This window comes from Rhincodon typus, chromosome 1 (assembly GCF_021869965.1).
Source record: "Rhincodon typus isolate 14 chromosome 1, sRhiTyp1.1, whole genome shotgun sequence".
Lineage (NCBI taxonomy): Eukaryota > Metazoa > Chordata > Chondrichthyes > Orectolobiformes > Rhincodontidae > Rhincodon > Rhincodon typus.
In genome coordinates this window covers 104,646,511-104,765,239 of record NC_063332.1, presented here as the reverse complement: position 1 = coordinate 104,765,239, position 118,729 = coordinate 104,646,511, and the positions used below count along the sequence as shown (strand labels likewise).

At 40.8% G+C, this 118,729-nt stretch overlaps 2 protein-coding genes and 1 long non-coding RNA gene across 9 annotated transcripts in view; 2 read left to right on the top strand and 1 right to left on the bottom strand.

Moving 5' to 3' along the window:
- cops4 (COP9 constitutive photomorphogenic homolog subunit 4 (Arabidopsis)) overlaps positions 1-4,619 on the bottom strand; it is a 114,737-nt gene extending 110,118 nt beyond the window's left edge. For both annotated transcript variants that reach the window (XR_007265655.1, XM_020510079.2), the window contains exon 1: positions 4,494-4,619. Coding sequence is in view for 1 of the 2 variants with exons in the window: in XM_020510079.2 (XP_020365668.2) it covers positions 4,494-4,567 (74 nt within the window). In the remaining variant the exon portion in view is untranslated. The remainder of the gene's footprint in view (positions 1-4,493) is intronic.
- An 11,552-nt stretch (positions 4,620-16,171) lies between these two features.
- Positions 16,172-97,707, top strand: lin54 (lin-54 DREAM MuvB core complex component). Of its 5 annotated transcripts, none has more exons than XM_048616884.1 (15): positions 16,172-16,402; positions 22,128-22,177; positions 34,925-35,025; positions 37,892-38,604; positions 53,165-53,258; positions 53,356-53,501; positions 58,116-58,332; positions 59,510-59,580; positions 60,742-60,939; positions 62,703-62,794; positions 64,021-64,092; positions 68,922-69,024; positions 77,885-78,022; positions 85,816-86,018; positions 92,167-97,707. In XM_048616884.1, exons 4-15 carry the CDS (start codon positions 37,927-37,929, stop codon positions 92,366-92,368), a joined length of 2,214 nt encoding a protein of 737 aa, XP_048472841.1. In that variant the 5' UTR covers positions 16,172-16,402; positions 22,128-22,177; positions 34,925-35,025; positions 37,892-37,926; the 3' UTR covers positions 92,369-97,707. The 5 variants fall into 5 exon arrangements, with proteins under 5 accessions (XP_048472841.1, XP_048472779.1, XP_020365664.1 ...); XM_048616822.1 differs by having other exon boundaries at positions 22,128-22,300; XM_020510075.2 differs by lacking the exon at positions 22,128-22,177.
- An 8,398-nt stretch (positions 97,708-106,105) lies between these two features.
- Positions 106,106-112,448, top strand: LOC109910823. 2 transcript variants are annotated; one of them, XR_007262794.1, is made up of 9 exons: positions 106,106-106,190; positions 108,129-108,181; positions 108,411-108,516; positions 109,247-109,317; positions 109,619-109,697; positions 110,258-110,343; positions 110,884-110,987; positions 111,778-111,871; positions 112,271-112,448. It is a non-coding gene; the product is annotated as an uncharacterized LOC109910823 (long non-coding RNA). The 2 variants fall into 2 exon arrangements; XR_007262793.1 differs by lacking the exon at positions 110,258-110,343.
- Positions 112,449-118,729: the final 6,281 nt, after the last annotated feature.

The following is a 118,729-nucleotide window of genomic DNA, read 5'->3' as shown; positions in this document are numbered from 1 at the left end:
GGGCCTAGACCCTTCATCAGAAAAGGGGGAGGGGAAGGGGGTTCCGAAATAAATAGGGAGAGAGTGGGAGGCGGATAGAAGAGGGATAGAGGAGAGGATAGGTGGAGAGGAAACAAACAGGTTTCTGATGAAGGGTCTAGGCCCGAAACGTCAGCCTCTCTGCTCCTATGATGCTGCTTGGCCTGCTGTGTTCATCCAGCCCTGCACCTTGCTGTCACCATCTACGAAGTGCAAGTCAGAAGAGCATTGGAATACTCCAAGTGACACCATGCAGGATATAGCAGCCTACCTGATTAGCACTGCATTCATAAACACATTGTTCACCACCAACGCACAGTACCCACTGTGTCAACAATCACAAGATCCAAAGCAGAAATTCACTAAGGCTCCTTAGACAGCACCTTCTAAATACGTAAGCATTATCATCTTGAAGGATAAGGGCAACAGGTGTGTGGGAACAACTGCACCAGCAAGTTCCTGTTCAAGCCTAAATAAAAACCAAAAGAACTGCAGATGCTGTAAATTAGGAACAAAAACAAAAAGTTGTTGGAAAAGCTCAGCAGGTCTGGCAGTATCTGTGAAGAAAAAAATCAGAGTTTACATTTCGAGTCCTGTGATCCTTCCTCAGAACTGATGGTAGTTGGGAAAACGTTGGTTTCTATGCAGAAAACAGAGAGGGGGATGGGGTAGGGAGTAAACGATAGGATAAAGGATAGAGCCTGAAGAGACCAAACAGCAGTTGGATAGACAAAGGAGTTGATAATGATCTGGCTAGGAGGGTGAAAGCTGTTAATGGGGACTGTTAGTAACTAACAATAGGTAGTTGTAATGGCAGGCTATGTGCTAACAAGGCCTGGTGTGTGGGGTAGGGAGCTAGGACATGAGAGAGTTTAGGCCCTCAAATTATTGAGCTCAATGTTGACTCTGGAGGGCTACAGGGTCCACAAGCAAAAAATAAGGTGTTGATCTATTTCTGACTCTAGCTTCCCTTCCTCAACATCTCTGTTTCCATTTCTGGAGCTAGACTGGCCACTAATATCCATAGAAACCCACTGACTCCCACAGTTACCTGGCGTATACATCCTCACACCCTGCTTCCTATAAAGCCTTCATCCCATTCTCTCAGTTCCTCTGTCTCCATCGCATATGTTCAGATGAGGCCAACTTCGAGAAGGGAGCCTCCAAAACGTCCACCTTCTTCCTAAACCGAGGATTCCCCAGCACCATTGTCAACAGGGCCCTGGACCATGTCAAACCTGCACTTCTGCCCTCACTCCCATTCTTCCCTCCCGCAACAGTGATAGAGTTCCCCTTGTCCTACTTACCTACCATCCCACCAGTGTCCACATCCAGAAGATCATCAGTTGCCATTTCCGCCACCTCCAGCGAGATACCACCAGCAGACACATATCCCTTGTCCACCTTCCGCAGGGACCGTACCGTCCGGGGCATTCTGGTCCACTCTTCCTTCACCCCCAACACCACCCCACAGCACCATGGCACCTTCCCCTGCAACCGGTGAAGGTGTAAAACCTGCCCATTTACCTCCTCCCTCCCCAATACCCAATGTCCCAAACATACCTTCCAGGTAAAGCAACACTTCACCTGCACTTCCCAGAATCTGGTCTACTGCATTCGCTGCTCACAATGCGGTCTCCTCTACACTGGGGAAACGAAGCATAGACTGGGTGACTGCTTCACAGAACACCTACATTCTGCACACAAAAAAGACCCTGAGCTTCCAGTTGCCTGCCACTTTAATTCACCATCCTGTTCCCTGGCCAACATCTTTGTCTCTGACTTGCTGCAGTATTCCAATGAAGCTCAGCGCAAGCTGGAAGAACACCACCTCATTTTCTTTTTGGGGACCCGACAGCCCTCCAGACTCAATATAGAGTTCAATAATTTCAGGGCCTAAACTCTCCCATGTCCTAGCTCCCTACCGCACACACCAGGCCTTATTATCACATAGCCTGCCATTACACATTACCTATTGTTAGTTACTAACAGTCCCCGTTAACAGCTATTCACCCTCCTCGCCAGATCATTATTAATCCTTTGCCTATCCAACTGCTCTTCTCTCTCTTCAGGCTCTATCCTTTATCCAAATGGTTACTCCCTACCCCGTCCCCCTCTCTATTTTCTGCATATAAATTGACGTTTTCCCAGCAACCATCAGGCCCAAGGAAGGGCCACAGGACCTGAAACATTAACTGATTTTTTTCCTTCACAGATACTGCCAGACCTGCTGAACTTTTCCAGCAACTTTCTGTTTTTGGTCCTATTCAAGGAATAGGACTTGGGAATATATTGCCATTCTTTCAGTACGATTTGATCAAATCAAGAACTCCACCCTTAACAATATAGTGGATATAAGTGTGCCAGAAGTACTGCAGCGGTTCAAGAAGGCAGCTCACCAGCACCTTCTCAAAAGCAACTAGTGATGGACAATAAATACTGTCCCAGCCAGCAAAGCCGAAATTCTACGAATGAATACAAACAAAAAAAAGCCCTCAAATTTTGTAATTCTAACGTGAACTTTTTTTTCCTTGAATGGTTAAATAAAGATTCACACTCTGCATTAAATTTTGTTTGCAAAGTAAGGCAAAAATTTGTACAGGTCCAACTTTCCAGAGTAGTAACAATATGAAATCCATAATTTGTGTGACTGCAAACGAACTCATTCCTTGCAAAGATCACTGAAAGCTGTGCCACCACAAATTATTATGTCAAATGTCTTAATAGTATTCATTATTACTAATAATAGTATATTTTCTCAAAACTTAAACTTTTTTTTAAAAATCAAGCCTAAATTTGGACAGTCAAAATATGTAATTGGATGTTTGATGTTATGTTTTAATGAAATTCTGGTAATGATACCAAAATTAAACAATTCCATTTTGGAACAACTTCCATATGGAAGTGTATCAATGCCATTTTAAGTTGAAATACAATTATCTGTATATAGTTTTTATTTGTTCTCAACAAAGAGAATTCCTGTGAGTTTCAGCAGTTAAAACATGCAATTAACTAAATTTCACTAAAATGGAAAGCAATAATAAATAATGCATATTGGATAAATATACTGTATAAAATTAAGATGACATCCTTAGAAACTGTTCTTAAGATTTTAAAGAGTTTCAATTTTTTCTACCAGTTTCTTCTCTTTCTCCACTAAAGCAGTATGTCACAGTGGTATCATTTTTTTGTTTGTTGAATATTCTCTCTCTGGAGCCCTGATGAAGAGTCATCTAGACTCAAAATGTTAGCTTGCTTTGTCTCCATGGATGCTGCCTGACCTGCTGAGATCTCCAGTATGTTTTTGTTTTCAGTACAGATTCCAGCATCTGCAGTAATTTGCTTCTCCCCTCTGGAGATTCCTAGCCCTTTTCCAGAAAATAACATACTATAATCATTAATAGGAACCAGTAACAGGAATCCCAAATACAAGTAGAAGGTGTTGTATTTCCCATTTTTTTGTCCAGCTATACTTGTACCTTTCCTTAGGACCAACAACCTTGAATGAAAACATAAAATTGCATTCTTCGTTCATAATTAAAGAGCACAGCAATCGCACTCACGTCAGTGCACAGAGCCCGTGACCACGCAACAAATAGTGGTCAATAACGGCACTTGTATTTTGTACCAGTAAATTCAACATTTCAAGGATAAGTCCCATGGCCACAAGTAGCCCTCGGGTACCTTGCGTGATTGGTCATTCTTGATGTAACACTGTATGTTTGCAGGAGATTTGACGGTACAGGATATGACACTTTATCACCATGATTCCTCACTGGGTACACAACTACTGCCCTCATAACAGTAGTTATCGCATCACAGACTGCAGAACGGATCTAGAATGATCATGATCGATACGGTTTGATGTCTCTGCAGCACAGGGTGGAGAGATCCTTAAATTTGGAATCCATGAATGGTGGAAGTGAAAATTTCTGTGGTCGATCATTTTAGCAATAAATGTCTAATAAATAAGTGATTCTTATATAACACAGTGTGGAGCTGGAGGAACACAGCAGATCAGAGGAGCAGGAAAGTTGACGTTTCGGGTCGGGACCTTTCCTCAGAAATGGCCGTGTTTATCTCTGACTCCAGCATGGGCAGTTCTTGCTATCTCGAAATTATTCTTATATGGACGTTTTACTAAAAGCTGATATGAATGTGACTCCCTCTATCAAACGTAAAACAGATTTTTAAACCCCATGTAGATGGTAGCAAGAGGAGAGACAATTTTACTCATCAAGGCTGACACAAACAACCCTATGGAGCCCCGGGACAGAGCTGGCAGTTGGACATCAGCCTGGAGGAAGCAGGCGGCGGGGAGTGTCTCTGCCATGGGAACCGCTCTTCAGGCTGGGCTGCGGGTGAGTGTCGGCCCACAGGCGGCGGCAAAGCTCCGACAGCTGCCGGGGGTGGGGGGGGAAGGGGAGTCCGCCCGCCGCCCCTACACATCCGCCTAGTCTCCCCGTTTCACTCACTTGCCGGCCAGATCCTTGTGGGAGCCGCTGGAGTTCATCAACACTGCCAACTCCTGCCTCATCGCCGCCGCCATGTTTCCCCTACCCCCCAACAAGGAGCTTCAACTGGCAGCAAGAGCGTCTCACACTGTCCATCATCGGGGCAGCAGCGCCACCTGTCCGTTGGAGGTCTACTATAGTCCTCCAGAAGTAGACGCAGACTCAAGTAGCAGAGAGCACTTATACAATAGGCTCTTGCCTTTAAAATACATGTTTGCAATTTTTGTCCCTTCCCAAATAACAAGGTGACCGTCTTCCCAGCACTATTTGCTCAATAAAACCAGGAAGTGATGAATATTCAGCAGGCTGGGCAACATCCATGGAGAAAGAAACAGTTACGTTTTGAGTAAGATATCAATTCTTTGCTATTGAAATGGGGGAGAAACAACAGAAGGGAAGGTTTGTGATAAGACAGGTAAGAGTGAAAAGATGACCTGAAAGAAAAGACAATTAGGACGGTAATATTGCTGGAAAAGACACATCTTGTCAAAAGTTTTTTGTTTTGCACTCAGCAGGACAATTCGTAAGAATGCCAATTTAAATGTTTTTAATCAACCTGTTTGGAGATGTTATTACACACCTCTGCAGCAGGTGGAACTGGAACCCTACCTTCTGGCTTAGAGGTAGGGACGCTATCACTATAAAACAAGAATACCAAATTAATAAAATAAACATATATATTATCTGAGAGGAGAGTGCTGATTAGTCGGCATGTAGACTCTGATTGCCTTTGTTTAAATTTTAAATCTGGCATTAATGCTTTCTCTGGACAAAACATTTTCCCTGACTACATCCACTCCCTTTGCCTTTTGCTCCAAGGCATTTTGTTAGTCAATTTCTCCCATCTTTGGCCCTATCCCAAGCATTTTTCTACATTAATCCCTCCCACGTTTCAATGCCATATAACAATCACATTCTACCCGCCATCAGTTATGAATAAGTATTTTTTGACTTGACAGTTAACTCTGTTTCTACAGATGCCGTCAGACCTTTTGAGTATTTGCAGCATTTTGTTTTTTATTTCAGTGTTCTAACTTTTGCTGTTGTTTCACAGTTTAATGTCTATCAGAACAGAGATAGGACCTCTACAGAGATCAAATGGACTGAAGGGCTATCATCAGTAGAAGTTATCTTCCAATTTTATCAAGAAAAGTTGAGTTTGAACATGATCTCTCCAATAATTTACAATGAATAATGGTTTTCAGTTGTGCCTGATCTTTCAATTTCTATCTCAGTTAAAGAGCTGTGCATAAAGCGTCGAAATTGTTTGGAAACAATGACCTTAGTATCTTTGAATCAGAAAGGAAAAATATAAGAACGGGTTGACATTCCTGATCATTTTCTTTCAATCCCTGCTGAAACTAGAGATGTGAATTAAGATAGAATACAGCCTAACTCTAATACTTCTCCACTCACTTTTGGATACCCTGACCACAGTAATTGTCTATGATCAAAGAAGATTCATCGTCTAAATACTAGATGATTGCTGGAGCTTGCATGATTTATCCTTCAGGATAGGAGGGAGTAGAGTAGAAAATGCATGAATGCAATGAATTCGCTGAATTTAGCAATAGTTTAAAATCCATTCAGTTTAAAATACTGAAATCATTTCACAATAATCTCCACTGGATAAGGAGGAGAGAATAGAATCAGTGCTCTTATCTCCACATATCCCCTTTTTTCCTTGACTCTATAGAATATAGTAAGTGCAGTTGCTCTAATTTATCCTAGAATTTCCACTCTTTCAGACAAGAACTTAGCAGTTATGAAATAGATTCTAAAAGATAGTCCTGCATAAGTAGGTTTACAATCTCTGCCTTTTTGCATGAAGAAAATTCTGATCAAAGAGACGAATTTAGGGCTGGGCAATAAATACCAATGTTACCAACATCACAAAGATATTAATGAAGCTATTGTTAGTATCATAATGGTTGTTTGCTGTGTTCCTATTTATGGAAGTAAGTAAATCTACCCCTGGTTGACATGTAGCTAGTTTCCTCTGCAGAATAAGCACTAATAAAATTTTCTGGATGATGTCTGGGGAACCTATTCAGTGTTTGAAGTCAACAATGATTAATGATTTTAGCTGTATCACTCCAATCCACTTATGTTCAGTTTCAGTGTTTTGAATTTTTATAAAGTTCAGTCCACTTTGTTTTTTATAAATTTATTTCTCTACAATTATTAGTTTATATGAGTCATAATGCAGGTGCTCCAATACTGTTGAAGTTGTTCATAGTCAGTTTCCCTACTGTCGTTAGTAATAGTCAGAGTTGCTTGATTTGTAGATAGAATCCCTATCCCGTTAGGTAGTGCTATGATAGCTATTAATAATGCTCTCAACGTAATGATTCTATAGCACACATAGTGTGTAACATAAAGCATCTATAACTCAATACAATAGAATTTGTCTGTGTTACTTACGTAGCCTGTATACATTAAATTTTGCACTGGTAATAAAGGCGCTATCTTTCAGAAAATTTTACCCATTTTTACCCATCTATGACATTCTACATATGTCTGAAACTCTCAACCATATTATATTAAATCTAATCTTGACTAATCCATTGCTTTCTTGTTCAGCCTGCCTTCCTTCACACACCATAACTTTCAACATGGCCAAAACCTTGCTGTTTCCTGTCATACATCCTGTGTGAGTGTGATTTTGCTGCATATCCCTTTGAAAGGGGAAAAATCAGTTAAAAAGAAGTTTAATAAATCTTAGGATAGTATTTGGAGTAGGTAATATAGTTTAGGAAAACTAGTTGAATTAATCTAGCATATTAAGGTTGCTTGGAGTCAGGCATGTTAACAGAACACTTAGGACTCAAGAAAGGAGAAAGTGTTATCTCAAACATCCTTTCGTATGAGAAGAAGGCCAGCTTTGCTACCCTAAAATATTAAGTCATTGAACTGGAGAAATAAACAGATGTATTTCTAATATTAAAGGTTAAGTGTCTCATCAAGACAAAATCACAGACACAGCAACCGAAAGAACTGTGGATGCTGTAAATCAGGAGCAAAAACAGAAGTTGCTGGAAAAGCTCAGCAGGTCTGGCAGCGACCCTTCCTCACCGGATCCAAAACATTAACTCTGATTTTTCTTCACAGATGCTTCCAGACCTGCTGAGCTTTTCCAGCAACTTCTGCTTTTGTCAGAGATCTCCCCTCCTTCCTGTGCATGTGCCCTAGTGTTATTTTTACTATTCAAACGTCATAGCTGGAATCTGACCATTGAACCAAACCTTCAGGCACCATCTACCCAACACGTGCCAGAGTCAGCAGTTCCCCCATTGGACATATCTGCCAGCTCAAAACCCATCGATCCATAGTGAAGGGCGATCATCCTCAATCTTGATGGACTGCCTGAGAAGAAAAGAAGAAAGTTTATGTTCCTCTGCAGCTTTGTGTTGGTTTAGTGACAAATGTGAAAACTTGCCAGGAGGAGCATCAGACATAACGCAAAATGAGATGTCAACCCGATGAATCTACAACACAGGACTGCTTCCACACCAAGCGGCATAAACAGCATACAATAGGTAGAGCTAAGTAATCCCACAACCAACCAATCAGATCTGAACTTGCAGCCTTGCAACATCCAGTTGAGAATGGTGGGGGTGGGGTGTGTGTGTGTGTGTGTGTGTGTGTAGAGGGGGGGTGGTGGAATGATTAAAGAATTAATAGGTGTGGGAGGAAAGTTTACAAATATCTCCATCCTCAATGGTGGGAGATCCCAGTGGCATAATTTCAAAAATCAAAGCTGAAATATTTGAAACCATCTTCAGACAGAAGTGGTGAATGGATGATTCATTTTGGCCTTCTCCTGACACCCCAGTATCACAAATGTCAATCTTCAGCCAATTCAGTTCACACCATCAGATATAAAGGAAGTACTAAAGGCACTACACACTGCAACATTACAGCAAAGTGCTGAAGACTAATGTTCCAAAACTAGTCATATGGCTAAGATATTCCAGGTAAAGGTACACAATCGCATCCACCCAGTAATCTGGAAAATTCCCAAAAATGGCAAGATCACAAGAAACAAGAGAAATCCAGTACAGAAAATTACTACACCATCATTTTATCTCAATCATTAAGAAAGTGACAAAAAAAAGTCATGACAGTGCTACCAAATGGCATTTCTCAGCAATAACCTGCTAACTGATTCTCAGTTTGGGTTCTGCAGGCCCAGCACCTTCCAAACCCATAACCACTTCCATCTAGGAAGACAAAGGCAGCAGATACATGGGAACACCATCATCTTCAAGTTTCTCTCCTAGCCATTCACAATCCTGACTTGGAAATACATCACCATTCCTTCACTGTCACTGGGTCAAAATCCTGAAATTCCCTCACTAATGGTATTGAGGGACAACTCACAGCAGGTGGACTGCAGTGGATCAAGAACGCAACTCACCATCACCACCTCAAAGGCAAGTAGGGATAGGCAATAAATGCTGGCCAGCCAGTAATGCCCATGTCCCACAAATGGAAAAAAAAGTAATGAGCTCCTGACCTTGTTACAGCCTTGGTTCAAACATTGACAAAATAGCTGAACTCAAGAGGAGAAGTTGACATCAATGCAGAATTTGGCTGAGGAGGGCATTAAGGAGCCCTTGAAAAAACTAGAGTCAATGGGAACCTGGGAGAAAACTGCCCAGTGGTTGGAGCCATACCTTTCACCAAGGAAGATGATTGTGGTTGTTGGAGATCAAACATCTCAGCCCCAGGATATTGCAACAATATTGCAGGAATTCATAATAGTTTCCTAGGCCCAAACATCTTCAGTTCCTTCATCAATGACCTTCCCTCAATAAGGTGAGAAGTGAGCTGTTTAATGATAATTGCACAATATTCAAGCACCAACTGTGACTCCTCAGATGCTGATGTAGTCAGTGTGTACGGGTATGAAACAAGACTTGTCAAGATCTTGGTATGGTCAGATAAGTGTCAAGTACCATTTGTGCTAAACAAGTATCATGTAATTACCATCTCCAACAAAAGAGAATCTTACCATCTCTCTGTGACAGTCAAGGGCATGACCATCACTGAATCCCCATTATTAACAGTCTGGAGGTTACCTTTGACCAGAAACCAAACTGGAATAGCCATATAAATACCATGGCTACAAAATCATGTCAGAATTCTGCAATGAGTAACTCACCTTGTGATTCCCCTAAGCCTGTACAAGGTGCAAGTCAGGAGTGTGATGAAATACTGTCCATTTGCCTAGAAAAGTGTAGCTCCAATAACATTCTTGGCACTATCCAAGACAAAGCAGCCCATTTGATCAGTATCTGATCCACAACCTTAAACATCCATTCACTCCACCATGATGTGCAGTGACAGCAGTGTGCACCAATTATAAAATATGCTGATACACTGCCACAATTCACCAAAGTTCCTTTGACAGTACCTTTCAAATCTGTTACCTGGACCACCTGGGAAAGGGAAGCAATTGCATGGGAATACAATCAATCCCCTCCAAACTGCTCACTACCCTGACTTAGGATAATATCACCATTCTTTCACTGTGGTTGGGTTAAAATCCTAAATCTCCCTTTCTAGACCCACTGTGGATGGAACTATACCAGGTGAGCTGTGATAGTTCAGGTTAGCAATCACTCATCGCCTTCTCACAGGAAATTAGGAATGGATAAAAAAACAGTCTTTGCTGACTTAACTAACATCCCCAGACAAAGTAAAAGAAAACATCAGGTGGGAAGGGCAAAGACAGCATTGCCTGCGAGCAATTTTTCTCTCAGTACCAGCATGTTAACAGGACCAACCTCAATAAGACATTGAATGTCACGAACTTTGTTTATGAGGTAGCAAATTTCTGGAGGCTAACATGGAAAGAATCAGCCAGAATTTAACTGCTGGATGACGTAGACTGGCAGGATGGTGGAGTGGGCAATGTGGTAGATCATGTTGGGTTGGAGTACTGTTGGAGAAGGCTACCATAGACAGATTATCTGTTGAATTATTTTACTGATGTTTCAACTTTGATGTGTGCAAAATAGTTTTTTTCCTATTTAACAATTCTAAATAATTCAATGGCTCTAAAGTACTTTGAAATGTTTTGAGCTTGTGATTGGTTCTACATTATTGTAAGTTATTCCTATCTTCCTAAAGCACTCACTATCATCCACCAAATCCCACAACAACAATTCATATTTATATGATACCCTAAATATAGAAAATGTTTCAAGGTCCATAATACAGCAAAATATTTTTGTCTTCAATCAGACTGTGAGCCATCCCTTAAAATTTGATTGTTTACAATTTTTACTAGCAATCAGAGCAGGTAAATGCTAAAAGAAACAATTAAATTTAATAATACTGTTGTCCTGCACACCTATTATTCTATGGAACTGGGTTTATTTTTTGACACTTTTTTTCATTAATATTACATTTTCCTTCCTTCTGTTGAAAATTCCTTTAATCCTCTGCTCCAAAGGATATATCTCTCTTTTAGGGTTCAGTTCTATTGGCTGCTGTGCACCTTTTGATAGTGCACAAGGAGGCCACTCTCTGTGTGACAGTGTTGAATCTTTGCAAAAAAATCCTCACTATCCAGGATAAGCCTGGTTTTCTTTTCTCTGCTGCAAACTGTCTTTTTACTTCCTTTGCCCTGTCTCCTCTATTCTCACTTCTACTTAGGTACAGGGAGTTTATCTAATCAGCTGTCTCTGCTTCATACCTCCCTTTCACTAGCTCACTGAGCTGAACTTCCTCTAAATTCCCTCTGCCCAACCCTGTACTCTCATGTTTCTCAAGTTTCTTTCCTGTCATCCTTCATGTACTATCTGAGTACAACTTGTTCATGAGACCCTTTCTCCTTCAAATTTCTCCAAATTTCCAAGGAACAGCTGAAAACTTCCCCTGCTTGCCCCCTATGTCAGCCAATATTATCAATGTTTTCCCTGTCTTCATGTGTTGTCCCTTCCTCTTTAAACCTGCCATTACCACTCCTCTCTGAAAAAAAGTCATCCTTTGATAGTACCATTCTTTGAAACTACAGCTTCATCTTGACCTTCCCTATCCTCTCCAAAGTCCTTGAATATTTTGTCACCTACCAAACCTGTGCCAATGGTTCCCAGAACTTCATGTTTTAATTTGTTCAGTTGGGTATCTGTCTCACCATAGCACCAAAATAGCTCTTATCAAAGTTATAAATGACATCCAGTGTGACTGTGACAAAAGTAAATATCACTCCTTATTCTCCTGCAGTCTTTGACAAGGTTGACTATGCCATGCTCCTCCAGAGCCTCTCTACTGTGAGCCAACTAAGTGGGATTGCTGCTTGGCCTGCTGTGTTCATCCAGCTCTACACCTTGTTATCTCAGATTCTCCAGCATCTGCAGTTCCGACTATCTCTGCTCTCAATCAGTTGCATTCTTATCTATCGTATTGTATCTATTGTATCACTTGCAATGGTTTCTCTTTCTTCTGTCATATTTTTATCTCTGGACTCCCCCCCGCAAAAGGAATTTATCCTGACCTTTTTTTGTATGCATGTTGAAAGCACAGAGTAGGTTTTCACAAGTGTGCCAACAACCTACAACTTTACCTCACCACTACCTTTTTCACCTTCTCCACAGTTGCTAAACTATCAGACTGCTTTAGCCGACATCCAGTACTGGACAAGCAGAATTTTTTTTCCTATTATGTATTGGTTAGGCCATTGAACTTGGTCCCTTCTCTAAAGTTTGCTCCCAAGCTACTGACTCTGTCCCTTTCCCAGTCAACAGTCTGAGACTAAACCAGATTGTGGTCAACATAGTTGACTTAATGGCTGGAGTGCAGTACAGAACAATGCCAATGGTGTTAATGCAATCCCTGTCTGGGCTCTGATAGTTCATGAGTCCTGCCTCCCACATTTGAGAAGTGGTGCCTCTCAAGCTACACATAACTAATTGTCTCACTCTAAGGGAGAGAGCCAGTTCGGATCATTTGTGGACTCTGGTTAATTAATTATCCCTCACCTCTGGGTGATTATCCAACTACATATTGGCCCATTATTAAGCCCACCTTTCCCAACTTCTGTAAAATCAGCTGAATGTGTCAGTCTCAGCTCATCTGCTGATGATATCCTCATTCAGATCTTTGCTACCTCGAGACTTGACTACTCCATTGCTACTGTGGCTTCCATTGTGGCTCCCTCTCACATGCTGCCCTTTATAAACTTAAAGGCATCCAAAACTCTGTTGTCTGTATCTTAACTCACACTAAGTCTCCTTCTTTTACCAGTCCTGTCATCACTGACTCACATCAATTCAGAGTAATGCAATGAATTGATTTAACAGTTTTATCTTTATTTCAAATCCCTTTATGACTTTGTAATTGGCCAGACATTTCCTTATCGTAGAACCCAAAAAGTGCAGAAAGAGGTCTTTTGGCCCATCAAGTCTACACTGACCCTCCGAAGAGCATCCCACCCAGATTCAGCCCCCTACCCTCTTCCCATAATTCTCATTTAGCACAGCCAATTCACCAAACTAACCTGCACGTCCCTGGACACTATAGGGCAATTCAGCATTAACCTAACCTAACCTGCACATCTTTGGACTGTGAGAGGAAACCCAGCAGAAACCCACAGGGAGAATGTGCAAACTCCATACAGACAGTCACCCAAGTCTCTGGTGTTGTGAAGGCAGCGAAACTAACCACTGAGCCACTGTGCTGCCCCAAATGTTATGTTGCTTATTATCATATTTTGTTTTTTAATGCCCATATGAAGTGTCTTGGCACATTATATAATGTTAAAGGCACTATATAAACATAAGCTGTGGGAATACAGGCACAGGAATAGACAATTCAGAACATCCAATATGCCCACGAATAGATTAGATCTTGGCCATTCTTCTACCTCATTGCCACTTTCCTACTCTATCTTCATATCTCTTAATGTCATTAGTTTCAGAAACTGATCAACTTCTGTTTTGATCATGCACACTTCCACAACACTCTTTCAAAGATTCACCATCCTCTGAATGAAGAAATTCCTGCTGATCCCAATCTTAAATGGCTTAACCTTTATCCGGAGTTTATGTCCCCAGGTTCTTGAGCCACCAGCCAGGGAAAACATCCATTTACATCCACTTTGTAGAAATTTCATAAATTTTAATAAAATCACCTCTCATTCTTCAAAACATTTGTTGTTGTTGTTTGATTTGTGGAGGCTACGGAGCTGAACTGAATCTTGCCCTTATATAATATTTGTATTTGCACTGTTTCAATAAGAAACAGAAGAGGAACAACGTCTGAATTTCTCCTCTTTGACTCAGGACTGCTATTGTGACGTCCATATTGACTCCTCCCACATGCTGCCCTCTATAAACCTGAAGATATAAGTTCAGCAATGGAAATTTGAAACAAATCTAAATCCAGCTAAAGTCTAGGAAATTTCCATTTTCAATCTAAAGCATGATTACATGGGTGTCATTTCCATTCATGTCAGCTATCCAATTTGGTAAGTAGATTTATATCCAAATGCCAATAACCCTCTAGTTAGTACACAAATCTAAGCAACATCAAGGGACAACTGGTTCCTAATAAGATGTAAATGTTGAGACAGATGTACAGATTAATGAGAAAGGACAAAACGAGGAACATGAGGGGATCAGTGAAGATCGTGAAGGCATTGATGAAAGTAGCTGAGAAAGGAGAGAAATGGTATTGATGAAAGAGAAAAAGAATGGTATTGATGAAAGAAAAGAAGAAATGTGGTGAGACAAGTGAAGATGATGGGCTGGCCAGGAACAAAGGGAAAAGGGAGTCCGACGCCTGATGAGAAGATGCAATGAGAAACATAAACACAGTGGAATTGTAACAGGAATGGTGACTGACAGAGAAAAAAACAGACATGAGTATTCAAGTAGCAAGGTGGTAACCCCAAGTACCTAGAAGAGGAAGAAGCATGGTTTTGTAGATTGGTTCTCGGCTGGTTTTAAGTAACACAGTTGATATTACCAGCTACAGTTTGCAATCAAGAAAATTTAAAACACAGAGACAGTTCCTGAAAGTGATATCAGCCAAGAAACTGAGTGGGAGGGGTGACCCAGTTGAAGGGTTTTCATATTTATGATAAAATAGAACTTTTTCTAAAATGTGGGTGTAATTTAGAGTAATTGATTTTACAAAGGGAAGGGAGAAGAAATCCAATGCTAATGTTGCTTTTCTGTTTGCCCATTGTGTTATCTCTTTTTTCCTCGGTAGTCTCTCAGGATTGAGGGTCACTTTCATGCTTGAATAGTTGGGAAGATGAGTTGCTTGCAGGTTTGTGCACTGCATCAAGTGCCTTGACCTTTTGTCTGTGCACATTCTTGATGAAGATTCTTGATGTATCTATTAAAACCTAATACTACTTCATCCCAAAATTACTTTGGTTTCAATGTTTAGATATTTCAATTCTACATTTCTTGACTTTTTTCTTATTCCTTAACTAGATATATTACAGTTTTTTTTTCAGATTTTACAATGCTTCCCTGATGAACTTTTTCCAGTTTGATTGGTCACATGCAGTTACACCATGAGTTGGTAATAATGTTTGACTCTGGGATGCTTTGAGGGCATATGCTGTCCATCTGGGATTATCCAACTCCAAGCAAGCTCAAAATAGAGTGGTTGCTTTGGGTGTCTGGTGTCAGGCATGTGCAGCATATGTCCCACCAAGTGGAGCAGTTTTCGAATTATTTTCACCTTAAGGCTGGACAAGAAACGTCAGCCTCTCTGCTCCTATGATGCTGCTTGGCCTGCTGTGTTCATCCAGCCCTGCAGCTTGTTGTCTCATGCTGCTGTTGGAACTTCTTTCTTACCACCAGTTTTGGAGGACCGTATAAAAGGTGTTACTTCTCCAGTCATTGGAGGTGCCTGCTGTAGGTTGTTCAAGTCTCCAAAGCATTTAGGAGGAGCACAGAGCTGCCCAGCAAACCATGACCTTTATCTCGAAGAGGGGTCACTGGAGCCGAAATGTTAACTCTGCTTACTCTCCACAGATACTGCCAGACCTGCTGAGTTTTCCAGCAATTTCTATTTCTGCACCTTTATATTGGATTTCAGATCCTGATGTTCAAAACACTTTTCTTCAGTCAGAGATAGTAGGAACTGCAGATGCTGGATGATCTGAGATAACAAGGTGTAGAGCTGGATGAACACAGCAGGCCAAGCAGCATCAGAGGAGTAGGAAGGCTGACGTTTCGGGCCTAGACCCTTCTTCAGTCAGCTGGTGTCTGAGCTGGTACTTTGGAACCAGTGATTAACTCAGCAATCTATGCCTGCTTTCATCGAGAAAGCTCCTAATAATCATTTTCCTAATAATCCGCATTTTCCAGGATCTCCCTGCAAATCTTACTTGATTAGTGGGATGGTACTGTGAGGACCAGTTGAAAGAGGATCTGTTTCAGTGAAAGGCCATTAATTCGTACTGAGAGGTGTAATTACTGTCCAAACTAAAGAAACCCTCTTCCCCGCAAAGCAATGAGCCTGAAACAGCACTGATGGGAAAGTGGTGGGGGGTGCCTGGGGTGGGCGGGGCGACGTGCGTGCTGGCGTACCATGAACGCCGTGACGCACATCTGACGTACAGACACGACGTGAGGTTGGAGAAGGGGTGGCCTGTGGTGTGTGACGTGCTTCGCGGAGCGGGGCCGTGGTCTCCTGGGGAGCGCGGTGATATTATGGGATGTTAGACCTGGAGGAATGGCGCTGGGCGCGTGATTTTGAACAAACACGATCGGTCTCCCGGTGACGAGCGCTGTGTGTCTGGTAACCGGGGCCGCCAGCGCCGCCTCAGGCCCCAGGCGGCCGTGGTCCTTCTCCATGCCGCCCGCTTCCAGCTCCGAGCGGCCCGGAACCCACAGCCGGTGAGTATCCGTCAGCGGCGCGGCTGTGTTTATGTCAGGGAACGCTGCACCACTGCCGCCTTGGCCCCGATGAAACTGGGGCTGGGCGGCTTCGGAGCACCGGCTGATGGCGGCCGGGCTGGAGTGAGAGTGCAGCCCCCGATCTGGACTGAGGCCGGGAGGGTGTGGAGCCCCCGATCTGACTGGAGCCGGGGGCTTCGGTCGGTTTGACGAGGACTTTCTGCCTTGTATGAGGTGCCTTCTGTTGAAGTTGTCCGCAGTGTTGTCAGTGGCCTCACTGACTGTTTCCTTCTTTCTAAAAGACTCTCCTCTAGTGACAGCTCTTTGATCGTCTTCTTGCCTTCACCCCAATCCGCACTTATACCCTCTTCTGTTTCTTTCCCATGATGTCGCCTTAATTTGTTTGAAACTACTTCCACCACCCCCACCCCCGCCACCGCCGTTGTCCAGCCGTGCGTTTCGTTTTCTTTTTGCTGTGTTAAACTGTGTTGTTTTTAACATTGTGTAACTTTAATGCATTTCTGAAACTGAAAGATTCACGTCGCTCTTATAACTTTGGGTTTGTAAAATACATTTGCAGTAGTGAGCCCTTCGAAGATGACCTACACTCAGATTTAAAAAAAACAAAATAGCTACTGGCTCCTGCCTGTATTTGGTCTGAAGCGGTATCTGTAATTTCTGTTTAGCAGCGGTAACAGTTCATTGTGGAGTTTAGTCTTGGCTCCTGACTGATCTCCCCAGTTATAGATTTCCCCCGCCCCTGGGATCATGATCCAAAGGGCTTTGTACTGTCAATGTTCTCAAGAACGGGCAGTATCACAAAGCCCAGGGTCGAATTTTTTTGTTGTTGTTGTGCTGACCTTATACAGGAACCATTTCTTTAAGCCCCGCCAGCGATTTGAACGGGAGCAAGAAGTGTATTTATATGTTGAAGAACATATGTGAGATTTTGTTTCCAGCAGGTAGATTGCTGATTTGTAAGTTGTTTGTTGTTTGAGGAGGAATGCGCCAGGGCGTCAGGCTGAACGTTTGTGGGGTTTGTTCGGCAACTGTGGTATTTCCTGTTAGTTTTTTTTCCGCGGTTTTTTCGTATGATTTTTGTATATCTCCCAGTCTCGCTCAGGCCCTGCCTTTCTCTGGAAATGTGATGACGAGGTGAAAATGGCGGACCTTTCGAAATGCAATCCCTGCCTAATAATACACCCGAGCCTAGTCTGAAAAGCCCGAACCGGCTTTGGGCTCTGCCCAGCCGCTCAGACACAAAATGACACATTCTCTCTTTTCACACCCAGATGTCACGCTTGTAACACTTGAGGTTTCTCTGCCAAGCATAGATACCTCGGGTGCAAAGGCCTGCAGTTCTCCTTTTCTTTTGAGATCGTTTGGAGAGACGTGGCTCTCTGAAAGATACACTAAGGTATGCCCAGATTCCGCCTAACAAAGATTACGTCTGGAAGTTGTCTAGCCATTTAGTTTACCTGATCCAAGTACAATGTAAAATCATTCACATTACGTATGTAGGATTTCTAAGGACAAGCATACTTTGCGATATTTCTTTTGAGGTTTTTCATCAATAAAGATAATTATCAAATAGAGGTCATGCATAAATGTATGTGGCAAAAATCCTCATTCTTTGATCTTTTTGCTCTACTCTGCTGCCAGTTACGTTATTTACAGCGCCCCCTCCCCAATATAAAAATTAACCAGTTCCGCCCCCTCGTCCTCCCAGAACACGGCTAAATTGTCGTGGTCAGATTCACAACTGTACAAACGTGAAAAAAATTCCAATCAACCTGTTTAGGAATGTTGTAATACACCTAGAGCAGGTGTGACTTGAACCTGGGCATTATGGATACTGCATCCTTGACTATCAGATCTGTTCCAGGTTTGGAGGCTATGATCCTGTTTCTCACTTGGTGTGTTCACTGCGGGAACGATTACTTAGCTCCAATTTTTCACCTTCGTAATGTAGCAAAACATCTGACTTGAAGGATGGAGTAGCAAGACTTGCAGGAGTTGGAATAAAGTGCTGCTAAGGAGATGTGTTTTAATGGTGAAAAGAAAATAGCAAAAAGCAAAGTAGATAGGATATTGCAAGATAATACAGACACGATGGGCCATATAGCCTATGTTGCATCATTCTTTTGATTGCCAATGGTAGAATATAATGCAGAAGGGATCATGATGTAGGTAAAAGTTGAAATATCAGCAGGTGCAGACAAGGAAAGAGGGCTGGAGAAGGATGGGAAACTGGAATTAAAAGTGAGAATGAAAAGAAGTTGTGCTTCTGTCTAGTCACCCATTGAGATGCAATTGTTTGTGTGGTAACTTGTTGGCATGTGACTGCCATTTTATACACAGCAAGCCCTCGCAAACATATGTATGATAAATGATGACTTAATCTGTTTGGCTCAAATGAGAGACCACTGTTGACCACGGTAGTGGGAGAAGTTGAATTGTTTGGACTGATCAGGATCTGGTGCGTCAGTTTTTCTAGTGTAGATTTTGTTTTGCTAGAGACTAGTTATGCAGTAAAACGTTTAAATTGAAGTAGAAACATTTAATAGAAAGAGTCCCGTGTGAGGCTTGTATACATTCCAATCTCCTGAAAGTAAACAATACATCTTTTTAAAGTTAATGTAAACTCCTGCTTGGTCAACTGAGCTGTGCAATGCCTTTGATGTTAGGTGAAAATACTGACAGACCATTGAATGCCAAGAATATTGCTCAATTTATACAGGGGAGAGGGGGAGGATAGACACTTTGCCATTGATTACAAAGTGTGTACTTGCCAATGCAGAAAATAGGTGAAATATTATTAAGATTTGGCTGCCTTTTGTGCCTGTTTGTCCATTGACATCCTTGCAATCGAAATGTCTGCACATTTGCTGATAGAAGCAGCGTTAATGAAAAAGGAGTTCATATTTGATGTGGGAAATAGAAAAATCAGAACAACTGAAGGGATTTCTTTTCAGCTGGGATTAACAAATGTTGAATAAGTAAACAGTATTCATTCTGTCAAGCCTTCTATCTCCAGATTATCCTTTCTTTGATTCTTTCCCATTATATAACCTCCTTGCTGTGTTGCTAATGGAGAAAATTCAAGTACAGAATAATTTTTGCCTGTCCTGGGAGATAGTTGAACAAAGCTCCAAAATATTTGTGTATTCTCACTGCCATGCAGACCTGTATGTTTGGTTTCTACAGTTTGTGCTTTATTTGGTGACAGCAAGCACTGCAGACTGTTTAACTCTGTTGTAACCTTCCATATTTTTCATACTCATGGAATGTGGATGTTGCATGCAAGCATTGCATATATTATCCATCACCAGTTGCCCTTGAAAAGATAATGGTGAAAAGCTGCAGTGCCTGTGCTGTAGGTATTCCCAAAATATAGCTAGAGGAGGAAGTTATAGGATTTTGACCTAATGTCAGTGGAGGCAGGGGAAGAGCACAATACATTTCAAATTAACGATGTGCATTGCTTGGAAGAGGAAACATGCCAGTGTTGGTTCCCATGCTGCCCTTGTCCTGAGTGATAGAGTGCATGGTTTTGGGAGGAGCTGTTGTGAATGTTGTGTGTTACAGCAGCACTTTTAAATCGAAAATACTGCAGCCATTATGTGCTGGTGATGGATGGAGTGAATGTTGAGGCAGTAGATTTGGTCTCCAGCAAATCGGTTGCTTTATCCTGGATGTTGTTGAGCTTTGTGTTGTTGGAGCTCCTTTCATCCAGACAAGTGGAGAGTGTTCTGTCACATTCATGAGTTAGAAGTTGCAGATCATGCAAAATATTTAGAGAAACAAAATGAGTTATTTGCTGCAGAATTCCTAGTTTCTGACCTGCTCTTGTAATAACACTAGTTGTGGCTGATCCAGTTAAGTTTGTGATCAATGGTAACCCCCCAGGATAATGATGTTTGGGTATATGGCAATGATAATGCCATTGAATATAAGGGGGAGCTGGTCATTTCTTGGCATTTGTAGCTCTCAACCAGATAATTATTTAGAGTTGGCTCAGATTGTGACCTTCTATCTGTCCTGACGAATAGTCACAGCTGGAAAGTTTTATTCTTGTTTCTTGCTGCTGCCAGATCTTTATTTCTAGTATTTTTTTTTTTGTTTCAGACTTCGATCATGTATAGTATTTTGCTTTCAGATATTTAGCTAGCCCTATTCTGTACACAAAGCACAGAATATTGTTGAACATTTATGGCTAATGCTGTACCTGATGCAAAAATGTGTAGAGTTGGCACTCCTAGAAATAACCGGTAAAATAAATGCTTCTGTTCTGCAATAATTACTATTGCAGGCAAAATAATCTGTAGGTTTTCAAAAAAAGAAAAAAAAGTTTTTTGAAGGAGCTTCCCAGTGGGGAGAAATTCTGGCCTGTCAAGAACTATGTTTGATTTTCTTGACAGTCTTGAGTAGGAAAACTCTCAATCAGGTTAGCTAGTAGGGTGTTATAATCGTTTCTCCAATATTAGGAAAAGCAAAAATTCAGGAACAATCCTGGAGACTCATTATTGTCTACTTTTCCACTCTGGAAAAATATACTGAGGTTTGGATGAGGATAAAAATGGATTTACCTGTGTTTGTCCTCACAGGTGAATTGTCTGCCAGCTTTCCTTCTATGGTCACACATGAAGAGAAGCTAATGGGGAAGGTGCTAGTGGTTTGCTAACTCCAAATAACCAAATATCCACCAAGTATTCAGCTCCAAGATGTAATTCACTCAAGCTAAACTAGGCTGTGCAAAGCCTGGCTTCCTGTCCAACCCACATCTGTTTCACACAATATATTGTAACCATCACCAAACTGCTATCTAAACCATCAGTCACCTTGCTCATGTCTCTTCCCCCATTGTTTCTACTACCTGTCACCCACCACCTCACTGACCTGTTGTGGATTCTTCTCCCCAACCCATTCAGTTTTAAATCTTCAATCTCCTACAAATTTTGTTGTAACATCCCCCTCTTGTTTTTATTGCAAAAAAGTACTTTATTCATAAATTACCTATAAGCCAGTTTACAGGTTCAAATCAATTACATACAAAGTTTGGAGAAAATACGGTGAATTTGACATTCGTCATACTGAAAGGAAACTATTTACACTCCCGTTAAGGTAATGAGGGGATCTTGAAATTTAACATGCCCTTGTTATATTTTGATAGGCTGTTGTCCTTCTCCACTTTGCCTTGCGGACAGCTGCCCCAAACTTTAGTTTGTCCGTAAGCACATAATCCTGTACCTTGGAATGTGCCAGTTTGCAACACTTGATTGAGGTAAACTCTTTACACTGGAAGCCCAACAAGTTTCATGCAGATCAAAGAGTGTCTTTGACAGAGGTGATGTCCTTCAGGCACAGTTACTTTTGTCTTGGTGTTTATCCTGGGAGAAAGTCTGTAGAGCACAAAGCCCCACATCACAGAGCTGCTTGGGATGAACCTTGACAAAATCACTGCATCTATCTCCAGACCTTCTTTGCAAAGATGCATTCCAGAAGTAGATGTGTGACAGCCTCTGCCCCTTTGGCTGCTGCCTCCAGGACAATGTACAGTGGCAGAGAGAGTCTGAAGGATCTGACAGGTAGTGCCCTTCTCACCACCAGCCAAGCTATGTCTTGGTACTTGTTGGAAAGTTCTGGTGATGAGGCATTCTCTTAAATGACTGACAGTCTGCTCAGGGAACCACCCGACAGAATCAACCTTCTCCTTTTCCCGCAGGATCTCGAGGATATTGCTGCTGACCGCTGCCTGATGACTTACAATCAAAGGTACTTTCCTTTGCAATATCTTCCACGAGGGCTAGGTGAAACAAAACGGTCCAATTCCTTGGAGCATTCCATAGTAACAAGGCCAGGCCAATTCTTCGCAACACCAGGGCAGGTAGAACCTCGGTAAGTAGTGACACTTGGTGTTTGCGTACCATTGATGCAGCCACCCACAAAGGTAGCCATTGGGATGAGGGTGGCTTCTGTCTCTGTGTCTCCGTCTCTGTCTGTCTCGCTGTGTCATCTTCTCTCCACCCCCCCGCCCCCCCATGACCACCACCATCTATCTTCTCATTGTTCAGGTTTTCTGCCTGACATTCTTTACAACTCCACTTGCCTTCCCCAAACCACTTTTCTGTTTCAATTTCCATATACTCCTGAAAACATTTCTCTTCATTCCGTAACTCTTTCTGTGAAGAATTTCAAGGACTCAACTTCTATTTATATTGCACCTTTTTAATATAAAAGAATGTCTTCACAATGATACATTAAGACAAAAATAGATATAAATGAAAGGAATGATTCAGAGGGGTTATCGTAAACTTTTCCAGAGCTCAGCTTTAAGGAAAATCTTAAGAGAAAGATGGACATTGGAAGGAAATTTGAGAAAAATAAAATCTGTTACTTCAGTGTACAGACGAGTATGGTTGAAACAACAAAGTATTTTACCTATGGGTTTACCTGGATGGACATTGTTTAGCTGATCTGCTTTGAGAAAAATAATCCCACCACAAACATGATGAACAAGATAGTTAGGCTTTTTAAAAAGTACTATTCCTCATTGCTGGAGTAATAGTGCTAGTATTTAGAGAACATGAAACCTAATGCAATTTGGTAAAGTTATAATTTTATAACAGACTTTGCTGTTTATTGTATCCAATATTCTTAGGGTTAGTTGAGCATAATTCCAATATGTTTAATGTTGAAACCAAAGGAGACTATGTAATTTGGTTGAAAAAGCTGTGGTTGATCAGCCATTATTAGTTACATTTTGTAGATATGACAAAAACTAAAGATTTTGAAAATTATTCAGCATGCTGATGTTCATTGTCGAGGCTTAAAATGAGCAGTTGTTTCAATTGCATCCTGAATGCAAGCCATTCCTTGTGCAGAACTTTGAGTTGAAGTGAGGGATGGAGAAACTAGAAAATTAAATTGCAAATAATCTAGCACAATGACTGTTTGAGAAGAACTGACCTTAGTAACTCATTGCAATAGCAGATCTATATTGTCGTGGTTGTTTGGCTTTTTAAACTGTGTAAGTCAAGATATTCATTCCAGAAAATCTTAACTGTGTGTAAGGTAGTTGAGATGACATGAGTTGCTCCCATATAACTAATAGAATTTACGTAACTGAAAATCTTATAATTTATGAATGTCCGTGGTAGCCAGAAGTTTAGGGACTTCCGAATTCACTGGCAACTTTTTTTTTGTAAGCTAGTTCGTAAAGGAATTTCACAGTCAAAATAAAATATTTCTATCAAATGGTGATGCCCAATTGGCATGTGCAACAGTGATGTGCTCCTGGGATTTCGCTGTGACATTGTTCTTAGTTCAGTTGTGTTGTTGTAGGAAATTGCTGTTCAGGAGCTAGGCAGTTTCCTGCAATGTGAAAGAGTAACGTCATTCCCCTTTATGCTCTCCACACTCCTTTTGGAGATTGCTTCAGAGAATTTTAGGAAGACGTAAAGGAAGCCAGTTCTTAGTTACAATTGCTACATGGCCTGTTAAGGTGAAGGAATGTATAGCAAACTAAGGACCAATGTTGTTTTTTTTCTGTGTGTATACAAAGAGAACAGCTGTTCTGCTGACAGTTAGCCTGCTCGGCTGGAAGCATCCTTTATAAAATGCTGGAGCTTGGTGCCATTTTGTGCGCTCAATTTATTTTCAGTGCATTGAGTTGACATTGTAAATCTTGTGTTGTGAGGTAACCATCACTATTTGGGAGGTTTTGTGCATTTGTTCCTAATGTTTTGTACCAATGCAAAGATTAGTACACATTTATACCAGAGTGTATTTTTTACCTATTGCAGATATTTTTAGGGTGCATGAAAAATTTACAGACTTTTCTATCTCCAAATGAAATTGAACGTCAGTTTGTGCAAGTCTTGTGGCTACTTTTTCATTCCACCACACAGTGTGGGAAAAAGATTGAGTTGCCAGTTCTTTTTTTTTTAATTAGAATGATGTGTGATGTTTCCTAAAAGGACAGCAGTTATTTTTTTAAAATATTGACAAACTAGATCTCAAGAAAATTTCTTGAGCATGCACATTAACTTAAGCTGTTTACAATGAAAAGCTTCCTTTTAGATGAATGTTAAATCCTTTCTTGCCTTCAAGTACCTACAAACAGTCTAATTGCACCAATCGAAGAAAAGCAGGGGAGTTCTTCCTACGTTTCAGCCAATATTTATTGCTCAACAAACATTATTATAATTGAGTAACTGGTCATTTATTTCTTTTTTTTGTTGGACATTGTATGCAAATTGGTGGCCAGATTTCATTACATCAGTCAAAACTCATAATTTATCAACAAAAGTAATTCATTCACTGGGCAGAGCTTGAACACTGGCCAAATACATCACCAAAAGTGATGGAAGGATAGCTGCTGAAAAATCAAGAAAAGAGAAGGAGGAAACGTTTCCAGAGGTATTCCTTCCGGAGCTTTGTATTTAAACATGCCATTTGGCCCACGTCATGAAATTCACCTTGTCCATTCTGACTTTTTCTATTTATATCACCAAATCTTTTATTATAATCCAACCCCCTGCGTAAACAATCTATTATGCTGACATCATTCTGGAGAACAAAAATAAGCTGTCTCTTTTTATCTGATGAGAAATATTTCCTTAAACCTATCTGCCAGTCACTTCACCCTCATTGTTAACTTTTTTTGTACTACCCCATTCCAGTGCTGCAATTTCCAGTCTTTTCGCGTAACCTCAAACGGTCACCCACTTCCCCTCTCAAAGTAGCCCTCAATCTCTAGCTTCTCAATCTCTGCCCTTTCCCTCTGCAAACTTATCCAAGAGGATAACTCTGTTTCTCAAATCCACTTGCATTTAACTCCTGACTATCCAAATTCAGCTGTCATAACCCCAGTGCTACCTTTTATCTTTACTTGCACTCCCTTTCAGAATTGTTAAAGGGAGAAAGTCATGTATCAAATTTTTTTGTTACTACTGCGTGTGGGCTTCAAGCCTGATTGTAGGAACCAAAATGAACCTAAAAGATGACAAGTTTCCACAACGCTGATGAGGTCCCCATGGCTACTAATTTTAAGTATTTGCTATTTTTTGGTTGGTGACAGGGAGAGTACCAATTGCTAAAATGAAATCCTGACTTCCCTACCCAATCGCCCTCTCCCTTGTTAATGCAGTAAATCAGCCTGTATGGAAAACATTGATAGGTTGTTCAGCAACATGGAGAGTCTCAGCCAAGTTGGAATGTGCCCTGATCTGCATTTTCTTCAGTCTGTCTTTTTTTTTTTGTTTCAGCTAGTCTCATTGAATGTGATGAATTCATGGAAATCCAGTATTTCTACTAGCCTTAACCAGAGTGCTGCCCATAATGGGATAAGTGAACTCCGTTCAGAGCACTGATCAAACCTGAGACCTCTTTAGGCAATAGATTAAAAAGATCAGGTGAAACTGTGTTTTCCCCTTCTTCCTTATCGCTAATAACCTCCATATCCTCATCCCCTTATCATACCACTGAATGTTACAAGTTAATGGCAACTTGTACAAGCTATTGAGGGCTGGACTTGGCACACTTAGAGTAAGCACTGAGTGGGGAGGGGAAAGAGATTCCTTTCTTTCTTTGTTCTGCAAGTACAATATATTTTTCTCATTGTTGCCTTACTTGCTTTGAAGTATATGCCCAATGTGATTTTTGTTTTATATTCATCCATGGGATGTAAGAAAATTGGCAGTGTCAGACTCCCACCACCCTCTGAGTGAGGAAATTCTTTCTCCACCATGCTCTTAAATGTCGTAAATTTACCTGAAGTCTGTGCCCCTGGTCATTGCACTTGTACACCTAATGGAAAACCTACCCTCCTGTCCACCTTCTTTATGCCTCTCATAATCTTATACATTTCTATCAGATCACTTCTCGACCTTTGCTGTTTCGAAGGAAAAAAACCCTAGAATATCCAATATTTCTGAGGAAGGGTAACCAGACCTGAAAGGTTATCTCTGATTTCACTTCAGCAGGTCTGGCAGAGCTTTTCCAGTAACTTTTGTTTTTATATCCAATCTTTCTCCTAGCTCAAAACCTGCAGTCCAAGCAGCATCTTGTTAAATCTCCTCTGCACCCTCTCTAGTATAGTCACATCCTTTCTATAAGGTGGTGACCAGAACTCCATGTGGTACCCTAGTTGTAGCCTCACCAGTGTGTTTATTAGCCTTGGCTATAAAGACTGCTTCCTTAACCACTTTATCCATCTGTTTTTCCATCTTCAGGGATCCCTGGATGTGCACACCAAGTATTCTAGCTGTGGCCTGACTATCTTTGTATAGTTTGAGCAAAACCTCCCTACTTTCATACTCCATACCCTTTGAAATAAAGACCAACATTCCATTTGTTTTCCCTATTACAGCCTTCCCCAGGGCAAAGCATTCATTGGGGACTATCCACCAAGATACCTTTGTTCAGTATTTCAGGGTTTTACCATTCACAATGTAATGCCTTGCAGCCTTCGCTCTCCCGAAGTGCTTACTTCATACTTTTTGTGTTCAATTCCATTCGCCATTGCTCTGCTGACCTGACCAGTGTGTTGATATCCATCTGCAGTTAATGCTATCCACCTCACTATTTACCACCCTACCAATTTTTGCATCAGCCGTAAACTTGTTGATTATACCCCTTTATTTAAACGTACGTTACTGATGTACATCACAAACAGCAAGAGCCCCAGCTCTTAAACCCTGCAGAATCCCACTGCAAACAGACATCTGGTCACAAAAACATCCTTCTGTCATTGACCTCGATCCTTGCCTCTCAACCAATTTTGGAACTAACGTGCCACCATGCCTTGGATCCCATTGGCTCTTACTTTCTTGTCTAGTCTGCCTTGAGGGACCTATTCAAAAGCGTTGCTTAAGTCCATGTAGACCGCGTTAAATGCATTACCTTCATGAACACTTCTGGTTACCTTGCCAAACGTCTTGATCAGATTTGACAAACCCATGTTAACTTCCCTGATTAATCGGGTCTGTCCAAGTGTAGATACATTCTGTTCCTCTGAACGCTTTCTAATCACCTCCCCAACACCAAGGTTAGACTGACTGACCTGAAATTGCCTAGTCCATCTCTTTCTCCTTTTTTTGATAATGGCATAACATTAGCAGTTACCTGGCAGCTCTTTTGTGGCCAGAGAGGATTTGAAAATTACTGCTGGGGAATGTAGTAATAGGGAAAGCAAATGGAATGACCTTTTATTTGAAAGGAAATGGAGTATAAAAGTAGGGAGGTTTTGCTAAAGCTATGCAACACACTGGTCAGAGCACAGCTGAAATACTTATTTGGGCCCCTTATCTAACGAAAGATACACTGGCATTGGAGCAGCCCAGAGAAGGTTCACCAGATTGATCCTGGCTATGGAGGGATTGTTTCTTGAGGAAAGTTTGAGTTGATTGAGCCTGTATTCATTGGAATTAGTGAAATGAGAGATGACTTTATTGAAATATACAAGATTTTTAGGGGACTTGAAAGGGTACATGTGAAAGGTTGTTTCCTCATTGGAAAATCTAGGAGCAGAGGTTATAATCGCACAATAAAGGGTCACTCATTTAAGGTTGCGATGACAATGAGTTTCTTCAGAGGGTAGGGAATCTGTGGAACTTCTTAACAAAAGAGGGCTGAGGTTGTTGATTTGCTCGCCAAGTTGGCTTGTTCTCGTTCAGACATTTCATCACCTTGCTCAGTGACATCTTCAGTGGAGCCTCCGATGAAGCGATGTTCTTCTGCTCCGCTTGGATTTTATACCGTCTGGTCTGTTATGGTGAGTAGTGTCATTTCCAGTTTTGATCTGTATGGGTTTGTATATGGAGTCCAATTCTATATGTTTGTTGATTGCATTACGGGTGGCGAACCATGCCTCTTGGAATTCCTGTGCGTGTCTATATTTGGCTTGGGCTACTATGGTTACCTTGTCCAAATTAAGCTGATGGCCTTCATTGTCTGAATGTACTGATACTAAGGAGAGTTCGTCGTGCCGTTTTGCTGCTAGTTGATGTTCATATATTCTGATGGCTAGTTTCCTTCCTGTCTGTCCGATGTAATGTTTGTGACAGTCATTGCATGGTATTTTGTAAGCCACGTTGGTTCTGCATGTTGTGGGAATGGGGTCTTTGGTCCTTGTAAGTGTTTGTCGTAGAGTGGCTGTGGGCTTGTGAGCTACCATGATTCCTAGTGGTTTTGGGAGTCTTGTTGTCAGTTCCAATATGTTCTTGCTGTATGGCAGTGTGGCCAGTGTGTTAGGGCATCCTGTATCCTCCTGTTGTCTGTTTAGTAGGCATCTGCAAATAAAGTTGTGGGGATATCTGTTTATAGCGAGGATTTTATGTTGGTGCTCTTCCTCTTTCCTGCATAGTTCCAGGGTGTTGCAGTGTGTCCTGGTCCATTTAAATAGTGTCCTAATGCAGCTTTGTTTGTGGGCATTGGGACGGTTGCTGTGGGAGTTGAGGATTTGATCAGCATGGGTTGCTTTTCTGTATACTAAGGTTTGGAACACCCCGTTGATCATATGCTCAACTTTAACATCCAGAAACGCAAGCTGATTGTTGCTTTTTTCTTACATAGTCCGTCTTGGTTATCTGCTCTGCATCCTTTTAGTCTCTTCACTGTCTGGGTGATCCTATTACCTCGCTGCTCGTTGGGTCTTTTGCCACCTGTTGGTAAGTGGTTGTATCTGAATGCACAGACACAGTACGCCCTAACACACTGGCCACACTGCCATACATCAAGAACGTCGGAACTGACAACAAGACTCCTAAGACCACTAGGAATCATGGTAGCCCTCAAGCCCACAGCCACTCTACAACAAACACTTACAAGGATTAATCAGCCCATTCCCACAACATGCAGAACCAACATCGTTTATAAAATGCATAGTATTGCCACAAACGTTACATCGGACAGACAGGAAGGAAACTAGCCATCAGAATATGCTAACGTCAACTAGCAGCAAAACGGTACAACGAACTCTCCTTAATATTGGCACACTCAGACATTGAAGGCCACCAGCTTAAGTGGCACAAGGTAACCATAGTAGCTCAAGCCAAGTATAGACACGCACGGAAATTCCTAGAGGCATGGTTCTCCACCCGTAATGCAATCAAAAAACATAGAGAATTGGACCCCATATACAAACCCATACAGATCAAAACCAGAAATGACACTACTCCCCATATCGGTCCAGACAGTATAAATTCCAAGCGGAGTAGAAGAACAGCGTTTCACCGGAGGCTGCACTGATGATGTTACCTAGCCTGGTGACGAAACTTTTGAACGAGAACAAACCAGCTCGGCGAGCAAGTCAACGATCTCACTCACAACCTGAGCTACAGATCTTTGCCAAAACTTTGAACAAAGAGGACTATTGAGACTGGTTTGTTAAGGATATTGAAGGCTGAGATAGACAAAATTTTGACTAATAAGGGAATTGAGGTTTATGGGGGAAAGGCAGCAAAGTGAAGTTGAAGGTTATTGAATCTGGCATAATCTCATAGAATGTTGGAGCAAACTCGATGGGCTGAATAGCCTCCTTCCGCTCCAGCGTCTTATCGTCTGATAACTCCTTCCTTGACTCCCTCAGCAGTCTGGGGTACATCTAATCCAGATGTGCAAATTTATCTAATCTTAAGGCTGCCAAGCCTGCTAACGTCTCTCTTCTCTTTTCTCTCCCTCTTAATTTGTTAAAATATTTCATGGTCCATCACCCTAATGTCTATGCCTGCTTCTCCCTTGTTCATTGTGAAAACCGAGGCAAAACATTCATTGAAGACTGCCCACATCTTCAGGTTACTCAATGGCCTCTAATGGGCCAACTCTTTCCCTGGTTATTACTTTGCTCTTTGTTTTTGTTTTGCACAAAATTTCTTTGGGTTTTCCTTTATTCTATCCACCAATGTTTTCTCATGCATTGCCTTTGTTTTCCTAATTTCCCTGTAAAGTTTGCCCCTGCCCTTTATATTCCTCTAGGGACTCGGATGAAATTGAACTCTTTGTCTGCCATAAGCTTTTTTTTCCCCTTATTCTTAATCATTATATCCCTTGACATCCAGTGTTCTCCAGTCTTGGTTTCACCCATTTGCCTTTACAGGAACACACTTGCCTTGTACTTTTGCTATGTTTTCCTTGAATGTTTCCCACTGCTCTGACACCATTTTATCTGCAAGTAGCCAAGCCCAGTCCGCTTGGGCAAAATCATATCTTGATGAAATTAGCCTTCTCTAGCTTTTATTTCCAATTCCATCCTTATTATTTTCCATAATTATTCAAAATTTAACTGAGTTATGATCACTACCAAAATGTTCCCCAACTGATGCACTTTCTATCTGCCTGGGCTCATTTCAGAATAATGTGTCTTGTTGGGCTTCCTACAGACTGGTTTAAAAAGTTCTCCTAGGTGCAATTTAAGAATTTTGTTCTCTCTCTACCTTGCATAGTAAAATTTTCCCAGTCAGTATTTGGGTAGTTAAAATCCCTTTCTGTTACTGTCACATTTTTCTTACACTTGTATGGTAATTTTAACAGTTCGTAGATAGGAAACTGCTCCAGGGCTGATATCACCAAGGCCTTGTATAGCTGCAGTTAGATATCCTTGCTCCTGCACTCAAATGCTCTCTTTCCCATTTGCCTTCCTGGCTGCTTACTGCACCTGCATATTTGTTTTTAGTGATTTTGGTTTACAGGCCATCCAAGCCTTTTTGTACATCAATATTTCCAATCTACCACCTTTTAAATATAATTCGTCCATTCTGCTATTTTTTGTATCAAAGTGGATAACTTCACATTTATCCTCATTCTATTGCGTCTGCCATGTATTTGCCAACTTGGTCAATTAGTTAACTCAAAGCCTTTTTACATTCTCCTCACCATTCACAATTACACCTAATCTTGTGTCAACAGCACACATTACATTTGATTCCACTATCCAAATGTTGATTATATATTGTGAATAGCTGGAGTCGAAGCACTGATCCCTACGGTACCCACTAGTTTCCATTCCATTCCCAAAAATATTTATTTAGTTCTACTCTATTTCCTGCCTGCTAATAAATTGTCGTTCCATGCCAATTTATTACTGCTAGTCCCATATTGTTTAATTTTACACACTAATCTCTTAAATGGGATGTTGTCAAAAGCTTTCTGAAAATCCAAATACGCCGCATCCACTGTTTTCTCTTATCTATTCCACTAGTTTATCCACAGACTCCAGTAGGTTTTTTAATGTGGTTCTCCTTCCATAAATCCATGTTTACTTTGTCTCATGTTTATATTTGCTAAGTACCCTATTACTACATCCTTCACAATAGACTGTAACATTTTCCTGACCACTGATGATAGGCTAACCAGTCTGTAATTCCCTGTTTTGTCCCTCCCCTCACTTTTTTAAAACTGTGGGGTTACATTTTTCTTAATCTAATTTGCCAGGACTGAACCAGAATCTGCAGGATTTTGGATGATAGCAACCAATGCATCCAGTATTTCTGTGATTATCTTCTTCATTAACCTGGCATGTAGATAATTGAGTCCCATTAATTTGTGCAGCAATTTTTTCTTACTAATACTGATTTCCTTCATTTCCTCCTCCTCAATAGATTTTTGTTTCCCTGGCACTTTTGGGAAATTTATTTGTTGTCTTATGTAAAGACAGAACTGAAGGCAGCAGTTGATTAGTTTTGCCCTTTCCTTCTCCTCTATTATCAGTTCTCCTGTTTCAGTCTGTATGGGCCTACGTGTGTCTTTACTAACCTTTTTTCTTTTTGCATGGGCAAAAAATTACAGTCTGCTTTTATATTGGTTGAAGTTTTCTCTCCTACTCTCTATTCCTCTTCCTCCTCCTCCTGTCCACGCCCCCTCCATTCTTATGCTTTCCTTTGCTGCATTCCAAACTGCTTCCACTCCTAAGGCTTGTTACTTTTTCTAGAAACTTTAACAATTCGTCTTTGAATTTAATATTACCTTTTGATTCTTTTTGTTAGCTATGGCTGTGTGCCACTTTTCCTGTTGTGCTTTTGAACCAGAAAGAAATGTATAACTTTCACAATGGGCTTCGTAATATCCTTTGTTTTAGATTTAGGGCCCAAGTTTTGGAGTAGACTGCTTCAGTAAAGAATTGTGTTATGGTCACTCTTCCCTAAAGGACTTGCACAACAAGATTATTAATTAACCCCTTCTTGACAATACCAAACCTAGAAAAGCCTGTTCCCCAATTGGTTCTTCAATATGCTGATGGGGGGGGGAAAAAAAATCTAGTCCACACTCCAGAAATTCATCTGCCACAGTGTTATTGCTTAATGTGGTTTTCTGAGTCAGTATACAGATAACGTATTCAATAAGTACCATCCTTGCTATGTGCTGAAATAGCAAGAGCTGCCGATTCCGGAGTCCGAGACAACACAGTGAGGAGCTGAAGGAACACAGCAGACCAGGCAGCATCAGAGGAGCAAGAAAGTTGACATTTCCAGTTGGGACCATTATTCAGAAATGGGGAAGGGGAAGGGAGATGGGCAATAAATAGACAGGAGGAGTGGGGCTGGGGGAAGGTAGCTGGGATGGTGATAAGTGAGTATAGGTAGGGAGTGGTGGCGATGGGTGGGGCAGATGGGGGGGAAGGAAGATGGACAGGTTGTGTCAGGTCAAGGAGGCGGGGATGAGGAGGAGGATTGGACATGGGATGAGGCCGAGGTGGGAGATTTTAAACTGGGTGAATTCCATGTTTAGGCCATCGGCCTGTAGGCTCCTGAAGCAGAATATGATGTGTTGCTCCTGCAGTTTGCAGGTGGCATTGTTGTGACACTGGAGGAGGCCCAGGATGGATGTGTCACCCAAGGAGTGGGAGAGGGAACTAAAATGGTTGGTGAATGGATGATGTTGTCATTTGTCGTGTACAGAGTGTAGATGCTCTACGAAACTGTCTCCGAGTCTACACTTGGTCTCACCGATGTAGATCAGGCCACATCGGGAGCAGCGGATACAGTAGACCATGTTGATGGATGTGCAGGTGAACCCCTGTCTAATATAGAAGGTTTGTTTTGTGCCTTGAATGGAGATGAGGGGGCAGGTGTAGCAATTCCTGCGGTTGCAGGGAAAGGTGCCGGGGGTGGTGGGGCTAGTGGGGAGTGTGGAGCGGACAAAGGTGTCATGGAGAGAGTGGTCCCTATGAAAGGCAGATGGGGTGGAAAGGGAAATACCTCTTTGGTTGTGGGTTCGGATTGTAAGTGGCAGAGGATGATACGCTGCATGCAGAGGTTGGTGGGGTGATATGTGAGGACAAGAGCGATTCTGTGTTTATTTTTATTGGGGGTCTAACCCTACCATACACGGCACCTTTCCCTGCAACCACAGGAATTGCTACACCTGCCCCTACACCTCCCGCCTCACCGCCATTCAAGGCACAAAACAAACTTTTCATATCCAACAGGGGCTCACCTATACATCCGCCAACTTGGTCGACTGTATCCGCTGCTCCCGATGTGGCCTCCTCTACATTGGTGAGACCAAGCGTAGACTCTGGGACAGTTTCATAGAGCACCTGTACACTACTAATGACAACCCCTTCCAGCCACGAACCATTTTAACTCTCTTCTTCTCTCTCCTCCCCCGCCGGATGACATGTCCATCCTGGGCTGCCTCCAGTGTCACAACACCACCCACAAACTGGAGGAGCAGCAGCCCATATTCCATCTCAGGAGCCTACAGCCTGATGGCCTAAACGTGGAATTCACCAGTTTCAAAATCTCCTCACCCCAGCCTCATCCCATGTCCAACCCTCCCTCTCATCCCCGCCTCCTTGATCTGACACAACCTATCCATCTTCTCTCCCACTTTTCCACCCCACCCATCTCACTGACGAATCCCCACTACTCCCTACTTGCATTCACCTATCATCATCCCACTTATCCTCCCCAGCCCCACCCCTCCTCTCTATTTATTTCTGAGCCCCCTTCCCCCTCCCCCATTTCTGAAGAAGGGTCCTGACCTGAAATGTCAACATTCCTGCTCCTCTGATGCTGTCTGGCCTGTTGTCTTCCTCCAGCTCCACACAGTTGTCTCTTGCAACATTTGGTGCATGGTACCAAACATTAGCATATTTCATTGGTGAAAACTATTGTTTGGTCTGAGGATTTTATAACCACTGCTGTCTTTTAAGCCGTGCAGTCGTGCCACAAACAAAAAGTCTCCGTACAGGCCATGCATAAGTTGGCTTCTTTTAAATTACTATACCTGATGTGCATGACTGTATAAATAAATTGTAGGGGCTGTGCGCTTAAATTCTAGGATGTCTAGAATTTAAAAACTAGGCTGCAGTGATGCTGGTACAGTCGCAGATATAAGCAAGGCTTCAAACTGAAAAACAAATCCCAATACTGCCAGGTTCTCCATTTGCAAGTTCATAAGTCTCACTCAACTACTGTTCAAATTAGGTATTTCATTGTTTTGTAAACCCAGACTATGACATGGCACAAGTTGTTACCAACTACAGATGCACCGTTATTTCTGTATATTGATTATTCACAGATCCTGTTAATTGTTAAATTCAGAAGAATGTCCACGCCAAGACAAGATAACTATCATCATGTAACAACAGAAGATGTTTTGAGTCAAAAATCTGAAGCAGAGTAAGTTTTAAAACAAAAATTAGCACATGAAAAGTTGCCTTTTACTTGTTTGTTTTAAATCAACAAGCAATCTTGCTTGTATGTTTAGAAGTACCGAGTTAAAATTCACTTATAGATTCTGCACCCATATATCTGTGACATTCTCACTTAGTCACCAGCTCAGTTCCTTGCTGATTCTTTTGCTTGCATTTTGTCTCCCATAATCCCTCCACTGCCTCTGCTTTTTGTCGACTGCTCCCAGGGGGCATCCTCCTTGCAGTTACCATGTCTGGTCCTGCAATAGGTTTTTATGATATCTCCCGTCAATCTCTTAAACACCAGTGAATATCGTTCCAAATGACCTAGTTTTTCTTTTATGCATCAGTCCTGACATCCCAGGAATCAGTTTGGTAGGAATTTTGCAGTCCCTCCATGGCCAGAACACCTTCCTCAGGTAAGGCAACAAAAACTGCATACAGTACTCCAAGTGTTGTTTTACCAAGACCCTGTAAAACTGCAGCAAGGCATCTCTTTCGCTCCTGTACTCAAATCCTGTCGCCATAAAGGCCAACTTATCATTTGCATTGTTCGCCATCTGCTGCACCTGCATGCTTACTTTCAGAGACTGATGTACAAGGACACCCAGGTCTCATTGCCATCCCCTTTCCCAATCTATCACCTGTCAGCAAATTGCCTGCCTTCCTAGTTTTGCTACCAAAGTGGATAACCTTACATTTATCCACATTCTAGTTCATCTACCATCCATTTGTCCTCTTACTCAACTTGTCCAAATCTCAATGAAGTGTCTGTGCATAATACTCGTAGTTCACTCTTCCAGCCAGTCTTGTGTCTTCTGAAAACCTGTAGATATTACGTTTAGTTCTCTCATCTAAGTCATTAATATACATTGTGAATAGCTGGGGTCCTTGCACTGACCCCTCTGGCACCTCACTAGTCACTGCCTACCATAGAGTCATGGCATTATACAGCACGGAAACAGACCCTTTGTTCCAACTTGTCCATGTTGACCTGATTTCCTGAACTGGTCTAGTCCCATTCGTCAGCGTTTGGCTCATATCCATCTAAACCCTTACTTTTCATCTACCCATCCAGGTGCCTCCAAAATGTTGTAATTGTACCCACCTCCTCCAGCAGCTTGTTCCATATAAGCACCACTTCTGTGTGGACAAAGTTGCCCCTCAGATTACTTTTCAATCATTCCCCTCTCACCTTAAACCTATGCTCTCTAGTTTCAGACTCCCCTACCACTTGGGGAAAAAACCCATTTATTCCTACTCTTAAATCTTCAAGTTGTAGCTAGAATAGAGAGAAACATTTCTCAGTTGTGGTGGGGGTGAGAACCAGGGGTGAGTAACTTTTAAGTTGATTTGGAAAAGAGCCAACAGTGATATGAGGAAAACCTTTTTTGAAAGCACTGAGCGAAACCTTCAACATAAATGTTGCGCATTCAAAAGGGCTAAAGCTGCGAAAAGGGCTAAATGTCTGGAGCTATGAAGAAAAGGCACAAAACTGCAACTGGCATGGCAGAGTTGCTCTGGCATAGATACACTGGGCTGAATAGCTAACACTTCTGTTGTAGCCATTCTACAATGCACCAAATGCCATTCATCAACCTTGTGCTTGCAGATCTACTTTGTTTCTATCTTAGCACAGTTGGCTGGACAACTGGTTTGCAATGCAGAATAATACCATCAGTGTGGATTCAAGTCCTGCATTGACTGAGGTTATCATGAAGTACTGTCCTTCTAACCTCTCCCCTCGCCTGAGGTGTGGTGACACTCCAGTTAAACTCACCAATTTTAGTCTGTCTAATGAGAAAGCAGCCCTATGGTCTAGTAAGGTGATGGTGACTTTGCTTTGCCTCTGATCTCTGAGCAGCTCCTTTTTAAAATGGGCCAGTTTTTATATACTCCTATCCTGGGACAGAGATGAAAGTAAAGTCCAGTACATGATGTTCCTGTTGCCTATCTTGTTAGCTTCTGCATAAAATTTTTTGGGGTTAGGAAATGCCTTAGGCAGCTTATTTGGCCTTGACCCTATTTAAGCCCTTCAGAAACCAATTAATGACTACTTAACCACCTCATCATGCCATTGTCCGTATATTGTCCCCAGTAGTGAGAGGCTCATGCCATGTGCAAAGCCTGACTGCTATAGGGAAGGGAGCTGGGTGAAATCTCCCCACAACCACTGCTGCTCTCACCGAAAGAGCCGAGAGCCCTGCAACCCCCAAACCACAAGGCCGAGGCCTCCATTCATATGCTTGCCTGGGATCTCTTTCACTTGATTGGCTGGCAGTTCTCTAAGATGGGACTTTCTCCTGTGAGATAGAAGCCTCACCTTAATGCAATTCATGCTGCTGATCCCAGTGTTAAATTGCTGCAATGCAGTCAGGATTATGGATGGGCCACCCCCATCTGAATATTTAGCTGGGGTGGAAATGGCACACTTGTAAACTTCAGCCCCTTGCACACAAGTTCTCTATGGTCTTCTCCCTCTTTAGGTCTGTAAACTGCTCTAGTCCCTTGCAACCCTTCACCAAATCTCACTGTTGTCCACTTCAGAGCTCCTTAATCTCCACCGTTAGTGGCCTTCAACTGTACAGGCCCTAAGTTCTGGATTTCCCTCTGTAAACCTCTCTAACGTCAATGCCATCTTTAAAACCTTATGCTTTGACTAAGCTTTGATTTTCCCTTTTTAATATCAATATCAATAATTAATAGAAGTAGAAGACTCATTGATTTGTCAGCAACTAGGGGTGGAAAAGAACTTTCTTTTTTGCCAAGTTTGTTTTTGAGCCCTGATCTATGGTTATTTTAAGTGCTGCAATAGCAGATTTTTAATTTTGCTTTTCTCATTTTTGTTTCAGTTACCCAGTCCTTGGAGAGTATCTGCAATATTAAGATGGAAGTGGAGTCAGCTGAGGTGAACACGCTGCTACCTGAGGAGATAATGGACACGGTCATCGTCGACGATGATAGTATTGAGGCTGTCACAATAACCTCAGAGCATGGTGATCCAGTTCCCATGGAAACTGAGCTCGAGGAAATTATAGATCCAAATCAAGGCAAGAACTCCGAGATTCTGTCGAGCATTACAGACCAGGTCACCGTGTTGACAAATAGTACTACACCGTTTGTTTTAAGTGACCCAAGTATAAAGATGGAAATTAATACTTCTGATAGTACATCAAAGGCTACTGGTAAAATCAGCCTCCCAAGCACAACTGCTGGAACACCTATATCTTTAGCAGGAAATCAGATTGTCCTTAACCCAGTATCCGAACACTCTGATTACACCATCTCCAACCAAGCTATGAAATCAGAACCAGTAGGGCAGCAACTGGTAGTGACTACCCTCGGAAAGTCTCGACAGTCCATCGTACTTTCACTGCCACCAAGTCAAGGAGCTCACCTTCAAGTCTCATCTCAATTACCAGCAATGGACCCACAGGGGCAGAAACAAATAAAGGTAGTTACTCTTGGTGGAAGAGTTGAGGGAAAGACACTAACTGGAGTATCAAATATGTTGGCTTCTGGAAATACTTCTCTAAATGCATCAACTCCGCCTACACAAAATCAGGTAAATGATAAAGTGCTTCTAATAAAATTCAGTGACTACTGAAACTTTAGAGACGGCATATTTAATGAATGGCAGAAACTTAATGGCAGGCCTGTAGGTGTCAGCAAAGGAAAAGCCCTACGTGACATTGTCATACCATGAACTATAAACTTCATGAGAGGATGGACTATCTCTGATACCTCCCTCTCCTTCCTGGACCTCTCTGTCTCTATCTCTGTTGAACGGTTTGAAACGGACATCTATTTCAAGCCTACCGACTCGCACAGCTACCAAGGCGACACCGGCTCTCCCCCACCTTTCTGCAAGAATGCAATCCTCCACTCCCAATTCCTCCACCTCTGCCGCATCAGCCCCCAAGATGGGGTGTTCCACTCCTGCACAACCCAGATGTCCTCCTATTTCAAGGACCGTAACTCTTCTCTTCCACTCCCCCGACCGTGACTGAAAATGCCCTCAACCACATCTCTTGCATTTCCCGCACTACTGCCCTCACATCATCTCCCCCCAACATCTGCGCTCTGTTCGCGACAGACAACACCTTCCAGTCGCGAGCCATTTTAACTCCCCCTCCCACTCCCTGGGTGGCATGTCCATCCTGGGCCGCCTCCAGTGTCACAAACTGGAGGAGCAACACCTCATATTCCACCTTGGGAGCCTACAACCCAATGGCCTAAACGTGGATTTTACCAGTTTCAAAATCTCCCCACCCCGGCCTCATCCCATGTCCAACCCTCCCTCACATGCCCACCTCCTTGACCTGACACAACCTGTCCATCTTCTCTCCCACCTATCTGCCCCTCCCACTTCACTGACCAATCCCTACCTGCACTCATCTGTCACCATCCCAACTACCTTCCCCAGCCCCGCCCCACCCCTCCCCTCTCTATTTCTACATTCCCTTTCTCCTCCCCATTTCTGAAGAAGGGTCCTGGTGCCTGGCCTACTGTATTATCTCTGACTCCAGAATCTGCAGTTCTTGCTATCTCTGAGATGGTTTGCAGTCTGATTAGCTAGGGACAGCTTGTCACTTCTGTGAAGTGGGTCTTGGGTCACAACTAAGTGACAACTGAACTTAGCCCTTTCTCCCAAGTTCTTCCCTGTTTTTTGTTTATTACACCCTTGCTTTCTTCCCTCTTTCTTGCCTGTCATTCTAGGCAACTGTGATTTGCTGTTTGTATTTCCTAAAAGGACTTTCACTACTGCTGGCAATGCTGGGTTCATCAGTTGTGTGGATTTTTCTTTTATTACCTGGTGAAAAATGCAGAATGAAAGAAATTTTAAAAAAATTACTGATGATGAAGGGCTTCTATTTCAACTTAGTTTATTCAAAGTAGTCCTCGTCTATTTTGTCAGCAGCGGCTTAGTTTGTAGCATCCCTATCGCGGTTATGAAGTCAAGTTCCTCTCCAGAAATATGAGCAGAAAAATCTAGACTAATACTCCACTGCAGCACTAGAGGGAATGCAATACTATTAGAGGTAGGATCTTCTGGATGAACTGTTAAACTGAAACCCTGTCTGTGCTCTCTGATCAATGTAAAAGAACCCACAATTCAAAGAAGAGCAGGACCTTGTAGAATCATGGCTCAATCAAGATCACAAATTCAGGTTATCTGGGTGTCATCATTTTGCTGTTCGTGGGAGCTAGCTGTGCACAAATTGCTTGCTGTGCTTCTTAAATTACAACAGTGACTGCACTTGGAAAAAGTACATAATTGTCTGCAAAGTACTATGGGCATCCTGAGTTTGTCAATCAAACCTTTAATGATGCAAATCTTTAGTTTAATTTCTGCTGTGTTTGTAATTCTCACATCTTTGTATCCCCTACTTTTATATTTAAAAGAATTCCATGTGATCATTTATCGTCTGAAGAAAACCTTCCCATTACCAGTCCTAAAGATAATTTGTATCCATTTGTTCAAGTGCCACTATTTAAAGTAGTATTTGATATTAACTGCCTCCATGTTAGTTTTATATGACTCTGCCAGATCACAACTGCAAGATGTCCATGTAGGCTTAAAAGTCTTAGAGTTCTCCTATTTCCTGAAATTGCTGATGAGATTTCAACCTCGTAGTTCTTTTCCATAATGCTTCGCATCTAAATGTCTCTTGTTGCCACCAGGACTGGGTATGGTCTGACTGAGCGCTGTACAATTTGAATTACATATGAACATGGAGCAGAGCAGGCTATTTGCCTGTGAAAGGGAAATCCTTTTTAATTAAGATGCCGAAGTGTGGAGCTGGAGGAACACAGCAGGCCAGGCAGCATCAGAGGGGCAGGAAAGTTGACGTTTCGGATCAGGACCCTTCTTCAGAAATGGGGAGTGGGAAGGGAGCTCTGAAATAAATAGAGAGAGGGGTGAGGCTGGAGAAGGTAGGTGGGATTGTGATAGGTGAGTGGATGTCTGGAGTGGTGAGGATCGGTTAGCCTACTCTGCTATTTAATAAGAGCATGGTAGCCCTCAATCCACAATCCCACTTATTTTTTAAGGTGGTTACCTTTCACCCTCTTGCTTACCAAGAATCTATCCACTTCTGCCTTTTAAAAATATTGAAAGACTTTGCTTCTTCTGCCTTTTAAGGAAGAAGACTCGACCCTCTGAGAGAAAAAGAATTCACCTGAACTGTTTTCAAGAGATGACCCTTTATTTTTAAATAGTGATCCCTATTTTTTAGATTCTCTCAAGAGGAAAAAACCATTCTCATCTAACCTGTCAAGTCCCTCACAATCTTGCATGTTTCAGTTTCTTAAGCTGTAGCGGATATGCAATTAACCTGTCCAGCCTTTACTCGTAAGACATCCCACCCCATTCTATTAATTAGTCTGGGAAACCTTCCTTCAACCACCTTCAATTAACTTATGTCCTTCATCAAATAAGATGACCAATACTATATGCAATAACTAAAGCATAAATTCCTACTTTTGTTTCCATTCTGCTTGCAAGAAACGATAACATTCTATTAATTTCCTAATTAGTTGCTGTACATAGATACTAGCTTTTTGTATTCATGCACTAGGACTCCCAGATCCTTCTATTTCTTACAGCTCTAAAACCTCTCACCATTTAGATAACTTCTTATTTTCTATTCTTCCTACAAAGTTGTCAGTTTTATATTCTACATTATACTCCAATTGCTAGATCATTGCCCACTCAACTAACCTTGTTGCATCCTCTTCAGAGCTTACCTTCTACCACCTTTCTGACATCAGCAAATTTGGCAGTTATATCTTCTGTCCCTTCATCCAAGTTATTTCTTTCTAAATTGTGAACAGTTAAGGTCCCGGCACTTATCCTATCACCTACCATTTGTTTCACCTTGCAAACCTGATAAATACCCATGTTTGCCCACTGTCTGGTTCTAGTTAGCCAGCCAATCTTCTACATAAGGCAATGTACAATCCTGTACACCAAGAACTTCTTTCATCAATAACCGTAACAGGGCACCGTACTCTAGAAATCTTAGCGCCATACATCCACTGATTCCATTTTATCCATAGCATATGTTACTATTTCAAAGAACGCCAATAAGTTAATTAAAAAGGATCTCCCTTTCAAAAATCCATGCTGACTTTGCCTAATTATTGTGAACTTATACAGATGCCTGTCTATAACTACTGTAGTAATAGCCTCTAACATTTTCCTCATGATAGATCCCGACCAGAAATGTCAACTTTCCTGCTCCTCTAATGCTGTCTGGTCTGCTGTGTTCCTCCAGCTCCACACTATCTTATCTCTGACTCCAGCATCGGCAGTTCTTACTATCTCTGCCAAGTAGTTTCCTGCTTTTTCTTCCCTTTTTAAATTAAGAAGTTAGATTTGCTATCTTCCAACCTAACAGGACCTTCCAGAATAGATGGAATTTTGGAAAATTAAAACCAATGCATTAATTATCTCACTGACCACTTTTTAAAGACCTTTGGATGAAGTCAATCAGGACCCAGGCACTTATTGACCTGCACCTCCGAACAGCTTACTCACCAGAGAATTGGAGTTAATTTTCCCGAGTTCCACCATCCGTTCCATTACCTGATTTGTAGCTACTTTTGCGATGTTGCTTGTATTCTGTGGTGAACATAGATGCAGGCTACAAATGTTGGAGATCATAATGGGTCAGACAGAATCCATGGAGAGAGAGCAAGCCAACATTTCAAGTCTAGATGACACTTCTTCAGAGCTGAAGTGAAGCGTGGAGTCGACCGCATTTATGCAATAGTTTGGGGGTGAGGGCGTGGGGACAGTGGGTGTAGGGTGTTGGTGGAGAAAAGATGTTGATAGTTCAGATTAAATGATCGGAATGTGAGAATGGCAGAACAGTGGTGTCTCCTGCCATTTGAAAGGACAGTAAGTGGAATGAGGGGAGGCGAGGCGATGATGATGAGCTAAAAGAAAGGGAAGAAAAGTTGACAATTTAAAGGTGTTGTGCTCAATACTAAGTCCAGAAGGCTGTAAAGTATCTGGTCTGCAGATGAGATGTTGTTCCTCCAGTTTGCACTGTGATTCTCTGGAACACTGCAGCATGCCGAGGATAGACATGGGCATGCAAGCAGAACACTTAAAAGTACCAGCTGTGGAAAGGTCAGGCTTTGCAAAGAGGTCACCCAGCCTGTGTTTGGTTTCTGCAATGTAGAGGAGGCCACGTTGGGTGCAGCAAATACAATACGCAAGATTGGAGGAGGTACAGATGAAAAATTGCTTCACATGTCTCTCTCTTTCCTCCTCCTCCTCCCCGCCCCCATCCTAGTTACTGTCCTTCCAAATCTGGCAGTAGACACAGCATTGTTCTGCCATTCTCGCATTCCAATGACTTAATCTGAACTATCAACACCTTTTCTGCACCAGCACCCTACACACTGTACCACCCCCACCCACCCACACTCTCAAAACAAACTATCGCACTTCTCTTCAGCTCTGAAGAGTCACCTAGACTCAACGTTAGCTTGTTCTCTCTCCATGGATGCTGTCTAACCCGCTGTGATCTCCAGCATTTGTTGTTTGCAGTACCAATTCCAGCATCTGCAGTAATTTCTTCCCACGTAGATGCAAGCTACCTGTTTGTTTCCTTTAACGTACTCTGGAGTTTTGACAGTGTAGTTCATTCACCTACTGGCTTTACTGATTAGCTAACGCAAAGTGTCATACATGTTGAATATAGATTGAGTCTTCTGAAACTCTTAGATTTTTCTTTTAAAAAGGCTTGCCCTTTCCTACATCAGCACCATTCAAAAAATTTGGAAGTCCATGTGCACAACTTCATGAGGTCTGCTTTAAGTGACTTGGGTTGTCACTCCTTTAAAACAAATCTTGCTTAGGCAAGATCTTCCATGTGTGAATATGTGTTAACTGCTGTTAATTTATTATTGGTGTATGGTTCCCCAAGTTTACTCGTGATCAGTTCTTTTAATTTGCATGAAATTGAAATAAATCTAAAGCTCTATAGTTAGCTGTGTTTTTTTTTCTGTCATCTGTTTTGAAAGTGGATGCCACGTTAGCCTGTTTCCAATCTCTTGGTGTTTCTCTCCATGTCAGTAATTGTCAGTATCTCTCAAATCTCCTCACGAGCCTCTCTCAACATTCTAGGATATTTTTAATCTTGGCTAAACTTGAAAATTTAATTGTTATCAAACCTTAATCGTATGTAAGAATTTGATCTTACTGACATTGCTATTTTTCATTTTTACCTTGGTAATTCTTTTTAGGTTGTGGATGTGGAAAAGCATTCTGCTTTTGAGTACATTATTTGGCTATAGCTATAATCACCCACCAGTGTCAAAATCATTTTGTTTTCAGTTAACTTCCTAAATCTGTTGTGCATTCAAACCTTACTTTAAAGCCATTGGTCTATATTGTTACAAATAAGCAAACTTTTATGGTTAAATTTGCTAAAGTGCCATCTAGTGTTGGCAGTATATTCTACATTAATGTTTGATAATAAAGAGAACTAGCTTTCAGAAGTTCTAATAGTCTGCACCTCAAAATTAAAACGAAAGGTCTTGAATGTCAGTAAGATCTTTCACTTACAGGAGAAATCCTACTCTGTTTTACTGTGCGCATGTGTGAGAAATACTCTGGGGTGCATGACTACAAGATCATCATAAATTGAAATAAAACTTTTGGCAAACATAGCACCTTCAACTTATAAAACATCTAAATGAGGCTTTTCAGGAGTGTTACTAAACATAGTTTGTCACAAAGTCACCTAATGATACTATGATAGCTGACCAAACATTTGGTCAAGAAGGTAGCTTTAATAGCAGCTTAAATAGGGGAAGTGAGGCAAAGAAGTTTGAGGTGGGGCAGGGGTGAATTCCAGAGCTTGAGGCCGAGGCAATTGAAGGGATGTCCTCCGAGTGTACTGAAAGAAATCCTGCCAAAGCACTTTATCAAATTGCACTGGCTGTTTTGGCTGACATTGGCTTCCATCCAAAGTTTAACTGCTGTTAAATTTGAAGGTGTTATAGACTTCAAAGCTATGTATTGATAATGTAAAACCAATTATTTAGTATGATATGCAAAATAGTAAACTAATTCTGAATAATGAAGACGGATGTAAATATAGTGTCAGGAAGACTTCAAGGATATTTCTAAAGAAGCTTTTCAACAGAGGAATCAAAAATTTAATCACAGGTGGCTTTTAAGGAAGAGAGGAATGAAAAGGCATATGGGCTTAGAAAGGGAACTTCAGAGTGTGGGGTCAAGACAGTTGAAGATATATTAGTAAAGGTGAAGAGGTAGCAATATTAATCAAGATGGCATTGGTGCAATAGTAAGGAATGACCTTGGTTCAAGCGATCAGGGTGTAGAATTGGTTTGGATGGAGATGAAGAATAGTGGGGGAAAGAAATCACTAGTACCAGTGGTCTACAAGACTCTTGAGGATATTTCTGAATCTTTGGCTGAGAATGACAGCTAAAGAGTGGATAAACTAACTGACTATGGAACTGTGATCTAGGAAGCCATTCAGGTGCAGGGAGCAAAAAGTAATGTACCGGCACTGCTGATAGCACTGCGAGTGTAGATAGACACTGTCCTGTGCAGCAAAGAGCAAAAGCCTAGAAGGGAAATGTTGCCTAAGCAGTGCCAGGGTTCATGATATCTCCCCTTCCAAGCAGGATCCAGCCTTTGCAGCCCATGTAGGTACCAATGATACAGGCAAGACAAGGAAGGGATTCTGCATAGACCGTTTGAGGAGCTAGGCACCAAATTGAAGAGAGCCTCAAGTGTAGTAATCTCTGCATGATTTCAGAGGCCATGTACCAAATGGCAGAGGGCAGATAAGGTTAGTGAAATGAATACGTGATTCAAGGTGTGGTGCAGGAGAAATAGGTTGCGGTTCGTGGATCACTGGCATCCATACTAGGGAAAACAGGGGCTATACCACTGGGGCAGCTTGCATCTGAACCGGATGTTGCTCTTACTATGCTAACTACTTTGCTCCAGACATATTGCAATTTCATCTTGTTTATGAATGTTCTTTCATCTCTTATTTGGTTTTCAAACATGTTTTCATTCATGGACAGTTTATGCTGTCAGCCTAAACTCACTTGGATTGAATTGAATGTCAAGTCAGATTTCTGCAGGATCCTGTCATCAGTGTGAGATTGATTTGAACCCAGGTTCTAGAGGTGTGAGACTCAGCATTATCTAGTCTGTTGCAATAACTACACACAAAAGTTAAATTATTGATCAAAGGATTATAATTATATAAAAGATTTTCAGATCATAGAATTCCTACAGTGTGGAAACAGGTACTTCGGCCCAACAAGTCCACACCGACCCTTGCAGCATCCCATCCAGACCCATCCTCCTATAACCCACCTAATCTACCCATCCCTGAACACCTATGGGCAATTTAGCATGGCTAATCCACCTAGTTTGCACATCTTTGGACTGTGGGAGGAAACTAGAGCACCCAGAGGAAACCCATGCAGACACGGAGAATGTGCAAACTCCACACAGCCAGTTGCCTAAGGGTGGAATTGAACCCGGGTTCCTGGTGCAGTGAGGCAGCAGTGCCAACTACTGAACCACTGTGCTGCCCCATGATTCTTCTGAAGTTGTGAACAAAGTCTTAAAAAACAGACTGGATTTAATTTTCTTGAGATGGAATTTAGGTTGGAAGGAAAACATAAAAGAAAGCAAGAAAAAATATTATGTTTTTATAAAGGTGATGGTACAAATGTTGCATTGAGAATGTCACATATTTCAAGACTTAAGTTAAAAGAAGTCATACCAGACTGAATGCTCACCGTTTCTCTCTCCATAGATGCTGCCAGACCTGCTGAGTTTCTCCAGCATTTTCTGTTTTTCTTTCCAATGACTTATTGTTGAATTTCTCCCATTAAATATTTGTGATTTATTAATATTGGTAATATTCGGAGCTGTATGTGTTGAAGTTAACAATTTTATTCACTGACCATGTCGTTTACCATCTGTGGTTAAGACTCATTTTTTTTTAAGCTATTCTATGAGCTCAGTATTGTAGACCGATAGCACATCAAAGGATTTGAACGATAAGCATTTTGAGCTGATTGTTATAACCAGTGATGCTGTTCAAGTCTGAGCTGTGATATTGCTTAGAAATACTGAAGTCAAATACTTCAAAACGAGAAAGCTCTTTATCTGAATCTAGGCTTTGTTTAACTAGGGCACTTGACAATATTTGTAGTCTGCATTCACACATCATGAAGTTACTTTCTGTCCTAAAAAGCCACATTATTCTTGAGATTGCAATTCACTTACTTAACAGCATGCTTTTTTTTTAATGTGGGGTACATTACTGAAGCAGTACCCTAGAAAGCTGATTGTATTGAAACCGGCTGCAAGTTTTTCTATTCATTTAATTACATCGCTGGCAACACCATTTATTGCACCAATGACGTTACCTCCGTCTAATGATGAAGGTAACAGCATTGATGAAAGTCCTGAAGAAGGTTGGACCTCGGACACAACCCTAGGAGCTCCTGTGATGGTGTCTCGGCTGAGATGATTGACCTCCAACAAGAGAAAATCTGGCATTTGCCTCTTAACATTCAGTGACATTACCATTGCATAATCACCCATTATCAACATCATGTGGTTACTACTGACCAAAAACTGAACTGAACTAGCCATATAAATACAGTGGCTACCAAATCAGGCCAGAACCTAGGAATCCCGCAGCAACTATCTCACCACTGACTTCCCAAAGCCTAAACAACATCTACAATGTACATAGAAGAAATGTGATGGAATATTTGCTCCTTGTCTGAATGAGTACAGCTCCAACAACACTGAAGAAGCTTGGTACTGTGCAGGACAAAGTAGCCTACTCGATTAGCACTACATCCATAAACATTCACTCCCTCCATCGCTGATGTCCTGTAAAAGTAATGTGTGACATCTACATGATGCATTGCAGAAATTCACCAAGACTACTTTAAGCAGCACCTTCCAAACTCTCAACCATAACCATCTAGAAGGACAAGGGCAGTAGATACACGGAACACCATCACACATGAGTTTCTTTCGGAACCACTCATGATTCTGACCCGGAATTATGTTGCCATTCCCTTCACTGTCACTGGATCAATATCCTCGAAGTCTCTCCCCAACAGTATTGGATTGCGCCTATGTCAAATTAACTGCAATGGTTCTAGAACACCCCTCACCGCCATCACAAGGGCAATGAGGTATGGACAATTAATGCTAACCCCGCATTCCCTAATGAATAAAAATGAAAACAATTACCACAGCCACCATCTTTTGTGCTTGGCATAACTCCATTCAGAGCTTTCCCCCTTGATTCCCATTGACACAGTTTTGCTGGTGTTCCTCCATGTTATACTCGGTCAAATGCTACCTTGATGTCAAGGGCAGTATCACTCCCTCAAGGACCAAGGCTGTAATAGGGGAAGGAGTTGAGTGGCCATGGTGAAAACTAAACTGAGGACAGTGAGCAGATTGTTCCCTTTTGAGTGCTCCTTGATATACTGTTGTCAACCTCTTCCATTATTTTTGCTGATGATGGAGAGTAGACTGATAGGGCAGTAATTGGTTGCATTGGATTTGCCCTGCGTTTTGTACACCGGATATGTCATTTTGTTGGGTTGATGTCAGTGCTGTAGCTGTACAGGAACAGTATTTAGTACTATTGCCAGAACCAACAGCCACTGTCCTACCCAGTGTCTTCAGCTGTTTCTTGATGTCATGTGGATTGAATCAAATTGGCTGAAGACTGGCATTCTAATGCCGTGGACCTCAGGAACAGGCTGAGATAGATCATCCACTTGCCATTTCTGACTCAAGACTGCAGGTACTCCAGACTTGTCTTTTGCACTGGTGTGCTGGGCTTCCCCCATCTTTGAGGATAATTGTGGAGTCTCCAATTCCCTTAATTGTTTGATTATTTATCGCCATTCACAACTTGATGTACCTGGGCTACAGAGTTAAGATTTGATTTATATTAGTTGTGGGATTGTTAGCCCCAACAGGCTGCTGCTACTATTTGGCACAAAAGGAGTCCTGTTTTATAGCTTCACTAGTTTTGTACTTCGTCTGTTCACAGTCCGTCCAGTTTTGTATGGTGGTAGTGCCACACAACAAGATGGAAGATACCTTAAAGGTGAAGAAAGGACTTTGTCTCTGTAAGGACTGTGCAGTGGTTACTCCTACCAATGATGTCATGGATGGACATACGTGACAGGTAGATTGAGGGTGAAGTCAAGTAGGTTCTTCAAGTGGATTCACACAAGTAAATGTGTTTTTCAAGAAATGTCTTGGGAGAATTGTGGTTTAGTAGTTATCAGATTCCATTTTAAAACTGCAGCCATGAAACGAAGTTCTGAAAAGAACAAACCATTTTATTCAATTAAAATATTCTTATGCTATGTAGCCACTTAATTTTACAATTGCCACATGAATATAAATGTGAGGTAAGAAAATTGGATCCCCAAGGAAACAGCTGTGCTTGCAAAGGGATATCGATAAATGTGTGCAAAGAACTGGCAGATGGAGTATCATGTGGAAAAATGTGAAAAATTATGCTGTGTGGTTTTGCCTTTGTAGTGTTAGCAAACGTTTTTACACTTTAGCTGCTATATTAATTAAAAACACTTTCATCATACTGGATTTCCAATTGAGTGAGATGTCTTTTGCGATGGTAAAAGCCTTCAAACTTAAATGATTATAGTAAAGGGCAGAGTGTCACGAGTTTGCTGTGTGTGTTCAGGCAAATTTTCTACAACATATTACATTTCCAGTTCTCTGAGAAAAGAAGCATTACTTGACCTTATTCTTGCGAATAAGTTGGGCCAAGTGGATCAAGTGTCTCTGGGTGATTATTTAGGGAACAGTGATTCTTGTCATTTTGTTTTTAGATTGACTATGGGAAAGGGTAGAGAACAGCCCAGAGTAAGAAGAATTAAGTGGGGGAAAGCCAACTAGAGTGTGGTAAGAATGGAGACAACAAGGTGCAGAGCTGGGTGAACACAGGGTCTAGGCCCGAAACGTCAGCCTTCCTGCTCCTATGATGCTGCTTGGCCTGCTGTGTTCATCCAGCTCTGCACCTTGTTGCCTGGGATTCTCCAGCATCTGCAGTTCCTACTATCTGTGGTAAGAATGGATCTGGGTAGATTAAATTGGAGATTAAGTTTGGCAGGCAAACATTGTTGAACAATGGACTATCCTCAAAGAGGTGGTGGTTTAGGCACAATCAAGGTATATTCCCTTTTGAGGGGAAAACTAGGGCTAAAATAGGAAAAGAGATAAAATGAAATTATACTTAAGTGTACAGAAATGTTGGGTATAAAATACATTTGAGATGGGCTGGATATAGAACGATTGGAGGGGTTGTGAAAAGCACATCTTAAAAAAAAAAGGACAAAGACAGGCTAGCAGCCAACATAAAAGGAAATGCCAAAGCCTTCTGTCAGTATATAAATAACGAAAGGTTGAAGCAGTGAACAAGTGTTTTACATCAGTCTTTAGCAAGGACAATGGTGCTACCCACCTCGTTATGACGGGAGGGAATTTGGTGGCGAGAAGTGTTTAAAATTGAAAAGGAGGAGGTTTTGATAGGCTGACCGTACTTAAAATTGCCCAGACAGCAGGGCCAGATGTGATGCACCCAAGATTACTGAAGGAAATGAGATTGCCTGTGCCTCTGTACTTTGCAAAGATTTTTCAGTCTTCCTTAGAATTGGATGGTGCAAGAACACTAGTGAAAGAGCAAGGAGGTTATGTTAACCTTGTATAATTCACCAGTTCGGCTACAGTCGGTATTGCATTCACTCGATGTGCCATATTTCAGAATGGATGTGAAGGCATTAGACACAATACAAAAGAGATTTACGAGAACGTTTGCCAGAATCAATGAATGAGGATTTTCAATTAGGAAGACAAATTTGAGAAGATGGTGCTGTTTTCTTGAAGAGACCTGGTTGAAATATTCAAAATCATGAGAGATCTAGATAGAGCATATAAAAGAAAATGTTATCGCTTATGAAAGGGTTGACAACAAGAGAACACAATTTACAGTAATTAGAAAAAGAAGCAAAAGTGGTATGAGACAAAACATTTTCTCTCACCCAGTGGATATTGTCTGGAGCCCTGCATTAGAGTGAATTGGAAATGGGTTCAGTTGAGGCATTCAGCAGCAGGTTTGATGATTATTTGAAAAGGAGCAGTATGCAAAGTTACAGGGAGAAGGTAGGAGAATGACACTAACTGAGATGCTAGTTTGGGGTTGGAGAATGGTGCAATGCTGACACAATTGGCCTAATTGCCTCTGTTTGCATTGTAACCTCTTCAGCCAGAGTGGTGAATCTATGGAATTCATTGCCACCCAAGGCCGTGGAGACCAAGTCAATGAGTATGTTTAAGACGGAGATCGTTTCTTGATTGTCAAGGGGATCAAGGGTTACAGGGAGAAAGGTTTCTCCACCTCAATCAGCCACAATTGAATGGTGGTGCAGACTTGATGGGCCAAATGGCCTAATTTCTGCTCCTATGTCTTATGATCTTAAATGACAGCAAGTGCATTTCAAAAAAAAAGTTGAACTCCAGTCGATTTTCCGTTACAAGATTGATTCCCGTTTCATGATTGATTTATTTAGAGTGCAGTAGTAATATCTTCCATAACACCTTGTCTCAAATTTTGTTAAAATATGAATAATGAAGGTTTCAGTATATGCAAAGCAGTTGTATTATAATTTCGTAATCACCCTTCATTATCTATTTTGTCAGAGAATGGCAAGTTCGTTTGGAATTCACGTTCTGCTAACAGGCCAAGATAATTTAGTTGGACTGGAAAGCTTCTGCAGTTATGACCATGGAGCTTCTAAGTTAGCCAAGTAATCAAATCTAAACCACTGTGCTTTCTTGTTCTTGGAGCTATGTGAATATGCAGTGAGAATCTTCTCGTATGAAGCATGCATCTAATTTCTCATCTTGCCACCCTTCTCTCTCTCCATTTTGCCAAAATACTGCAGAAATACATTCTCCCCTTTTGTGCTTCAACTGGTTTTACAAATCTATTGCTGAATTTATTTATCCTCTTATTAGCTCTTCTGGTAAGAGTTCTGCTTGCTTCTATTTGTAGGATCTCCAAAAGAACAAAAAGTAATGCATAGAATCATGCGTCAAACAGGAGAAAAATGGCATAAATGAAATTTTAAAAAAGGAAATATTCTAGAGAATCTTAATGTATTCTAATGTCCATCTATCTGCATTCTACAATGTAAGGTGGAGTCAATGGCATGAAATAGAAGGCATAATGGGACTAAATAATGCAATTGGTTTCTGAGTTTTGCTTAGAGTCTATACTCCTGACTTTTAAATGTCACCAAGCACATGCAAGTCAGCAGATATGATCTCTCTTTTTGTTGCCATTTTCTTCTCTCTTTAGTAATTTCTTTTTCTTTTGCTTTTTCTTTTTTCCCCTCCATATTTTTTATTAGTTTTATCTCCTCTGTTTTTCAGGGGCTGTTTTCAGGTTGCATTTGGAGTGGTCCACCAAGCTTGTTTCCATCCAAGCATTGTTCCTTCCACTATACTTTTATCGATTCTCCCCCCTATCGTACATTCACCTATTAAGGGTGCGAAGCGTGAAAGTAAAGCTTTAGACCAATTTAAAGATTTATTCATTTTCTATTCTCAGAAGTTTATGTATTTTGTCCATCCTTGGCCGCCTCCTCCACTGTCAGAGTGAGGCCAAACACAAACTGGAGGAACAATACCTCCATTTCACCTTGGGAGTTTACAGCCCAATGGCCTGAATATTGACTTCACCAGTTTTTAAAGATTTTCTCCTCCCCTCACCTGTCCATTTTCTGATTCACCTCTCTGCTCCACCCTTCCCACTGATCAACCACAATCACCCCCTAGCTGCGTCCACCTATCTCCATCTCCCCTACCCTCCCCCCCCGCCCACCCTCTCCCTCTATTTATTTCTGGGTTTCTGTCCCCCTCCCCAGCCCTGAAGAAGGGTTCCAACCCGAAACATTGACTTTCATGCTCTTCGGATGCTGTCTGACCTGCTGTGCTTTTCCAGCTGCACGTTTTTTGACTGTTATGTGTTTTGCAGATTGCCAAGAAATGCACATCCACTTCTGCTGCAGGACCAATGATCACAAAATTCATCATTGCCAAACCTGTTCACAACAAGAACATTATAACAGGTTATTCTCCCAGTGTTCTTTTGAGATTTTCAAATTTCTCTTTTTGTATGAACTCTATTCAAACATATTTACTTTTGGTTTTGTTGTTATTTTGCAGGTAGAGTTCTTCCTCAGAATGCGCTTGGAACTGCCCCAAACACTATCACTATTTCTGAAGGCAGTGCTATTGGGTCCAATTTCAACTCTGCAGCACAACAGACAGCCAACAAGATTGCTATCTCTCCTCTGAAGTCTCCAAATAAGGTTTTTTTTTCTCTCTCTCTCCATCTGTGTCTCATATCCTGCATGGACAACACAGGGTTAGGCGGTTGTTGGAGAAGAAATTTGAATTGTTTAAAATTTGTAGTCTGGAATTGATCAATTTTATTTCAATACACTTTTAAAATTCACTAAATTTGTAAGCCTGATTGTGTTGTTAGCTTATTCCCATTTCATTCCTCCTCTTAAAAATGGATATAAGTAAAAGAGCGATGGGTGCTGAGTAGCAGTCAATGGCAGTGTTTCTCATCTTTTGAGGTCTGATTTTAGGCTTAGTGTTATAGTTTGATAAGGAGGCTGCTAAATAAGAGAAGAATGCACAATGTTAGCGGCAAAGTGCTGGCATGGATAGAGGATTGGCTGACTGGCAGAAGGCAGAGAGTAGCGGTAAAGGGTCTTTTTCGAAATGGCATCTGGTGACTTGGAGTTCCAACACTGACCCCTGTGGGATCACAACTGCTCCATAATATATAGTTAATGATCTGGGTGAAGGAACTGAGGGCATTGTTGCTAAGTTTGCAGATGACAAAGATTGGTGGAGGGGCAGGTAATGTTGAGGAAGCAGGAGGATTATAGTGTCCTTGGACAAGCTAGGAGAGTATGCAAAGTGAGAGGTTATACACTTTGGTAGGAAGAACAGAGGCATAGACTATTTTCTAAATGGAAAAGGGCTTTGGAAATCTGAAGTACAAGGGTACTTAGGAGTCCTAGTTCAGGATTCTGTTAAGGTTAACATGCAGGTTCAGTTGGCAGTTAGAAAGGCAAATGCAATGTCAGCATTCATTTCGAGAGGACCAGTTCACGAGCAGAGATGTACAAGTGAGGTTGTTTAAGGCTCTGGTCAGACATCATTTGGAATATAAAAACCGAAAGAACTGCGGATGCTGTAAATCAGGAACAAAAACAAAGTTGCTGGAGAAGCTCAACAGATCTGGCAGCATCTGTGAAGGAAAAAACAAGAGTTAACATTTCAGATCCGGTGACCCTTCCTCAGAGGACTCTGTTTTCTCCTTCACAGATGGTGCCAGATCTGTTGAGCTTCTCCAGCTACTTTGTTTTTGTTCATCATTTGCAATATTGTCAGCAGTTTTCAATCCCATATCTAAGGAAGCATGTGCTGGCATTGGAGGGGTCCAGAGGAAGTTCTCCAGAATGATCCCAGGGATTAAGGTCTTGTCTTATGAGGAGTGGTTGAGGATTCTGGTGATCTCAGTGGAGTTTAGAAGGATAAGGGGGATCTGATTGAAGCTGAGAGAATACTTTGAGGCCTGGATAGAATGGACGTGGCAAAGATGTTTCCATTAGTCAGAGAAACTAGGGCCCGAGGGCATAGTCTCGGAGTAAAAGGTCGACGCTGTATAACTGAAATGTGGAGGAATTTCTTCAGCCAGAGGGTGATGAATCTGTAGAACTCATTGTGCCGAAGGCTGTGGAGGCCAAGCCATTGAGTGTATTTAAGATAGAGATAGGTTCTTGATTAGTCAGGGGATCAAGGGGTACAGGAAAAAGCCAAGAGAGTGGAGTTGAGAAACATATCAACTGTGATCAAATGGCAGAGTAGATGTGATGGGCAGAATGGCCTAATTCTGCTCCTCAACCTTATGACCTTCAGGAATCTTTTTAAGGGTCTTGTGTGCGTAATTTTAAGAGTTATTTGTCGTTGACTGATACTTAGTTTGAGAAGAGCATCAACTCTGGATCTCAAGTTTCTAGGATCATCTTGTGACTGGGGATGCTTGACCTGCCCAAAGACTTGCAGGAAGTCCTTCAAGTTGGGGAGATCCAGAGTGTGGGATTTGGTTTCTTTTCCTTTGTTCTCTCTGTTTCATCATGAAGAACTTGTGACTCAAATCCAGATGCATTTTCATGGACAGGTTGTTGCCATTTTGAACAGTTGATAATAAGCTCTTCCCGGTCAATGATTGTAATGCTATCAGCCTTCAAGGAGACTGTCCAAGTCTCTCTGAAGCATTTTCTTCTGTCTGTCTCCTGAACATTCATCATTTGAGAGATGAGGAAGTTGAACCTAGCAGGAGAGATGCTTTCAGACATTCAGGGACATTCATCAAAGTTGATTTTGCAGGTGTTTTGCCTTAATTCTTGTGGACTTTCTTCAACAGTTTTTCCATTAAATCTGGAAAAATGTGGCAGAGGGTTTACTGTTTAAATTTCTTTGGCACTCTTCTGTGTCACAAATTCACAGTCTGGGTCTCTCTATGGTACAAGAATCTGGTGAAGACTACTGCTTAGTACTTGGATTTCTGTCAGACAAAGAGATCCTAATTGTCAAACACTCACTAGTTTATAGAAAGTTGAGCTGGCACCACTGTTCCAGTGTTGGATTTCTTCGACATTTGTGGCTGTCTAGATATGTAAAGTGCTGAACGTATTCCAGAGTTTGACCTTCCACATATATGGGAAGTAGAATATTTGGCTGACCAGGGTTTGGTTTGAGAAAGGAGTTTTGTTTTGGCATGGAGGTTAAACAGTTTTCCATCAAGGCAATTTTTAATACAGAGTGGAGCACAGTCGTCTTTATGGTGAATAGCCATAATCAGGTAGATTTCAAAATGTTTGAGGGCTATGATATAGCTTTGCCTGATGTGGGTCAGAATTTTAAAGGTGTCAGTTTGAGGTTTCTCACTTGAGTAGTTGCTCTCATATCACTGTTAAGCAATTCCACTTTTTTGGATACCCAGGTTTCTTGAATGCATGAGGATTTTTATTCTCGACATATTTCTTGAATTTGTCTGGGAGCAAAGAACATGCTTGTGGTTCCTCTGAAAGTTCCAAATTTACATTGTCTCTGGAAAGAAGTACTGAAAGAAATGGATGATTCAGGAGAATGCTTGTCAAGATTTTCACAGCTATGAGCTGCACGGAAATACCTCCGGTTTATACACTGCAAATTTATCGCTTTGTTCTTTTGCTGTTTAAATCCATGGGATGTGAGCCGTAGTTTGAGTTTTGAAGACCTCAGCTGGAACATCACTGGGGCCAAGCTTTGTTTTCCACCTATTTGATTGCTTGTTGTAATTGAATACCCAACAGATTCTACTACAGGGCACTGTGGACAGCTTGGAGAATATCAACTGCAACTGTGAATTTACAGTTGAGTTGTTCAAAACGTCTTTGTAGACTTGAGCGAATTTTGTCCATTTGGTCTAGGTCTATAGATGGCCCTGGTGGCTTCAAAACTCTTCACATAATTTTTTTGCTTCTCTTGGGCTTTCTGTTCTCGCTATATATCCTTTTAAGTGCTGGAATTTTCTTTAAGCAGCAACCTTGAGCTGTTGGACTGTTACCTTCTTGACTTGTGCCTATATGTTGTTCTGCTAGGCGATGAGAGTAGATAGTTTTTGTTCCAGGCAGTGGCATTTTCATCAAACCAGCACTGGTGACAGCGACAATGCTCCAACTTAATGTTTATTTGAGAAACTAGAATCTATTATAACTAACTTCATTCCTCCCCTCTGTTCTGGAATTGAATTACTGCCCAAACTCACTGCTATTTACTGCCGGTATCCAATGACCTCCATGCATCTATCTCCTGTTGTCAGATTTCTGACTAAAATCTCCCAAATTCGTAGCCTTGTTTCCATTGCCAGTTCTCCATTACCGCAGTACTTGACAAATGGACCCTGGTAGAGCCCTGCATGTGACTTTATTTACATGGGGCTCTGTGGTGCCATCATTACCATCCAATTTTTACTGGTTAGTAGTCAGATTTCAATGAGTTGTCAAACTATCTATCTTGCCTCTGCAGCTGCCTTTGCATGTGGAGAGATGCATAGTTGTCCTTAGCCTCTTCTATTATTGAGAATTTGGATGTAGTTTGTCTGACTCCTCCCTGATCTTTGGTGCCATAGGTGGCCATGCTGGGGGTGAGGAACTCCTGATACCATCATTCAAAGCATCAGAGAGTACAAGCATTACCATCACATCAAGGTGGTGGTCCTCGAGATCCAGGTTTTAAAGGGATCCAGGCTACACATTTGCACACAATTTAATTACAACTTAGTAATGTATAAGAGAGGTGCCATGCCGATTCGCTGGATTGCACATGTTTGGCTCGGGCTGAAGCATATTGTTGTTGCAGTGAGGGACTTCTATACTGTACATGTAATCCAAGAAATACCTGACCTGAATGTGTGCTTTGTGCATTTTAGTTCCAACACAGTGCATTCTGCCAAGGGGAGTTGAAGGAGAACGTCCAGTGTTTATCAACAGTGATTTCACAGTAGAAAAGTGGGCAAAGCTATTTAAAATAAATCTTTTGATTCGTGTGCTACCTTGTATTTTTAGATTTGTAATTATGCAGTCAAGTTTGTTGGTAATAGTCTGAGACTGCACTTTCATTGAGAGAGAAAAGTATGTGTTGTTGTGCTTTGTGCCACAGAATTTCTCATCTTGATATTGTTGGCTTTTTTAAAAATTGGATTCCCCATGCTGTTATAACATCTTTTTTCAATGCTATGGTATGTAATCTGATTTCAAGATTTTCTCTTAATGCACTTGTTTTGTCAGTTTGAGAATTCTGATTTCTGAAGTATGTCACGTTATGTTTTTACTGAACACTGTGTATTGACTTCTGAGCAGACAGTGAAGCCAGCTGCCCAAGGACTAACAATGGGAACAGTGAATGCTACCCAGTTCAAAACCATCATTCCTCTGGCAACACCACCCAACGTTCAGCAGATACAAGTACCAGGGAGCAAGTTTCATTATGTACGGCTAGTTACTGCAACGACAGCCAGTGGCACCCCTCAGACGGTCAGCTCTAGCTCCAGCGCCAATACACAACCTTTAGCACAAGGTTTGCTTAAAGAAAATTTAATTTTTGGAATTCCTTCTGAATCATGAAGTTTATTGATTAGTGAAAATTGTGTCTGAAATGTCAATTTTCTGGACTTAGATCTGTGAACAATAAATACTCAGTTAAGGTAAAGCAAAAATGTTAGATTTACAAGGAGAAGTGATAGTTCTCAGTGAAGAGTAAATGTTTCATCTCGAGTGACTCGCACGTATCTAATTTGGAACCTATCTCCTTGCCTGCAGTTTTTTTAAAAAAAAAAGTGTTTTATTGTGGTTTATCATAAACGGCCTGCCCTTTCAGTAGAAAGCTTGAAGAAAATACATGTTTTTAATCACCCTGTTCAGAGATGTTAAGGTACAGATGAGGCTAGGGCTGCTGGCTCAAGTAGGGACACTGCCACTGCACCACATGCACCCAATTTGAAGAAAATATATTTAGTGCATTTGGTTCTCATGTTTTACTTTTAGAAAATATATTTCAGAAATATGAAAACTTCTGGGACAGGATTTTTATTTGAAAGTGAAAATAGAGACTCTAGACATTTCCTGACATTGTGATCCTGCCTTCTGTCAGTGTCTGCTGATACTGTTTTAATGGTAGGAAAGTTGGGGATGGGCTAGAGCCTTGGGCAGCAAGCCAGAGGCAGAAATTGAGTTGGGGAAATGCTGAAGTGGGCATTTTAGCAGGTATTTCTGAGTGCATGTGAAATAAAACAAGACAAGTAGAAGGCAAGATCTGATTTCAGTTGAAAGCGCACAGAGTGCAGTAATGAAGGTTTGTAAGAAAATTGGAATGTGGACACCTGACTGGATTATCTCATCTGCACTTTGTGAACTGAAGTACGTAAAATTATTATAAATTAACGGTTGTTCTTTTCAACTGCACTGAACGGGATATTAAATCTCAGCACTTTTCTTAGATACATGTTGAAGCAAAGTAATCTTGCTTTTAAAAAACGCATTGTTTCTAATCTTGAGTGCTCAAACCCCGAGCAGTTTTCAATTTTTTTTTTTCCAAAGCTGTAGAAGTTGTTTCCACACCGAATGTTATCAGTTATTATAAATTATACTCCAATACACATGATTTCATAGTTTTTCTAGTTTGTGTAAAATTGAATTTAAAAGTAAACTTTCTACCCTGTTCTGTTCTGTAACCCATTTTTACTTCCCTCAAACAGCTAAGGCAGTTGTGCTGAATCCACAAGTTCGTATGTCTGTCCCAATTGCACCAGCACAGGGCATTAAAAATGTGAGTAATAAGTCGTAATTTATGTAGCTTGTCTTTACAGCTATAGTGCTGTCATCCAGCCCATGTCATCGATAAATTGACATTCAATTAAGTGCTCACTAGTTTAATGCTCAGATGTTTGTATAATACAGTGCCTCTTTTTTGTTTGACCCAATATTTATAACACATTACGACATTATAGTGTTAAAATGAAATAATTAAAGCCATTACAATTTTGAACATCTCCATAAAGTCTTCTCTTAACGTGGGAACAGCTCATGGGGCTGAATGGCCGACTCCTATACCTATTTCTGTTAGTCATAGTCTTCTCTGCTGTAAAGAAAACACTATAATTTCTGTAGTCATTCTGCATAATGGAAACTTTTTTATGCTTTATCATTCTAGTCAATCTTTTATGCGCCCTATCCAAAGTCTTGACATCCATCCTAATATGAAGTGCCCAGAATTATTTGTAAAACTCCAGCAGATGCCTGGCCAGTGATTTGTCAAGATTAAACATAACTTTCTTGATTTTTGTAGTTTATGCCTTTGTTTATAAAGCCAAAGATCCTATTTTAACAGCCATCCCAACTTGCGCTGCCACATTTCAAAGATTTATGTACAGGCACCCTCTTCGGTTCTTGTTCCCTTTAAGGTAATACCATGTAGTTGATGTTTCCTCTCCTACTGTTCAAACCTCATGAATCATTTCACTGTGTTAAATTTCATTTGACATGTGTCTGCTTATTTTTTGGTTTGTCCATGTCCTACTGAATTCTAAGAGTTTTCCTCTTGCTGTTGACTCAATTTCCAAGTTTTACATCCTCTACAACACTGAAATTATATCAAAATCTACGTCATTAATATAAATCAAAAAGTGCAGTTGTCTTAACACCAGTTTTGGTTTGGTGGGGTGGGGGGGGTCCAGCACTCTACATTTCCCTTTGACTTAAAGAGCCTTTCCCTTACCTTTACCTGTCACTTTGTACACCTGTTTGTTTTTCAGTCATTGAACTAATCGGATGTATGTAATTTATTGCAAGTCTCTCCGACAATAAGAATTCTTTGGCTTAAAGGCAAATACTTCTGAGTTATGATTGCATATAAACCAAACATAACTTTCTATTTCGCAGCAGTTAGTCTTACAATTTTAAGAAACTTTTTTCTTAATTCTCTCTTTAGGTGGTTCCTAAACCCATTGGCAGCACGACACAAATAGTTACTACCAGCCAACCCCAACAAAGACTCATTATGCCTGCAACTGCACTGCCACAGATCCAGCCTAACTTAACGAATCTCCCACCAGGCACTGTTCTGGCACCAGCTCCTGGAACTGGCAGCATGGGCTATGCGGTTGTCCCAGCTCAATATGTTACACAGGCAAGTGGAAGAAATACTTAGCCAAGATTTTTAGAAATGAAATTGTTTTGTAAGTATTAGATGAATGAAATTTAATTTAATTTTATTTGCCTAATTGCCCAGAGCTGCTTTTTAGACTATACAGGACTCTGATCTAGCACTGTTGGATTCTACTGCATCATGCAGTCTGCTGCAACTGGCAAGAATACTGGTTTTACTGCGGACGTCGAACAATTGGTTTTCTGCATTATAAAGTAGCTATAAACTCTTTTAATCATGATCCTCTGACTATTTAATTTTTTCTTTTGTCCCACCCCCTGGTGTTGTGGTTCTGTGATCAGGGGAACAAATGGCTTTTGTTCTCAGTTGGTACAGGTTCACACTTTTTGAAAGCAATATGAAATATTTGAATGCACGCTGAACATCAGTTTTCATGCTGTAATGATCAGCATATCTCAAATAGAATACCATCCTGCACTTGATTGCTCCTGGTGATTTCAAATTTTCAGTCTTTGTGCCTCTTTTCTATCAGCTAATGGTATTAAATTGTATTTAAGATAATGAACATGAGCAAAAAGAAGTGCAAACTTGAAACAATAATCAAGGCATTCACATCAGTAGCTTTTCTGAGCAGAATGTTTTAGGTTAGATGCTTTGTCTGTTTTGGTGAAGGATTTTACCTGTAATATTTTAACTATCTATGTAACATTACAGACCTCTTTCAAGCTTGAAGATAACTACTACTATGAATTTTAATTCAATCTACAGAATAGCATTTTTAAAAGTTGCCACTGTAGCTCTTCAATTGTTACTACATGTAATAATTCAACAGCTCAAGTGTCAACCAATGGTTCAGTCGTAGCACACTCCCCTCCAGATCAAAAAGTTATTGTTTCATGATTTACTTCAAAACTGTACAAAATCTAAAATGATTGTAAACAGTGTAGCAGTGCCTCAGTATTGTACAAATTGTTAGCAAAGGTCCATTGGTTCCTCCCCACCACCTCCCAGCTAGATGTTAAAGATCCCACACCACCAATTTTACACTGTCCTAGCCAGTATTTTTAGCTTGTTGGTTGAAGAATAATTAATCAGGTTATCTGATTATCACTTTGCTTTGTGGGAGTGTGGTGTGTCTAAGTTGGTTGTAGCAGTTCTTGCATAACTATATTTTTAAAGTACTTTCAGCCAATGAAATACTTTAGATGTCCTGAGATCACAAAAGGACATTATATAAATTAATCACCTTTTATTTCATTCTTAATCAATTATGTTGACCAGATGAATTAGGGTTCTATTCTCCTTATTACTGAAGTAAATGTAAGTGCATGTACACTGATGCTCAAGTTTGTAAATGCTTTGTCTAATGTTGATCATAATTGTGAAGCCCAGATTTCACTGGTAGTACCAGGAAAGGTACTAATTGAGAGGTTACAATTAACATTAATGCCCCATAAAGATTATCCAGGATTCCCACTATTAGCTTGTTGTATTATGTAATATGCAATTTGACATCATGAGCATCTCTCCAAGGTATACTAACCATAATATAACACATTAACCAATGACCGTTGATGGGACATCCATCCAGGTCAGGAGGTGAAGAGTGGCGACCCGCTGATCTTTTCAGCAGCAGAATAGCTGCTTTACTTTATAAAGGAAGATACCAAATAGCACTCAGTGTATTATCAATAAAATGTAAACTGTTATGGAGATATGAAGTGTCATTAAATGAATGGCAGATGACAGATATACATGTCATTTAACTTTACCCTTAATTTTAGTTGCAGCAAACCTCCTATGTATCAATATCCAGTAACAATGGGTTTTCTGGAACATCCAACATTCAAACTCAAGCAAAGCTCCCTATCAATGGGTAAGTCAATAATGCAATAGTGTTATTATGTACAATGATTAAGTTATATAGAATTGCATGAAAATGGTAGGAACTTAGGCATTTGGCCCAACCAGTCCATCTCTCTATTTTATATTCCACTTCCTGTCCTTATTCATCAAATGCTATAGACTGCATTTCCCTTCTCCACCATTCTTTTATAACTTCCAGATGAATTTAGGATCCTGTAGTTCACCCCAGTCATACTCTGTGGTGGAGAGATCCACAGTCTTAAACACTCTACATAAAATTACTTCCTTCTGAATTCCTTAGTGCTGTCTTGGTGTTTCTGATGATTCCCACATGTGGAAATATTTTCTGTGTCTGTCCCATCGAAATCTTTGATAATTTTGGAGACCTTTATGAGGTGTTGGAAAAGGTACAGAGGAGATTTACCAGGATGTTGCCTGGAATGGAGGGAAGGCCTTACAAGGAAAGATTGAGAGAGTAGGGCTTTTCTGTTTAGAACAACAAAGGATGAGAGGTGACTGGATAGAGGTGTACAAGATGATCAGAGGTATAGATAGAGTGGACAGTCAGAGACGACTTCCTAGGGTGGAGGTAGCTATTACGAGAGGGCATAGTTTTAAAGTGAGTGGAGGTAGAAATAGGGGAGACATCAGAGGTAGCTTCTTTACTCGGAGAGTGGTCAGGGCGTGGAATGCTTCGCCGGAGAGGGTAGTGGAGTCGGCCTCATTAGGGGCATTTAAGCGGCTCTTAGGCATATGGGTGATTATACATCTTTTCTAAAATAATACTGGGAGCTTCATTTGTCAAGTACCTTTTCAGTTGTGGCACAAAGTCAGGTCCTTCGGTGACTCAGATTTTCTGTGACGTTTCTAGCAATAATTCACAAATTTCCCACTTTTTTTTTTAAAAGAAAAGTTTGTTAGATGTAGTCCTTTACTGAAACACTTACTTGAATTGTCAGTGTTGCCCTGGTGATTGAGGAAGCAAATCCATGCTTTTATAATGCTTACAAATGTTTTTAAAAGAAAAATTAAGGTGGAAAGAACAATTTCAGCATACTGAACATTGTGTTAATATGTATAAAATGCATACTTGTCTTGATCCCGAAATGTCCATGAAATTAAGTCTGCTTCATTAATCCACAATTCCAAGATTAAGCAATGTGCTGTTTTCTTTGGGAAGTTAAGAAAGCTTTATTTTTCTTCTTCCTCTATCTGCCCTTTTTCTCTTTTATTTAGGTCATCGACATCAGAGTCAGGAACCCGACCTAGGAAACCTTGTAATTGTACAAAGTCTCAGTGCCTCAAGCTGTAAGTAAGATGTTTTAATCATGCTGCCAAACACTGATGTCCAATTTTCACAATGCTTTGATGAAGCTGATTTTCCCCTCTTCCCCTCTAGCTTCAAGTACTGTGAGAAACATTTTAGATTTCAAATTGCAATATCCTTTGAGTGGATGTTGAACTGCCAGAGTATCGCCTCTGAGGGCCACCTAATTTTACATTCAACCCAGTCCGATTAGATAGTCTCTCACTTGCTTTATATGGTTGGATGTGGACTGAGTTGGGAGCTGTCAAGTCAGTTTTTTTAATTTTGCAGTGCTTGGCCTATTCATTTAAGTGCACTTTGTCTTTAACTTCTTTTGAGCAGCTGGTGAAGAAGGTTCTAGGCCCGAAACGTCAGCCTTCCTGCTCCTCTGATGCTGCTTGACCTGCTGTGTTCATCCAGCTCTACACCTTGTTATCTCAGATTCTCCAGCATCTGCAGTTCCTACTATCTCTGATAGAGGTTTAGTAGTTTCCTGGGTTATCCTTTGCCCCTTTTTGTTTTAAATAACAGTGTCACATTTTCAATCCTCCAATCCCCTGGGACTGATCCTGTGTTTGGAGAGACCTGGAAAAATTCCGTCAAGGTCTCCACAATTTGCTCTCTCTCTCCTTTTCAGCAGTCTAGGGTGCACCCATCCAGGCCTGGTGACTTCTCTAAATAAAAACCAAAGAACTGCGGATGCTGTAAATCAAGAAGAAAAACAAAGGAAGGGTCACTGGACCCGAAACGTTAACTCTGTTTTGTCCTTCACAGATGCTGTCAGACCTGCTGAGCTTTTCCACCAACTTTGTTTTTGTTGCTGGTGACTTCTCTACCTGGAGTGTTGCCAGCCTTTCTAACACCTCTTCCTCATCTAACACTACACTACTCAGTTGCTCAACGCCCACTTTTAACTTTGCCATTGTCACCATTTTCTAATTTGGTAAAGACAGAGCAAAGTTCTCAATTAATATCTCTTCCGAACCCTTCACTTCAGTGAGCAGCTTCCCCTGCTTGTTCCTTATGGACCCCACTCTATCCCTCACTAATCTTTTACTGTTGATTTGTTTGAAGAACATCTGTACTATTTGTTTAGTGCCGTTCTTTCCTCATGCTTCCTCTTAGCCTTCCTTATTCCAGCCTTAGACTCTATCCTGAATAGAGATACTCCCTTTGATTTCTATTGCTAATATTATTCTGGTATGCATCACATGCCTCCTTTTCTTCCTTATTTTCTGATCGGTATCCTTAGTCATTCAGGATATTCATGCATGGATTGAAGATTGTTTAACTGACAGAAATTAGAGTCGGATCATAGGAGCATGGGAGTAGGAGTAGACCATTTAAGCCACTTGGGCCTGTTCAACTCTTCGATGATATCACGGCTGATATGTGACCTAACATCCATATACCTGTCTTTGACTGATATATCTATGTCAGATTTAAAATTAGCAACTGATCCAGCATCCACTGCCATTTGTGGTAAACCGTTCCAAAAATCTGCTGCTCTTTTGTGTACTGAAGTGCTTCTTAACATCTCTCCTGAATGGTCTGGCCCTGATTCTCATACTGTGCCCCTTAGTTCCAGAATCCCTAAAGGGTGGAAATAGTTTATCTTTACCCTGTCTTTTCCTCTCAATATCTTAAACGTCAACCAAACCATCCCTTAACCTTCTAAATTCTAGAAAAAAGTATAGGAATAGGAAGGTAGGTCAGACAGGCTAAAGGGATGGTATTTACATAATGGGTAAAATTGAGTAGAAAAAGTCTAGGGGAGTTGAGACATTGATTAATGTCAGCAAAGATGATGCCTATGAAGATATTAGTCAGGAACTTGTAACAGAGATTGGTCGAGTAAAGAAGGCCAGAACCAGTTTCCACATGAGTAGAGAGGGATACAAAATTATCAAAAAAACAAGTAGAATGCAAAAAAGGTGAAGCACAACGATTAATTAAGTGTCATCGATGTCTTGTGACAACTTGCATCAAAGGTGCAGAATAACTACGCTGTACAAGAGATGTCTGGAGTTGAATGATCTAATGATAATTGTATTTTCTCAGCATTAAAAGATTCATTTACTAAAATCTCTTATTCTTGACACTCTCAAAGATGTATTTTTAAATATTCTTTGCATGCAAATTTTAAGAGAAGTGGGATTGATAGGGAGTGAGATCATTGAAGGAGGCGAAGTTGCCAAGTGATGAGGAATGCAGCTGAGTTGAGATTTCAGAGTTCTAGCACTTCCATGGTTCTTTAGGAAAAACAGGTGGTGTTGTGTAATAATGTTTAGTAAAAAAGAAGCAGAGGCAAAACTTTGAATAAAATCAGCTTTATTGCAACGTACTCAAATGTGTACGATGAAAAGTTTATAAGTCACCACATTATGGCACCACTTAGGTACAAAGTGCCTAGGTACAGATTCTTAAAAACAAATTCTTAGGGAAAAAATAGAAAAATAAAGAAATAAAAAGTTCAGAATAAGCGTTTTCAACCCAGTCCATGTTGCCACCTAGCCTCCACTAACTGAAAGAGAGACTTCCACTGCCTGTGCTGGACCCACTAATGTAGGAATCGCCACACTTTAGGTGCCGTACTCATAATCACAGTTTGGTGAGCATGGGACCCCATGTTGACAAGTTTTTTTCCCTAGGTTTTTGTCACGCCAAGATGGTAATTGGTTAATCTACTTATTAGGTTATAGATCATGGCAACCTTGTTTTCAGGAGTGAACATTCTCAAGAACAGTATGACACAAGCACATAATTTATGATATACTGCAGGATCAGCAGACAACTCATGGTTTATGTTAAAACAGCTCCAAATCTTCAGCATTATTGCCATAATTTTTGCAATGTTAAAAGCAGCTTTTAATCTAACACTGTCCTAATTTTCTGAGTGAGCCACAGGTGGGTCTGATTTTGCTAAGGTTTTGCTTTTCAATGGATGTACTTCTGAACATTTTCAATTATTTTCCACTTTGTTTACAGCCATGGCTTTTAGCCTACTTGATCAATTGACCTTAACAAGTTCTGCTCTCATACTTGTGTCATTGCTTTGTTTAAGTTTAAGGTTTATATTTGTGTTTTCAGTACATCACTTTCAAACTTAAAATGGAATTCAATCCATATTATATGACTTGGAATATATATTATAAGTTTTTTATGATCACTGTTTCCAGAGGATCTTTTAGATTTAGATTTATTTATTTGTCTCTCATACTAAGAATTGGAATATCTAAGTACAGTGAAATGTGCACAAAGTCCCCATTCCCTGGCGCCCATTTGGTTACAAAAACCAGAATTAAAAGATTTTAACACAGCCAAAAGATAAGCAAGAAAAAGAAAAGCCCCGATTTCAGAGTCCCAAGTCCCATTTCGACAATGGTGCAGGCGCCGCTCCAATCACTAGGACACCCAGGAGGCCGCCACCGCCAGGTGAAAGGCCCGTGCTCACCGCCGACTGCCACCCCCTCACCGTCCCCACTCTCCGCACCAACTGCTGCTGCCCCCCTCACCGGCCCCGCTCTCGCCCCGTGGTTCCCAGATAAGTATTAAGTAGGTAATTAAAAGGGCGGGAGTTGGGAGTATAGAATTACTGCGGAGAGGAGAGAGAGGAAGAGAAAAGGAAAGGGAACTGGTGAGCAGAGTGGAGCTCCAGGACATTACTAATTAATCTTGATTCAATATGCGATACTATATGTAACATAGCTTTATCCCCAGTCTGTTCTACACTATATTGCTTCAAGAAATTGTTATGAAAACATTTGATAACTCGTTTTAGAGCATTCTTGCCAATGTGCTTGTCCCAGTCTAGAGGAAGATTAAAGCCCCCCACAATTATCACTTTGCCTCTATTATAAGCTGTAATGATTGTGGATGCTCTGTCTAACGTTATGATTACTGTTAGGGGGTTTATAAATTTCTCACCTCAGTGGTCTGGTTCTAGCTCTTCCTAAATTCCTATATTGATTCTACTTCATAATCATCCTGAGGCCTCTTATTAAGGTCTTCTGTCATCCTTTACAAAACCTATTCCTTTGCCATTCTGCTTGTCTCTCAGAAATTTTGTTTTACCATGGAGTATTTATTTTCCATCCTAAGCACATTTGTTTCTGTGCATGTCAAAAATAAGGGTTTTCAAATTAATCAATTTAGTGCTGTAGTCAATTCAATTGGTCTTCACATCACTCGATACTTGACATTCTTTACACCATGTTTTCATGTCACACGCAGCATGCAAGTTGCCACAGAACATTTCATGTTAAAATAATTATTGTGCTTTACCATTTTTGTTCTTTTTGTTTCTTGATAATTTTGCTTTCTTCCTTCCTTATATGAAAGCTGGAAGGTTTGACCCTATTTGCTTCCAGCCAGTAAATCTGTAGAGCCACTTAATTGATAGAAAAGCCCCAGTGGCAGACTCTGTTGGTACCCCCTTAGCCAAACTGTAAGTAGAAGATGAGTGCAAGAAAGCAAACATGTTGCCTCTAAAAATCATTCAGGAAACATCAGACTTTGTGTTCACAGCTGATCTCTGGGAGTTAAGCTGATCATTTGCCATGTTGCCTGCATTGCTAGATTATGGCAGGTGCAAATTACCTCATTTTACTAGATCAACTCAAAAACTTGGTAAAACTAAAATACAGGATAGCCACCCTTATTACATCTGATTTACATGTATTGCAATATCTCTTTATAAAATTTTAGCTCGAACTCCAAGCTTCCAGGAATGGTACACAATATGATAGTGATGAATTCATCGCAATTGTTAATGTATTTGTGGACTTAGAATATATTCTAGATTCATCTAAAATTTCAACTTTCATTTTAGATACTGTGATTGTTTTGCAAATGGAGAATTTTGCAATAACTGCAATTGTACTAACTGCTTCAACAATCTGGAACATGAAGCTGAGCGGCTAAAAGCAATAAAGGTGAGACTCTATAGTTGTTTAAAGGTGCAACATTAAAAATGTGCCTTGTCTGACAAGTGCAGGGCATTCTCGGTGTTAATTTTAGGATTCTTTCTGTCCAGGATGCTTCCTAATTCCACCAATCTACTTTCATCCTGTTTACCCCACTCACCAGTACACGTTTTGAACTCGATTTGTGGATGAACAATTGTTTCTGCTTTCTGCATTTCCCTCCAGTGAGCGCAGCTAACAATGTGTGTAGGATTGACAGATGTGAATAGGTCTTGACTCATGGTTGTGCTGCACCAGTAACTCAATAATTAAAGTTCACATTTGAGGATTTACCACTCAGACTGTGCATTAAAGATGCATGGAATCTTGAATTTGTAATGACAAGTATTTAGTGCCTGCAGAAAGAGAAGGATGGATTAGACAATTGACAAAAAGAATATAAAATACCATTGACAATTTATTTTCTTGTCTGTTTAGTTAGACCTGATTTTTGGGGCTACACGTTAACTTGGTTGTCATGACTTCATATGACCTCGTGTTTGTAACCAGCTGAGCACAGATCCAAAATAGAATTGCTGATGAATATTTTTCCAGTCAGCCCCAATAAATATGTTGTCTTGCAGTGATGTAGGAATTTTATATATTTGCTTTCATATTTCAGGGAGAAAGAGCTCAGCGGTTTGTTTTTTTTATTATTGAAACCTAGGCATGAAATATGCAGGCCAAAAGATGTTGAGATATTCCAACAGTAAAAGTAAGTGCCCTTACTCCTGCTTGAATTCATGATTCTGCAATAAAGTTACCTTGTATACATCTTGGGAAACTTTCCATCTTGAGACTAAAATGAAACATTTTGGCAAAGGAAGCCATTTGTAAATTCTTGTGTATGTGATTTTGGATTCCATTCGGGAAGATTTGGATTTTTACATACCCCTGTTGTCTGGAACAGGGTGTCTCTAAGACCCTGCAGACTCTTCAACCAGTGTACACGATATTAAGTTAACCAGGCACCTTAGCATGCATCAGGAAAGGACTACATAACATAAGTCTGTGGTCAGTGAACCAGGTTGTAACTTTATTTTGAAGACAACAAAGGTTAAGAGTTAAATGTGTAAAGTTTAACAACTCTATTTCTAACTATCCGATTCTTTAGAGACTTAAAATATTTCCCAGATACTCGTAGCTCTTGCTGGTCTGTGAAATTGTTCAGTCTATTCCTCTCTTCACGAGTTGATTTCTCTCTGAGAGGGCAAGCTGCTCAATCCCAGTGTGCCTGTAGGTAGGCTGGAGAGCGGGGTTTCCTGAGTCCTGCCAGGCTGGGTTCTTGTACCTTTCTGGCTACCTTCTCAAACTTTCCAAGGACTTGACTAATCAGAGATATTAAACTAATTGGCTTTATCACCTTGAAATGCTGCCAGTGGCTCTTGATGGCTTGCTTAACAACGACCCTTTTGATGTGTCTGCTCTTGGGCCTGGAAGTCTAGTTTCATTCCAGAATATACTCCCTAGTCTTTTGACATAACCAAGGTGTGGAGCTGGAGGAACACAGCAGGCCAGGCAGCATCAGAGAAGCAGGAAAGCTGACGTTTCGGGTCTGGACCCTTCTTCCAAAATGGGGGAGGGGAAAGGGGTCTCTGAAATAAATAGAGAGAGGGGGTGGTGGTGATAGAAGATGGATAGTGGAGCAGATAGGTGGGAGAGAAGACAGACTGCTCAAGGAGACGGGGAGGGGGGGGGGGTACTGGTCTTGGGATGAGGTCGGGGGTGGGGAGATTTTGAAGCTCGTAAAGTCCACATCGAGACCATTGGGTTGTAGGGTTCCAAGGCGGAATATGAGGTGCTGTTCCTCCAGTTCTCGAGAGGCATCGTCGTGACACTGAAGGAGACCCAGGATGGACATGTCGTCCAGGGAGTGGGAGGGGGAGTTGAAGTGGTTTGTGACTGGGAGGTGTTGTCGTTTGTTGCGAACCAAGCGTAGGCGCTCCACAAAGCGGTCTCCAGGCCTCCGCTTGATTTCCCTGATGCACAGGAAGCCACATCGGGAACAGCGGACACAATAGACCATGTTAGCGGGTGTGCAGGTGAACATCTGTTTAATGTGGAAGGTTTTCTTGGGGCCTGGGATGGAGATGTAGGGGCAGGTGTAGCACCACCTGCGGTTGCAGGGAAAGGTGCCGGGCGTGGTGGGGCTAGTGGGGAGTGTGGAGCGGACGAGGGTGTCGTGGAGAGAGCGGTTCCTCCAGAAGGCAAATAAGGGTGGGGAGGGAAATATATCCTTCATAGTGGGGTCAGATTGCTGGTGGCAGAGAATGATGTGTTGAATCCGGAGGTTGATGGGGTGATAGGTGAGGACGAGGGAATTCTGTCTTTGTTTTTATTGCGGGGAGGGGGTGCGAGGGCTGAGGTGTGGGAAATGCAAGAGATGCAGTCGAGGGCGTTTTTGACCACTGTTGGGGGGGAAATTGAGGTTCTTGAAAAACAAGGACATCTAGGATGTCCAGGAGTGGAAGGCCTCACCTTGGGGGTGGAGGCGGAGGAATAGGGAATAGGGGATCGCATCCTTGCAGGAAGGTGGGTGAGAGGAGGTGTAATCTCGGTAGCTGTGGGAGTCGGTGGGCTTGAAACAGATATCAGTTTTGAGGTGGTAACCAGAGATGGAGACAGAGAAGTCCAGGAAGGAGAGAGAGGTATCAGAGATGGTCCAGGTGAACTTAAGCTTGGGGTGGAAGGTGTCTGGTACACTTGTCCCCGCCTCCTTGACCTGTCCGTCTTCCCTCCCACCTACCCGCCCCTCCCTCCTCACTGATCAACCCCCATCCCAACTCCCTAGCTGCACTCACCTTTACGAGCTTCATCCCCGCCTCCTTGACCTGTCCATCTTTTCTCCACCTATCTGCTCCACTATCCATCTTCTTTCATCGCCTCCCTCGCTCTGTCTTTATTTCAGAGCCCCCTTCCCCTCCCCCATTTCTGAAGAAGGGTCCAGATCCAAAACATCAGCTTTCCTGCTCCTCTGCTGCCTGGCCTGCTATGATCATCCAGCTCCACAGTTTGTTATCTCAGACTCCAGCATCAGCAGTTCCTACTATCTCTCACTCTAGTCTTTTGTTTTACTGAGGTATGTCTACCCCATGCATCTACTGTTGTTTGTTGGTCTGTCTGGAAGGGTTGAATTGCCCTTTCACACTTCCTAATGAGTTCTGGTGCCTCTCTGGTTTTCAGTTGTTTGGGCTTAGATCTTGCAAGGATTTGTCCCTTGACTGAATTCTCTTGTCTGTTTTGGCTTAGGCGTTCCCAGCATACTTTGCTTTTTGGGCAGTTTTGATGCCCTGCTTATTTCAGTTGCTGCACCTGTATTTCTGATCTCCCTTCTTAATTTTTTTGTTTCACTTGAGCAGTCACAGGCTGCTTCACTCCTTTCCACTACTTTTTTACCATGCTTTTTTCTTCTTTTGATACCACAATCACCTCTTCTATTCTTCAGTGTGTCCACTCATTGCCCTTCCTGAACACACCGCCTGTGGCGTGACCATTACCTGGAGCATACAGTTCGGTGACTTTCACCATCTCTGCTCCACGTGACTCCAGCTGTCACTCAAACTTCAAAGTCCTGAGTTCAAGCAGATGGAGACATATCTTGCACGTTTCACCCAAGACACATGAACTACTCCGATTCCTACATGGCTCAGGAATTGCAAGTAACTGGTCTCAGCTACCCATCCATGATTTAAAACAATCACTAATTCCTCTTTTTAGAATCTAGTTTATAGCTTGTTGTAAATGTTACAATCAGGTGAGGAAGTGTTTAATGGACTCCCCTCTTTGCCCTGTCCTCATTTGACTGGAAAAAGCTTGTGCTTGAAAAGGATGTTTGCCAATTCAGTGAGTAACTGTGTGCATGCTGTTCTTGTGAAAGAACCAATAGCTCAGGCTTTCTTCAGTTTCGCAAAGAAAGATCTGTTTTCTTATCCGTAAACTGATCGGATTAAAATAATGAAGTATGCGCCAATTGTCACATGCATCACACACACATGTATGTTAGAGTTGGAGTTGTTAGTTGGTTTGCTGAGCTGACTGGTTTTCATGCAAACATTTCGTCTCCCTTCTAGGTGACAATATCAGTGCTGTGTGGCCTCCGTTGAAGCGCTTATGGAACCAGACTTCCATGAATTCTCGTGCTTGTCTCTGTCTCACTTGTCGTAGTACTATAACTTTGTCCCAGTCAAATTGATGTCCTTCTATGTTGGAGTGTATTGAAACGAGGGAGAATTGGTCGTGCCTTTTTGCTGCGAGTTACTGTTCATGTATCCTCGTGGTGAGTTTCCTGCCCATCTGTCCTATGTAGTGTTTCTCGCAATTGCTGCATGGTATTTTCTATATCACATCTGTCCTGCTCATTGTGGGTATGGGGTCTTTCATCTTTGAGAGCAACTAGTGAAGTGTGGCTGTTGGTTTGTGTGCTATCCTTATTCCAAGAGGTTGTAGCATTCTTGTCAGTTCTGATGTGTTTCTAACATAGGGTAGGGTGGCCAATGTGTTGGGGCGTACAGTGTCGTCTTGGTATTGTTTGTTTGCCAGGAATTGGTGGATGAAGCTGTTTGGATAACCATTGTTTGCAAAGACTCTGTTTCGGTGTTCCTCTTTGTTTTTGTACAGCTCCAGCATGTTACCGCTCGTTTTAAGCAGAGTCTTGACCCAGCTCTGGGTGGTGGTTACTGTTGTAATTCAGGATTGTGTGTGTGTGTGTGTGTGTGTGTGTGTGGTATTTCTGCATATGCTGGTAAGAAATTCCACATTGTTCATTCGTTCCACCATTATGTCTAGAAACGGGAGTTGATTGTTGTTCTCTTCTTCCCTGGTGAACTTGATCCCAGTGTTGGATCCCATGCTGTTAATAAGTTACAGTACTAGGACAAGCGAGACAAAGACAAGCATGAGAATTCTTGGAGGCCTGGTTTTCAACCACTGATGCAATTAACAAACATGTTGAAATAGACTCCATGTACATATCACCTTGGTACAAAACTGGAAACAAGACTGCCCGCCATGACAAACTAGACCACGTAAATTCAGAGCAGGACAGAACAACAGCGCTTCAGCAGAGGGTACACAGGATTGATGATGCCACCTGGAAGGGAGACAAAATATTTGCATGAAAACCAGTCAGCTCAGCAAACCGACCAACAACTCCAACGCAACCCGAGCTACAGATCTTCGTTAAACCGTTTTGTTAGAATAGGGAAGGATAGGTTTGCCAAATTCCAGGGAAAAAAGAAATCATGTGGAGTTTATAATTTGTTGCTGTGACTTGTTTCAGACTGCATTTGATGATGGTTGTTCTTTTAGAGATACAGCTGTGGAGTTGAGTTCATTCTTTAATATTGTTTTGTTGCTTGGGGACTTCTCTTTCCCTGTTTAAATACAAACATATGAATCAGGAGTAGAAATAAGCCTGCTTCGCCATTTGATAAGGTTGTGGCTAATCCGTGTTCCAAATTCCAATCTATTACGATTTTAACCTTTTTGATTCTTGTTAGGCAAAGGAATCAATCTACCTCTGCCCGAAAAAAAAAATTAATGTCCCCACTTCCCCCTCCTTCCTGCTGCATTTTTCTCACATTATATTCTATCCACTAAGTTTTGCTGACTCACTTAACCTATCCATATCCGGTTTGCATCCTTGTTAGATCATCTTCACAACATGCTTTCCTTCCCATCCTTGTATCAACTGCAAATTTAGCCACCATATCTTCAACTTTCTCACCTAAGTTTTTATATACAAATTATGAAAAACTAATGGCCCAAGACATACATCTGTCGGACCCCACTTGTCATATCCTGCCAATCTTAAAAAAGATCCATTATGCATACTGTTTCCTGTCAGCCAGCCAACCAATCATCTATCCAAGAATCCAGTTCTTTTTCTCTTTAAACACCACCACCAAAATCACCCAATTAATTAATTAATCCAAAACAAATTACTTGCACTGCTGACCACGGGCAAAGAACCTAGCATTTTTTTATATTTTGAAAATTTCACTACCAAATCACCCAACAAACTAATTAAACAAATAACAATTAACAAACGCTGCCTACTTGGGATGGTCTCACAATCACCAAACTGGTGGGAGAGGAGGATAATGCGCTCTCGTCCCTTTTTGCCTTCCTGTCCCTAAATGCTTCAAGGGTTGAAATCGGTTCTTTATATTTTATAATCAGCACGAGCAGAGGTAAGATTATTTTATTTAATCAACCTGTTCAGAGCTGTTATTACACACCTCTGGAGCAAGTGAGGACAACTCTGGAGCTGTTCTGGTTGACCCTTTTCTGTCACAAGGTGGTGCAATGGTAATGTCACTAGTCTTGGCCTCTGGGTTAGCAGACCAATGTTCCGGGGAAGTGGGTTCAGATCTCACCGTGGCAGACAGTAAAGTTGGAATTGATGAGAAATATCTCAAACAAGACTGGGCTGCAGTTCAATGGGCTAGAAGACTCAGATTCAAATCCCAACTACTTCATACATGTGTAATAACATCTCTGCATGGGTTGATTAGAAAGATATTCAGTTTGATCCTAAGAGTCATAGGAGTACAGTTAGTAAGTTTACAGATGACACTAAAATTGGAGGTGTAGTGGACAGTGAAGAAGGCTACCTCAGAGTATAACAGGATCTTGTTCGGATGGACCAATGGGCCGAGGAGTGGCAGATAAAGTTTAAATCAGATAAATGTGAGGTGTTGCATTTTGCGAAGGCAAATCAGGACAGGACTTATTCACTTAATGGGTAGGTCTGGGGGAATCTGTTAAGAAGCATTTATTTATGCAGAGGGTTGTCAACATATGGACTTTGCTCTACTTGAAGGCTGTGAACGTTCCATCACTAAGTGTATTCGGGAAAGATATTGATAAATTTTTAGATTTTAAGCCGTCAAGGGATATGGGGAAGAACAAGGAATGTGGTCTTGAGTCGAGGATCAGCAATGATCCTACTGAGTGGCAGATAAGGTTCGCAAGTCTGAATGCCCCACTCCTATTTATATTTCTATATTCGATTAGTCTGTTTTGTGTAAAAATGTAGTGTTGTGTAGTCACTAAATTATTGGACTAGTAATCCAAATGACGGGACTGTTTCAAGCTGTATTAGTTCAGTTGTCACCACGGTAACTTTGGGACATAATTTCTGCTTTAGAAAAGAAATTAAATCTGGAATTAAAAACTGATTTTGTTAAAAGTGATCAGAAAACTTTTTGGATTGTCATTAAACACAGTTGTTCCTTTACTTGGATTAAAACAAATCTGGCCCTTTTCTATATGTGACTTCAGTCTGTCAATGTGGTTAATAGCTTGCTGCGCTACTTCAGAAGTTACTTGATACAATAAGGAGAGACAATAAATACCAATCTTGTAGGGATGCTAATATCCCATGGATTTTGGTTTTTCTCAAAGAATATTCAAATTAAAGTCTGTTATGAAAAACTCAGAACCCATCAGTTTGAATCTCCTAGAGAAGAAATTGAGCTCAAATGTTTATCAAAACAGTTTAGATTCAATTGGCTTTCAGAGTGTTGTTGAAAAGAATTCGAGGAAAGGGAATCGTGCATAATTTACAGAGGATTAACTTTGCATTTAAAAGTTGTAATTGCAATTTATTTTTATCACTTTATGTAAAGGGAAATCTACTGTAAACATGCTTTGATTCTGTGATCACGTTTTACGACATAAAGCTAATATTTTAATCTTAAAACCATGTCTGATATGTGGGGATGGAGGTGGGCATGGTGGTTCCCAGGCCTGCCTAGGTGACAAGTGCTGGGAGAAGCAATAGCACAAAAATTGCCAGCAGGCAGGAATCCCAATGTGTTCCTGCTCCTATCATTATTCTTGGGGTAGGTTGAGTGCTTTGGTAGCCATCTACCTAACAGTGGCAGCCAATTGAATTTAAGAAACTGATTGATTGAGATGTTTCCAAGTGAAATCCCCTTTCAAAAAGGAAATTAGTCTCCCATTGTCCTTAATTTGATAGTGAGGTGAAAGGGAGAGGAACTGCCTTAGCGAAACTTTCACAACTTGTCAAGTTTTGATCATTTGTACTGAACAGCTCCAGAAATGGACTGACAGAGAGGCTGCTTTATGCAGCACTGAATCTGTCAGAGTCAGCTATCATTATTTGGCAGATGAGTAGCAACTGCTTCGAAGGTACTTCATCTAGTCTGCATTTGACCTGCCCTCGATTGCATATCCTTGTTGTGAGCATTCGGAATGACGCCGGTGCACCATTCTCTTCTACTAAAGCTTTAGGGCATGATTTGTCCATTGTAATGTGTCGCAGTTGCCTTCTCCACACAGTGCAAGTTTCTATCCATCCTTGCTTCTATATAATTTCTATTGCAGATAATTTTGTGCCAAATGTGACCATTAGTCATCTCTTAAGTACAGCAAAGAAGCTATGTCATTTTTAAGAGGGAATGGGTAATGAGAAAATAATTTAAGCGGTTAAAAGTAATAAACTGTGCACTTGACTTTAAGGGTGGTCAGCCTTTTTTGATCTGGTATTCTAGTGTTATGAAAGCAGTTTTATTTCCCCATTTTTTGTTGAAGCCAAACATTTACAAGGATAGTTTTAAGATAACATCTTAAATCCAGTTTGTGTTTGTGAACTTTTGAGTTGGTGGAGTTCTCTGTTTGGCTGAATGCTATCTTGCAAAATAATCTGACCAGAGAAGGATTCTTCCCATGTTTTTGTGATTTTAATTGCTTTTTGACTGTGAAACATAGATTAAAGAAGCGTTGATGCCTACTTTTATGTTCATTTTGACTTCTTATTATTACCCTGGATCTCTAAATGCCTTAAAGTTGTCTTCTCTTCTAGGCATGTCTTGACAGAAATCCAGAAGCATTTAAACCTAAGATTGGGAAAGGAAAAGAAGGTGAATCTGATAGACGGCACAGCAAAGGATGTAACTGTAAAAGATCGGGGTGTCTGAAAAATTACTGTGAATGCTATGAGGTAAGAATGATGGGAGAATATTTTGTTCTGGCCTTTCAGATTTGAAACTAAGTACATGTTTACTTGACATCAAAGTAAAGGTCTTTCATTATCTGCCCAAGGTTACAAATCTCAATCTGTCTCCGAAGACTTTTGACTATTTTTAAATGGACTAATCTATGTGTTCTTCTCCACCCTTCCTCTTGTCTTGGTTTTCTACTGAAGGTACTGCCTTCTGGTATTCAATCTGCCAACTCTTGAGTATCTTTCTCAAATGTTAGACGGTCTGTGAAAATAATGGGTTGATTGACTAGTGGATATTTCAGCAAAATTGGAACTTAGCCTGACCCAACATCAAAATGTTTGCACAATTCACAGGGCTAAGATGAAACTCCTGACTGATTTTTGCCCTTCTCTAGCCCAGGGGTGATTTTAACTAATTTCAATCTCCAATTGTCACTGAGCTAATTGATCAAATACCAGAGAATCTAAAGGATGAAGAATTTTCAGCGAGCTCTGATTTCTGTCTTGTCCATACTTTTCCTCCTGAAAATTAATTATAAAAAAAACCCCACACTGGTCAATATTACATGGCATCTGTAGCACAGAAACACAGACCATTTGACCCAACAAGTCCCAAGTTTATGCTTCACATGCCTTTCCGATTAACCTTTTTGACATTATCACATTATTATATTCCACTACTCCTTTCACTGCCCCTTCTACTTATTCACCATGCCCTTTAAATGCTTTTATGCTATCTACTTCTACTCTGTGATGGTGAATTCCACATTCGTAAACTTTCTACACCAATTCCTTTGAAGAAAAGACTAACGTATCATTTGTTTTTCTAATTGCGTGATGTACCTGCGGCTTACCTATCTGTGACATTTGTGCAAAATCCACCCAGGTTCTTGAATATGAACATTTCCAACCTTTCTTGGAAGAAATCTGTTTGTCCAATCAAAGTGAATAACTTCACATTTGTCCACATTGTATTCTATTTGTCTCCCTCCCTTCTGCACTTTTCATTCCCTCACCACTTACTTTTCCATCATGCTTTGTATCATCAGCAAACTTGGATGCATTACTTTCTCTTCAACTAAATCATTAATGTAGATTGTGAATAGCTGAGGCTGTAACATTGATCCTTACATTTCCCCATTAATTGCCAACTTGAAAGAGATCAGTTTATTGTTGTTTCCCCATTAGCCCATTCTGAATTCATGTTAACATGTTACTCATAATATGATGAACCCTGATAATGCATATTAGCATCTTGTGAAATCCAAATGTGCTACCCCACAAATAGAAACACACTTTCTATGCTTTGGAGTTTCCTGCCAGCTGAAGTTAGCATTTCAATGAAAACTTATTTCAAGTAATTGTAGCTTTCAGGATAACTGCTAATTATCATTATACTGTTATTACTGCAAGAAAAGTCTGCTTCTAAAATTCCAGCCCCATCTTTATTGAAGACACAGATGTTGAAATTCAGAATTCTGCAGCTTTCAAGTTCATCGCTCAAGTATAACTATCCGTCTATGAGCTGGTAGCAGGAATGCCAGTATCTCAGTGGGCAGACTGTTTGTTTTAAATTTTAATCTGTGCAGCAGAAAAAGCTGTACATTTTCCCCACCTCCATTATTATGTTCCAGATTTAATTTTCAGATTTTCACTTCCAGTTTACCGGACAGTCTATTACAAGCCACAAAAATTCGAAATTGCTGGAAAAACTCAGTAGGTCTGGCAGAAACTGTTTAGTTCTTCAGTTCTGAAGAAGGGTCACTGAATCCAAAACGTTAAGTATGTTTTCTCCCCACAGATGCTGCCAGACCTGCTGAGTTTTCCCAGCAATCTCTGCTTTTGTTTCTGACTTCCAGCATCTGCAGTTCTTCAGGTTTTTTTAAGTCCATCACAAATATTGGTTGCTTTTCATGTGAGAAAGTTCCTGATATCTGTCCTAAATCTGCCTTTCAGTAGTTTGAATAAACTGTTCACTTAATTTGAAATAATCCAGATTTAGCTTTTTCTGTGTGCCTTTTTCAGTCATCTCTTCATTTTCGCATTTCTCCCATCAGTGTGTTTACTTTCCAGTGTCAGCAAGGTAGTGAGAGATGACATTGAGAGTGCAATCATGTAGTACTTTACTGAGTGATAATCTGCTTGCTTATTGATGTTCAGGTTGGGCTCTGCCAAGAGCTTTCAGCTCCTGACTCATTACAACTTTTATCCAAACATGGAAAAAAACCCAGCTAAATTCCAGAGGTGAAAGTTACAGTTCTTGACATCAGATGTGGTGTCAATAACCCCAAGCAAAATTGAAATCATTTTAGAATCAGGAGAAAAAAATCTCCATTGGTTGGAGATCTAGCACAAAAGGAGGTTGTGTTAAGTGGAAATTGGTCATCTGAGCCCAGGTCATTACTGCAGGAATTCCTCAAATACCTTCAGCTGCTTCATCAATAGCCTCCCTAAGGTCATGACTAGGGATGTTTGCTCATGATTGGACAAAATTCAATGCCATCTCCATAGATGTTGAAATTAAAACCGAAAATGGCTAATAGTATCTATGGAGAGAGAAACCGGAGTTAAATGTTTCAGGTCCCTTTCATCAGAACTGGGAAATAGTTCGAAATGCAGTAGCTTCTAAATGGCTGGAATGGAGGGGTAGTGAAGGAATAAGAAAGAAACGGATTTCTGTGATAGGGTGGAAGATAGGAGGCGTTAAATGAAAGATACCAAAATGTAAAAGGTGAGTGGATTACTCCATCTTCAAGCCTGTTCTGCCATTCAATATGATAATGGCTGACCATCCAACCCAGAACCCCGTTCCTGCGTTCACCTTGTACCCTTTAATTCCTTTAATTCTAAGAACTGTATCCACCTCCAACTTGAAAGCTTTCAAAGCTTGGGCCTCCACTACTTTTCTGTGGCGGAGAATTCCACAGCCTCACCGTTCTAGGTGAAAAATACTCTCTTCACCTTAGTCCTAAATCACCAACCCATATCTTGAGACTGTGTCTGCTGGTTCTGGACTTCCCTGTCAGTGGGAACATCCTTCCTGCAATTACCCTGTCTGGTCCTGTTAGAATTTTATAGGTTTCTGAGATCCTTCCTCCTCCTTCTGAACTCCAGTGAATATTGTCCTAACTGATCTAGTCTGTCTTCATATGTCAGTCCTGTCATCCCAAGAAACTGTCCATGGCTGCAAGCAGCAGGTGCTGGACAAAATTCAGGTTTGGACTGGTAAAGGCAATTGATATTTGTGTCACACAAAAGTGCCAGGCAATGACTATCTCCAGCAAGAGAGAATCTTGGCATCACCCCTTTATTGTCAATTGCCACACCATTGCTGAATACCCCAGCATCAATAACCTGGACATTACTATTGACCAGAAACTTTAACTGGACAGGCTATGTAAATACTCTGGCTACAAAAGTGTGCCAGAGGCTGAGAATTCTACAGCAAGTACCACACCTCCTGACTCCCCAAAGACATCTGCAAAGCACAAGTCAGGAATGTAAAGGAATACTGTCCAATTTGCTTGGATGAGTGCAACTCCAAAAACACTTGAGTAACTCGACACCACCCTGGACAAAGTAGCATGGTAGATTGATGACTCATCCAGCACCTTAAACATGCATATCATTTGCCTCTGGCACATTGCGGCAGCAGTGTGTGCTGTGTACAAGGGGCACTACAACTATTTACCAAAGCTAGAGAGCACCACCCATTACTGCTAACTTCTTTTTAAAAAAAGGTAACTGGTGCATGAGAACACCATCACATGAAATTTATATGTCAACTTGACTTTGAACTCTATCATTGCACCTTCACTGTCACTGTGTCAAAATACTGGAAGTCCTTTCATTACAGTGCTGCGGGAGATACTTAAACAAGAATTTCCTTTCCAAGTTGAAGCGCCAGCATCTCCTTTCTTGCCTGAAAGTGAAAGCTTTCCATTCTAGGTATCTGCCTGCCAGGTCTTCACTGCATTTCCTATATGCTTACTTGTTTTCTTGACCTGAACGAGGTCTGGTTCTCCAGGTTCAACATTGTCAGCACATGAGAAAATCTGTATAATTTTCTATTTTACTGTTTTGGCTATGTAGTTTAATTTGTTTCATTCCATTGTTTGGATATGTTGAGTGCAGCACTTTACATTTATTTGCAGTAAATTTAATCTATTATTTTGCACATTCATGTAAGCTGTCCAACCCATTTTTGTTTTATTCGTGAGTGGCGAGCTTTGATTCTCCAATCTTTTCGGGCTTGATATCGTCTACAAAATCAATTAATTTGACTGAGCACCTTTATTGTCATCTTCTGTTTTTACTTCAGGAAGAATTTTTACTTTGTTTCAATTTATTAGAATTTTCATCATAATTGGGAGAGGTGACGGTAATACCACTGGACTGATGCTTTGGGGATGGGTTTCTTATTGCACCATGACAGGTGGTAGAATTTCAATTCAATAAAAATTAACAAATTTTGAATATAAAGCTGATCTTCGTAATGGTGACCATAACAACTATCATCAATTGTCATTAAAAACACATCTGGTTCATTAAGCCCTCTTTTGGGAAGGAAATCTGCCCTTGCCTGATCTGGTCTCTGACGCCACATCTACAGTAATGTGATTTACTGTTAACTGCCCTCTACATGTAGTTCAGGGGCAATTAGGGAAGAGCAGCAAATGCTGGCCTTGCCAGAGATGGCCATTTCCCCCAAATGATTAATAATAATTTAACCTATCGCAAACAAATTAATGTTTTCACTTTGGGTTATATTCCAGTGCTGCGGCAGCAGTGCTTTGCACTTGGAGTATTGTAAGAAAAGTAAACTGTAACAGTATGAGAGAGACAAACCAAATGGCTTGGATCATTTAGATTCTTGTAAAAGTCTGGATGCAGACCATTTGACTCTCTCCCACCTGTATAACCTTTTGTTAGAATTTTAGCATAATCATAGAATCCGTACAGTGTGGAAACACAGGCCCTTTGGCCCAACAAGTCCACACCAACACTCCGAGCATCCCACCCAGACCTATTCCCCTATAACCCGTCTAATCTACACAATCCCTGAACACTACGGGTAATTTAGCATGGCCAATCCACCTAACCTGCACATCTTTGGAACTGTGGGAGGGAACCCACGCAGACACTGGGAGAATGTGTGCAAATTCCACACAGTTGCCCGAGGGTGGAATCGAACCCGGGTCCCTGGCACTGTGAGGCAGCAGTGCTAACCACTGAGCCATGAATTCTCATAGGTATTATTCAAGCACTAGAATATCTGTTCCTACTTCATAACTGTATGGCCCTGGACAGTTCCTTTCCACATACTATACTCCCCTTTCTCCAAGTCCCACCAGCTCAACAACAACTTCAATTTAATTATATCATCTCTCTAGAGAGAATATGAACCAATGTATATGAGAGAGAGAACCAAGTATGTAGTTAAATGATTTTATAGAGGATCTTACCAGATAAGAGATTTACCAGAGGAAAGTGAGTTGGAAAGCTTGAAGGAATTTGTGGAGATGATTCCAAAATGTGAAGTGTAAGCAGAATTTCACTACCGAGAATAGATGCAGAATAGAAAGTTTGTACATCTCAGTCACAGATCCTTAACTTTTAATAGTACAGGCCAGAAAGGATCATGGGAGCAATCATGGGCAATGGCAAAGATGAGAGGTTGGCTGTGGATAGCACAAGTAGAGTTTTATGCCAGTAGATATTAGATACTGAGAATGAGAGAAATATGTTTACAAGAAAGAAGACATTGAAGCTGAGAAAGAAAATTTGGAGGATAAGGTTAATTTCAAATGTTGAAAAGGGATAGCACACAACAGTTGGCATGTCTACAGGGCATAGGTTTAAGGTGAGAAGAGAAAGATTTAAAAAGGACCTGACGGGTAACTTTTTCACGGAGAGGGTGGTGCATATGTGGAACAAGCTGCCACAGCAACTGGTGGCAGCTGGTACAATTACAACATTTTAAAAGGCATCTGGATAGGTACATGACTAAGAAGGGTTTAGAGGGATATGGGCCAAATACCAGCAAATGGGACTAAGTCAGATTGGGATCTGGTTAGCACAGATGAGTTGGATCAAAGGGTGCATTTCTGTGTTGTATGACTGAGTCTAGAAGGATCAGTAGTTGAGAATTTTAAAGTGGTGCTGGATAGAAAGAGATGAGGTGCTCATTAGAAAAGGTACCAGAGGAATTGGAAGAGAAGCTTCACTCGTTGCAGAACGAGTAATGGGTGCTGGGTGGGAACAGGCTTCAATAAGAAACGAGATCCTGCCACCCAATTTCAAATTTCAAGGCTAGCCTGTCAGTGCAATTGTGCTGAAAATATCCTAGATGGTAATCAGCATGATAGTGTAGAGGAAAATTTTGTGACCAGACAAGTATTTAATCCTTTCAGTGTATTCATTTTTTTAAGAAATAATCTTAATACAAAACCAACATGTTCAATGAAAGAATTAATGAACACAGTTTGAAAGTCTTTTTGCTCAGTCTGTTTCATATGATTATTTCTTTTGGAATAATGTTTCTTCTTAAATTCGGGTCTCACTGGTAACTTGTTAACTGAATATTTCTCCCCTTTTTTTGTGCTCACAGTCTGTCAAGCAGGCTGTTTGCACCTCTGCCTCTTTAGTCTTTTGAAGATTTGGGCTATTCTTGCCTCAATGTTCTATCTTGTGGGCAAAGCACTGGGGGCATGTAGCATATTATATTGGATGAGCTGCCTGTATTCACCACGTGTGAATTTTCTTTTCCTACTTGCCATTGCTGAAAGGATAAATTATACGTGGTGTATAATAGACACCTGATCCTCTTCTGCCTGCAAATCTCATAAGACTGTAATGAAAGAATCCTCCTCCTAAGTGATGCCTTTGCAAGTAACATTGAACTACCTTTGTTAAAACTGTTGACTACCATCTACAGCAGCAAACTGCAGACAAAAATGAAATGAGGCATCTATGAGTGAATTAAAAAGTACACTTAACCTTGCAAAATAAACATTGGTGAAGTTAGTTAGATAGTTGAATTTACATGGAATATCTACATATTTTATTTGAGTACACTGTCTTTTCTCACGTTGCAATGATGAGAATGGGAAGATCAGTTGTGGAACAGTGAAGCTAAATTCGCCATGGTCTTACAGACCATAGGCTGCTCCCTTATTAGAGAGTGATAACTGGTGGTGTTTTAACTTGAGAATCACTACACCTCAGGTGGGTGGAGAAGTTGAGAAGAGAATTCTTCATAGTAACCTCAGCGGGTGCAGGAATTGAAACCATGCAGTTCACGTTACTCTGCATCATATACCAGCCGTGCAGCCAACTGAGCAAACTGATCCCATGTGAAACGTAGAATTGCTAAAATATATACTCCAAAGAGGAATAATCCCTATGCAAGAGACGAGCTAAATAGGAAGATTATGCAGGACATCTTGTGATCATTGACCTAACAATTGGTGTAATCCTAAGAGTGGTTTATGACAAGCTGACAGATTAGCTTGACAAAGTAATTCCTTTCTTGACGGTTCTGATTTATAATGGTGGATGGGATGAGTATTCTTGAAGTTTTCTCCAAATTTAAATATTTGGTAGATCTCTAAATCAAAATTTGACAGTTTTGCTTTGAAAGCTCTTGTTTTAGAGAGGTGCAACGTTATTTTATCAAATGATTCAGCTCACTGAAAGTGCAAAACATTTGCCAGCTGTGGATGATAAAGAATGAGTGAAATATGTAACGTTGAAATCTAATGTTTTCCCTTCATGTTGTTGTTCCTCAGGCAAAGATCATGTGTTCATCAATATGTAAATGTATTGGCTGTAAAAACTTTGAGGAAAGCCCGGAGCGGAAGACCCTAATGCATTTGGCGGATGCTGCGGAAGTGCGTGTCCAGCAACAGACGGCTGCAAAAACAAAGCTTTCATCACAAATATCTGACCTATTGACCAGAACAACGCCAGCAGTTACAAGTGGAGGGGGAAAGTAGGTCATTCACTGATTCCAAAGCTTGTGACAGGATCAGATTTTAGATGAGCTAAAAATACTATTGTTTCAAGGTTGTAAGAACAAATTACTGCTGAAATCTGTACTGAAAACAACTTCTGCTGGAGATCACATCAGGTCAGACAGCATCCATGGAGTTTGCTCTCTCTCCCTGGATGCAATCTGATCGATTGTGATCGCCAGCATTTGTTGTTTTCAGTGTTGTTTCAAGGTCGTTTGAAAGTATAGTTTGATAGTGTTTGTACTTAGCACACTTGATCTCATAATTTTTCTTAATGCTTTGGACATAGGGGCTAACAGTTAAAATAAATTAAATAGCCTATCATAACTTGTTCCCTCTACTTCTGTTCTATCTCCCTCCCCTTTCAAACCTGCCGTCATCACTCCCTACTTCAAAGTATCTCTTGTCAACAGTGCTTTACTTGCAAATTGCTGATTCATCTGCAATGGTCCTTTGCTCTGTTGTTGGATGTGTTGTCGTCTCAAAATTTATCTATCTTTTAACAACTCCATGGCTGAATCTTTTCTGTGAGGTTTCCATCCTGACCACAGCACAGAAAAGACCTTATCCAGCCTGGGATAGCATCCTTTATGCCAGTGCATTAACCTTCTTCACCCTTCTTGACCATTGCAGCTTTGAGCACTATCACTCCATTGTATGCGCCCTGTTTGATTCCATCTTACCTGCTGATCATTGTGTCTCCTGCCCCAGGAGTGTTGCATGCAGATTCTCTCTCAACAATCTATCCTTGGCCTTGTTAATTTGAAATGAGCGCTGCCCTTGGCAATGTCGTGCAGAGCTGAGGTCTGTTTCTTCCGGGTATAGTGCCCGAAGATTGGAGAGTGGCAAACGTCATTCCCTTGTTCAAAAAAGACAATAGGGTTAACACTGGAAATTACAGGCTAGTTGGTCTTAGTTCAGTGGTGGGCAAATTATCGGAAAGGGCTCAGAGATAGGATTTATGATCACTTGGATAGGCACAGTTTGATTCATGATAGTCAGCATGGATTTGTGAGAGGTAGATCATACCTCACAAACCGAGTTGAATTCTTTGAAGAGGTGACCAAACACGTGGATGAAGGTAGAGCAGTGGATGTGGTATAGATGGATTTAAGTAAGGCATTTGATAAGGTTCCCCATGGTAGGTTCATGCAGAAGGTAAGGAGGCATGGGATAGGGGGAAGTGTGGCAGATTCGATTCAAAATTGGCTGACCCTTAAAAGACAAAGGGTGGTAGTGGATGGAAAGTGTTCAACGTGGTGCTCGGTTACGAGTGGTGTGCTGTTCTGGGTCCTCTTCTATTTGTGATTTTTGTAAATGATTTGGAAGAAGGTGTGGAAGGGTGGATTAATAAGTTAGTGGACGATACGAAGGTGGGTCGAGTTGTGGACGGTGCGGAGGGCTGTTCTAGGTTACAAAGGGACATTGACAGGATGCAGAGCTGGGCTGAGAAGTGGCAGATGGAGTTTAACCCTGAAAAGTGTGAGGTGAGGTGATTCATTTTGGAAGGACAAACTTGAAAGCAGAATACAGGGTTAACAGAAAGATTCTTGGCAGTGTGGAGGAGCAGAGGGATCTTGGGATTCATGTCTACAGTTGCCTGAAAGCTGCCACCCAGGTGGATAGAGTTGTTAAGGCATATGGTGTGTTAGCTTTCATTAATAGAGGGATTGAGTTCAAGAGCCGTGAAGTTATGCTCCAGCTATACAAAACCCTGGTTCGGCCACACCTGGAGTATTGTCCAGTTCTGGTTGCCTAATTAGGGGAAAAATGTGAAAGCGTTGGAAAAGGTGCAGAGGAGATTTACTAGGATGTTGCCTGGAATGGAGGGAAGGTCTTACGAGGAAAGGTTGAGAGAGCTGGGGCTTTTCTCTTTAGAACGACGAAGGATGAGAGGTGACTTGATAGAGGTGTACAAAATGATCGGAGATGTAGGTAGAGTGGACAGCCAGAGACTTTTTCCTAGGGTGGAGGTAGCTTTTACGAGGGGGCATAGTTTTAAAGTGAGTGGAGGTAGATACAGGGGAGACATCAGAGGGAGGTTCTTTACTCAGAGAGTGGTAGGGGCGTGGAATGCATTGCCGGAGAGGGTAGTGGAGTCGGCCACATTAGGGGCATTTAAGCGGCTATTAGATAGGCATATGGATGATAGTATAAGGTAGGGGTGGAGGTTAGATAGACATTAGGTTTAGGGTAAAAGTTTGGCACATCGTGGACCGAAGGGCCTGTACTGTGCTGTACTGTTCTATGTTTCCATGTGTATGTTCGTTCAGGTGCTCAACCCTTCCCCTCTACCAACTCAATGTCAGCAGATTGGACTCTGCTCTACTCCCTTCGCATCTTCCATAAATCTTGCCATTTATTCTTGATTTAGTTCAATGGTTCTGAAGCCTCTCCCTTTAGGTTGATCTTCACTTATTACGTTTCTGAAGAGGTTTGGAACACTTTCAGATGTCAAAGGCAGTGTATTCATGTAAACTATTGTGTTGATATATTTTGCAGACAATCAACTATATTTTGTTCTTGTGGTGTTATAAAGGTACTGTGTTTTGGTCTTGTGTTGCAGACATGTGGAAGAGCGGATTTGATTTTTCTTTTTGTTTTCCCATATTTATTTTCCTGTTTCTATTTGTATAGGTCAATTTAAAAATGACCTGTAGTAACTACTTAGGGTTAAACCAGATGCTTGGTTTATTCATGCATTCAAACCCAGAGGATGATTGTCACAACATAACACACACATACATACAGGGAAGAAAGGAACAACAAGGAAAAGAAAATAAACAATTAGAAATAACTTGTATTCTCCATCTTAGAGAGACAAGGTTTGCTTTAGAGATGGTCAGCATGGCTTTCTCGGAGGGAGGTCATGCCTAACAAATCTGGTGGGATTTTTTGAGGTCACAGTCATATAGCATGGAAACAGACCCTTCGGTCCAACTGGTCCACACTGACATGCTCCCCAGACTAAACTCGTGCCACCTGTCTGTGCTTGGCCCGTATCCCACTAAACCTTTCCTATTCATGAACTTATCCAAATGTCTTTTAAACATTTGTAACTGTACCTGCATCCACCACTTTCTCTGGTAGCTCATTTCACACACAAACCGCACTATGTTTAAAAAAAACATGCACACATGTCCTTTCTAAATCTTTCTCCTGTCAACTTAAAAATATGCCCCGTAGTTTTGAACTCCCCTATTTTGGGGAGAAAAAACCCTTAATTCACCTTATCTATGCCCTTCACCTTATCTATGCCTGTCATGATTTTATAAACTTCAATGAGGTCAACCCTCAATCTCCTACACTCCTGGGGGGGAAAAAACCCCAGCCTTTCCAGTCTAAAAGTCCTGTCCTTATTTAAACAAAGAACATAGAACATAGATTAGTACAGCACAGTACAGGCCCTTTGGCCCACGATGTTGTGCAGATCTATTATCCTACTAAGATCAAACTACCTTGCATACCCTACATTTTACTATCCTCCATGTGCCTAACCAAGAGTCAACTGTATTAACAAATGCAACACCTCCCATTTATCCAGATTAAATTCCATCTGCCACTCCTCAGCCCATTGACCCAGTTGACCAAAATCTCTTTGTAATCTTACATAACCTTCTTTGCTGTTCTACTATACCACCAATTTTGGTGTCATCTGCTAAGTTATTAACCATGCCTCCTATATTCTTATCCATATCATTTTTATAAATGACAAACAATCCGCTGGTCACAAGCCTCCAGTCTGAAAAGCAACCCTCCACCACCGCCTTCTGTCTCCTACCGCCAAGCCAATTTATTGGCAAGCTCACCCTGAATCCCATTTAATTTAACTTGATTAATCAGTTTACCGTGTGAAACCTTGTCAAGGGCTTTGCTAAAGTTCACGTAAGACAATGTCTACCGCTCTGCCCTCATCAATGTTTTTGGTTACTTTATTAAAACAAAACTCGGTCAAGTTTGAGAGACATGATTTTCCTCGCTCAAAACCATACTGACAATCGCTAATCAAACCTTGCTTGTCCAAATGCGTATAAATCCTATCTTTCGGAATCACCACCAATGTCAGACTCGTAGGTCTTTAGTTTCCACACTTCTCCTTACAGCCACCCTCCATTACTTCACCTCTGGTTATAAATGATACACATGTTTCTGCTAGACACCCTGCATTTTCCTTCCTGACTTCTCTCAATGTACTGAGATACACTTAGAATTATAGAGTTGACCAAGTGTTTGGCTGATGGTAGGACAGTTAATGTAGTTATATTGGATGTCAGCAAGGCCTTTGACAAGGTCTCACATGGCAAACATGATAAGGTAAATTTTCATGGGATCCAGGATAACTTAGCAAGATGGATCCAAAATTGTCATAGTGACAGGAAACAGAGGGTGGTGGTAGAAGACTGACTGGAGCTGATGTGCTGTGGTGTGCCACAGGGCTCAGTGCTGCTTGCCTTGATTGTCTGTTTGTTTGTGGTATTCAAAAATAATGTAGATGAGAATGTGGGAGGGATGATGAGTATGTTTGTCAATGACACAAAGACTGACAGATTGACAGGGTTGTTGACAGTGAGGAAAAATGTATTCGATTACACGAGGATATAAATGGATTGGTCAGATGAGCAGATCAGTAGCAGGTGGAATTTAACCCTGATATGCGTGAGGTGATGCATTTTGGAAATAGGAACAAGACATATCTCAGAAGAACATAGGGATCTTGGGGTGCTTGACCACAGATCCTTGAAGGTGGCAGGATAGGTTACTAGCATAGTTAAAATATAGAGGATACTTGCGTTTAGCAGTCATGGCATCGATTATAAGAGCAGGGACATAATGTTGGAGCTATACAGAACTTTGTTTAGGTTACAGGTGGAGTACTGTGTGCAGTTCTGGTCACCACATTATGGGAAGATGAGATTGCACTGCAAGGGGTGCAAAGGAGATTCACCAGGACGTTTTCTGGGATGGAGCATTTCAGCTATGAAGAGAGGCTGGATAATCTCGTGTTTTCTTTGGAGCAGAGAAGGTTGACATGATAGAAGATGTTTAAGATTGTGGGGCATGGACAGGGTGAATAGAAAACAGCTGAGCCCCTTAGTCAAAGATCAGTAACAAGCAAACACAATATTAAGGTGAAAAGCAAGAAGTTGAGGGAATTTAAGGAAAAGCATTTTCACCCACAGACGGTGGGGGTCTGGAATGCACTGCCTGGGAGGGTAGGTGAGACCAGCAATCTCTCAACCTTCAAATGTTTATCCAAGTACTTTTTAAAGTACCACAACATTCAAAACATGCGTCTAGTGTGGGAAAGTGGGGCTAGTGTAGTTAGTATATTTTTGGCAGTACAGACTTATGGTCCAAAAGACCTGTTCTGAACAATATGATTCTGAGTATAGATCAAAGATGTAGACATTAATTTGGGTGATCTACAACGCCCCCAATATTTTGTGTTGTCTGCAAACTTACTAATCAAAATACCTACATTTTTATCCAAATCATTTGTCCAATATATTACAAACAACAGCGGTCTAGTCAGAAAAACACCTCTCCGCAACTACCATCTGTCTTCTATAACCAAATCAATTTTGTATCCAATTTACCAACTCACTGTGGATCCCATGCGACGTTGTCTTTTAGATGAGGCTACCATGAAGGATCTTGTCAAATGCTTTAGTAAAGTCCATATAGACAACATTCACTGCCCTACTCTCATCAATCATCTTTGTGAGTTCCTGAAAAAAACTCAGTCACGTTTGCGAGGTAAGGCCTCCCCCGCATTACACCATGCTGACTACTCCTAATAAATCCAGTTTTTCCAACTGCCTATAAATTCTGTCCCTAAGAATCTTCTCCAAAATTTTCTCCAATAACTTCTCCATTAGCTTAATATGGCTTCAACTTGCAGCATTTTCCCACTGATTGATTTTGGAATGAACCTATTTGATTTAGATTAAGAATCGAATTGATGGATTAACCCCTTGTACTAGTTTTACTCTAGAATTAATCCTTTAGGGACCATCATGATTTAAGATACTTTTTGAGATGAAGAAATCTTTGCAGTAAGCCTTTGTGAATTTGATATGTACTTAATAACTTTTGTTCAGTTTTCTCCTTGATTTTCATTTTCAGGTTGCCATTCACATTTGTGACAAAAGAAGTGGCAGAAGCAACTTGTGAATGTCTTTTGGCACAAGCTGAGGAAGCAGAGAAGAATAGCCAGACAAAAGCTGTCACAGAACGCATGATCCTGGAAGAATTTGGACGCTGTTTAATGCAGATTATAAACTCGGCAGGAAAAGCTAAAGGAGATGCTTGTGCTCTGAGTTGCTGATCCACCAATTGCTGTCCTGTGGAAATTGAACAGGAAAAATGATTTGGGAAAACTCAGCTGATGGCTTTTCTTTACATTAAAACTGAAGTGTTTTGGGATTGCCATGATATTTTACAGCTATATGGTTAGCGAACTTTCAATAAGTCAGATTGTTCCTTTTTGGCAGACTTTGTGTGCATTGTCTAACTGAGGTGCCTTTTTTAAACTTAATGCTTAGAATACAGAGTAAGTAGATTTTATGATGTAAAATCAGTGTGTGAATATGCAAAACTGTTGTGAAGAAGACACTGTTTTCATGCTAGTGGTGACATTTTATATACTTTCCATCCCTCTATGCAAGGTTGCTTTCTCTTTGTTGACCACCTTTTCCCCAGGATGTTATTGCCACTTTGGGCATTCTGACCCCTCAGTGAAAAGTTTCTGTTAGCTTGTGGTACGTTCTGTCTCTGGATTTGACAGTGGAAGATCTGAGTACTCTACCTACAATTAAAGATACCCTCAGAAATTGCTTGCCAAGAGCATTTTGAGGGTCAAGTTTTTGACAATGACAATTAAAAATGTAAAAGAACCTGAGGATGGAAATAAGATTTTGTGTGGCTGAAAAGCTTTTGCATTACATATATTTTTCGTGTTAATGTAAATGTGTGTGTCTCGCCTAATGAGATGCATCATCAATAATTAAGTCACTTGGTCCACAGCACTTTGAAAATCTGTAACTTACTGTGTGCTAGTAATGAATGGACTGCAATGGTGCTTTATCACACTTTGATCAACTGAAGGCTTTGCCCTATATCGGACATTGCAGAATTCACGTATGTAGGTATAACCGATTAACATTGATTTTCACCATCACCATTTTGTAGACCTCTGAATGAAACTGCTATTTAAGATCATATGCTGGCACTGTGGAGTAGGTTGTCTGTGTATATGTGTCTCCTTTGCTCGCCAAACCCCCCCTTCCACTCACCACCACATCACACCCTCACACTTTTCTATTATGGCCAATAGTGCGATGGGGAGCTGCCACATCGAGGCACAGGCACTTGCCTGTCAAAGAGGAGAACAGTAAAGAGCTGTCCCTGGATTTTTACAAATAGTATTGGCAGAGGCCCAGAAACAAATTCTCCATTATGAACAGAGGTCAGGAAAAGGGGAGAAAATGCTAGAACAGTGATCTTTTATCTTTACAAAAAAGTCGAGAGAAACATAATCTTGTCCCACAAGGGTCACCTAACATTGTGGAAAAAAACAATTTTTAGGGTAATTTTTTTATGTAAAAGCATATTTGCACATCCTTTTTCTAAAGTGTGCTCTGTTGAATAAAGTTCCTATAACCATTTCAATGATTAACGAATGGAGGTAAGAGCCTGAAAGTGAGTGCTTCTCTTTGAACATGTCAGAATTTCCATTTACAATGACAGTGCAATATGCAAAAATTCAAGGCACACCTTTTTTAATCTTAAAACTATTTTTGAAAAGTGTAGGCAAAACTGATCATTTCCCTTGTTTTAATTTGACATTTTTTTAAAAAATGTTTTCTAAAGAATTACTACATAATTCTGCTGTAGAAAGACATGTTGCGGGTTTGCCTGTTTGAATCAAATTAGTAGTCAACTTCGTGAAATTTGGTACCAGCAGTGTACAGTGTCCTAATCTTCACAGAATCTTTTTGTTAATTACTGCTATTTTCATATAACTTGAGGAATAGTCTGTTAACATACAGAACGACAAGGATGTTTTTAAAAGGTATTTTTACAGAATGTTAGAACAGGGTATTTGATGCTAATTACAGTCTATACCTGCCTTAGATTAATTATTCTGAGTAATGGTGTATAAAATGTATATTAATGGATAAGTGGTTTCTCAAGCTTGTACTTTATCAGGTTTCAAGAGGGGAGAAAGTATTGTCTTTCTCTACTGTACCAGGAATTGAAATGCTATACAAATTTGTATATATTCTGTTTATTTAGTTTCTGCAGCTGTATTATGTATATTTAAATATTGTACACAAAAATACTTTTGGTTATCTGAATGGAATTCAGATTTACGTGTGTAGATTGTGAAAATAGTGTGGATATTGCTGTGGGTGTTTTACTGGTTTTAATTTGAAGGTGCAGTTTCCATATCTTTCTGGTGTCTTCTGTACTTCATTTTATGTAACAAAAAAATTTCTTCACGCTAATCAAATACAATGCCAGAAGCTTTTTGTAACAACCCAAATATTAAATTAATTAATTGCCTTCTATGTCACCTTTGAAAGCAGAAGTATACTTTTATTTATGTTAAATCCATTTGTTCAGACTTGTATTTCATGCAAACTGGGAAGCCTATGAAAGATGTAAAACTTAAGGTAATACTGTTTGTATTTTTGTATTAGTGATTTAAATACCCTGTGACAGCATAAACTGACAGCCAGATAAATGGGCATCAATCCTTGACTGGATAATTCGAGTAAGCACTTCAGAAAACAACCATCACGTTTGGATATTTCAAACAAATACTTCAGGATATACGTTTTCAAGTTAAAATGTAAAGCAATATTTGTTCTCGGTACTGTCTGTGATGCTAGTAATATAACTTTCTCAAATGTATTTGTGCTATAACTATTCACTGCTTGAGGAGATTAGACATGACAAAATGCATGATTCTCAGTACAGTTTATTGACTACTGTCATTTTCCCAGCTAGACAGGTTCAAGAAATGAAGTAGTCTGTTAACCCTCCATTTCAGGAATTACTTCTGAAGAGCATTGTAACAGCTTGTTATGATGGTAAAGGGTCTGTCTTAAAGTATTTGATTGGGTATTGACTTTGAGATCAATTAAGAACGAGTGCTTAAATAACAACACCAAGATAATTAATATTTTAAAAATTAACTTTAAAGTATATATGCTAAAACACCAGCCTGTAACCTTTAATGGAAGAAACTTCTTCTAAAGACTAGACGTGTTTTTTTTTTTTGCAGTGGGTGGAATGGTGCAACACATTGGAATAAGTAGTCTGTGGTACAATCAACTGGTGGGTATGTATTCTTCATTCTCTGATCTAAGTTTCAATTTCCCAGCTGTATTTCTGGCCCCACAGAACATCCTCTACCTGCACCTGGGCAATTTCTACCAACTGACTGGTGTCATTCTGTTGTGACACAATGTGCAGGTAACCCTAGTACTTGCAATCTGTGCATGATCCAGGGGAATAAAAAATGTCATAATTTCCCAAAAGAAAGATTGGAGAAGATGTTATCTGGTTTAACCTTTTTACTTTGTCTTTGAATTTTCTGTCATTCTTTTGGTCTGTGCACATTCCTTTCTAGCCAAAGGAACAGTCAAACAACTTGATGTACGTGAGAAGCGAGGTTTTGACAGTTTTCTTTTACAGATGTCATTCAGCTTTCTGTGAATCATAAAGTAACTGAGATTTGACTTTCATTCTACCCTGTCTGAAGCAGTTTGTTAAACTTGTCTACTATTTAGCTCCACTGACAGTTATTTCTGGGCCTCTTTTTCAAAAAGAAAATCCAAAATAGGCACTGTGTACAAGATACAGATTTGTGCTTCAGCCTTCAGTATTGTAATAAAACACCAAGCACCACTCTCTTCCTGCCTATCCCCCGAGGAGAAGAGGAGCAGCAAGTTCTTGAATGCCTTGCAACAGCTAATTCAGAATGGCATTGGCAAAGACTTAGGAAGTGGTTAACCATGATTGGTACATGGGGCAGAAGCATGTGGTGGAAGGATATTGTTCCTTTTATAGTAAACACTGCTTCAAAAGTCATGCAAATGTTGCTAGTTCAAGGTCTCCAAACATGGGGGAAAAAAAAATCTTACTTTGTGGTCCTGTTGTGAATTTCATTGATAATAGATCAGAAATCGAAACCTTTTTCCTCATCCTACACCTATAACTATGCCCTGTCTCCTTTTAGTGACTATTGACCTTTTAGGTACACCAGACTGTAAATCACGTTAACAAAAATTATTCCGTAATATGATTTGAGTTTTTTTTAGAAGTATTGACTGGATTTGCTTACTGTCCTAACAAATCTGATTAAATCATGATAGTGTTACTAGTTGCACTGCGAGGGAGGGGTATCAAAAGACTGGTGTGTGAAGTATTTCAATAAAATAAATTTATGGAGGAGACGTTATATTGCACAACTTTCTGATATCATTAAAGGACAGAAGAACATTTAATCAATCTTAATGTTTCTTTTTAAAGGTTATCTAGTCACTTCTATGTTGCTTCCAATGCACAGCACTGTAAAAGTGACTATTTCTATGACACTAGGTCACAGTCTGACTGTGGAGCAACAAAGAATTTTCAATTGCTCTACATTGGGGTTATCTCCCACCGCTTGAACTTGACACTGTTCTGGCACTGATGCCAAGCTGTTTGTCCTCCTCTGAACTTTAAGGAAAACTAACTTCACTTCATTATGTTCTGAGAAACTGGATGTTCTAATTTCTGTTCTATAATATTTGAAATTTACGGTTAGGGGTGAAAATTTGCATTTGTTAAGCACACTTGGTGTGCTTATGACAGAGTATGAGTTTGCAGTGCTCTGGTGCTGCTAACTGTAAAAAGGTATCTGTGCTTCAGATTGATAATGGCAAAACAAAACGTAGACCATTACATTTTCATTTGTGTTGCTTTCCCACTGCTGCTTTGTGGATTAACAAACCTTGTTACATATAATGTAGTATACTGAAACTGATCTATTTAATCGCAGCTGCCATCAGAAAGATTTCTGACTGCTGCATTGCTTGATAATCTGTGAATGTCACATTTGTTCAGCACAAATTTCTGTGGAGAATAAATACATTGTAACCACCCAACCACGGGATTTCTAATTCTTTATCCTCCACAATGTTCATTATTCCTCTCACTTGAAGGGAATCATCACCATGTTAACCGTCACACACTTACTGACCACTGTGACCACTCTCAAGAGATCTGCAGCATTTTCGATTTTTGCTTTTCTTGACGTTGGTAACTTTTGGAGAGAAATCAAGATTGGATCAATTTGATTAATGTCAAATCATTTAACCATAATGGCATGTGCTTTTAAAGCAACAGCCACACAATCAGTATGCTATTAATAGGATTTCAGTATCTCAGCTGAAAAAATGTACTATGGTCAGAATAAATCTGAATCAAAATGTGTTGCTGGTGCTAAGCACCTGTTGTAAGGTTCATTGGGTGAATAGGTACTTGATGATTTTTCACTTTCTGAAGCTTTGTGTTAATTTCAATTGTATCTGTTTATTAGAAACTGATTTTTGTAATGTACTTATGCCAATTTTATATAAAAATTGCTGCATTTATAATAAAAGTGTAACTGGCCACTTGTTTTATTGCTCATTTATTTTGATTTTAGCAATATGTCAAAGACTGTGTTTTGGAACCTTGCCATTTAATACTGAATTTTTTAGTCTCCACAATTTAGAATGATTGGATAAAGGACAGACATAATATGCAAGAGGCAATTGAGAAGAAAATTTTAAAATATGGAACTGATTTTTATTATCACAGATGGTGACAAACTTGCTCTAATTTCCAGAGAGTACTTTTTTATGGCAAATTTCTAGCTTGTCTCCAGATGACTAGAAGAATAACCTGCGTATAGCCTTCTCAGCAGTGACTTAAAGGGCAACTAGTGCATGTTGTGGCATGCATTGTACAATATTTTAAACTGAAGAATATTGCAATCTCTAAAGACCCATGCCTCAGTTGAATTGAGCTTCCCTGCTGTAAAGTAAGAAAGATCCTTGTGAAACAGAAACTTTCATAACTTGATGCTAACTGAGAAGAAAACCATTACCCCTTATACAACCAATATGTGACGCACTTCTGGAATATCCTTTACTCGCATTTTAAGTTGAAAATTTAATAATTTAAAATTCCATACTGCACTTGTGCTTTGCAGCACACTCCCTGCAGAGTTGCAGTCTTCAGAGGAAAAAGTCCCAAGTTTTCTTCCCAGTTTCCATATGGTTCGTTTGTTTCAGAGTTGTAATTTCCAGTGACCATCAAAGGTCCTTTCTCTCAGTCTTCCAAGAAATCAGGTTGGCAGAAAGCATAGACCAGGTTTCTGTGCTTGACAGGAATGACTATTATTATGAGTAAACATAATCAAGCTATGGGTAACAATTACTAACTGTTGGTATATAATTCTACATATTAAAACTCTGTACCCTCCTTATAAAAATCTCACCAACCTATGTTTTCTTTTGCATGTGTGTGTATTATGGATGGAGGGAAAACCTGGAAGAGCAGTTCAGTAGTCCATGGTCAATAGGCTTTGCTGATCAGAGGCACAGGGTGACACTTAAAAAGGTCTCTATCTTATCACTTCACAACGTACTACAATTGCTGAACGTAAAAGTTAGTTTTCCTCCAGCTTAAAATGTCTTTTACTGTAGACAACAGAGAGAGCTCCTAAGCATTTGGAGTTCTGAAATCTTCTCACTGTCTCATTCAGCTACCTGAGATCAATCATAATACAGGCAGGCAGAAGGCCATTGTCATCAATAAGTGATTATTAGTCCACAGATCAGTTAGTTACTTGTTACTAGCTGAATTTCCACTTGTACACAGCTTTTGGGTCCAGCTTGTCTGCACCTTCTCCTACCATGTCTTGAACCAGTAGCGCTGTGAACAGTGCTTACAGTGAGTTTTATAAAAATAGTAAATTGTATAGTTTGTGAACTAACTCAATGATGCTTTAGTAATCCAGAGGTCCTGCTTAATATTCTGCAGGTTAAATCCCACTACTGTAGCTGAATTTAAAAGCAACTAACATCTGGGATATAAAATTTGTCTCTGTAATTATTGTAAAGATCCAATCTCAACAATTAGAAAAAATATTTAAGTTATTTACCATAAATAATCTCCATCTTGTTGGCTCCCTTGATTACCTCATGAAAAAGCATATGGATCAGGAATTTGATGGGTTCATTCACTTGCCTGCATTCTGTTAGTGAAGGTAGTTGAATTACTTTGGCTTAGATCTTCTGATTGGTTGCAAATTAATTCCTTGAGGAAATCCTGACCTGTGTATCATGGGAAACTTAAATTTCTAATGGACAGAATTATGTCATTGAGCCTCTCTAAGAAATTTTCTGTCACTGACCATAACCTTGGATTCATAGAAATACACACAAATTTGCACCATGATACTCCTGTTGTTAACCACAGGCCTAGTCTCCCCAGTCTTACTCCTCTCACCTTGCACACCACCTCACCATTTCACACTCTGGATTCAGTAGCTCCTTGGTCTGGCAAATTCCCGTGCAAATTCCCTGTAACAGGCTTTGGCATGGGGAGGGATGTGTTGGCTGGGTGCAGGATCATGGTGTGGGGGGAGGCGGGCATGTGACTTAAAGACAGATCTGTCTTAAAAACTGAAAATAATGAGGTGAAGACGAGCATTAGAGGCATACGTCAGTTTATGATGAAAATGCAACTATAGCTTCACTGCAGGATTCAGGCTGAAGTCACGATAGGACAATCCAAAGGTTCCAGCATAAAAAGGTAAGTGGCAGTTTCAACCACGTCAACACACTTGCTTCCACACTGTCGCTGACTGGAAGATCTTGGCAATTGAAACTATTGGTTCAGGTTCCTGTTGCTGATTTCTGTCTCATGAATTATAACGTATACGGTGCATATGAATAATGGATCAAGTGTGGTTAGTCTGGGCTATGATACCATATTTCACTACATAGACTTAAATGGATATTTAGGTAAAGTATTGATGGTCACTGCTGTATAAATATATTCCACTGTAACCTAAGGAAAAAGGAGTACAGAAGGAAAACAACTTTTCACATGACAAAATTTCATATTTAAGACACAAATTAGAAACCAGAGCAGGCCATTCAGCCCCTTGATCCTGCTCCACCATTCACACTGCTTTCACGCTTAATTAACAGATTTACCCCATTACGTTTTCCTAGCTATCGTGCTGAAATATCAAATGCCCTTGAATATTTAGGACCCAACCTTGGTCACCATGCAAATATATAATTGAAATGGCTATTATATTGTACATATTTATTTGTTTATGCTATTGATTCAACCACAATTTTTATGAATGCTGCAATGTATTCAGATGCAGAATTTTACTTGAATCTTTTTATCGTTCTTGCAAGCTCTCGCCATACCTTCTGCTGCACTTTTAAATTTGCACGTTACGTCCTTTCTTGCCACATCTAGTGATCACTTTCTATGTGGCTACCCGGCTTTGTTACCTTTTGTTCCTATTTAATTTATTTGTTAGCCATAGTCAGGCCATCTTTCCTGTTTAATTTGTGAGCCGAACAGTTGATGCAATTCCTCTAGGCACTCTTTAAATGTTTGCCACTGCCTGTCCAACATCATCCTTTTTAAGTAAGGTTTCCAATTCATCATAGCCAGCTCAAACTTCATACCATTTTGTTTCCTTTACTTAGATTCAGGGTTATGGTTTGAGTCTGCTAGTCACATACAGTCTATCAAATGGCTATCTGTGAGGTAGGTGAGATACTTGAATTTGATCATTGTAATTTGGGAGAACGCTATCTCAGAGGTTTGTAGAGTCAAAATAAACTTTCACTTTAAAAGCACAATGTTAAGAGTATGTATTTTCTCTGTTTTCAAATGGCCAAAAATCATTGTCCTTTGATCTGACTTTTAGCTCAATATAATTTTGTAATTTTATAAATATCATTTTATAATTTTCTCCGTATTAATTCTACTGCCTTGTGAATTGAGCACCTGACCGAATTTGGTAGTCAACCCACCAATGTCTACTGAAGGAATGAATTTGAGGTAAACTTGATTATTTGTTCCATAACACAAATTCCTGAAGTCACCTGCTGACTTCCCTGGTTGTGCACAGAAAATTTCTGGGTGAAACCATTTTTTTTAATCACTGATTTTTGTAAAATATTTTCTCCAGACTTGGGAAATGTTGCAGCATTATTTTCAAAGTTGAAAGGATCGCAGACCCAGTTGCAATTTAAATGTTTTCACAGCACTGACTATTTGTACTACGTCTCTATCCTCCCGCTACAATTCATTCATTCAATTTTCACATCCTGTCTGTAAGGAGCCTAAAGTTCAGCAACCGCGTAAAGTTTGATACTTCACTGAACACAACTTTCCTTGATTTGAGAAAAGTGACAACTTCAGGCATCAGATCTAACACCTTTGCAGAATCTCCCCTCATCTTAACCATATCACGTTGGCCTGGAGGCTTAGATCACCATAGGCAGCATCGAAATGTCAAATAAGGATTTAAACAAGCAGTTCAGAAGGATTCTTACTCAAAATGAATTCACAATCTTGGCAACTTTCAGTACGTGAGAAAAGTTCACAACTTTCCTCACGAATGCTTGTGGGTAGTTTATGCAATGGTAATTGACAAAAGTGGAGAAATTGAGATCATTTCTGTAAATGCAACAAAACCTGCATTGCACCAGACATAAAAGCAGAAGTTGTTGGAAAAGCTCAGCAGGTCTGGCAGCATCTGTGAAGAAAAATTAGAGTTAACGTTTCGGGTCCAGTGACCCTTCCTCATGCACCAGGCATGGCTGATGACCAATAGTACATGGTGTTCCTTAGGAGGCCTCATATTCCTACACTGCACACCACCCTTCAAAATTGAAAAGCTTTCACTTTTTCCACTTTACAAGTGGTTTATTCTCGTTTCACAACCTGTGCAGTTTATTTTTGATCAATGGGGTGAAGTTCCAACTTTGCATTTGTGTGAGTTCACAAAGATTTCACTCCTTTTCTTCATGTCCCCTTTGCCATTGCCATCCCTCTGACATCAATGACCTTTGACCCTTCTCCATTTCAGTTGGGCCCTTTACTTTATTGTTCCTTCTGTACCCTCACAGCACATGGCTCTCGTGTTTCCTATACCGTTGTGAGTCTTGCACCCTCTTCATAGCAAAGCCAGAATGACCACGACTTGCCATCTACTCTTCTAAGTCCCAGACTACTCTGCAATTGTTCCCATCACTGTGAACATTCCCTCAGCAATTGAATATAATGAGTCCAATCCCCAGATGTGAGCAGCCCGCAGTCAGAATGATGTCCTTAAAAGCTCCTGGATTATCTGTAATCCACATTCCCCACCCTGCGCTGACTGACTGTGGCCTGATCCCCAGTCTGGCTTCATAGCACAGTTTTGAATGCCTGCAGCCCACTCCATGGCAGCCCAACTGACTAACTTGCAAGGCCTAGGCTGGCTTTATTTCTTATTTTTATTTTGTTACTTTTTTTAGAAAACTTTTTTTTTTATTTTTGGCCCAATTCCCAAACTGCATTGGTATGGATCCTCAGACTTGAGTTGCAACAACCTTCTGACTTATCGTGGCCAACCCCTTAGAGGGTACATGGCCCTGGCTCCAGACAGACTGTGGTGGTATCCTTGACTGACTGGAGTCCACGTTCTACCCCCAAGAGACTCTCTCACATCACCATTCTCTTCAAACACAGGCTGCGTGCTGCCATGTTTGCTGCTGTCATTTTCTGCACCAATGACGTGTCCGCTCCCTATAGGACATTTACATGTACTGTTCACTGCTTCCTTTCAACAACAAGCTTCCTGTCCCTCCCTCTGCACAAAACAACTTTCAGTAAGCCATGAGCTTCCTGCTCGTTCATTTGCACTATATAGCTCACAAAGGCAGAAGTTGCTGACTGTCCATGTCTGCCAAAACTACCACTAAATCAACAAGTGATGCCTGAACCTGCTAAGAGAAGCCATCTCAAAGTCAACAAGTGATCCCGGAGTCTGGAACCTGATATTCTGAGGCTGCTGCAATGCAGTTGCCCAGTTGTGTGGATAGAGGGTCCAGGGTGACCTTTGACATTGACTCTGCAGTAACCTGGTGTAGTTGAAATGGTTCCATGTAAAGTTAAGAAAAGGAAGTGACTCAGGATCAAACTTTACAGTTACCTGCTTCCGTTTTCTGTTGAGTGTTTGAAGCTTCAGCTTTTTCAACCACAGAGAAATAACTTGAGAAGCAGAAATTTATTCCAATCAGTTGTGTAATTAATTAGATACAAGTGCAAGCTAACAGGTTCCTAGCTAATTGATGGTGAGAATTTGATACAAATAAGGGAGCACTTAATTGTAGGAATTTTTCTTAATGGCAGGAATCTGATCTTTGGACTCTCATCCAATTAAGTCATCACATTTGCCATTACTTTCACCACCTCAGAGAGGGGAAATCATCTCCTTTTAGTCTAAGAGCTCATTGACTCCAGGAGACCATTTTGAGTAAACAGTTAAAAAAAATGCCTGGTGTGAATTTGATTGTCCAAGCCAAAGGGAGCTTCCCGCTATGAATCAATTCAGAACTTTCCAGGAGCTGTGTTGAATAAGTAAAGGTCACCTGACCCTCGGCAACCATTTTAACAATTCACCAGTTCTCCAACTTCAAGTATAAAAACAGTTCTGAAATTTCTACAAAAACAGAGCATCTACATTTGAAGTTATGACCATTCAGATTTGAAGTTATGACCATTCACATTTGAAGTTATGACCAGGACATGTCTTCATAGGAACACAGGAACACAGGAATTAGGAGTGGGAATAGGCCCTTTAGCCCCTTGAGCCTACTCCACATTGGATAAGCTCATAGGAGTTCTGGTCTCAACTCCACTTCCCTTCCTTTGTCTCATAGTCCTTATCAACATACCCTCTCTGAAGGTCCATACATACTGCTGTGCTGACGCAGTCACTTCCAGTTTCTCCAGCGACTGACATGCCCAGTCCACAGCAGCTGAAGACATTAGATGGAATGTAGACCTTACTACCCTTGTCTATCAAAAATCTATCTAACTCGGTCTTGAATAAATTGAATGATCCAGGGTTGTGTTTCTCCCCATCTCCATCTCTTATTCAGCTTATTCAATTTTCACAGGTTTTGTCTCCAACAATTTAATTTTCTTGCTTGTGAATTGCAGACTGCATGATTTATAAATCATTGCATTTATCTTCATCCTGCTTAGGTTCAATGGTGAACCTTGAAATATAGCAAGTCGCTTACTGGGAAATGCATGTTTTTATTTCCAAAAATGTACTTTTTCATAAAATATATAAAAATGCATTACATGATTGTTCAAAGTTGACATTGCATAAAGTATAAAACAAATATTATTAAACTTGATTGACAAGTATGTTGCAGACGGTTTGAGTTATAGAGAGAGGCTAAATATGCTGGCACTTTTTTCCCTGGAGCATTGGAGGCTGAGGGGTGACCTTATAGAGATTTATTAAATCATGAGGGCATGGATGGTGGGGGATGCCCAAGGGTGGGGGAGTCCAAACAGGTACCCGATTTTCCCTAGTGTGGGGGAGTCCAAAGCTAAAGGTATAAAGTGAGAGGGGAAAGATGCAAAAAGGACCTGAGGGATAATTTTTTCATGCAGAGCATGGTGTGTGTATGGAATGAGCTGTCAAAGAAAGTGATGATGGTGGGTATAATTACAACATTTATAGAATTGTACAGCATGGAAACAGACCCTTCAGTCCAACCAGACAATGCCGACCATAATCCCAAACTAAATTAGTCCTACCTGCCTGCACTTGTCCCATATCTCTCCAAACATTTCTTATTCATATACTTATCCAAATGACTTTTAAACATTGTAACTGTACCTGCATCGACCACTTCCTCTGAAGGTTCATTCCACACACGAACGTCTCTCTGTGTAAAAAAAATATTGCCCTTCATGTCTTTATTTTCTCCTCTCACCTTTAAAATATGCTTCCTAGCCTTGAAAACCACCACCATAGGGAACAGACACCTGCAATTCACCTTATCTATACCCCTCATTATTTTATAAATCTCTATTAGGTCATCTCGCAACCTCCTACACCTCAGTGAAAAAAGTACCTGGTAAATCTCATCTGAATCCTCTCCGGCTTAATAATATCCTTCCTATAACAGGGTGACCAGGACTGGATACAGTACTCCAGAAGAGGCCTCACTAACATCCTGTACAACCTCTACATGACATCCCAGCTCCTATACTCAAAAAATCCAAGCAAAGTAGGCAAGTGTGCTGAACACCTTCTTAGCCAACCTATCTATATGTGATGCAGACTTGAAAAAACTATGTACCTGAAGCCCTAGGTGTCTATAGAGCGCAGGTGCTCTACAAAGTGGTCTCCGAGCCTCTGCTTGGTCTCACCAATGTAGAAGGGACCACATCGAGAGCAGCAGATGCAATAGACCACATTAGCAGATGTGCAGGTTAACCCCTGTCTGCTGTGGAAGGTTTTTTTGGTTCCTTGGATGGGAGGTGAGGGGAGAGGTGCAGCACTTCCTGTTTTTGTTTTGCAGAAAGTTAAGGTCTGCCCCTGCAGGATATCTTGATGGTGCAGAGTCAATTGTGGCTTTGATCAAAATAATTATGTTTAGAGAATAATTCGTACGGCAGGTAACCGGAATTAGCTGATTTACTGTTGCAGCTAGCACAGACGCGGTAGGCCAAAAGGTAGCATTGTGTGCCGTAACCATTTTATGATTTTAAATTGACTAACTTGCTTCCATTTCCAGGAAATGCGGAAATTGCTCGGCAAAGTAAACGTTTCAAATTATTTGTCTGTAATAACAGTGAGCAAGATTTTGTTATTAGGTGAATGTTGGTTTTGATTTAGCAGAACAGCTTCCCGCGCATTTACTGCAGGAAGGGGGAAGGAGCTGGGGCTGTCCATCAGCCTCTGAAAGCCCGCCCCCCGCCTCCCGCCTCCCGCTTATATTGGGCAGGGGCAGAGGCGGCTCTTCCCTTTTCCCCGCCGGGACCTGAGAGCCGGAGCAAAGGTCTGAACATCGTCCGGTTCTTGTTGGGGGGGCGGAAGGAAGCTCGCCCGCCCGGTGTCCCGGGGTAGCCAGCCCCCGGGGGCACGGTCGGTGGAGTCGATGGTCCCGCTGTATCGGGGGGGGGGAAGAGGCCCCGGCCCGGGGGGGGGAGGCCGGAGTTTGTGGATCCGGGGCCGGGCCAGGAGACACAGAGAGAGATGTAGCTGTGGGTCGCCCCCCCGGGGGTGGGGAGTGTGTGTGGATCCGGGTTTGGGGGGCAAGAGGGGGTGTGTGTGTGTGGTGGGGGTGGCGGTGGGGGTGGGAGAGTGTGGGGGTGTGCGTGTGTCGGGGTGGGGAGGGAGAGTGTGGGGGTGTGCGTCTGTCGGGGGGCGGTGGGGAGGGAGAGTGTGGGGCTGCAGTGCGGCCTGAGGGTTGTCCCGGCCCGCGCGCCAGGGGCCCACGTGGTGGAGCGGCCCTTTGCCGCCCTCTGCAGGCAGCAGGCAGGATCTCCACAGGAGCCCCGAGGGTGGAAGAGGAACTACCCATCCCTTGCCTGGGCTAGCAATGACTGACTTCTCTTCACCTCGTCAGGCTGTTTAGGGATTTTCTTGCATTCGAACCTGGCGGAGGTTGACTTTAACACAGTGTGGAGCGGTGGCGGTGGTGGGGATGGACATAGCAGGCCAGGCAACATAAGAGGAGCAGGAAAGCTGACGTTTCGGGTTGGGACCCTTCCTTTCTGCTCCACACTTTGTTATCTCTGACTCCAGCATCTGCAGTTCTTGCCATCTCTGGTTGAGTTTACATCAGTTGTCTGATAGATCTGGAATTATTGGCTCCCCTACCCCTCCCTACTGTTGAGATCTCCTGGATTGTTCATAGCACACATCCAGCTCATTTGTTCTTGAGGTTGACTCGACAACCGTGCGGTGGGCAGAACAAGTCACTTTGTAGCAAGGCACCAGCACTGTCTGAAATTTATTGAAATAGAGTGATTACCCTAGGTGTCAGAAGACCTATCCCGTGAGGTCCAGTAAGATCGGATTACTTGCAGTGTTATGGGGCTACAGATTTGAATCCCACAATGGAAGATAGCGAAGTTGAAAATCTTGATTAATGGTGATTATATAACCACTATTGTGAAAGCCCACCTGGTTTACTAAGCCCACTCCCCCACGCATACACGTGTAAAGAGGAAGGCTTTTCTTTAGCTGGTCTGGCCCATGTCTCTAGAACCACTGTATTGTGGTTGACTCTTAACTGCCATCTAAAATGACCTAGAGAGCTGATTTAGTTCAAGGGCAACCTAAGAATGGGCAACAAATTTAAATTTTGACCACAGTGGCAACATCCCATATAAGAATAAAAATTCAGAGATTGGCAAGGAAGTCTGTTTGCTGACGTGATGAATAGGTTTTTCCCTTTGTGTAACTTGGAATAAGTTCTAAATGTAGTGAGGACAGATGCAGTGTGTTCTGTGGCTGCAATACTAAGTGTGAAACAACTATCTAAAGAATCATAGCTATCAAACTGGATCTGTTGCACATAGGGACAACACAACATGAGGAACAGCCCACTTGAATTTGGCCTCATTGATCCACTAGTTGGCAGATGAATTTATTCATGACAGAATTGGACAATGAGCTAAACCTTTAACAATGCTTTTCTGCTACAAGTACAGCATTGGCATCCAACTGACAAACTGTAGCTCACTTCCACTGCCGTCAATATCCTGAGCTTGATCACTTATCAGCAATTTAACTAGACCAGTATAACTTTCATCCCAGCCCTCCCAAGCCTTTCACTATCTAGAAGATACAAATGAGTGAAATGCTATCTTTGTGTCTTAGTTCTAACCTTTGGCACAAGTGGAAATATCCTTTTTAGTATCCACCTTGTCAGTTACTGTTTCATTCTCTAGTAAACGGACTAAAATTGTACATTATTTCCTAATTGCAGTTCAGGAGTGCCAGTGCTACACAGACTGTGGTTAATGAAGGTCGCTAGAGCTGGTTAGTAACTGCTGACTTTACCAGCATTTTTATTGGTGACAGCCTGATAATAAAAATTGATGGACCTGGTCCTGTTTTGAGTGTAATGTCATGCCAGATCAAGTGTTGTGATTCAGAACTTGAGCTTTTTTGCTTTGTGCTAAATAATGTTTAATAGTCTTCAAATATATAACAATCTGTTCTCTTCTGAAACAGCTAAAACCTGTGTTTTTTTTTTAAAAATTCTCAGGAATGAGAGAAATCATGATTTTCCTCGGAATGCTACATCCCGTAACACACTCTTTCAGTGATGTGGTCCTCTGATGGATGTCTGGATCATGGGTGGTACTCAATTGGTAAGATCTCAATACAAGCTTGGGTAGTTCCTGAATGTCACATGATAGACTTTAGCAATTGTTTTTTTTCGAAGTGTATGTAACTAGAGGATGTGTAGAATCCTAATCTACTGCACAAATACTCAAACCCACAAAATAGTAACAAACTTGTTTTGGCTTGCTATGTATATTATGTTTTTGATCAGATGCTGGTCTGTTATGAATTGCGGAGTTAGGAAGAGGGTGATGTTATGTAAATGCTACCAAAATGCCACCTATTTCAAGTGAAAACTGTACTGACTGTCCCTTTACTTGAGCTGATTTGCTTCTGGCATCCATGCATTCCTTCCACCCTCCTTTGTTTTCCCAACCCACCATGAAAAGGCAAAAGACAAGATTTCAGACATTTCTTGCAATCAGCTGTATTTGCTGTCTTGAATTTCATAGAATCCCTACAGTGTGGAAACAAGCCCTTTGGCCCAAAAAGCCCACACTGACCCTTGGAGCATCCCGCCCAGACTCATCAGAGAGGAAATCGGAGCACCCAGAGGAAACCCACACAGACAGTGGGAGAATGTGCAAACTCCACACAGTCACCGAGGGTGGAATTGAACCCGGGTCCCTGGTGCTCTGGTAGCAGTGCAAACCACTCTGCCACTCCCAAACTAGGTTAATTTCTGGCTTTCTTTGTAAATAGTGGATTTTATTTTGTTGGTCATGTTTTTAAATGTGAACATTGCCTTCTCTGCAGGTAACTTGTATCTGGCTGACATGACAAAACAGTAAAGCTGTGGAACAATCTGGGCTGTGTAAATGCACCAGGTATGTGTTGACCATTTTCTTGTAATGTCACAAAACAACAGTTTTGGAGACAAAAACAATCTGATTCTATATGTGGATCTACAGTAGGTTGTTAAATGCATCTCCAGTAGATAGGCTCAACAGAAAACATTCAGGTTACTCTGTGATTAAAGTATGATCACATAATTTTAGTTATCCTTTCTTGAAAGGAGAAGACTACCTGTCCTGCAAATATGAGGGTTTCCTGATAATAGAATATCCTTTCTTGTATATTAACAGAAGTTACTTGTTCTAAATTGACATTCTCATTTTTATTTTTAAGATTGACGATGGATGTCTTGACTAGGTCTGGGTGAATCTTGTTCGTACAGAGTTTTCTGTGGTTACGACATGCTGTAAAGGTACGGTGAATTCTGCAGTTTACAGACTAGACAAACCAATATGGATTAAAAGGGTGACTGCGAATTCTGAATTGTGCCCCCGCCCCCCCATGGTTGTGGTTATGACAGTCTCACTTCTATTTTTAAGATTCATCTGAATGTGCTTTAGGTTGCATCATCCTTGTGCACTTCCCCTGAATGGAAGTAAATGGGATTTTACTTAACGGTGTGCTCCACTCTTAATGAGTGCTTTCCTTTTATTGTATATTTGTCTGACGACTAAAGCTATAATTACTGCCACCCAGCTGAACATGTTTAAAATTTCTATTTTGTCATCTGTAATTTCTGCTTTTGCACTTGCAATTTTTTTGGCAAAAGTAAATGGTTAAGATGAATATGCATGTCCAATGATTAGAACATTTTCACTGCTGTTCACATCATGATTTTCTATGATTATGTTGAAAAGCTGAGGACGTGTAGTTAAGTAAAGTATCTTTTTGTTTTAAACATTGCAGAAAATCTTAAATAGCTTTTTAAAATGTTTACTTTTATTCGCTGATGTGGCATTTTGTTCCGTCAAGCATGTTTTTGTCTACCTACTAATGGCTTGGTTCAGGAGTTTGCAAATTGAAGATCAACCATGTTGGCATACACTCCAGGTGGAAAGGTATGCACGTAAAACTATGCTTCTACTGGGATTCTTGATGGTTGTACAGCACTGCTGGCTAAATTTAACATGTAATTCTGAAAGATGGTATATGTGCAGAATTGACCTGCTACAAAAGTGTCATTTATGCTGTGACTAGTGTTGGCTGATTTACTGTTTGCTTAGGAATCCTATGAAAAGATGTCAGTCTTTATATCCCTTTTTTGTTTTGGGGGGAGGGTTGATTTCTTCAATGTCATGTGTCATACAATGCAAATTGTTTGAGATTTAAATTGCACTGTTTTTAAGTTTTATGGTACCCTACAAGGATTTTACAGCCTTGCACTTTGTATCTCTTGGCTCTTGATGAAAGCTGTTCTCAACTCAGCTAAAATAGTAATCATTTACAAGAACTAGAGCAGCTTAACTGATGCAGAAGGAAAGCTATGGCTGGTCATAATGACCTCTGATGTCCCATTATGCAAGGGTGAACTGTAAACCATTTGAGAGGGATGTGCCTGACTGCCACTTTTTTGGAGGTAATTCTTAATATCTTTGCAGGGTGGCCAACTCTGGGTGGTATCTGAATGAAGGAAAACACTCCAGATGCGGGGGCTTTTTGTGTGATTGTACTGCTAGTGGTCCCAGCATCAAGATTTAGGAAGGTAGGATTTACATCCTTTTTTTGCTCTTGGTTAGACTGTGGTACAATTTTTGTACAGTGGACAATGTCATTCATGGAGGATTGTTGGTTGTGATGAGTCTCATGCCTTTCTGAGATTTGTATATGCAGAAACTTCAGAGGCTGTTACTGAGCCAACTTTTTTACCTTATGGTGGCTTGGGTGAAAAAAAATTTTTTTTTTTTTTTATAAGTACTTTATGGCTACTTTTAAATGTGTTTTGGAAAAATTGTAATTAGCATCATAGTTTCCAGAAAACTAGGTGGCAAGGGCACTTTGACTCCAATCAGGAATTCAAAATTATGATTTAAAAAAAGGCTTCTGAAGAAGGGTCCAGACCCGAAACATCTGTTTTCCTGCTCCTGATGCAGTTTGGCCTGCTGTGTTCATCCAGCTCTACACCTTGTTATCTCTGATTCTCCAGCATTGGCAGTTCCTACTATCTCTCTCCCCTTCAAAATAATGATGTTGCATTTAGAATTGAGTAGATACTGTAGTTTTATTGCATTACAAATCCATTTCCTTTTTGATTGTCATACTTTTTTTTTGAGATGTGGTGTAACATGTCTCCTTTACTGTTTGTATCCCTGCACTGAGTTTGCAATTTTTTTGGAAACTTCTTTAGGCTTCAGGTGAACAAAACTAGGTATAATTACAGATAGTCCTTTAAATTTTTCAGCCACTTGACTTTCATTTTCCTTTTTGTGAAATGTGCAGCTTAAAACAGTTCCAAGGTTTTTGTCTGTTGATGCTTATTATTTCTCTTGAAAAAGGTTTGGAGGACAAGCTGTATGACTACACGAAGTTATCATCATGAACAGTATATGGAGAGCTGCTGCAGTGCTAACCTTGTTTGTTGATGATCAGGTAAATGCATTTTATTTATTTTGCCTCCCGGAGGGACAGCTTGAATGAGTGATTATGATCTAGATGTTCATGACTGTCCCATTGATTACACTCGTCACTAACTACCCAGCTGACCCTGTAAGGGGCAGGATGATAAACATTTTGAAATGAGGGTACAGTCCAGAAATGTTGCAATGTAAAGGTTATTAGTGACCATTGCACTGTTCTATCTAGTGATTAATAGTACTTTTTTTCTAAAAAGCTGAACTGAATAGAAATCTGCATTTAGAAAAGTTTGACAAAGATATGAAAGCAAGTGATAGCTTGTGGAATAGATAGTCAAGGGCTCAGTTAATGACACTTGTTGTTTTAGTACTTCTCATGATTTCTTGTTTTTCATTTCTTTCATCCTGTTGGCAGGTTACACTGAGCCATTCAGCCCATCGTGTCTACTCTGCCCTTCTAAGACTGGCTGATTTGATAATCTTCAATAACTGCAGATTGCAACTAGATGAAAGTTTTTTTTTGGGTGAAGAATGGGAATCAATTGAATGTTATTTTTCTGAAACTTGGAAAAGAAATAAACTAAGCAAAAGTAGTTTGACTTTTTGTCATGGTTTTTTTTAAAAGGTTTGCTGGTCACATGATATTCAAGTTATAATTATTGATTTACTGTTGATAATTCTGACCAATAGCACATAATTTCATAACCATGGTTTTTAAAGTATATTTTGAGTTGATCTTGCAGTTCTCCCACTGAAGTTGGTGCTAATTGTCTTTGGCCCAACAGCAAGAAAGCTGAGCATTTTCCTGTGTCACATGTTAATTCAGATGAACTGGGTGCAGCCACATTAAGCCAAGACTTAAAATCTTGACAAAAGCATTCTGCCTTGGCACATTTTCTAATGTACCAGTAATACACTTTTAAAGGAAGTGATCAAAGCTGATGCTGCTGCAGGAGTAACAGCAGTTTCTTCAATAGCTAATTGGCTATATGTTTCTCTTCCTCAACATTTTTAAACCTCGTGGGAGAAGAGGTGTATTATTCTCCACTGCAGTTCCACACATGCTTGATGAACTGCAGCCTAATCGACGTCTTCAGGCACAACTAATCCTGCTCCCAGCTGTTGAGGTTGATTTGTAATTCTGGGTGTCAAGAGCAACTAATGAAATGTGTATTCTGTTGCACTGTTTTGCCTATGAGTGACTTCATGAAATCGCAAATTTCTTGGGGAGCCTTTTTAAATTACTTAAATGCATTAGTCTGGTTGTGGTTCTTGTAAACAAGGTTGATTTAACAGCGATATGGTCAAAGGGAAGGAATGTTCATTAGCAAAAGGAGGAAACAGGCATATCACAGCAAATTGCACTTGTAGAACAGTGAAATAACAAATAGCAAAAAAAGTGGTGTCAAATGACCAAAAGCTTGGTTAAGTTTTTTCTTTTGCTGTAATAAAACAGTGGGGAGCTGTTTTAAGGGGAATTCCAGAATTTAGGACCTTTTGCAGCTGAGTCTGCAGTCACCAATGGTAGAGCAACAAAAATTGGATTCTGAGTTAGTCTGGGTCAGAAACTGGTGTTGTTAGTCTGGAGACTAGGATTTGAATTCAGTTAAGTAAACCGGAGTAATGGTAACCACAAAACTGCCATCAGTTTTTTTTTTTGTTTTGTTTTGTTTTATTGTACAAGCCTAACTGGTTTAAAGTCCCTTTAGGGAAGGAAATCCTCAGGTTCTATACATGAATTCAGACCCACAACAATCTGTTTCACCATCTTTCTCCTCGGCCTGCACCCGAATGCTTGCCTTGGCCAGTGTTGCCAGCAGCTTGCAAAAGAATAAAGGGATAAATGGCTGATAGAAGCCAGGGTGGGAAGTGGCTGAAATGGAATAACTTTCTTGCAGTAGAAAGTTGAACTGTGGGATGAGGCTTTGAACAGGGATCAGAGCTTGGTTAGAAATGTAGAGGAGGGATTCCGGATTGGGGAAGGAGGAAATTGTGGTCAAAGTCTGTGTGATGGAAGCAGCAGGCGCACCAGAGAACCTCCATATTGCAGATTTGAAGTGTATTCACTATATTTTGACAACTCCAATGTGCAAACTTATACAGTTGAATGGTTAGTTTCAAGCAGGCTTTAAAATACATGTTATTTTCATCTAGCAATTCCCTGTAAATCCCCATGGAAAATGCAGGCGCTGAATGTGTATCCCTAATTACGCTTTATTTCTAAAACTCAAGCAAAATTACAGAAATAACATACAAGCATATGGAACTAGTGCAGTAATAGAAAAGAATATATCAATTTCTCCAAATACACATTAACAGCACTATCAGATGTTACAATTTGGTAAAATTAGGGAAGAAAATTATTCATGCCTGGCAGCTCGTTTCCTCCTGAGCGTTCCCATAGCTGTTGTAGTTACTGGTGCAAGTCACTTTACAGTCATGGCTGGTGTGATTACCGTGGAGACATTGGGGTTGGCTTGGGATTCTCCTTTAATGCAGATTGTAGCAATAAAGTTTTCGTAGGCCTTTGAATCAAGCCCCTGGTTGACGAGAAACCTTTTAAAAAGAGGGGTGTGATGTTTCATTATGTCCTGTTCAGTTGCTGTTCAAAATCCTCACTCCCCAGAACTAGATCACATGTTCTCAGCTTTAGAGTGTATCTCCCAATTTAAAAATGTTTGCAATTTTCCTGTCTCCTCTGAATCCAGGGAAGACTGAGAGGTTGCGGTCAGTGTCCCCACACGTTCTACCCTCACTTCCTTCAAAATCCCTGGATGCATCTCATCTGCTCCTGGTGCTTTGTTAACTTTAAGTACCAACAGTCTATTCAAAACTTCTTCCTTATTAATTGTGAATCCCCCTACAGAGTTTCCTCATCTGTCACCATGTTCTGAGCATCACACCTGGGATCAGCATTGTGAACCTTCTCCGGACTGCCTCCAATACTAGTATATCTTTCCTTGGATAAGGGAACCAAAATTGTTCATGGTATTCCAGTATAGTTTGTTCAAATCATTCCATTTTTATACTCTGTTCCCTTTGAAATAAACGTTGATGTTCTATTTGCCTTCCTGGTTACCCGCTGATCTTGGATGCTAGCCTTTTGTGATTTATGGACAAGGACTTCCCAATCTGTTGTCCTGTAGCTTTCTGCAGTCTTGCTCCATTTAAATAATCTTCACTCCTCTATTCTTCCAGTCAAAAGTGCTTAACCTCATATTTTGCCATGTTATATTGTATCTGCCAACTTTATGCCCACCCTCTTAACCTGTCTATAACCCTCTGCAGACTCTGTCAGTCTCAGAAGTTGCGTTCCCACATACTTTTGTGTCATCACAAACTTGAGTTGGGCTCTTCTGGATTGACTGGGCTCCTAGCTATTTCTACACATAATAGTTGTTTTAAAAGTACATGCATTGACAATTTTTAAAAAAACAACCTTGTATACATACAGGGAACATAAAAGCTGATTTTTTTTTCACAGTAGTTTTTCTTCCTGTGTTCTGAATCTCTATGTTAATAATTTATTTGTGAGTAAAGTTTATGTAAACATAAAAAAAAGAATGAAAGGCATTGGGTAAAATAAATTCTTTCTTTGGTTATTGTTGTAGGAGTTTGTAAGTTTGAAAGCCTGGCCCATGAGGAGTTTAGAAATATTTTGTTTCTTATAACAATGAGGGGCATGGATAGAGTGGGCAGGGAAACCCTGTTGCTCCAAGTGAAAGGTCAATTACTAGGGGACACAGACTTCAGATGATTTGGTAGAAAGATTAGAGGGGACATGAGGAAGAACTTTCACCCCATGGATGGTAGGTGTTTGGAATTCACTCTCCAGTTCATTGCTGACGTAGAGACCCTCATCTGATTTAAAAGGAAACTGGATCTGTAACTGAAATATCTCCAAGGCTACAGGCCATGTACTGGTAAGTGGAATTCGAATGGGTGACTCACTAGTTTGGTCAGCTGGCACAGACTAAGTTGTTAGTTTCTGTCTGGTAGCTTTTCTATGGTTCTCCAGATGCTGCAGGTCACTCCAGCTTGATGAGTTTATGCATCATCAACTGAAGCTGTTCCAACGGCAAACAATTCAATGGCTTGTGAAACCTCTGCACTGAGATTAATATCTCCCCTTCTCTCACACACACGTTCTGAGGAAGGGTCACCGGACCCGAAACATTAACTTTGATGTTTTCTTCATAGATGCTACCAGACCTGTTGAGCTTTTCCAGTAACTTTGCTTTTGTTCCTGATTTACAGCATCTCAGTTCTTTTGGTTTTTATTAATGTTTTTATTAATATCTCCCTGTCCATGATGAGCAGACTGTCTTTGGTGTTGAGTGATTTCTTGATGACAGGGTTTCCATATTTGTTAAGTTATTAGACTATTTTCCAACATTCAGTAAAGGATGTGCAGGAATTTCCCACAAATATTGGGAAAACTGAGGCAACAGTCTCAGCAACAAGCTCCATTCTCTAGCTTCCAAATCCATCCCTCTCCCTGGCATCACTCTGATATTGAATCAGACTGCAGCTTTGGTGTCACATTTGATTCCTGGTGTTTTTCCAAATCTACATCATTAAGATCACCTATGTCCATCTCTGACATTTCTCTATATCATTTCATGGGATGTGGTTGTTACTGGCAAAGTCAGTATTTGTGGTGCATCCTCAATGTCCTTGAATGAATGGCTGACTTGGCCATAGCAGATGAACAGGTATGAATCAATCACATTGCAATGTGGCTGAAGTCAGAAGTAGGCCACACTAGGATGGCAAATTTCCTTCCTTAAAGGACCATTTAGTGAAGCAGCTGATAATGATGAATTATAATTGTCATGGTCACCATGATATTTATGCCACACAAGTGCCAAGTAATAATCATCTCCAGCAAGAAAAAAAAATCTAATCTTCTTTTGGCATTCAGTGGCATTAATATTGTGGTATCTCCCGCTATCAACATTCTAAGAGCTACCATTGATCTGAAACTGAATTGGATGAGCTATATATGTATGTACATATTTGTGTGCATGGTGGGAGGCAATAAGTGCAAGCCAGAGGCTGGGAATTCTGCAGTATCAGCTTTTAAACCACACACCTCCCCGCCGCACCCCAATCCCGTCCCAAAGATGTCCAGCATCTAGAAGCCACAAGCCACAAGTTAGGAGTGTGATGGATGAATGTAGCTCCAACAAGAATCTTGAGGCCATCCAGGACACCTTCAACATTCACTCTCTGACACAATGGCAGCAATGTGTATCATCTTCAAGGTGCACTGTAGCAACTCATTCAGGCCCCTTTGCCAGCACCTTCCAAATCTGTGACCTCTACCAAGAAGGACAAGGCTACAAATGTGTGGGAACACCACACTTACAAATTTCCCCTCAAGCTGCACACCACCCTGACTTGGAATTATATCTCATTCCGTCAATATCACTGTGTCAAATTCCTCAAACTCCTTTCCTAGTAGCACTGTGGGTGTACCTGCCTTCCAAGGGCTGCCTTCTCAATGGTAATTAGTCTCAATCTGAATAAAGTGAACTGTGATAATATGAGGCAGAAACCGGCTATGATAAATTGGTGAATATTATGTTGGATAGGCAGTGGCAAACATTTGAACAGTGCATAGCGAAACTACAACAATTGTTCATCTCTGCATGGCACAAAAATGAAATGGGAAAAGTGGCCTAACCATTGTTATCAGGGGAAATTAGGGATAGCCATAGTGTCATACAGCACAGAAACAGACCTTTTGGTCCAACTCATCCATGCCGACCATGTTTCCCAAACTAAACTAGTCCCATTTGCTTGCATTTGGCCCATATCTCTCTAAACCTCTCCTATTCATGTATCTGTCCAAATGTGTTTTAAAGCTTGTAATTGTACGTACGAACTACCCTCTGTGTTTAAAAAGTTGCTCAGCAGGCCCCTTTTAAATCTTTCTCCTCTCACTCTAAAAATATGCCCCCTTGTTTTGAAATCCCTCATCCTAGGTAAAAGACTGCCATTCACCTAATCTATGCCCCTCAGATTCAATAATATCACCCCTCAACATCCTACACTCCAGTGAAAAAAGTCCCAGTCTATCCAGCCTCTCTTATAACTCAAACCCTCCAGTCCTGGCAACATCCTGGTTAATCTCTTCTGAACCCTTACCAAGTTAATAATACCCTTCCTGTAGCAGGGTGACCGGAACTGTACATGGTACTCCAAAAGTGGCCTCACCAATGTCCTGTACAACCTCAACATAGAACAGCACAGTACAGGCCCTTCGGCCCATGATGTTGTGCTGACCTATTATCCTACTAAGATCAATCTACCCTGCATACCCTACGTTTTACTATACCCCATGTGCCTATCCAAGAGTCGCTTAAAAATCTCTAAAGTATCTGACTCCACTACCACTGCCGGCAGCACATTCCACACGCCCACCACTTTCTGTGTGAAGAACCTACCTCTGACATCTCCCTTATACCTTCCTCCAATCACCTTAAAATTATGCCCCCTCGTAATAGGCATTTCCACCCTGGGCAAAAGTCTCTGACTATCCACAATCTCTATGCCTCTCATCATCTTGTACACCTCTTATCAAGTCACCTCTCATCCTTCTTCACTCCAATGAAAAAAGCCCTAACTCCCTCAACCTTTCCTCATAAGACCTGCCCTCAAGTCCAGGCAAAATCCTGGTAAATCTCCTCTGCACCCTCTCTAAAGCTTTCACATCTTTCCTATAATGAGGTGATCAGAACTGAACACAATATTCCAAGTGTGGTCTAACCAGAGTTTCATAGAGCTGCAGCATAACCTCACGGCTCTTAAACTCAATTCCCCTGCCAATGAAAGCCAACACACCATACGCCTTCTTTACAACCCTATC

Bases quoted from the DNA above. Each gene is read 5' to 3' on its own strand.
- lin54 (XM_048617055.1), top strand. From the start codon at position 37,927: ATGGAAGTGGAGTCAGCTGAGGTGAACACGCTGCTACCTGAGGAGATA. The intron at 53,259-53,355 runs GTTATTCTCCCA...GTTATTTTGCAG, and splicing joins CAACAAGAACATTATAACAG to GTAGAGTTCTTCCTCAGAAT. The intron at 78,023-85,815 runs GTAAGAATGATG...GTTGTTCCTCAG, and splicing joins ATTACTGTGAATGCTATGAG to GCAAAGATCATGTGTTCATC.